We start from the raw sequence: 144,179 nt of genomic DNA, 5'->3' as shown, positions 1-144,179 counted from the left end.
CAGGCACTCCTACCACCACACCCAGCTTCCGTGGTGCCGGGGATTGAGCCCAGGGCCTCAAGTATGCGAGGCCAGCCCTCTGCCAACTGAGCTGTGTTCCTACCCACTGATTTCCATTCTTACTTCCTCTTTGGCCCTCACTGGCTTTGAACTCAAAGACTGGGGCTCTCTTCCTGCCACTGTGCCTGGTTCACACTTATTTTTTTAAATTTAAAATCACATTTGTCACCAGGCCTGATGGCACACACCTTTAATTCCAGCACTCAGCAGGCAGAGGCAGGTGACTCTCTGAGCTGGAGGCCAGCCTGGTCTACATAGAGAGTTCAAGGACAGCCAGGGCTGTGCAGAGAAACCCTGTCTTGAGAAACAAAAGCTAAAACCAAGCAAAACAAAAATTCCATCTGCCTGTGAGTGAGTGTGTGTGTGTGTGGGGGGGGGAGGGTCACAAGCATACCTCAGAGAGAACACCTTCAGGAGGCAGTTCTCTCCCACCGAAACTCAGGTGGTCATCTTGTTGGCAAACGACGCTAAGCCATCTCACAGGCCCATCATTTAAAAAACTTGAAACTCCAGCATTTAGGAGGCAGAGGCAGGAAGATCATGAGCTCTAAATCATCTTGGAGTAGGTGACAAATTCAAGCTTCCTTCAGCCATACAAAGAAATCCTCTCTCAAAGATTTATTGTTTTTAAACAAAAGAAGAACTGCCAAGTTATGATTCTAAATCTTTCCTCATCTTTAACCTTGTATTGACCGCGGCGCTATAAACTCTGGTTTTCAGCTCTGAACAGCCTGGTCCCCTTGGTTGTTCTGCTATGGATCACAGCTCCAGGCACTGGGCAGCCTCGCCAGGCAGTTCTGCTTCTCTGGTTGCCTCTTGGCCAGGGCTCAAGCCCTTTCTCCCACAGCCTTCCCTAAAATGACCACAGGCTTTGGCCATTGACCATCTCTCTCTCGGTTTTTCCCAGAGAAGAAGGAAACTTCCATCACCCACTGGTTGCCAAGCAACTGGCTGGACAGAACGTGTGCATCGGTGGCGAGATGCCCGAGGCAGCTTCTTCTTAAGGGAGGAAACTGAGCAATCTTCTCTGTGGAGGTTTCCGTTCCACAGATAATCCCGTTATGGTATTTAGAGGTATTTAGAGATGAGGTAAGGGACACAACTTCCTTAGCAACATCAGACGCACACCGGTTTCTAACACTAACTTCCAACAGTTCCTTCTTCTTTTCTTCTTTGTCTCCACCCCTTAAAGGGATCACATCCTCTTTCTGGCTGAGGACTGAAACTTCCTAGAATATGCCTTTGAAAACCTCACCGAACCTATTACAGTATATCCTTGCAAAGAAATAATGTGCTAAGATAAGAAAGGATGAGACAATTTCTTTACTGGTATGAAACAACCTCTGACAGTGCAAAAGAGGACACACACACACACACACACACACACACACACACACACACACACACACACAACTCAGAATCACTTTAGGCTAATACACAAGAAACCAGAAGCTTACATCGCTTTCATAACTGTGCCATGTCAGGTTAGTCCTCACTTAGAATAAATAAATCTACTCACTCAAACAGGACAGAACAAAATAACTAAGGAGTGTTTTTCTCATGCAGCACATAGCAGGGACGAGTAGGCTTTATCATGAAAGGCTGGCTGGGGGAGGGGCTGTCAGTCCAAGCAGACATCAGGTATTTCACAGACCTTTCACCTATATGAACTCAGGCCGGGGAACCCCAAAACACTATGCAGCAAGAAGCTAGGAACTGAGAGACTGGAGCAGGACGGGCCTGAGTCTGGAAGGTTCCGGAAGCCTCAGTTCTACAGCACCAGACAAAGCTCCACTCCTGCCTGAGGCCCAAGGGTCATTTGTTCCCAGCCTTGCACAGGCTCTCTTGGTGTAGAGGCCGTGGAACAGGCACCGCGTAGGAACAGAAGACACGAGAAAAGCCTTCCTCTTTGTAGGCCTCAGTCTCCTCCTTTGCTAAATGGGCAGAACAAGGCCCTGCGCTCAGCCGCCTTGGAGGCTGGTGTGGCTGGGGATACAACCACTTGGTAAGCATCAGGCGGTGCCACGCGCAGCTCCAAGATCCGGCGGCACGCGTCTGCTTGCTCAAGCGCCTCATCCCTGGGGAAAGCGAGCTATGAAATGAAAGTCTCTGGACACCATCTGTATTAAAAGGCGACAGGGTTCTGCCTACACGTCCTTAATCACTGTTCCCTCCTCCTCCTCATTCAGTGGCCAGGTCATTGTCATCTGAAGCTCTGGCAGCTGCTTTCTGCTCTTCAGCCTGGCAACCTTGGCGGGGGTGGGGAGGTGGGGGGTGGGGGGTGGAGGTGGGGTGGATGGGGAGGTGGGGGGGGGCTAACGGAACAAGAAATGTCCCAAGTCTGCACTTAGAGTTACAAGAATCCTTCCTGGACAGGGTGAGCAGTAAGCCACAGGAAACAGTGAGAACATGTCACTTCCTGCTTCTGAAGAAACTCTCCAGGGGGTGGAAGGCCCCAAGTGGCTCTACCTTTACATAGATGGGATGGTGGGGTAGGGGTTGGGGTGGTGAGGAGAAACCCCCCCCCCTTTCTCTGGTGCTTTGAATCAGACACACATTCCTTTCTACCCTGTCCCAGGCTAAGGAGGGGTCTGAGTCACTTCTTAGGAAAGACAAGGGAGGGCGGTGAGGCCAGAAAATGGGGCCCTCGGAGCCCAGACCTTAAGAAGATGGAGAAGTGGCTCTTCCTCAGCACTGGTGCAGAAAGCCTGCCTGGCAGCACTGTGACCCAGCACTAGGGTCGGGAGGGAGCTCTCTGGCTGGCCAGTCCAGTCAAGTTGCTGAGCTCCAGATTCAGTGAAAAACCCTCTCTCAAAAAACCAGGCGGAGAGCAACTGAGGAAGACATTAGACATTACCCTTCTCACAGAAACATGCATCTTGCCCACACACACACACACACACACACGCATATCTTCACGAACACACTCATACATACACGCTCAAGTTTACTGTTCGCCCTACAGAAGGCCTATAAGGAAGGCGGTCTCCTCCGCTTCTGTGTCAGCAACTCCCAGAAGCACCTGGGAGACACCACGTGTCCTTGGACAGGGGAAGAAGTGACTCCAGTTCACACATCAAATGGCCAAGCTAGGGAGAGCCTGAGCTTTTCTGACTCTTAGACTCACCTGCCACAGCCCAGAATGCAAGAGGGAGGGGAATCCCCCAGTACCCTGAGGTGTGGAGAGTGGGCAGGAAGAGGAGGGAGGTGTGAAGGAGGGGGAGGGGAAGACAGGCCTGGCCCTTTCCTGACTGCCTCTAGGGAGCCACAGCTGTGTGAAGAGAGCAGCTGAGGCAGAAGAAACTCCAGAGGCAGGGTGACTGGTCTGTCAGACATGCTCAGATGCCAGTTCAAGAAAGAAGCACCCAGCTAAAATCCAGGCCCCAGAGAACACGCTGCAGTGAGGAGAACAATACAGTGAGGAGAACACAATGCAGTGAGGAGAACAAACTGCAGTGAGGAGAACACGCTGCAGTGAGAACAATACAGTAAGGAGAGCACACTGCAGTGAGGAGAGCACGCTGCAGTGAGGAGAGCACACTGCAGTGAGGAGAGCACGCTGCAGTGAGGAGAACAATACAGTGAGGAGAGCACGCTGCAGTGAGGAGAACAATACAGTAAGAACACGCTGTAGTAAGGAGAACACGCTGCAGTGAGGAGAACAATACAGTGAGGAGAGCACACTGCAGTGAGGAGAACAATACAGTAAGGAGAACAATACAGTGAGGAGAACACACTGCAGTGAGGAGAACACGCTGCAGTGAGGAGAACACGCTGCAGTGAGGAGAACACGCTGCAGTGAGGAGAACATGCTGCAGTGAGGAGAGCACGCTGCAGTGAGGAGAGCACACTGCAGTGAGGAGAACATGCTGCAGTGAGGAGAGCACGCTGCAGTGAGGAGAGCACGCTGCAGTGAGGAGAGCACACTGCAGTGAGGAGAGCATGCTGCAGTGAGGAGAACATGCTGCAGTGAGGAGAACATGCTGCAATGAGGAGAACACACTGCAATGAGGAGAACACGCTGCAGTGAGGAGAACACACTGCAGGAACACACTGAACTTTGACCTGTCTGCGGGAGTGGTGGTGGGGGAGGGCAGGATCAGCACCCTGGGTACCCTCAGATGAAGAAAGACTACAGGTCTGGGATCGGTGGGCAGGTGCTGGGGAAAGGAAGCTTTGGTTTCTGGGCACTTAAACCAGAGGGCTGTGGATGAGCCAGTGCAGGAGGAAAGAGTCAACCTTCGGAAGACGGCGTTCAGCCCAGGCCCCACTGCCACTCACCCGTCCCCGAGGTGAAGCCAGGCTGCTGGAAGTTGTAGTTCTTGATTTCACTGTACCACCGATCAGCCACTTCCTTTCCTGCACAGAAAAGGCACGTGTAAACTCAGCCGTAAAGTCTACACACTCCCTGCATCTTCTCCCGCAGACCCCAAACCACATTCCGCACCCCGTGTCTGATTAAGCGGTGATGAAGTAAAGCATTGGGGTTACTCCCTGCAGACTCCTGGGGACTCAGGTGAAGACAGACCCTTCGTGGGGATGAGCACTGGCCTGGGGCCAAGCAACGGTCCCCAGATGAGGTAGCCTACATCCTACCACTGAACCGCTGTGGCATTCTGGGCCAGGCCTTTTCTGCTCTGGGCACCTACAATAGAAAGGTTGAGCCGGGCGGTGGTGGCACAGGCCTTTAATCCCAGCACTCGGGAGGCAGAGCCAGGAGGATCTCTGTGAGTTCGAGGCCAGCCTGGGCTACAGAGCGAAATGCAGATCAGGCACCAAAACTACACAGAGAACCCTGTCTCGAAAAACAAACAAACCAAAAAAAAAAAAAAAAAAAAAAAAAAAAGAGTTGAACCCAGTGCATCCCGAGGGCCTTCCAGCAACGGTCTGAACTCCTGGGAGGCTGTCCTCATCCTACCCGGGGTCTGTTTCTAACACAGGCCTGCATAAAAGCAGTTGGTCCAGTAGGCCAAAGGTCACTGCCACCAGAAAGGCGCTCATCTTGAGCATACACTGTCAGCAGTGGTGTGAGGAAGCACTTCCCTGGGGTCTGTTGATCTCAGAGTCAAGAGGAGTCACCTTGGGACCTTGTTACAGTTTAGAGTCTGATCGAAGGAAGTCCTAAGAGGGGCTGTGACTCTTCCTTCCACCAAGTTCCCTATGATTCCCGCTGAGTCCTGAACTACACATCAGCTGTGCCCGGGGACCATTTAAAGAAAGCTGAGGCCCAGGTCCTTCTTCAGCTGTATTGGTTTCTCTGGAGGAGAGACCCAGGGGTTGGAAACATGGAAAAGCTCTCCAAAGACTCTGGTGTGTAACCAGGGGACATCAACCCAAACCTCTTTGTGTAGGAATGGGAGAACTAGGGCCAGAGAGAGTAGGGATTTAATCACGGTGCCCAGGTAGCCAACGCAAGGCCAGGCCAGGCCAGGCCAGCAGCCTTAGTGCCCAATCAAGACTCCCTCTCCCAGCCAGGAGAGGCCACAGCCTGGGCCCAGCGTCTGCAGGCTGAGGAAGGGGCTCAGAGGCCTCACCATCAGCGGCTCTCCGGGTACATAGCTCTTGGGGAGGGGCTGGATGGTGTGTGGGGTGTACTAGGGAAACCAGGCAGCCTGGGGAGGGATCCCCCTGGGAGCTCTGGGGAATGTGAGACTGGGAAGGGGAGGAGTCATTCTCTCCTGGGGTTTGGGGGAGCTCCAGGGATTGTGACAACTTTCACTATTTCCCTAAAAAGCTGCTTCAGAGCCATAGGAGCCCGTGGGGTGGGGCCATTCCCTCCTGGGCCCTGGGCAGAAAAATCATCTTTTCCCTCTTTCTTTCTTTTCTTCTCTCTTTTTCTTTCTTTCTTTCTTTCTTTCTTTCTTTCTTTCTTTCTTTCTTTCTTTCTTTCTTTCTTTCTTTCTTTCTTTCTTTCTTTCTTTCTTCTTCCTTTCTTTCTCTCTCTCTCTCTCTCTCTCTCTCTCTTTCTCTCTCTCTCCCTCCCTCCCTCTCTCCCTCCCTCCCTTTCTTTCTTTCTTTTGAATAAAAGAAAAATGCTCAATTCTTTTCTTCTTTCTGATGATAAAAGTAATATACCTATAGTGTAATAATAATAATAATAATAATAATAATAATAATAATAGTAATAATAATTTAGAAAAAGCGAGGATGCTCCGGTGCCCACAGAACCAGGCTGAAGTTCAGCTGGTGCTGCAGTCTCTGGTGCCCACGCCTCTGAGTTGGACTTCTGCACCCGGAGCTGTCTATCTGACTCATCTGTTCCAGGCTCCCAGCTTCCTGGCTCTGAGCCAGCCACTGAGGTCAGCCCAGGAGCAGATGCTGAGAACTCAGGGGGTTCCTCTCCCTTTCTGGGCCCGTGGCCACACCATCACTGAGCTGCAAAGGGTGTGGTGTCAAAAGGAGTCTGCAGACCTCATCCGAGGTCCAGCTGGGCAGAGAGGCGAGGAGCCGGGAGTGTCCTACCTGTCTGGTCGTAGGATGCCCACGCCAGGTTCTCTCCACACTGGCCACGACTGGACTCTGGGCTGTGCTTGAGGATTCTTGTGCTGGCCAGGGCCTCTGAATACCTGTATAACATGTCTCCTCAGAGCAGGCCCAACCTAGGGACCCTCCACCCCAACCCAGCGTCAGATCTAGATGGCTGAGGCGCCTTCTCTGTCTGGGTTCACCAGAGGGATGGCGGGAACATCATTCCCGTGCCCGGGGCCTCCCGACAATCCCATTTTCAGATGAGCACACTGAAGCTCGGGAGCAAAGGGAACCTGCCTGGGCCAGCAGCAGAGTGGTCCTTAAGCCTGGCTGTATCTGAACCCCAGCCACACCCCTTCGACCACCCTGGACCCCTCCATGACTGCAGAAGCAGCTCCATGACGGGCCCGAGCCCGATCAGCACTGGGGACTCACTGCTGAGCTTCCTGGTTGAGCTTCTTGCAAAGCTTCAGTGGGGGGACACCGTGCTGAGCCCGGTACTCGTTGTGGGCCTTCAGGACCTCGCTATTAAACTGTTTGGAAGCTAGAAAGACAGAGGAATGGAGAACAGCTCAGTGCAGGGGGAAGACCCACCAGAGGTGTATTGGCATGCTTCAGGACACACAGGGACGGACGGCCTCTTCTCCATCCTGGTCCCATGGCCCGGTTCCACACCAATGGCCACCCTGTCTCCATCACCGCTATCGCCTTCCATGCCTCTGCAGATCAGAGCTCTGCGGATGATGTAGGGTCTTCTGGCCATGGTGGGATTTGAACCTTTATCTAAGGCAATGGCAGACCATTAAGCAGAAGTGGGGGAATACGTGATTCGGAGAGTGTTTCTCAAAGATGCTGAGTGGTGCTGAGGAAGGTACAGAGCTGGTCAGACATTTCTAAAGGAAAATGTCTGAAGGTGAGTGGATACCTCAGACTAGATCAGTGGAGTCTGGGAAGGGCTGGAGTCGTGAGCTCAGGGAAGAATAGCTTAGCTAGGGTGCATCAAACCAGTGAAAACAAAGTGGGGGAGAGGGAGGGAAGGAGGGAGAAACACACACTGACACACACCGACACACACACACACACACACACACACACAGAGAGAGAGAGAGAGAGAGAGAGAGAGAGAGAGAGAGAGAGAGAGAGAGAATCAAATACAGCCAGATAAAGAGAGAGGACCAAATAAAGCAGCATTGAGGGTTGGAGTAAGAGGGGAGAATAGAAAAGAACTCGGTGGTGACGGCAAAGGAGGATGTGATCAGCTGGGCGAGGCTGTGGCGAGGGCTGGGGTTAGGGAAATGGGGGACGAAGAGCAGGAAAATCAAGACAAAGCCCACGCTGCTTCAGATCTTAACAGCCCCACCCTTCTCGCTTCTTTCATCCATCCAACGCTTATCCCAAACCATGCATCAGTCCCCTCCAACCAACCACCATTCACCAAATGTCCATCTGCTTTCCATCCATATCCAGCGTCACGCATCTACCCATTTCTCCATTTCCAGCACTTACCATTCACCAATTCATCATTTGTTGGGCAACCACATCCACCCACCCAAGCACTGACCATCAGTTCAGTCCAATTCTAATCTACGTATCAGCTCCCTGAGCACTGTCCCACGTGATGACAAATCCTGACCTCAAAAGCTCACACAGAGAAGGGTGATGGCCTCGTAAGTAGAGAATAGTAGTGGTGCCAGAGGAGCCTGGAGCAAGGAGGGGCCAGGATAAGGTCACACGCCTTAGGAATCTAGGAATCCACCCCTCTCTGTAGACATGGGGTCCTGGGAGGGCTGTGAGTGAACATCACTGGTCCATCTGCAGGAGCCTGTCTCTTGGTGGTGGTAGGAAGGGTGTAACCAGTCATGAAGGAAGTGCTCAGGGCTAACTACAGGCAGGAGAGAGGAAGAAATACAGCTCATGATTGGCGACCACCATGTCCTAGGACTTCCTGACAAATTATAGAGGAAGCAGACTGCCCTTGGGGGCTGTAGGGTCCAGCAAGGCTTTGTAGGAGATCCAGTCTCAGGACCATGTGGTGAAGCAGGGTTGGAAGGGCTCTGAATTGATCTGTGAGGTCTGGGGGAACAGAGATGTGAACAGAGGCAAACATGGTAATAACGACTCAGCCTGAGGCAGAGGGGGAGCTACAACCAGAAATCCTCGTGTCCTGGTGGCCTGCCAGAGAAGGTCCACACCCTTGTGATAGGAAAGGCAGATTTCAGGGCTCCTGAGGTGGAGGAAACAGGTGGTGTTCAGGTGTAGAGTTTGCAAGGTGAAAAACCCTAGGGCTGCTCCGCAGCTGTGAGATCCCACTTGACAGCAGGAGGCACGTTACCAACGGAGCATCTCAAGGGAGAGTTCCGGTTTGCTGATGTGCATCTGGGGACATCAAATCACAGCCTTCCAGAAACCGTGGGGGACAGGAGGTAACAGGAACAAGAGCAACTCCTGGACACAAGTCACAAGCGTGTCTAGTGAGCTAAGGAGCCAGCAGGGATAGTGTGGTAATCAGGACCTTGGGCTCCTAGGCCGGGGGTGCCCCACCCTGCCTTGCACACGTGGTGTCTTGTGAGAGTAGCACACACTGGGCTCTTTATCCTGGAGATCAGACTGGAAGACTGGGGTGGGGGCGGGAGTGCTCTGGGGGGTTCTGGGGTCCTCCAGGACAAAGCTGGGGCTGGCAGATAGAAAGGGCAGGGCGACAGATTTCAGCCAGGAACAAGAAGGTCCTTTCTCCCAGTCAAAATGTTCCTGGAGCTTTAAGGGAAGAAGCCTGAACTCGGGCGGCCCTCAGAAGCGAGGGTCCACCTCAGTACGCCGAGACGTCATCCTTGTCCTCTCTACTCCAAGATAAATAGCAGTGGAAAGCAGTGAAAGGCGACAGTGTGGTCACAATGGGAAGAGGAACAAAAGATCCAGGGGCCGCCACATCCATCTTGGGAGTCCCGACCCAAGGTCTGGGTTTAAAAGGCAGGCGAGTCGTGAATCAGGAAGCCATTCTGCTTCCAGTTGGCCCCATGCAGCAAGCCCTGGCTGGCACGGGGGTTGCAGCCTTTTCCTTCCCCGGCAGGAGACTCCTGGGGACATTCCTTGGGTCCATTGTCCCAGTAGTTAGGTATCTGAAGTCTGCACCACTCTTTAGAAATATGTACTTCTGCCGGGACTGTTCCAAAAGCTTTCTGGAGATTGGGCAGGGCTCCCCGCAAGAAGGGCAGCAAGCTATCTACCGCTGGGGCGTGCAAGCAAGTCCGTCTCCATTCCTTGTCAGATCCCTTCAGGCGTGGGTGAGGGAGATGAGGGACACCGTGGCCTGGACTTCCAGGAGTTTCCCGCCCTTGGGTAAATAGACAGGGTACTAAAACAAGGGCTTGTGGGAGCTGCACGGTTACGGGGAGGAAGGTCCCCATCTGCTTGACAGGCACAGCCAGGGCCACCCTAAACTTCCAGTTCCCATGTCTCAGACAGGCCCCGGAAGGTCTGGCGGGACTCCGTGGGAGACACTTGAGACTCGGTGACACGTGCAGTGTCACAAGAGCTCCCTGGAAAAGGTGTTCCAGGTTCAGGAGGCCGAGGTGGAGGCCAAGGGTTCGGTTATTACTGGGCCCAGGAGACAGGGAGCCGATTCAAGGCAGTTTGGGTGTTGGGGTCTGCCTGCAGTGGACCCCCCTTGCTGCAGCGCCTGCAGGCTCTTAAGCTGAGACATATGCGGCTTCTAAAAACCAGGTCACTGTATTCCCGGCAGGGGGAAGTTCCAGGGGACAAAAGTGAAAGTTCCTGAACCAACACAAGATCCGTGCCAGAAGCTGACGCCAGGCGCAGGCCCCGGCAGGGCCAGGCTCCCTCAGCCAGGGCCTCCGTAAGGGGTCACCCGGCCTCAACAGAGGGCTCTCTTGCTTCCCTAAGCTGGAAGCCAGGGGGCCCTCTGGCCACTTCGGGCTATCTTAGGAGTCCCCACCCACTCCAAGCAGGACAAGAGCTCCAGGGGGCAAGTTATCAATGGTGACCACATCCAGCCGGAGGCACGCCCTACTTCTATAGAAAAACCCGAGAACACAGATAAAGTCAAAGTCAAACCAGCCACCCACAGCCAGGCAGGGCGGGCCCTCCGCGGTCCTACGGTGGAGGAAGGGCAGGGACCCACATTTTATTTTGCTGAAGAGCCAGAAGGAGGGACAGGCAGACCCATCTGCCCTGGGCTCCTGCTTGCTGTCTCCCAGTGGGCCTTGGAGACCTCATCAACCACCTCTTAGGGCATCCTTACCCTACCCACATCCATGACTAGATTGAAAAAAAAAAAGCTCTGTAAGGGAAGTAACCCGCCGGGAATCCCCTGCTGGTCCAGGAGTACCATCAGGAGGGATCTAGACTTGGAGCAAGGCCCTGTCTGAGGCTCTGCCTCTCAGGCCAGGGTCACCAAATGGAGTGGTAGAGATGTCACCTCGGTGACACTCAGGTTCAGGAGGACAGCTGAAGTGAGCAATAGGGGAAGGGAACCCGCATGGACAGCTGCTTCTTACCTCACAGGAGGAAGGAAGGGGAGAAACAGCTACATGTCTTCAGAGCCTCCTCAGAGCTGGGGTGGCAGAGGCTGCAGAGGCTGCCCAGAGCAGAGGGGAGCAAGGCTGGACAGTCTAGGTAGGGCTACTCCATCTCGATCTTTTAGGGGGGCGAGGAGAGTGAAGGAATTCTGAGATCTGTCCTTAGCCCCCCGTACCCCAGCTTTTGGCGGACAGGCTCCTCCCTCAGTACCCCTTCCCTGAGGCCTCATCGTCCTGTATCACTGCCCTCTCCTGACTCCCCACGAAGACTCGAACAGGCCCCTCCATCCTCTTGACAAGAGGCTGGAAAACAAATTGCTCCAGCCTCTGGGACAAAACATGTTTTGCATCTTTAGCAAGAGTAGAAAGTGGACAATCAGAGGGAAGACAGTTTTTCTTTTTTCTTTTTCCAGTCAGGGTTTCTCTGTGTAGCCCTGGCTGCCCTAGAACTCGCTCTGTAGACCAGGCTGGCCCGGAACTCACAGAGATCCGCCTGCCTCTGCTTCCTGAGTGTGCTGGGATTAAAGGAGTGCGCCACCACAGCCTGGCTGGGGAAACAATTTTTGAAGGTATCTTTCAGTTCTTCCGAGCACGGAAATCTGCTAAGCGAGTGAAGGAACGAGGTGCTCACACCAGGTTCGGACAGCGCTAGGACAAGACCCCTGCTGTTTCCGATGGAGCAGTCAGCATCTGGGGCGGTACATGAACGGCCTCAGGTCACCCTGACCCAGCAGGCCCTGGTCAAAGCCCCCCCTCCCCCTCTTCTGCCCCCACTCTTGTACACTTGCTGATTTACATCCGACGCCCCCTTCTCCTGAGGGCAAGCGTAGGCTACCAAGAGTTGCTTCCTTGCCTGTGGGCAAGGAGTCCATTTCTCCAGGCAGGCCTGTCTGAAAGATGACCAAGTACACACGTGGTCCCTGGGTGGCTGAAACTGCCAGATGTGGAGAGGCCTTGCTCAGGCTGCTAAGTGCTAGTCCTGCCCAGCACTAAGATCTGCCCAGAAACAAGTTTCTGCCCCCCGGGGCCCCAGGCTCCCCTCTGTGGACAGAAGATGACAGCTGCGGGTTTCAAGATGGCCTCAAAGCAGGGAAACCTTCCAAACGAGGCTGGCAAAAAAAAAAAAAAAACAGATGAACCGGAACAGCTGGGGTTGCCCTGGCCCACGTGACCTCTCCCTGCAGTGGTCCCAGGGGCTCACCCAGTAGAAAATTCCTGGTCTTCTGCTCTGATATCCTCTGGTGTTTGCAGTCCATTGTCTGAGACACCAAGATTCCTAGAGATGACTGGAGTATGTGTATGGGTCCCCACTAGCCAGAGTCCATTTGGGATGGGGACTGGGGTGAGGGCATGTGGTCAGTGTGCTATGGAAGCATTCAGAAGGCAAAGAGCTAAGTTCTGCGCGCGCGCACACACACCCACACCCACACACACACACCACTCAGATCTAAATTCTAATCCTAATTTGCTCACTTACTGGTCCAGACACTATATAATGAGCAGATGGTAATGACCTAGAGTGCTGTTGAAAAAGGTTAGTAACATAAAAGGCCTAACTTCACTGCCTAGCATACAGCAGGAGGCTAATGACTGGAAATCGTTATTATTCAAGGCAAAGGGCTGTTGCAGTCTGAGGTCCCAGCACACCTGTGGCACAGAGGCCCAGCAGGGAAACCAGGGTTGCGGGCGGGATTGAGAGCTTCCAACACTGGCCCACGCTTTCTAGGTTTGAGCCTTGGCGGCTGTATGGTGACTTCATGGGACTTCTCACACTCACCATGAAGCTCTGGGGGGGTGTCTGAGGTCTAGTCCATAAGGCCAAACCAGGACCCAGACAAGGCAGGGGCTGACTCCTTAGATGGTCTAACTCCTCTGTAAATGGGTGTCTCTTAGAGGCAGCTCCCCAAGGCCTCCGTTGGTGGCCTGGATCTTCAGGGCTGGGTTTGTGGAGAGGTTCACTGGGTCTGAGTCACCCAGAAAAGTCACTTTCTCTTTGGGGAACTTAGAAGAGGCAGACGTGAGTGACTATGAAGGACGGAGGCCTGGACTAGAAGACTAGGGAGTGAGTGGGGGGACACCTGCCTCTGCCAGCTGGAACCTGTTTTCTGCGGTCAGCACCCTCTTTTCATCTCCTCTGCAGTCCGCATCAGCACCATTTTGCAGGCGGACTCACACCTCTGACCTTCCCTCTTATTCCTTACAAGATGTCACCAAGTCTGCCGGGGATAGCCATTGGCAAGACCATCCTCCCTCCTCTCTGGCTCCCATCCTTGCCCTAGGCCACAGCTTCCATGGGCAAAACCCCACGTCGGCACATAGCTGAATGTAGAGGTGGTGAAAATTTTGGCAACAATAAAAGATATCTGAATCTACAACAACTACGAAAACTTGATTCAAAATCAAGCACAGGAATGCATCTGAGGTGTTTCTGATAGTTCTGGGCCAGGCTGTGTGGTCCGTTTCTCTGCAGCCTTGGTTCCGAAGCTACCGTATGAACGCTGTGCACTGCACACACATCATCACACCAGGCACTGGCACTAGCACTTCCTGGGCTAGCTCAGCTCATTTGTTATGAATTTCCATGTCTTTTCTGCACGTACGAAGTGTTCCGCTCTTACAGAAATATAACGGTTTAACTACAGAAAACATAGTATTTTCCTATGGTCATTTCTCAGTCAAATGACTATAGCTTTGGATTGTGTCTTGTTAGAATGCTTTGAAATTTAGTTAGTTACATTTTTTCAGGTCTGCGTGTGGAGGTCAGAGGACAACTTGTGGGAGTTGACTGTCTCCCTCTATCATGTAGGTTACAGAGATCAAATTCAAGTCTTCAGGCTTGGCGGGATGCAGCACCTTTACCCAGTGACCCATTTTGTTGACCCTAGAATGCTTGATTTAAAAAACTGCTGTCGAATTACTCACTTGAGGGTCATAAAAAGGCCCCAAAGAGCTAGGGGTGCAGCTCAGTGGTAGAGTGCTTGCTTGGCACATGTAAGGCCCTGGGTTCAATTCCTAGTACCCCTCCCCCCCAAAAAAATCATTGAATGAATTTTGTCTTGAGTTAGGACAGAAATTCCAATCATAAACTGGGCGTGATAACACACGCCTTTAATCCCAGCACTCGGAAACCTGAGGTGGGTGGATCTCTATGAGTTTGTTGAGATCCTGTCTCAAATATGTGTGTGTGTGTGTGTGTGTGTGTGTGTGTGTGTGTGTGTGTGTGTGTGTGTGTGTGTGTCCTAAAGCACTGTTTTAAAATGCATTTCTTAGAGCAGGGAAACTGGTTTTTGGTAAAATACTTGCCATGCAAGCATGACAATCTAAGTTTGGATCCCCAGCATCCCTGCTTAAAAACAACAACAAGAAAACAAAACAATAACTGGGCACAGCAGCCATGTCTGTAATCCCAGAGCTAGAAAGGAGAAAGGGGGCTCACTGGCCAGCTAGTCCAGCTGAGTCAGCCAGCTCTGGTTCAGAGAGACCTTGTCTCAAAAGATAAAAAGCAACTGAAGTTGACACCCACCCACCTCTGGCTCTCTCTCTCTCTCTCTCTCTCTCTCTCTCTCTCTCTCTCTCTCTCTGTCTCTGTCTCTGTCTCTGTCTCTCTCTCTCTCTCTGTCTCTGACACACACACACACACTTTACACACAGAACATACACACATAATAAAATAAGTTTCTGTATGATTTATTATCAGTAAGCAGTTGATTTGTATACTTGTTTAATATGCCTATACACCTGGAGTTATATAACCATTTGTTGGGTGAGACTACTTCTTTCGTAAATAGAGAGAGTTTCAGAAGCCGGGCCCTAGGTGCCTGCACCCTTGCTGTCTAGGGAGGCAGGCTCTCCACTCCCTGCCTCCCTCCTCTCCCCTCTGATCCTCCACTCGGCCACAACACTGGTCCTGCCCTGTTCAGCCAGCGGCACCCCATAGCCCATAAGATGACTTAGGCCCTCCCAGGACCCTCCAGAACCAACCACTTTCCTCACACTCCTTTATGGTCCCTCACAGGTGAGGTCTCCCTCCAGTGCCTCCCCCACCTCCCCTCACTCGCAGATCTTGGAGCTTGGGTCATTTCCCACCCCTTACGGAGTCTTCCCCCCCCCTTTATTTATTCATTTCACAAAGGAACATTCCTAAAGATTGGGCTGTCCCTCCACTGCACCCGGTCCACAGCCTGGAGAGAGGACAGATGGTAGAGGGAGGGAGGGGACATGGAGAGAGATGGGGGGAACAGGTAGAAGGATGATGTCACAGGTGCAGCTCTAGAAAGTTGTACCTTAGAGCAGGGGCTGGAAACAACCAATTAAAATGTATCTTTAGGGCTGTGGTGGGGGTGGGGCGGGGCGGGGCGGGTGGTTTGCCTTTAACCCCAGCACCAGAGAGGTAGAGAGGCAGGTGGATCTCTGTGAGTTTGCAATCAGTTTGGTCGACATAGTGAGTTTCAGGCTAGACCAAGGTACATAGTGAGACCCTGTCTTAAAGCAGTAATAGCAACAATAAATATCAATAAAATGAAATGTAGTTTTAGAGAGTCCCTGGACTGCCTCCTAAGTCTAGAGAGGAAGGGGTTAATTTTCCACGTAGAGATGTCAAAAGGTCTTCTCTCACATCCATCATTTGTCCCATCACCGATGACCTTTCATCTCGTTCTTTTAATCATGTGACATCTTCTTCCTGTCCACTGCAAAGGCTCTGGGGGGTCATATGGACCACCCTCTTTGTACAGATGGGTAAACTGATGCCCAGAGGAACACAAAACCTTTCTTCGCACCACATAGCAAATGATTAACAGGGCCAGCATTGAAAGCCAAGCCTGTCGCTGAAGTTTAGGACCAGGCCAGAGAAGGGCAGTCCTGTGCATCTCTTGAGTCTAGGTCCTAGAGGGTAGACCCAAGAAGGGACCCAGCCTTCCTCAGCTGAGCTGACAGCCCATTGATGCCATTGTTTTTTTAGAGCAGTGGTTCTCAACCTTCCTATCACTGCGACCCTTTATGTTGTGGTGACCCCCAACCATAACATTATTTTCATTGCTACTTTATAACTGTAATTTCACAACTCTTGTGAATCATGACGCAAATAGCTGTGTTTCTGATAATCTTAGGCGACCCCTGGGAAACGGTGGTTCCACCCCAAAGGGTTGCGACCCACAGGTTGAGAACTACTCATCTAGAGCCTCCTGTGAGGCAGAAATGATGTCCCAATAAATAGAAAGCCTTGATGCCCAGGAGGGAGAAGTCTGGGAGAAGTAGATCCATCGCCCAACACCTGTCCCTTGTCCACGCAGGAGTGAGGGCAGATGATACAGGGTGTGGGCTGTCCCTCTGAGGGAGGAGGGCGAGATTAGGGATGGGATCCCCTTCACAGGAGTAGAGCACAGAGGATGGGGAGTTTCAGGCTGGATGATGGGAGTGTTGAAGACTGGGCCCCGACACCCAGGGGAAGGGGCCTGAGTGCCTGCCAGCCAGCACAGCTGTGCGGCAAAGAGGGTGGCGCCAGTGGCCAGGGGGCCTGACAATGGGGTGGGAGAGAGCGAGCAGGGAGCAACGGGAGATCTGGTTTTCAGAAATTTCATCCTTACAGTCACAGTGGTGAGGATGGGCAGAGACCACAGGGGGAGCGGATCTGCAAAGCACCCAACCTGGGGCTCTCACCCGGGAGATGAGCCCAAAGAGAACGAAAAGGATTCTCAGACCCGCCCTTAGTGGGATGGGACCGGACTAGCTGCTTCACAGTCAGGGGTGCTGTCACAGTTTGGTGACTTTTTCCAACTGTAACTTTGTCCTCCTCTGGAAACAAAGCAAAGCCACGCCTCGGCAGACTCAGAGAGCTATCCCCATCAGCGCTTGGAAACCCTCCCTGACGCAATCCCTGGCTCGAAGCCAGAGGGACCCTCCATCGCTTTCCCCCTCTTTCTTTCTCTCCCTCCCGGTGGTCTTTCCGCTACCTCCGCTCCCGAGTTGAACCAGAAACAGCCCCAGCTGCGCCTCTGGGCGCCTTGCCCCGCGCTCTCCATCCCCACCCAGGGGTCAAGCTTTGCAGCGAGAGCGGCGGGAACATCCGAGGGGCTCCCAGGGGACCAGGCCCCAGGCGGGGCAGGGTGACGGCGAGTGTCCCCGGAGCCATCCCTGCACCCCGGCGGGCTGTACGGGCGGCTCACCTGACTTGCCCATGGCCGGTTGTGTGTGCGCTCCTCTGCTCCGCCGCCGCTGCGCTGCGCCGGGTGGCGGGTCCCAGCAGCTGGCCCGGGCCAGGAGGGGCAGGGGCGGCTGCAGCCACTCCCCCGGCGCCGCCCGGCCCCGCCTTATAAGGCAAGGGCAGCTGCAGGCGGAGGCGCGGGGGGCCACCCCTAGAATTCACATGGCTTGGGGGGATTCCGCCGCTGGCGAGGGCGGTCCAGATGTGGACGCGGATGCCGGTTCAGAGCGGCCTCTCTCCCCCTGGCTGAAAGCTCGCGTGAGACCTAGGGGAGCCTGCGCCTTCCTGGTGGTTCCCCATGGCTCCTGCGCGACACAGGCGTCACGAAGACTGCTGTGCTCACTGTGGCCTGGCGAGGTACGGTTCCCGCCGGTGCCACCAGGGGTCGGTACCCTTCCAGTCTCGGTCTTGGGGGACACTCCCGCCCCCAGTGTGCTGCCTCCTCTCCTCTGCTCCAACCGCGTCTTTCTAGGACCCTTCCGCTACGCGACCCGGGCTGTAACTGAACACGGCCAGCCTCTCCAGCTCCAGCCGCCCCAGGGAGGTGCGCACAACCCGACTTGGACCTGTCTGTGCTCTTGACCCTCACTGAGACCAAGCCAAATTCCCCACCCTTGAGTCTGACTCCAGACGTGCATCCTCACCTCTCTAACTGTATTCCACGGTCCTGTCCAACCAGATTCCCCAAACGTTCCTGGATTTTCTCACCCATCCCTCGGCAGGAATTGCCGCTGACTTGGCCCTCCCAGCCTGTACTCTGGGGGCTGTCGGTTTCTTCAGATCTCAGCAGCCCTTCCCTTCGCCAATCTTAGGACAGAACACACCTGACATCGGAGACACGGGCTCAGCTTCACCCCTGAGAAGAGCACCAAAACAAGACACAACCTAATAAGCTCCCCGTGCCACGGGAACTCGTCCTCACTGGTGGGCCAGAGGATTGGAAGCCCTTGTGGAAGATAAGTGTTCAGGCTTTTCCGTTAGGACTGGCGAGTTGGCTGGGTGGTAAAGGCACTTGAGGCCAAACTCCAAGTTCTGAGTTGGATTCCTGGAAGGAACACAGTGGAAAGAGAGGACCACTCTTGAAAGCTGTCTTCTACACAGGGATGGTGGTGCCCCCTCCCCACGTTGGCATCGTCTAAACTGAGTCTCAGTTTATTCAAAACACGTCTTTTTCTCATCATAAAAGATTTAAAGACTGTTTTAATAAATGGGGACTGAATTGAACTGATTCAAAGAGGACAGAGTTTGCTCTCTTTCTCTCTCTGTCTCTGTCTCCCTCTGTCTGTCTGTCTGTCTACATATATTTTAAAAATACATTTATTTGGGCCAGGCATGGTAGCACACGCCTTTATTCTCAGCACTTGGGAGGCAGAAGCAGGCCGAGCTCTGTGAGTTTAAGACCTGCCTGGTCGCCGGCAGTGGTGGCACACGCCTTTAATCCCAGCACTCGGGAGGCAGAAGCAGGCAGATCTCTGTGAGTTCGAGGCCAGCCTGGGCTACCAAGTGAGTTCCAGGAAAGGCACAAAGCTACACAGAGAAACCCTGTCTCGAAAAACAAAAAAAAAAAAAAAAAAGAAAAAGAAAAAAAAAAAAAAGACCTGCCTGTCTACATAGTGAGACCTTATCTTTAATTTTGTGTGTGTGTGTGTATTTTCGGGGTGGGGTGGGGTGATGTATGTTGAGTGTTTGAGTGTCGTGGTGTATGTGGAAGTCACAGAACAACTGGTGAGAACCAGTTCTTTCCTTCCACCACGTGAGTCCTGGGGTCAGGCATGGCAGCCAGCGCCTCACCAACTAGTTTATTTTCTCTCCTTTATTTGATTTTTTTTGAGGCAGGCTCTCCTGTGGCCTTGGCTGGAGCTCCTGTGAAGCATGACTTTGAAGTTCTGATCTTCCTGCTTCCATCTCCTCACGCCGTGACTACAGGCTACATCCCTAGCTGTCCACACTCTCTGAACTAAAATGCATTGTTTTAGGTTACTGTTTGTTAGACGGTCTCAGTGTACAGCCAAACTAACCTCACATCACCATACTCACTCAGGTGCCCGATCTCAGGTCAGGGCTGCACCACACCTGGCCGGAACCTGTAGTGCTGAGTTTAGATGTACCCAGTAGGTCAGCACAGAGCTGCACACGGAGCTTCTCTTCCTCCCCCTCTGTCCATGAGACACACTTACTGCCTCCTAGCACTTCCAAAGAGGAGCAGAGTGGATACTGGTGCCCATCTGACGTGAAGGACTTTTAGTGCTGGGTAGGGATTCTGACTCCGTCTGTTCCCTTCTCCCGACAAATTCCCACTGAAATAATCAAATGAACGCAGGAGGGGTCCCTATCACACGTAGGATCTCTAGAAAGGTATTTCAGAGGAACCAGAATTGCAAGGCTATGAGGAAATAGCTAAGCACAAAGGAGTCATCCACCGTATGCGGAAGACAACGTCAGGAGCCACCAGTCTCCCGTCCACCTTGTTCAGAAGTGAGTTCAGAAGGAGAGGGCCAGAGACCTGGCGAGCTAAACTCCTGCCTCTGTGGCATCTGAAGAGTCTACAGTCGGTGAGTTGTGGGCTCTGTAAACTGGCTTTGCCAGCAGCCTGCCAGCAGTGTGCCAAATGGACTTAGGCATGGTCCAAGCTGATTTCTACTAAGGACAACTGGGTGGCTGGAGAGGGAGGTGCTGCCTCGGCCAGAAGACAGACAAAAGACAAGCCATAACAAAGGGAAGACACCAAGAAGAGGGAGGAACTCAATTCATGTTTTGTCACCTAGCCCAGGCTGGCCTCAAACTAGCCACATAGCCGAGGATGGCCTCGAACTCCTTACTCTCCTGACTCCAACCCCCAAACAATTTAACATTTTTCCTGAGGGTGTAGCTCAGTGGTAGAGAATACTCAGCACAGGGAAGCCCTGGGTTTGCCCCCCATCATCACTAAGCAAGCAGGAGAGTTCCCATTGTCTTCCGAAGCTTGTCAGGTCTGGCTCTTACACTAAAGCTTTGTCTTGCATTTTGGTTATGCGAGCATGTGGAGCCAGCCTGCGGTCTGCTTCTGTTGTTGTCTTTATCTATTAAAATATGGTCAGCCCAGTGCGCCAGGTCCTTTCTATTTTGCTCTTTCTCCTCCTCTACCTCTTCTTTGTGTAAAGCAGATAAGGACCTTCCCAGCACTATGGACCTCCCTACGAGCACGTGCTTGTTACAAGGCTGTCCCTCCCTCTCTGGAAGAGAGCAAACACACGAAGTGCCCGATAAGGAGCATGATTCCAACTCCATGAGTGTGAAATGCCTCGGATGCTCTACTAACAGCTCGCTCTCAGCCAGCACCAACTTAGCCTTGTGTGTTGGCTGCTCCACCGTCCTCTGGCCACAGGCAGGAAAGCGAGGCTGAGAGGAGGAAGCTCCTGCAGGGCAAACAGCACCCAAAGCACCTGGGCCAGTGGGAATAGAGTCCAACACACACATTTTGGATAAGAAAACAAGACAACACAGCAAAAGGAGACCGTGTCAGCGGGCCACACTGGGGAGAAGGAAGGGTCTGTGATGTCCTCAGCCCCCGGACCCTCTTATCACACAGGTTTAGGTTCAGTAGAGGCCAAGGTGTGTGTAACTAAGCAGTCCTTACTGCAGGCCCTGTCTCCAGTCTCCCCCCGCGCCCAAACCAGTTCCTCTCGGGTCAGCACCTGAACTAGCTACTTCTCTATTGCTTGATGTTACACCGTGACCAAGGTGATTCACAAAAGAAAACACCTAATTGGGTTTACAGCTCCAGAAGGTCAGAGTCCATGATGGCGGAGCCAAGGTGTGGCGGCATGGACAGCTGAGACCTAACATCTCAAACCTTAAGTGGGACACAGAGAGCATATCAGTTTGCCTCACGGACTTTGAACCTCTTTTATCTGAAAATAAACATTTATGACTTTTATCATCTTGATAAGTTGACCCTACCCCTCACCCCAGAAATTAAACTCAGGGACTCATGTATGCCTGGCAAGCGTTCTACCACTGAGCTATAACCCTGGCCCAATAAATTAGTTCTTCTATCATTCAAAAAGATGTCTGCCTCTCACTCTCTGCCTGTGAAATGTGTGTCTGATGTTAGTGCAGTCAACCAGCTTGCCTCCAATGAGTGAATAGGTTTGTTGGTCTGTTGTCGTGCTGGTGAATGAACTTGGTGCCTTGCACATGCTAGGCCAGCTACCTCTGAACTGAATTATCCCCAGTCCAGGTCATCTCAGTTTTATCTTTTTACTTTTTTTTAATTTCAATAAGTTCAGAAGACAGTTACTATCCACAGCAAAAAAAAAAAACAAAAACAAAAACAAAAAAAACCCAGTTACTTTTATGATTTGTAAAATTAACCTTTGCTGGCGTAAAACTTGATCTGGATATATTTTCAAAGTGTACTGCCTACCTTCTTCATTACCAAATCCTTGATTAGAAGCAACTTCAGAAAGACGTGTCTATCCTCGGTAGTTAGGGGACACGGACTCCTCAATCCATTCCTGTTAGGAAGGTATGGCAGGAGGGAGGCTGCCGATCCCACAGCAAGCACAGTGAGGACGCGGAGAGCGAGCCGGAAGTGGGGGCTGGACTTCCTCCAGGAAGCTCCTGCACCTCTCCACTGATCACCCCCAGCAGGAGACCGAGTGTTCAGATGCACAGGCCCGTGGAGGACATTCCACTTTGAAACCACAGCCACGGTGTGGAGTCCGCGAGGGGGAACTTCCATACAGAGGCAAAAGGAGCGCTACACGTTTTACTGCAGGATTATCTGTGTTAAATCCCCTGTAGCTTAACGTTCTGCAAAATGTGAAATGAACTCTGCACTGGGCAGTGGTGGCGCACGCCTTGACCCCCAGCACTCGGGAGGAAGAGGCAGGCAGATCTCTGTGGGTTCGAGGCCAGCCTGGTCTACAGAGCGAGTTCTAGGACAGCCAGAGCTACATACATGTTTTGTTTCCCTCAAACGAAACAAAGCAAAAACTGTATGAAGCCAAAGTAAGAGCTGGGGCCAGTAACTTGACTCGGTTTCCTCCTCTGTAAAAGAGATGGTCATATATGTCTGTGACCAAAATTACTGAGAAGACTGCAGGAGGAACTATTTATTTGGTCACAGTTTCAAAGCCTTCAATCCACAGTGGGTGGGGAAGGCATGCAGAGCGGAAGACAGGAAGTGGTAAGGAGTAGAAACAGGAAGGGGCTAGAGAAGTCCCAAAGGTCATGCCCCCCGTGACCGACTTCCTCTCATCAGGCCTTACTTTCTGGTTGCCAATTCAAATTTTAAAAATGTGTGTGTGTGTGTGTGTGTGTGTGTGTGTGTGTGTGTGTGTGTGTGTATTTTGTGGGGTGTGCGTTCACTGTTGTTGAAGTTTGAAGCTCAGGGGACAACTTGCTGGAGTTGGTTTTTTCCTACCACGGGGATTCCGTGATTGAACTCAAATCATCAAGCTTGACCACAATCTCCTTGCCCCACTGAGTCATCCTCCTGCCCCACCTCCAGCCATCTTTTTTAAACTGAAAGTTTTAAGTCATCCTGACAATTTTTTTGATCCTCTTAGAATACTGAAATGCAAAATTAAAACAGATGTTTACAAATGAATAATAATTGGACTGTGGGTAATGGTTGAGTGTGGGTTGAAGTTGGTTTCATGGTGACCAGGATGGAACTCTGGATCTGCTGTCTACTGTGACTCTGATCTAGGTCCTGGGACCTCATTATGTCCTTTACCATTTCTGTAGAATGGAGATAGTGATATTTGGAGATTCTTTCTTCCCTCCTTCCTTCTCTCCCTCCCTCCCTTCCTTCCTTTCTTTCTGTAGACAGGGTTTATCTGTGTAGCCCTGGCTGTCCTGGAACTCACTCTGTAGCCCAGGCTGGCCTCAAACTCAGAGATCTGCCTGCCTCTGTCTCCTGAGTGCTGGGATTAAAGGCGTGCACCACCACTGCCCAGCTCACAGCAGCTCTCATAAAGGAAAACATTTAACTAGGGCTGGCTTGCAGTTCAGAAGTTTAGTCCATTGTCATCATGGCTGGAAGCATGACAGTGTGCAGGCAGACATGGTGCTGGAGAAGGAGCTGAGAGTTCTACATCTGGATCCTCAGGCAGCAGGAAGAAAGCTGGACCTGGCTTCAGCATCTGAAACCTCAAAGTCCACCCCCTGTGACACACTTCCTCCAACAAAGCCACACTTCCTAATAGTACCACTCCCTATAGGCCTATGGGGGCCATTCATTCAAACCACCACACTGAGGCAGGAAAATTCAAATTCAAGACCAGCCTGATTGACACAGGGTATTTCTGTCTCAAAAAACAAAGACAAAAATAAAATGAATCCATCAACCAACCAACTAACCAACCAACCAGCCAGCCAACCAACCAATCAACCAACCAATCAACTAACCAGCCAACCAACCAATCAACCAACCAGCCAACAAGCAGACTGAGCTCTTAAAGGCAGAGGCTTTCAGGTGTGTGAAGGCACAAATGTCCTTTCTTCGTATAGAGGAAATCTGATTCTACTGCTTATATTCTCACTGCTGTGAAAGTTAAGTGTGTCCATTCAAGGAATCTTGGTCACATCCACTTCAGCTCCTTGGGGGAAAACATTCAAATAACTCAGAACCTTTCCGGGCTCCTTGCCATCCTTTGGAGTCAGCTCCTCCAGACCCAAGTTCTTGAGTAGGAGCCTGAGTTGACTGAGCCTGGGTCCTGCCCTCAAATCAGGTCCAGAAAGAGACTAGGACAAACCTCCCTCCCTTCACGGTCAAGCCTGTGCTGCATTTACACTGGCTTTGCTAAGCAACCTAAATTCAGCTCTCACCACCACCCCTTCTTTTCTTTTTCTTCCTTTCAGATTTTGGTTTTAAGAGACAGGGTCTCGGGTAACCTAGGGTGTCCTTGAACTCTATATGGAACCAGATGATCTTGAACTTCTGAAACTCCTGCCTCTACTTCCCAAATGCTGGCATTATGCACTACCACACCTGGCTGCCCGCACGCACGCACACACACACACACACATCATACAACACACACACTACATATAATCACACACATACCCTACCCACCGAATATACACATACACAGAACATACATACACACCTTATACACACACACATCACACAAACATATACATACAACAACACATACCCTACACACATCACTGTGGTGGTTTGAAAGAAAAGGGTCCCCAAAAGGAGTGGCACTATCAGGAGGTATCATATCCTCTGACCCACTCTTTATTATTGTTAGACAACATGGGATGTAAACAAAGCTGTACCTTAGGAAAATGGATGGTATGATAAGTGTGAACATAAGCTTTGTTAGACTTGGATTCAGAATATCCTGCTTTTGTCCTGCTTTTAATCAGCTGTGTAACCTCCGAGAGTCATAGCTGTGAACATCTGCTCTGACAGGAAACACCGAGTTCAATTCCTTGACTCATCAACTTAGAATGACTAAGGTCAAGTCTTCTTTTTTTTTTTTGGTTTTTCGAGACAGGGTTTCTCTGTGTAGCTTTGCCCTTTTCCTGGAACTGACTTGATAGCCCAGGTTGGCCTCGAACTCACAAAGATCCGCCTGCCTCTGCCTCCGGGGTGCTGAGATTAAAGGCGTGTGCCACCTTTATCTGGCCTCAAGTCTTCTTTTTAAAGCATATTGGTTTATACAATTAATTAGTATGTTAAATTTCTCAAGTTTTTTTACATCATTTGATGCATATTCTCTGAAGGATAAGGCAATGAATTATTTTGTTTCCCAATTTCTATGTTGTATGATGAATTATTAATATAAAAGCCTTTTAAACTTTTTCTCTGTTAGTTTTGGGATCATAGTATAATTACATCATTTCTCCCTTCCCTTTCCTCCCTCCAAAACCTTCCACATACCCCTCCTTACTTTCTTTCAAATTCATGGCCTATTTTCCAATAACTATTATTACACACATACATGTATATATGTCTATACATATAGTCCTAAATACAGCCTGCTCAGTCTGCATAATATTACTTGTATGTGTGTTTTCAGGGCTATTTGGTATTGGAAAATCAATTGATGTGCTGGTCCATGGGAAAAACTATTTTTTTCCACTCTCAGCATTCCTTAGGGGCCTGAGGTCAAGTCTTCTTGGAAAAAATATATAGCTGGGTGGTGGTGGCGCATGCCTTTAATCCCAGCACTCGGGAAGTAGAGGCAGGTTGATCTCTGAGTTCAAGACCAATCTGGTTAACAGAGCAAGTTCCAGGACAGCCAGGGCTACACTTGAAAAGCCCTGACTTGAAAAAAATTATTTTATTTTATTTGATATGTATGTGTAGGTGTCTAAGTGTGTACCACGTGTGTGCAGGAATCCACAGAGGTTAGGAGAGGGCCCTGGCTCCCTGGAACTGGAGTTGCAGGTGTTTGTGAACCACTGTGTTGGTGCAGGGACCTAGACCTGGGTCCTCTGCAAGAGCAGTAAGACTCCCAACCTCTGAGCCATCTCTCTACATCCCTACTGTTAAGTCTAAATTGTATCAAGTGTGTGTTGTTAGAAATGCTGTGTCTGAACATTCCATGAGATAATTCATTTAAAATGTGTGGAATCCTTGGACAGTCTTTAGGAAATGGACCAGGAATCTTGATTCTTCTTTGTCATTTATCATGTGACAATTCTCCCAGTGGAGGTGAGACACAAAGCATGAGACAATAAAAGATTGTTTTGTTTTGTTTTGTTTTGTTTTTTTGTGTGTGTGTTGTTTTGTTTTTGTTGTTTGTTATTTTAGGTCTTAGCCCAACCTGGCCTAGATTGACAATGTAACCCAGGCTAGCCTGAAACTCTTGGATATTCTGCCTCAGCCTTTCAAGTACTGGAATTATAGATGTGAGTCACCACATCTGACTATACTATATTGTTTATAGAGAATAATGAGCAAATAAAAAAATTAAGAAAAAACAAACATATACAGACAAAAAATATAAGAATATTTACTTTAAATTAGTGTAGACCAGGGGTGGGGGAGGGTGTATGCCACAGTGCCATGTCGCAGCACATGTGCAGAGGCCAGAGCACAACTCTGTAGAGTCGGGTCTCTCCTTTCACTTTTATGTGGCTTCCAGGAATTGACCCATTGGCCTTAGGTAGTCACGTTTGGGTGGCAAGGGTCTTTATCCACTTAGCCATCCTGCCAGCCAAAGAATATTTTTTTGATCTGTGGTCAGTTGAATCCATGGATGTGGAACCTATAGATAGTAGGCTGACTATATTTAATGTTCTAAAGAATGTAAAATCTCTGTCATAATTTAATAAACATCACTTACAAATATAAACATCAAGATTTTAAGTAAATCCTGCCAGTAGCCATGAGCTGTATCAGAGGATCAACAAGAGGCAATTGAAGTTCAGGTGTCAGCCCACAGGGAAAAAAAACTCTCTGATGGGTGTGTCTTGTTTAAACAAGGCTTCTGAGGATACAGACTCCAGAATGCGTTGTGCTTCTCTTGTGCCTCTGCATGCTTGCTGCTACGGTGTATATGGTGTGGGGAGTCCCCCACTACCTGTATTATAGTGTGTCTATCTCATGATTACATCTCCATCTACTAGGCATTTAATTCTGTGGATTGTCAGAAAGATGATTTCTCCTTAAGCTGTATTATCTACTGACACAGAGTTTTGATGAATAAAAATACTACTAGGACATGTTTCATAACTAAGGCCTATTGTTCTATGAGAACTGTGAGACACTTAGGACCTGCTTTAGATCACAGCTCAGGTTAACATAGGAAAATAGTTGAATTTCCCCAGCTGTCAAGATAGCTGTATACTATTAGCTGATATAAAGCTTCAAAAGAGCTTTAGATTAGAGCAGGTGCTTTGCTAATGGTTTTTTAGATAAATGTTTCCAATTTTTAATTCACAAGGACACACAGCTGTACTGTCCGGCTAGGCTGTAAATACAAAGACAGCCCAATTATTGCTAGCTGGCTAATAATTAAGTCCTTGTACCTATTCCTGATCTCAATTTGTGAAAATAAATTCTGACTAGTCAAGGCTACAGAAAAAAAAAATTGACTCTGTACCCCCAAATGAGGACTGCAGGTGTTCTTGGATAATTAGAACTCATATTGCCTGAAAAAGTTGGTTGGGATATGTAAACTGTAAAAAGACATGATAGGACAGAGCAATGTAGGGGAGTGACAAGAGAGAATAAAGAAATGAATCCATCAGGAGAGTGTGTCGGAATACTTTCCCCTAACCCCCTCAGATAACAAAGTCTTAGTTTGCGCTACACTGTGGACTTTCCCTTTGAGCCCTGTCTGCAGCCTGGAAACTGGTTCTTCAAGGGCTGTGATAAAATTCCGCAAATTAAATCAGCTGTGTATTAATGGAATAATTCATCATGACCAAATAAAAACTGAGGTATAAAAATGAAATAATAACAAGAAATATAGCCCGGTGGTGGCACACGCCTTTAATCCTAGCACTCAGGAGGCAGAGCCAGGTGATCTACAGAGCGAATTCTAGGACAGGCTCCAAAACTACTCAGAGAAATCCTGTCTGGAAAAACAAAACAAACAAACAAACAAACAAACAAACAAACAAACAAACACCCCAAGAAATATGTTCATAGTTCATATATATGTTCCTTGGATCCCACCCGGTGGAAAAGGAGACCCAACTCCCACAAGCTGTCCCCTGCACGTGTGAGACATGGCACACTTGCACCCACACACAAATTAAGTGTAAAAATTACATTTACAGACAAAAGCAAAACAAAAACAAAACAAAAAAAATTACATTTACAATTTATAAAATTAAGGACTTGGAGCAAAATATAATACGAGAGGATTCTTCTGGTCTTCCTGCCTCTGCCTCCCAGGTACTGCGATTGGGATTGGATTTTTTGAAATAGGAGAGAGACCTGAGGAAGGAGTGAGCCTGTGGAATAAGAGGGGTCTATTGTGGAACAAGAGGGGTCTGTTGCTTGTCTGGAGATGGAGGAGCACACAGCAAAGCCAGAATGGTCTCTTCCTTCATGGGAAAAAAAAGTGTCTTCCTATCAAGACTCTGGTAAGTAGAAACTGCAGAGAGAAACAAAACCAGGTTGTGTACTCAAGTGTGGTTTGTGACCACAGTAACAGCCCTTTGCCATTTAGCTTACCTACACTGCAAAGCTTGGATCGCCTTCGGCAGCAGTTCAGCCCCTAGACTAAGCCAATTACAGCCTCGCTCCCCTTGGCCGGTAACTAGTCTAGTGTGGGAGTTCGACCCCGTCTTGGCCATAGAGAAACAGTCGATGGATATGGAAAATTTTCTGATAAATAGTTCTTATCCATTAAAGCCATAGGTGATAAAAGGGAAGTCACTGTGGCTCATGTCACTTTCTTCATGCTTAGAACACTGAAGGTCTGTGGACATGGCTGCATCACCCACGGTACAGATCTTTCTCTCAGCCAACCTGTCTTCCTCCTGCGAGCCTTTCTTGCTTGAGTAAACTCCGGGGCATAGGAATCTCTCGCTCAGCTTAGGTCTCTGCCTGCAGATCTCAAGATCTCTGCTGGGGCAGTGGGAGGGGAGGGGCTTCTGGCAAGAGCTGCCCTTGCTTGGGTGCTGGGAAGTCATTCTGATCTGTGCACAAGGCAATTGGGATGTCCACTGTAGTTAGCATCAGGGCCTTTAAGGACATTATCCCCCAAGCTAACCTGTTCCTATCACCATTTTCGGGGTTCTTGTGATGATACCCCCAGAGCAGGACCAACTTTAGATCTCTCCATTCATACATTCCCTCACCCAAACTTAACCCCTGACTTCCTTCCCAGGCCACAGCATTCCTGTCTTCCTAATAAAAACCCCAGTCAGTCCTGGCTCTGGATCTGTCCTCACGAGGGAAGACCTCAGTGGTAAACTGCATTAATCAAAGTACCCGTCGACTCTCCCCATGACACACACAGCACCACAGGAATACTTTACATCCCCACCCCAAATTTTTGCTCAGGAGGAGCCACGTGACTTGCTCTGGCCACCGAAATGTAGGCAGAAATGACTGGCACTTGTGAGTAGAGACTCAGAGGCAGCTCAGGGCTGTCTCTGCTCCTTCTGTGAGGACAGGGGGAAGGGACCTGGAGTGAAGATGTGTGAGAAGAACCACAGCTGCTACAGTGGATGAGCAACACAAGCCTGATTGGCTTCCATGCACTCAGCCAGTAACTAGTTAATAATTTAATAAGTTAATCCAGTCCTCATCGGGAGCCGCTCCAGACCCACACTCCAGAGTCATCTACTCCCAAATGTACCCTGGAGCCGGAACATGAGGCCAAGGGAACAGACCTGTCTGGTTCTGTCTTGGAAGGGCTGAAGCTGGAGTCTGCACCTGATTCTGCCACTGCCTGCCCTCTGGATGTGCCTGGGTGTTCAGTACAGCTGTTTCACTCTCCCAGAGGCCTGGGATGATGCCATCCAGAGCCTCTCACCGTACAGTAAAGACACAACTCACTTGGGGGTGAGAAACAGTTTCAATCTGAAGGTCCACATTACCCGGAAATACACATGATCATATAAAATGACTTTTATTAAAATAGAAAAGCTTTCTAGTGTATTGCTGTAAACTATATATAGAATATATATATATATATAGCATATTGTGGTAGACTATATATAGAACATATATACAATATAGTCTAGTATGTTGACATTTAGACAGAAATTGGCAATTGCAACAGGGGCTACATTAACGTCAGCACGGAGATTCTCTGAAAGCTTTAAGTGCCCACTTTTCAACAACATTTTGGTATAATAAGCATATTGCTATATTTCAGAGAGTACATGTAACACTGAAAAATACTGCATGTAAAATCTAAGTTCAGGTGCATACAAACACGAAGTATTACATTAATAGCTTATTTCAAACTGTGAAACATTCAAAGTATCCAATTTCTTAGACAACATGCAAACATTTTAATACTTAGCCTGACATTTTAAATATATAAACCACATTCTTTATAATTCTATATAAAAAGAAAGTCAGACAGACACTTATCCATACTGTGCACATCACAAAAAGCAAATGTGTCTTCATGAACGGAAAGTATGGGGCTAACACATATGATTGTCATTTTACAAATATGGCTATTCACCTTCTTCATAATAAAATTAAAAAAATCATGTACTATTTACATGAACTACTAATTATCTTACTTTTTGGCAATTAGATAGTAGCAGCAACTGGTTTAAATCTGATATTTAAACTCTGAACTTGGTGAGTCCTGACGAGTGTATGTGGCTAATAAACTGCATGATGCAAGACGCGGGGATGCAGGGGAGCCGCGACCATCCCCAGGCACAAACCGGCAGGACTGAGAGGACCACTCCCAAGACAAGTGCATGAGTGTCACTTGGTCAGCTGGGCCTTTGCTAAGCACATTAGAGCCCTGCCTCAAATGTCTATGGAGTCAGCCTGTGATCATTTCGAAGAAGCTTTCTCTCCCTCCATGCCGGCCGTCACAGCAGTGGCTTTTCACTGAGCCCTCAGCTTCTAGACACAGGAACAAGATACCGGCAACCTCAACACTTAGAGGAACTCGGAAGACATTAGGACACGGACCCAACAGCAAAGGGGTCTCCTTCTATAAAGTGACCGTCTCAAGGCCAGTGACGGTAAATTCGCTTTGGAGAAGGGGCCTTCTCTACTGAGCAAAATGTAAACTGTGGCCCCGCGGCCTACCAGCAAGAGATCCCGCTACACTGGGAGAGCCTAGTTTATCATTTTAAAATCAAGGCAAAACCCCCTAATGTTGGCAAGTTAAAAAAAATACTGTGTGGTGCTCAGAGGAGACATGCGCTTTTGCTCGGCCGCCAGCTAGCAGTCCTGAACGTCTTTCACAAGGTCGGACAGCCGAGTCGGGGATACTTTGCGGTTTCTGTGGACAGTCAGGGACGAGTCCAGAGCAAGTGCGCGGCGAGGCCCAGGCTGAAGAGGAGCAGGGAGGGGCTGGCAGGCCTGCCCCCATCAGCAGAGGATGGGAGGCTTCTGGAGACCTGCACCTGGGAAATGATGAGGGCAGAGAGAGGGACGTGGGATGCCAGAGTGGGGCTGTCCGAGTTGATGAGGGACTCGATTTTCTCTGCTTCCTTATTGCAGGCCTCAATCTGCAAGGGAAAGATCCTTTCAATAGAAAATCTCAGAACCTTGAGACGGTCCAGTCAAGCAAATTCCAGGCACATGTCCCAGGCGGAATGGCCACAGAGGCAGCTTACTTCCCTCTGCCCTTCCTGTGTAGTCAGAGTTACAGTTACAGGTCTTACGACACACACAGAAGAGCATTAATGGAAAGCAGAAACTCCACGTCAACTACCCTAGTCAGTCAACCATTTTTGGTTTCGCACAATACCATACACCATACACTGCCCATCTCCCTAGAGACGGTGATCAGTCAGTCAGACAGTCATAGGGATGCTTTTACTTCTGCTCTAAGGTGAGGATGGAAACAGGTTTGGAACGAGGCAGCTGGAACTGCTTCTGTTCACCCTGTTTCCTCTCCCCTCCATCCTTGCCCATCCCTGGCTTGTCCCGCCCCCCCCCCCCCCCCCCACACTCCAAGTCCATCAAACTCTAAAGGGTGAGGTGGCTGCACAGGGTGTGCCGGACCCCACCTGCAAAGCTTTTGGGTGATGGTCGACAGGAATAATGAGGATCACAATTTCCGATTCGATGCTCAGGTATCCAAACACATCACACTGTGGGACAGACACGTGCATGCGGACCTTCTGCAGGATCTCCAGAACTGTCACCGGCTTCTTGTTCGTCACCTAGGAGACATTTCCAGGACTGAAGGGGACCCCTCCTGCTGCCCAGGCCACTCTGCTTCAGCTGCAGCTCACTGACCAGTGCTGAGCACCAGGTTTGGCTCTGCCGCTCAAATCCTGTCGCCCAGGGTCCAGTGCAATGGGGTTGGACCGTCCACAGAGGTTTGCAGCCAAATTAACCCCACCAATCTATCTATCTCTCTATCTCTCTATCTCTCCATCTATCCATCATCTATCTATCTATCTATCTATCTATCTATCTATCTATCTATCTATCTATCTATCCATCTATCTATCTACTTTTTTTATTTATTTATTTTTTTTTTTTTGGTTTTTTCGAGACAGGGTTTCTCTGTGTAGCTTTGCGCCTTTCCTGGAGCTCACTTGGTAGCCCAGGCTGGCCTCGAACTCACAGAGATCCGCCTGGCTCTGCCTCCTATCTACTTATTTTGATTTTTCGAGACAGGGTTTCTCTGTGTAGCTTTGGAGCTTGTCCTGGAGAACTCACTCTGTAGACCAGACTGGCCTCAAACTCACAGAGATCCACCTGGCTCTGCCTCCTGAGTGCTGGTATTAAAGGTGTGTGCTTCCACCACCCGGCTCAGGCTAGCTTAACTCTGACCTTCTTGCCTCAGCCTTGCTAGCTCCATGGTAATCCTGTACCAGCATACCCAGTTCAGAAGTGCTGTTTATTTATTTAGGTTCTTTCTGTGTTTGAAATAGGGTCCAAATCAAGGATGGCCTTGAGCTCTCTATGGAAATGAAGATAACCTTGAACTGCTCATCCTCCTGCCTCTACCTCCCAAGAGCTAGGATATAGGCCTGCATGCTCCACCTATCTATCTACTTATGGATTGTGTGTGTGTGTGTGTGTGTGTGTGTGTGTGTGTGTGTGTGATGTGCACAAGCCAGAGGTCAATCCTAGATGTCATTCCTCAAGAGCTATTTTTACCTCCTTTTTAAAAAGTATTTATGCCAGTGGTGGTGGTGTACACCTTTGATCCCAGCACTCAGGAGGCAGAGGCAATTGGAGCTCTGTGAGTTCAAGGTTAGTCTGGTCTACAAAATGAGTTCCAGAACAGCCAGGGCTACACAGATGAACTCTGTCTCAAAAAAATTTTTTTTAAAATTATGTGTACAAATATCTTGTATGGGTGCATGTACATGTGTACAGGTACCAGGGAGGCTGGAGTTAAAGGTGGCTGTAAGCTGCCTGAGGTGCTGGGAACCAAATTTGAGTCTTTTGAAAGAGTAATAAGTGCGAGAGCACTTAACCACTGAGCCATCTCACCTAGTTTTTCTAAGACAAGGTCTTTCATTGGCCAGGAGCTTGCCAAGGACCTGAGTCTGAATCACAGAACTCACGTAAAAATGTAAAAATTCTGCAAGTGGTGGGACATACTTGCGATCTCCACTGAGGAGGCAGAACTAGGAAGACCCCTGGGGCTTGCCTGCCAGGCAGTCCAGCTGAATAAGAGAGATCCAGGTTGCGTGAGAGATCCTGTCTCTAAACACAAGGCAGAAGTGACCGAGGAAAGCATCCAGCCGAGCTCTCTCTCCAGTCCCAGAAGCACTTCTCAGAAAGCGACTGCTCTGAACTGGAGGGCCCAGGGACGAGAAGCCTGGGGAATCAGGTGTCTACACAGGCAGGACGGACTCTCTAGGTAGTGGCAAGTTCTTGCCTATTGCATCCCTGGAGTCCTGGCTCCCCAAAAGGGAGCAGCGGGGAAAGGGAAAGGGAGGGCGGACGGGGAGACAGCTCCTTAGGGGAATGGATGAGGATGGGTGCAGAGACCATCTGGATTTCCACTATGGCTGGTCACCTGGCCCTGAGCATGCAAGGTGGATTCCTAAGAAAGGGCAAGCAGGGAGGAGCACAGGTCAGGGGTCAGCCACCCTGGGGGTCAACCCTTGCTCTACTGATTATGAACTGTATGGCCTTGATGGAGTCTAGGGGCCAGGTTCTTTATACACAGGGACAATACATTCTGCTCTCCAGGATTCCTGAGAAGTTTAGTAATGTGCTTTCAACAGTACCTAGCATACGAAGCAACTTACCTTAGCAATAGTGTCCAGTTTTTCTTTGTCAAATAAAACCCGTAACATCCCTGCACATAATGGGCAACAAGCACCTGGAACAGAAGCCATTTTTGTGAGTTAGGAATTAAAACAAGGAGAATCCAAAATGACTGGTGAAGTGGCCAGCTTCTCTGCGGCCATCACCTGTCCTTACTGATGATTCTAACTCCAGCTGGGATCGATGACCAACCAGGATCCTCATATCTGTGTTTACGGAAGCCATCCCTCCGTCCCGACACCCTCCCCTGGTGGTGCTCAGCATGAGGAGGCTGTGGATCACGGCACACCAACTGCCCGCTTCGCACCTCATGCTCTGGTCCTGCCCAGCAGCCTGTGCTGGCCTCTGTTTTCTGTCTGCACAGGGAGCTTTGGGTGTGCTGAGTGCTTGCTTCTCACGTGATTTCCCAACTGCCCTAATCTAGTTAAACACCACACACAGCAATGGACACGACAGTCGAGTTGTATGCCACATTTAACAGTCCACCACCCGGTTCACCGGCAGCCTGTCCACCAGGCCCTCGCCAGCTCTTCACTCGGCTTCACCGGGCAGGTTTGACTTGACAGTTTGGTCTGGTCTGCAGGGAACCTATGTCCCCTCCCTTGGAGTGTGGTCTCCAGGAGGGAAGAGGCTTCGTTTTGTTCACTGCTGGGCCCCTGGTGCTTAGAAGAATGTCCTGACACAGTGGAGGCTCAGTGGTCCTTGGTGAGCTACAGATGGAGACCTGGAAGGCCCAGAGCAGCCTGTAGCAGGCGTGGAGTGAAAGCTCTTCCTCGGCCTGTCTCACTGATGAGCGTGAGTGTAACCCACACGGCCACAAACACGGGTGCTTACAGCTGTCGGTGGGAACAGAGCCTCTGGCTACACAACTAAGTCAACTCTCCCCGCTTCTCTCAATTATAAATGTCTGTGTTCATCAGAATACTTCAACTATCCATTCAACTACTAATTAACTGTTCAGATACTTTAAAATAAGTAAGTATATGCATTTAATCCAGCAATCCTAATTTTTTAAATTTAAATACTACTTTACTTGCTTATTTATTGAAAATTTTGATTGAAAAAAGTTGACATGGTATTGGTTTTCTTTCTTTCTTTCCTTTTTTTTTTTTTTTTTAAGACAGGGTTTCTCTGTGTTACAGCTCTGGCTATCCTGGTACTCACTTTGTAGACTAGGCTGGCCTTGAACACAGGTCTGCCTGCCTCTGCCTCCCGAGTGCTGGGATTAAAGGCGTGTGTCACCACCGCCCGGCTTTGTTATCTTTTTAATTTTAAAATTAGATCTGTTCATTTTGTTTTATGAGTGTTTTGCCTGTATGCATGTATGTGCACCATGTGCGCACTTGGTGCCAGAGGAGGTCAGAAGAAGATACAGGATCCCCTAGAACTGGAGTTACAGTGGCTGTGAGCCACTGGACTGGCACTAGGAATCGAACCCAGGCCCCTCTGAGGCAGCTCTCCAGCCACTGCCATGTTCTTTGGATGTCAACACAGTAAACGCTAAGGCAAGCCACAGCTTTGAGTTAGCTCAGAATAACCGGCATGCGGGTCTCTTGAACTTTCTATTTTTTTGGCTAGAATCTTGCACTGTATCCCAGGGTGCCTGTGTCCCAGGCAATCTTCCTGTCTCAGCCCCGAGTGCTGGGATCACACCGTTTCAGAGTCTCTCTTCTCAAGGGCTCAGGTTCCACCCCACCCCTGCCTACCCCACAGACCTCCAGCTTACCTGGTGGAATGACGGGTTTGCAGCCCAGAGCGGAGAGGGAAGGGCACTTCACAGCAGCACACTCTGCCGCCCCGGCACTGTGTTCAGAGAGGACCCCGACGGCCTGGCAGGGCCCATGGTAGTCGACTGCCACCCGATCCGAGTAGGCAGCGCACACACTGCTGTACGTCTCACCGTTGTGCCCACAGACAGGCTCTCTGGCTCTGCAGAAGGGCTGGGGACAAACGAACACCTTTTAGCCTGCAAATTCCTGTGGTATGTCTTTCTGATCACGCACAGAGCTCATCTCCCTGTTTTGAGGAAGTGAAAAGACACAGGTGTAAGTTGTGGGGATCTTCCAAAGCCCTGGCGGTGGACTAGTAATGGGCTGTCTCGAGTGGAATAGCCTTTGAAACGTGGGTGCTCACTGTGAAAGAGACACGAGATAAAGATGTCCCCTTGGTATTTCTTCACCCAGACTTCTCTCAGAAGTTACGAAGGTCTGAATAAAAAGATCGCTCTTCATGAAAACGTGGAGACCTTACCATTTCATGCTGGGTGTGGGAAAAGGGGGGCTGGGCAGAGAGATGAGCGAGCGAGCAAGCGAGCGGAGTGGACCTACCCTGTACTATTAGGCAGTTAGGGGTATACCTGGGAAACGCCCTAGCTGGGAAGAGCGAGTGAGGATGTGCGATGGTGTCCGTGTGGGTACAACACCAGCTCCAAGAGAAAACAGCAGCCAGACCAGCTGAAGGGACCGGCCACCGTGGACAGAGAGCATGCCAATGCTGCTGGCCTGCAGGCTGGGGATGCTGGGCCCAAAGATGGGACTCTCCCAGCAGAGGTCAGCACAGGATCATGGAGACCGGTGGGACGCTCCAAGGAGGCTGTTCTGTAAGGTCAGAAGCCTAAAAGACTGAGGCAGGCCTACGCAACAGTCTTAGAGATTTTCATCTCACTTCAACGCAGTGGGAGGTGAAGGGGGGCAAGGGGAAGGGGGAGACCAGTGGTGAGGCCGCTTTTCTTCTGGATTGTTTTCTAGGGCAGCCTACAGAACTGTGGACAGGTGAACGGTGGTGAGCACAGCGGCTGGGAAGCCTGAAGCCTTTTCCTAGGAGTGACGTGAGGCCAGGGTCCACGTGCTTTCACACAGCACTCCTGTGTCAGCAGAGGACTTGTCTGCTGTCTGGAGACGATCAGAGGCTGACTTGACCCCCTTTGGTCTGGCGGCCAAGCACATACCTGGCAGGGGCCTCGGTAGGCCAGGCTTTTTCCTCTTTGGTACAAAGTGCAGAGATTGCTGTGCTCCACGTGCTCCGTGTCACACACAGGGTCGCGGACCTGTTCGCAGGCCAGCTGCCGGTGCACACACTCATACTGGCTACATCCAAACTTATCAAAGGTCGTCAGGCAAACCTGTGGTTTTGGCACACATCTGAAAAACAGTGGAAGCCAGCAGGTGAACCAGAAGCATGGAGGGACTGTGGTGGGGGCGGCAAAGCCCTGACCGTGGGTGGCACAGGAAGCGCAGGAGAGAGACAGGGCTAATGGAGCCTAGGAAAAGGAGGACGCTCAGAACAGAAACTGGCAGACACGCTCCTCGGAGGGAAAGAATGGCTGAGTGGTGAGCCCAGACGACACATGGAGCCTGGTGGGGAAGGAGGAAACAAGCAGGCTAGGCTGAGGGAACAGCCACAAACATGAGGTGGGTTCCAGGACGTGGAGGGGGAGGGGTGGTAAACAGGGGGAAGGTCAAGGACTCAGGCCAAGTACAAGTGTCTGATGTGAGACCAACAGTGAGTGGGTCCAACGCTAGGGTCATAGTCAATAACAACGGATCACTTCCAGATGCTTAATTTTTTAAGGCAAGGTCTCACCAAATAGCCCCCCTGGCCTGAAACTTACTATACAGACCGGGCTGGTCTTGAACTCACAAAGATCTGCCTGCCTCCTGAATGTGGGATTAAACGTGTAGGACAGCCAGGAGGTGGTGGCGCATGCCTTTAATCCCTGCACTCAGGAGGCAGAGGCAGGCCCATCTCTGTGAGTTTGAGGCCAGCCTGGGCTACAGAGTGAGTTCCAGGACAGCCAGAGCTACACAGAGAAACCTTGTCTCGAAAAACAAACAAACAAAAAAGGTGTAGGATACCTAACCATGCCTGGCTAGGCACTTAATTTTTAGCTTGATTAACAGGAGTCTATCTTAAGAAAGCTTCACTTTTTATAATAAAAAATTCAAGTTCCTGTGTCTACTAGATGGGAGGGTTGATGTTGGGGCTCATGGACTAGGAGGATGCCACAGAAGCAATCCATTCTAGCAACGACACCTCACAGGAAGGAACGAGAACCAAGGGTGCTGGAGCAGACTTGGTAATCTAGGGAGAAACAACTGATCGAGCTGAGTAAATAGAACTAAGAGGCTGGGCCGATGGGTGCTCAGGGGGCAGGGACATATGCTGCACAGCCCTGATGGCCTGAGCTTGATCCCAGAGCCCACAAAAAAGCCGGCACACACCTGTAGTCCAGCCCCCCTATAGACAGACAGATGGAGGTGTGTCAGCACACACCTGTAGTCCAGCCCCCCCACAGTCAGATGGGAGGCAGAGGCAGGAGGCTTACCCAGAGCACCTGAAGTTCACAATCCAGTGGCAGAAGCAATGAGAGAGACCTTGCCTCAAACAAGATAGAACACAAAAACCAACTCCTCAAAGTCGTCCTGTGGCATGCATGCCCATACTCACAAGCACACATATATACACATATCATACACATGTAATGCGCACACACACACACACACACACACACACACACACACACGCAAGAGTTTTCTTAAAAGGAAATAAGAGGATCACAGGGAAAAGCTGAGACTCTGGAAGGCAAATTTAAGTAAAATGATCAAAGTAGTGATAGTCTGTCTTGTTTCTTATTATATCCTAATATTTAGAAAAATGTCTGGTATATCAGTAGATATTTGAGGGAATACACCCTTTTCTTAAAAACAAAACAAAACAAAAAAACCCAAAACCAGCCGGGCGGTGGTGGCGCACGCCTTTAATCCCAGCACTCGGGAGGCAGAGCCAGGCGGATCTCTGTGAGTTCGAGGCCAGCCTGGGCTACCAAGTGAGCTCCAGGAAAGGCGCAAAGCTACACAGAGAAACCCTGTCTCGAAAAACAAAACAAAACAAAACAAAACAAAAAAAAAAAAAAAAAAAAAAAACCCAAAACCAAAATTACTGCTTTGAACAGATAACACAAACCCATGGGTAACATGAAAATGAAAAGGTAATGGCATATTGTGCAAACAAGTCTCCTCCTCCCACACCTCATGTCCCAGCCACCGAGCTCCCTTCCCTAGAGGCAGCCATTCTTACCTACGCCTGCTTTATTCTTCCAGAGATTTTCCAGGGAGTGGGCTTTTTCCTTCTCCTCCTCCTCCTTTTTTTTTTTTTTTTTTTTTTTTTGTGCTGGGATTTGAACCTAACTCGTGTTAGGCAAGGACTCTACCACTGAGCTACACTCTCAGCTCCGGTTTGTGCATTGAAAACTGGCTCAGAGGCTGAGAGACATCTCTTCAGAGGACCCAGGTTCAATTCCCAGCACCGTCATGGCAGCTCACAACTGCCTGTAACTCCAGTTCCAGATCTGATGCCTTCCTCTGGCACCTGAGGGCATCGTATGCACATGGTACATGGACATTCATGTAGGCAAAACACTCATCCACATAAAATTTTCAAATAACAACAAAACAGCTTTGGGCCAAATTGCCCCCCAAAGAAGATGTACTAACCCCTCTTCCAGCCCCTCTTATATAACAGCATGTTTCCTAAATTTATGTTAGCAACTTCTGGTCTTTGCCAATCCAGTAGATGCAAAGTGGCACACAATTCCAGTTTTAATTTAATTTACATTTCTGGCAATATGAGGAAGAAGATTACAAGTTGGTGCTAACTGGCTGTATGCTCACAGAATTCACTTAGTCATCGTCTCTGGATTATAAATCTAGATTGTATTCTTTGGTCTCCCTGGCAGCTGGCTGAGGCCAAGCGACACTGAGCTCTAGACAGTGGGATGGATGTGGCTAGAGGTAGACGGAGCAGAGTTCTCCAGAGAACACCACCGGACTGCTGCGTCTTTCCCAGACTCTGCAACCTACCTATCCCTTCATTTGTAAGTTATGCCACTAAATAAACCTCCCTTTTAACTATGTGGAGTGGCCTTAATAATTACACCAATAGAGAGGGGACTGTGAACTGGGTGTAGCTTGAGCATATGAGACCTCAAAGCCCACCCCCGCAGTGACACACTTCCTCCAGCAAGGCCACACCTCCAAACAGTGCCCCTCCCTATGGGCCAAGCATTCAACCACAGGATCTAGGGGGCCATTCCTATTCAAACCACCAAGCCCTAAATGTTCAAGAACCACTTCTATCTTTTTCCGGGTTTATTTCCTTGACCCGTTTTTTTTTTTTTTTTTGGTTTTTTCGAGACAGGGTTTCTCCTGTGTAGCTTTGCGCCTCTCCTGGAACTCACTTGGTAGACCAGGCTGGCCTCGAACTCACAGAGATCCGCCTGCCTCTGCCTCCTGAGTGCTGGGATTAAAGGCGTGCGCCACCACTGCCCGGCCCGTTTTTTTTCTATGAAGCTGTTATTGCTCACCAGTTTCCACAGTAAGATGACATTCTTCACACTGATTTGTCAGGGCTTTCTCTATGATATTCTTCCCAATTTGTCATTTGTTACCACGCCCCACCCCCAAATGTGGTTTTTCATGTAGCTGAATTTTTCAAATTTTTCTTTTATATGGGCAATCTATCCAGAAAGGCCTCTCTACTTTGGAGATGTAGCAAGACCACCTTATTCAGGATATCAGCCCATAAACTCTGGATTTTGTTTCTGTTGTCTGGGTGTGATGCTGGCTTTACTGACAACCTGACACAATCAGGAATCCCCCGGAAGAGGAATGACCTAGATCGTGTTGGCCTGTGGTCATGTCTGCGGAGACTGTGGTAACTTGTTACGGTGGAAAGGCCAGCCCTGAGTGTGGGCAGCACCATCTCACGGCCTGAGCAGTATATGGAGCTAAGGAGCAGCAAGCGGCAGTGTGGACGGACGTTATTCCCTCCGCTCTTGCCTGCGGGTTGGTGCTTTAAGACCCTGCCCTCTTTCCTGGCAGGAACGGACTGTAACCTGGAACTCTGAGCCAAACCTTTTCTTCTCAGTCACTTTTGTGTTCAGGGTGCTTTATCACAGCAACAGTAGTGAAACCAGAACACGGACCTTCAACAGACATGTGGCTGACTCTTGGCCACTTCACTACATCAGCAAATCCCCCCTTATTCTGTGCCAGTTTTCAAGACGAAGAAACAATTTCCTGCACAGACCCCTTCATCAGGAGCGAGCTGTGACTCTGGGACACAGACGCTCACGTCTCAGAGGTGAACACTCCAGGTCCAGCCACACTTGCATGGGGACCACCACACGCACTGCAGCACCATCAAGGCCAGGCCACTGTCATCTGGCTTGGTGAGACTACAGAGGAGGGAGTCCAGATCAAATAATGCTGAAGCTGCACTTGGTGAGATCCTCAGGTCTGATTCCTACAATGACTGCTCTAGTAGAAGATGCCATGACGCTAATAAGAACGCACCCACTTCTCTCACCTCCCTTGCTGCCTGCCGCACCTTACTGTTTCAGCATTATAGAGCCCCTGCAGCTCCCAGCACACAGTTCTGCTCCGGGTGCCATCTGCCCATCACCACACCAGCTTTCCTCCCTAGCCCCACCCCTGCTGGTCACGGATGCAGCTGAGTGTCATGTTCAGCACCTCTGAGGCCCTGCCCTCCCCAGCTGCATTAATTGCTCTCGATCTGCACTCAAAATCATGCAGCCAGGGAGTTCTATGCAAGTCTTTCTCTCCAGACTCCACACTAGTCAGGACAGAGAGAAAGTTTTCTTGAGACATCTCAGCATGCAGCACAGTACGACCACGAACCCAGAATCCTCCAGCTTCAGTGCCCCAAGTGCTGGGACTACAGACACGCGCCAGACTACTGTATTCCCATCCTGTGGGGCAGGCACAGCAGAGCCTTGATAGCACTAGTCTTTGGCTGAATAAATAAGTAGCACTGAACTTACCTTTGGCTTTTTGGGCAGAGGTTAGGATTACAGGGATCCTTGGAGACACAAGGTCCAAACTCAAACTGGTGGTCTTGGAGACCCACACAGCGGGCGATGCAGGCACTGGGGTAGGTGCGTCCATTCTGGGCACACACAGGGACAAACTGATCTGCACAGTTACAGGGCAGACCTGAAGGGAGGAAACAGCCTCAAATGAAAACATACATTCCCTTCCATGTCCTGATGAAGACAAACCATAACAAATCATGTTAAAATGGAACTGATAATAACTAAGGAAAAGACAAAAACAAAACCAAGACAAACCACAATCCCTGACATGGATTTGTATTTTATTTATATATATATATATTTTAAAGACAGGGTCTCACCATGTTGTAGCCTTGGCTGACCTGGAACTTGCTATGTAGACCAGACTGGCCTCGAACTCAGACATCCACCTGCCTCTGCCTCCCCAGTACTGGGGTTTAAGGTGTATGCCGCCCTATCTGGTTCTGATAGAGATTTTAAAGAGAGCAAAGCTTTGAAAAGTTCTCTCTCTCTCTCTGCAAGATGGCATTCCTTTGTCCTTTTCATGGCTACTTACTGGGAGTCTCCAGACACTGACCCACATAGAAAGAGGCTATAGGCAGGAATGAAAAAACTCACTGCCCTGATCTGCCACATCACATCTGGAAATCAGGTAACTGAAGTCTAGCTTGGGGATTTCCTGAATGTTAATACCAAAACAACACAAACTTTTGTGACTGCTTCTCTCCAAGTGTTTGGACTGGGACACTAAGTCACAAAAAATATGGTACAGTTTTGGGCCAGCTAAACAGAAGGAATGGCCCCGTCAGAAGACAGCAGACAAACGGGACTCCTCACGTGCTGCTGACAGGGCTGGAGGAGTAAGACGGCCCCAGTGCTCACGGCACCGGGGAGGGCGGAGCCCACGGCACCGGGGAGGGCGGGGCTCACGGCACCGGGGAGGGCGGGGCTCACGGCACCGGGAGGGCGGGGCTCACGGCACCGGGGAGGGCGGGGCCCACGGCACCGGGGAAGGCACTGCATGTCTACTTCTGTTATCCCACTGTTCTGCAGGGTTTCCCCCTTTTCACTTCTTTCTGAGGGGCGGCCACAAGGTTAGTAAGTCCTCTTCTTGTCCTTCACCCCAGTGTTCTGTCAACCCCAGAGGAGGAATCAAGTAGCCACTGCATTGGTGAGAATGGGGACCCAATTGGTGAGAATGAGCTACCCAATACCAACGCCATTTTACTGGGAACCAAGGTTATTTCAGTTCTGGGAAAGAGCGGACACCAAGAGACAGCACTGGACAGTGCCATTGCCACTGGCAACCGCAGCTTTGCGGGAGAAAAGGTCCCATCCTCTCACCAAGGTTTGCACCTGCAGGTGCTGGTGGCCGCATAACACGCCATCCTCAAGTTTGTGAAGTCAAGAAAGCGGGACCTGGTTTTGTTTGTGGGAGCCTATGCAATCAGCGGATGAAGAAGGCTGAGAAAGAGCCTGATGAGAAACAAGCCTAGAGGTACACCGACACCCTAGACTACCTCAGTAGGACTGCACGTGGGCTCCTCTGCAGACAGGAGCGGAGAGCCAGAGGAAGGCATCTTGCGCTCAGATTTGATACCGATGTTACTATGCACACTTGCAGTCAGGGCAATCCCTGCCCTGCCTACAAGAGAACGTGAGGGCAGGGAATAAGAGCCCCTGGAGGAGGGGCTCTGGGGGCCATGGCTACCTGTGAAGGTGCGACGGTCACCGTCGGAACTGTGCTCGCTGAGGCAGAGACGGGTGGAACACACTAAATTGCCAGCAAAACAAGAACAGACGTTGCAGTCAATATTGAAGGATGTTCCATGACCTGAAAGAAAGAAAACCCCAATTATACTATGAACTAAGAAACAGACTACTGCAATGTGAGATGGCTCTGTGGGTAAAGATGTTTGCCGACAAGCCTGAATCCAAGCCTCAGGACCCACACGGTGGAAGGAGAGAACTCATTCCCCCAGCTTGTTCTCTGACATCCACAGATACGCTGTGGCGCAGACACAGACACACACAGACACAGACACACACACACACACACAGACACACACAGACACAGACACATACACACTAAAAAACAACATAAATTTGTTTGAGAGTGTAAAAAATGTAAAGTCTATTACTACTGTGTGTGCACGCACATGTGTGTGTGGGGGGCACATGTGTGTCTCAGTGTGACTGCGCATGTCAGAGCATGATTTTTCCGAGTTGGTTCCTGCCTCCCCAGCACTGGGACTACAAGTGTGCACCACTGTGCCCAGCATTTTTACGTGGGTCATAGGGAAATCAAATTTAGGTGTTCTCAAAGTGCTTTGCCAAATGAACCATCCCTCAAGCCCCTCAAAAAGTTTTACATCAATTCTTTTTTTTTTTTTTTTTGCTGTGGGATATCTTTTTTTTTTATTTTTATTTTACAATTCCATTCAGTTCTACATATCAGCCACGGGTTCCCCTATTCTCCCCCCTCCCACTCCCTCCTCTTCCCCCCAGTCGACCCCCCATTCCCACCTCCTCCAGGGCAAATCCTCCCCCGAGGACTGCGATCAACCTGGTAGACTCAGTCCAGGCAGGTCCAGTCCCCTCCTCCCAGACTGAGCCAAGTGTCCCTGCATATAAGCTCCAGGTTTCAAACAGCCATCTCATGCAATGAGCACAGGACTTGATCCCACTGCCTAGATGCCTCCCAAACTGATCAAGCCAATCAACTGTCTCACCTATTCAGAGGGCCTGATCCAGCTGGGGGCCCCTCAGCCTTTGGTTCATAGTTCATGTGTTTCCATTCATTTGGCTATTTTTTTTTAATAATTGAGTAAAACTGAAATTTATTATAAGCCACAGTCGTCCTAGGGACCTCCATGCTATATATATAGCCTCCATGGTTCTATGGGTTGTGGTCTGATTGTTCTTTATTTTATATCTAGAATCCACTTATGAGTGAGTATATACCATGACTGTCTTTCTGGGTTTGGGTAACCTCACTCAGGATGATTTTTTCTAGTTCCATCCATTTGCCTGCAAATTTCATGCTTTCATTGTTTTTCTCTGCTGAGTAGTACTCCATTGTGTATATGTACCACATTTTTTCCATCCATTCTTCTGTTGACGGGCATCTAGGTTGTTTCCAGGTTCTGGCTATTACAAATAGTGCTGCTATGAACATAGCTGAGCATGTATCTTTATGGTATGAATCAGCATTCCCTGGGTATATGCCCAAGAGTGGGATGGCTGGGTCTTGAGGTAGTTTGATTCCTAATTTTCTGAGAAACTGCCATACTGATTTCCACAGTGGTTGTACAAGTTTACATTCCCACCAACAGTGGAGGAGTGTTCCCTTTGCTCCACATCCTCTCCAACATTGACTGTCATTGGTGTTTTTGATCGTAGCCATTCTGACAGGTGTAAGGTGGTATCTCAGAGTCGTTTTGATTTGCATTTCTCTGATGATTAAGGATGTTGAGCATTTCTTTAAATGTCTTTCAGCCATTTGTAGTTCTTGTTTTGAGACTTCTCTGTTTAGCTCTTTAGCCCATTTTTTAATTGGACTGTTCAGTATTTTGATGTCTAGTTTCTTGAGTTCTTTATATACTGTGGAGATCAATCCTCTGTCGGATGTGGGGTTGGTGAAGATCTTTTCCCATTCTGTTGGCTGTCTTTTTGTCTTATTGACTGTGTCTTTTGCCCTGCAAAAGCTTCTCAGTTTCGAGAGGTCCCATTTATTAATGGTTGTGCTCAGGGTCTGTGCTGTCGGTGTTTTATTTAGGAAATGGTCTCCGGTGCCAATGCGTTCAAGAGTGCTTCCTACTTTCTTTTCTATTAAGTTTAGTGTAACTGGATTTATGTTCAGGTCTTTGATCCACTTGGACTTGAGTTTTGTGCATGGTGACAGATATGGATCTATTTGTAATCTTTTACATATTGACATCCAGGTATGCCAGCACCATATGAAGATACTTTCTTTTTTCCATTGTATAGTTTTGGCTCCTTTGTCAAAAACCAGGTGTTCATATGTGCATGGGTTAATGTCAGGGTCTTCAATTCGATTCCATTGGTCCATATGTTGGTTTTTATACCAGTACCAAGCTGTTTTTATTACTATAGCTCTATAGTAGAGTTTGAGGTCAGGGATGGTGATGCCTCCAAAGGTTGCTTTATTGTATAGGATTCTTTTAGCTATCCTGGGTCTTTTGTTTTTCCATATGAAGTTGAGTATTTTTCTTTCCAAGTCTGTGAAGAATTGTGTTGGGATTTTGATGGGGATTGCATTGAATCTGTAGATTGCTTTTGGTAAGATTGCCATTTTTACTATGTTAATCCTACCTATCCATGAGCATGGGAGATCCTTCCATTTTCTGATATCTTCTTCAATTTCTTTCTTTAGAGATTTAAAGTTCTTATCAAAAAGGTCCTTCACTTGTTTAGTTAGTGCTATCCCAAGGTATTTTATATTATTTGTGGCTATTGTAAAGGGTGATATTTCTATGAATTCTTTCTCAGCCCTTTATCATTTGTGTATAGGAGGGCTACTGATTTTTTTGAGTTGATCTTGTATCCTGCCACTTTACTGAAGGAGTTTATCAGCTGTAGGAGTTCCCTGGTAGAGTTTTTGGGGTCACTTATGTATACTATCATATCATTTGCAAATAGTGAAGGCTTGACTTCTTCCTTGCCAATTTGTATCCCTTTGATCTCCTTTTGTTGTCTTATTGCTCTAGCCAGAACTTCTAGTACTATATTGAATAAATATGGGGAGAGTGGACAGCCTTGTCTTGTTCCTGAATTTAGTGGTATCGCTTTGAGTTTCTCTCCATTTAATTTGATGTTTGCTGTTGGCTTGCTATAAATTGCTTTTATTATGTTTAGAAATGTTCCTTGTATTCCTGATCTTTCCAAGACCTTTATCATGAAGGGGTGTTGGATTTTGTCAAAGGCTTTTTCAGCATCTAAGGAGATGATCATGTGGTTTTTTTCTTTCAGTTTGTTTATATGGTGTATTACATTGACTGATTTTCATATGTTGAACCATCCTTGCATCCCTGGGATGAATCCTACTTGGTCGTGATGGATGACTGTTTTGATGTATTCTTGGATTCGGTTTGCCAATATTTTGTTGAGTATTTTTGCATCAATGTTCATGAAGGAGATTGGTCTGTAGTTCTCTTTCTTTGTTGCATCTTTGTGTGGTTTGGGTATCAGGGTAATTGTAGCCTCATAAAAAGAGTTTGGTAGTGTTCCTTCTGTTTCTATTGTGTGGAATACTTTGAAGAGTATTGGTATTAGTTCTTCTTTGAAAGTCTGGTAGAATTCTGCACTGAAACCATCTGGTCCTGGGCTTTTTTTGGTTGGGAGACTTTTGATGACTGTTTCTATTTCTTTAGGGGTTATTGGTCTATTTAAATGGTTTATCTGGTCTTGATTTAATTTTGGTATGTGGTATTTATCCAGAAAATTGTCCATTTCTTCCTGGTTTTCCATTTTTGTGTAGTACAGGTTTTTGAAGTATGATCTGATGATTCTCTGGATTTCCTCATTGTCTGTTGTTATGTCTCCCTTTTCATTTCTGATTTTGTGAATTTGGGTGCTCTCCCTTTGCCTTTTGGTTAATTTGGCGAGGGGTTTGTCTATCTTGTTGATTTTTTCAAAGAACCAACTCTTTGTTTCATTGATTTTTTGTATTGTTCTCTTGTTTTCTATTTCGTTGATTTCAGCCCTCAATTTGATTATTTCCTGGCATCTATTTCTCCTGGGTGAATTTGTTTCTTTTTGTTCTAGAGCTTTCAGTTGTGCTGTTAATTCATTGGTATGGGATTGCTCCATCTTCTTTATGTGTGCATTTAGAGCTATGAATTTTCCTCTTAGCACTGCTTTCATAGTATCCCATAAGTTTGGGTATATTGTACTTTCATTTTCATTGAATTCTAGGGAATCTTTAATTTCTTTCTTTATTTCTTCCTTGACCCATTGATGTTTCAGGTGGGCATTATTCAGTTTCCATGAGTTTGTGGGTTTTCTATAATTTTTGTTGTTGTTGAGGTCTAACTTTAAGGCATGGTGGTCTGATAAGATACAGGAGGTTATTCCAATTTTTTTGTATCTGTTGTATCTGTTGAGATTTGTTTTGTGTCCAAGCATGTGGTCAATTTTTGAGAAGGTTCCATGGGGTGCTGAGAAGAAGGTATATTCTTTTGTGTTAGGATGGAATGTTCTGTAGATATCTATTAGGTCCATTTGAGTCATAACATCTGTTAGGTCCTTTATTTCTTTGTTAAGTTTCAGTCTGGTAGATCTGTCTTTTGGTGAGAGTGGTGTGTTAAAATCTCCCACTACTAATGTGTGGGGTTTGATGTGCGTTTTAAACTTTAGTAGTGTTTCTTTTATGAATGTGGGTGCTTTTGTATTTGGAGCATAAATGTTTAGAATCGAGACTTCATCTTGGTGGATTTTTCCCATGATAAATATGTAATGTCCATCCTGATCTCTTTTGATTGATTTTAGTTTGAAGTCTATTTTATTAGATATTAGGATAGCTACACCAGCTTGTTTCTTAGGTCCATTTGCTTGGAAAACCTTTTCCCAGCCCTTTACTCTGAGGTAGTGTCTGTCTTTGAAGTTAAGGTGTGTTTCTTGTATGCAGCAGATGGATGGGTCCTGTTTTTTTATCCATTCTGTTAGCCTGTGTCTTTTTATAGGTGAGTTGAGACCATTGATATTGATGGATATTAATGACCAGTGATTGTTAATTCCTGTTATTTTTTGTGGTTGTGTTGTATTGTCCTTCTGTGGTGTATGTTGGTGTGGGATTATCTATTGCTTGATTTTTCATGGATGTGTTTAGCTTCTTTGGGTTGGATTTTCCCTTCTAGTGCTTTCTGTAGGGCTGGGTTTGTGGACAGGTATTGATTAAATCTGGTTTTATCCTGGAATATTTTGTTTACTCCGCCTATGGTGATTGAGAGTTTTGCTGGGTATAATAGTCTGGGTTGGCATCCGTGGTCTCTTAGTGTCTGCATGAGATTTGTCCATGATCTTCTAGCTTTCATAGTCTCTATTGAGTAGTCTGGTGTTATTCTGATGGGTTTGCCTTTATATGTTACTTGGTCTTTTTTCTTTGCGGCTCTTAATATTTTTTCTTTGTTCTGTGTGTTTAGTGTTTTGATTATTATGTGGCGAGGGGACCTTTTTTTGGATCCAGCCTATTCAGTGTTCTGTAAGCTTCTTGTATCTTCATAGGTATTTCGTTCTTTAGGTTAGGAAAGTTTTCTTCTATGATTTTGTTGAATATATTTTCTGTGCCTTTGAGTTGGTATTCTTCTCCTTCTTCTATCCCTATTATTCTTAGTTTGGTCTTTTCATGGTGTCCCAAATTTCCTGGACGTTTTGTGTTATGACTTTTTTGTCTTTAGTGTTTCTTTGACTGACGAATCTATTTTATCTATTGTGTCTTCAGTGCCAGAGATTCTCTGTTCCATCTTGTGCAATCTGTCGGTTATGCTTGTTTCTATAGTTCCTGTTTGTTTAGTCAGGATTTCTGTTTCCAGCATTCCCTCAGCATGTGTTTTCTTTATTGTCTCAAATTCATTTTTCAGTTCTTGGAATGTTTCTTTCATCTGTTTAATTGCTTTTTCTTGGCTTTCTTTGATTTCTTCCCATTTTTTGTTCATTTTTTCTTCCATTTCTTTAAGGGAGTTTTTTTATTTCCTCTTTAATAGAGTTTTTCATTTCCTCTTTAAGGGAAGTTTTTATTTCCTCTTTAATGGAGTTTTTCATTTCCTCTTTAAGGGAAGTTTTTATTTTCTCTTTAAGGGAGTTTTTCATTTCCTCTTTAAGAAAAGTTTTTATTTCCTCTTTGAGGGAATGTTTTATTTCTTCTTTAAGGGCCTCTATCATCTTCTCAAAGTCATTTTTAGGGTTGATTTCTTCTGTTTCTTTTGTCTTGGTATGTTCAGGTCTTGCAGGTGTAGAATCACTAGGTTCTGATGTTGCCATATAGGTCTTTATGTTGTTGCCTGTATTTTTGCACTGGCGTCTACTCATCTCTTCCTCTGTGCGGTGCAGGTAGTGTCTGTGTTGAGAGTGCCTCTCTTGTTCTAATTTTTAGTCTTGGTTTAGTAGGAGTTCTTGGTTAAATTGGTGCTATTGGGCTATTTCTTCAGGGGCAGCTGATCTCAGTCGGAGAAGTATATACTTATGTTTCTTGTGATCTGGTTTGGTGGCTGGGCAGCGCCTTCTTCTGTGTTCCTAGGTCACGTTTTGTTCATCTGTCAACTCCTCAGCTGATCTTGTTTCTTCAGACTTCAAACTGTAGGCATCTGAATCCTCTCCCAGATGGGTTTCAGCTGAGCAGGGTAGTCTCACCAACACCTCCAAGTTGTTGGGTTTCACAGGATCAGCAGCTGGGCCCTGGGTTGTCCTGAGACGGAGTGTTCAGATTCATTCTGGTTCCGTCCCACGGAGCTAGCTTCTTCCCCGGGTGTTGGGGTTAGAGGCGTCCCTGTTCCAAGCTGTGTCTGCTTGTCTCCGTCGCCGGGCCTGTCTACCTCTACAGTCTGCGCTGGGCCTGTATGTCCCTGTCAGCTGCCGCCGAGTCTGTCTGCCTCTGCGGGCCGCTGCCGGGCCTATATGTGTCTGCCAGCTGCCGCCAGCTGCCGCCGGGCCTGTATGTCTCTGCCCGCTGCCTACCTGTGTCTGCTTGTCTCTGCCGGCGGGCCATCTACCTCTGCGGGCTGCCGCTGGTCCCGTCTACCTTTGCGGGCTGCTGCTGCGGACCTACCTGCATCTGCTTGTCTCCGCCGCCGCCGGGCCTGTCTACATCTGTGGGCCGCTGGGCCTATATCTGTTCTTATATCTTAAATTAAGCCATTAAATATATAAATCTATACCTTGCCACTTGGCTCATGGCTTACCATTATCTTACATGTTGGTACTCATGGCGGCAGCTGCCAGTGTCTCTCTGCCTCAGCCTTCCTTGTGCTACATCAATTCTTGAATGATGACTTCTGAATACATAACTAGGGACTGAAATCTAAGATGCTTGCTTTGAGACAAGGTCTCACTGTGTAGCCCTGGCTGTCTTGGAGCTTGCTATGTAGACCAGGCTGGCCTTGAACTCAGAGATCTCATGTCTAAAAGGCAGCAGTGTATTCTTTTTTTTTTTTTTTTCCGAGACAGGGTTTCTCCGTGTAGTTTTGGTGCCTGTCCTGGATCTCGCTTTGTAGACCAGGCTGGGCTCGAACTCACAAAGATCCACCTGCCTCTGCCTCCTGAGTGCTGGGATTAAAGGTGTGTGCCACTACTGTCCGGCCAGTATATTCTAGAACCTAACTTTACTGTTCCCAGGTCGTTCCCTCCCCCAATCCAAGTTTCCATATGTATACATATCAGGCTGGTCTGGAGCTCACTCTGTCACCTGGGGTGACACTCAGAGCGATCCTCTCGGTCTCCCAAGCCCTGGGATTATAGGCATGAGCCCCAGTGCCTAGCAGGGTGACTCTGAGCATCAGTTGTGAAGTGGGGGTAGGAACGACAGCAGTAACTACGTAAGGAGGAACTCAGATAACTAAAAGAGATAACGCGGGGTAGACTTGGCTATGCTTGGCACACAGTCAGGGTTCACTGAGGTTAACAAGCAGGAGGCTTCCAAGAGGGCTCTTTAGAGGGCCTAGTACTTGGCTGGTTGTGGTGGTGCTTGGCTGTAATCCCATCACTTAGGAGACAGAGGCCAGAGGATTACTGCAGGTTCAAAGCCAATCTGGGCTATGTAGTGAGCTTCAGGCTAGTCTGGGTTACATAATAAGATCCTGTTTCCAACAAAATACAACACACACACACACACACACACACACAGTGTTCTGCATAGTTTGAAAAGTACTGTCCTGGAATATAAGATGTACAGGCTGTACTCTTTAGCAAGAACTCATCTAATATTCTTTGTGCAAAGTGAAGACAGACAACCAGTCTTGAACTGTAATGAGAGCAAACACGAGTGTGCCCCAGACTCACTTTTTCTTTTCCCTCCAACAATACAAGACTTCTGGAGGTCGATGCAGTGCATCTCCATACAGTTTTCCAAGAGGCCACTCTGCCCACAGGAACAGATCTTGTAGCAACCCACTTCTCCTGCAGAGGACGGCACCTGGATCAGTGTCCCCTGACGGACAATGAAGTCAGACGCTTCCCCCAATTTGCAGCCTGTACAAAAATAAAACCGAACCAAAACAGAACTGATGATGTTGTTCTATGTCATGTTTCACACTCCACACACTTCACAGAGGTCTTCTAGGACTGTGCAGTTATTGAAGATTCTAAGAGGGGGGATGTTACAGAGCTGGAGAGATGGCTCAGCAGTTAAGAGCACCAGCTGCTCTGTCAGAGGACCCAGGTTCAATTCCTAGCACCACATGGTGGCTCACACCATTATAACTCCAGTTAACTGGACACCCTATTCTGGCCTCTCTGGGTACTGAGCTCTCATGGTACACACATATAGACACAGATAAAACACTCAAGCACATAAAAATAAATATTTTTGAAAGATTATGTTATAGAATTTTGACCAAATTAAGGAATTGCTTTTGCTCACTGACCAAAAAAATATATCCTCTCAAATAAAATTCCATGTTCTATGGGTGATTAAGGACTTGTACCCCAAAGTTAGCTACAGTTTAATACAAAATACATTAGGAAGCTACATAGCTTTGGCCAAGCATAGTAGTATACACCTGTAATCCCAGAACTTGGAAAGCTGAGACAGGAGGATAGCTTGGGCTACTATATAGTGAGACCTTATAAAAAACAACAACAACAACAAAAAAAAAACCAAACAGCCGGGCGGTGGTGGCACACGCCTTTAATCCCAGCACTCGGGAGGCAGAGCCAGGCAGTTCTTTGTGAGTTCGAGGCCAGCCTGGGCTACCAAGTGAGTTCCAGGACAGGCTCCAAAGCTACACAGAGAAAGACTGTTTCAAAAAAAAAGGGGGGGGGGCTTTCTAAATTTAGCAAAACAATTTGGAACTGTTGCATGTTACATAGTGTGTAATAGAGAAATTACCATTGTCACTGTATTCCACTTTCTTGGTAAAGGAAATCCTGGCTAAACTATAATACAGTGTCAATGGACATAAAACACCACCCTGAGGCGTCAAGCAGCCCACCACATCCTTTCAGCTAGACTCATTCCAACTTGGTAACTGGCACACTATCATGTTATTCAAGCAGACGTCCTTTAGACACCACACTTGTTCATTTTTTGCTTCTTTTTACTTGTAAGATTTTGTAAATGTTGATTCTAACATGATAAACATATTCAGCACAGAAATAGATGAAAAAGGATCACAATGTTACTGCACCTATATTCAGAACAAGTGGCAGAGATCCAGACTATCACAGTTCTATGAACTACATTTTTCTGGGGCTAAATATGTGACTCGGTGAGTGGTCAAGCACATCCCTGTACGTACGAGGGCCTCAAGTGGTCCACTATATGTAATATGAAACAAAATAATTATGTGTACGCATTTCTTATGGTTTTGTTTGTTCGGTTTTTGTTGTTGTTGTTGTTGTTTTTGTTTTGTTTGTTTTTTTGAGACAAGGTCTTACTATGTAGCCCTGGCTGTCTTGGAACTCGCTGTGTAGACCAGGCTGGCCTCGAACTCACAGATCCACATGCTTCTGCCTCCGGAGTGCTGGGATTAAAAGGGTGCACTACCACACCCAGCTATTTGTATGCATTTCAACATAACATTAATCTTCTTATTTTTATAGAGTCTCACATTACTCAGATTGGCCTCAAATCCATTCTGTAGCTGGGGTTAGCCTTGAACTCCTGGAACTTTAGCGTCTACCTTCTAAGCACTGGGATTATAGGCATGCACCCCCACACCTAGGTTGTTTTGTTTTTGTGGTGCTGGGGAATGAGTCCAAGGCTTTCTACGTTAGGCACACACTCTCCTGCAGAGCTACATCCCCAGCCCACATTAACCTTAGAGAGATGATTAATGTCATGGTGAGCACGACATTCCTCCATGCGCTACAGAGAAGCAAAGAAAACCACGGACAATTGATAGTCTGTTTTTCAAACATTACAGCATGGAAGAGAAGGACAAGAAATTGGCTCAGGTTTCTCTTTTCTTCTGTAGTCAAGAACGCTGTAACTCGTATTGACAGCATTAGTTTGTAATTGAAATGACACAAGGAAAAATCTTTGTTTTTGAATAAACACATTTTCGTGGGAAAGGCTCAACATCACAGGAAAAGAAAGCACAGAGAAGGCCCCTGTCGCCTGGGTCCAGTGACAACTCCAACAAGGAAACAGCAGCAGCATGTCCACGCCCACCTCACACTCCCAGCCCCACCCTTACCTTGAACACAAGCGTACGGAAGGCAGGGCTCTCCAGACGGACACCCTTTTCGGTTCACTTCACAGAGCTCATTGGCTGGGCAAGGATTTGGGTTACAGGGATGAGTCACTTCTTCTATGATGTTACCTAAAGCACTTGGCCCTGAAAAACCCAAAGCAGATCAGTGTCACCAATCTAAAAGAATACCAAGTCTCCAAGTTATCTGGCTTCATCATGGCTGGAATAAATGGGGAGCTCACAGGCATAGAGCACGGCCTGATTCTGACAAGCCCTAAGTAAACACTGGCTTTCTTCATCATTTGTCAGTTTATCACAACACACCCAATCATTTCTTCATTAACAGGATACCTATAATACACTTGGAAGATCCTGGGTACTAGGTACAGTAATGGACAAAACAGACAAGCTAACAAGGGGTTAATATCTGGAAGAGATAAGATAAACTCATGTAAGTAGGAAGCAGTTCAGAGATGAGACATATTTGGGGTGTGGTGATCAAATTCGTATTTATGTGTCAGACGGATACTTTTGCACTTTAAAAACAATAAATGGCAATCTGTAACAGCCACAAGAACCCCAGAACACAATTCTACTCACTTTCCGAAGTCCTGTCAAGGAGGAACCGCACTTCGAGCACTTGAGATACTTAAGAGCGCTGCTATTCAAACTAGAGCCCCCTCCGTTCCCTGCTGCTCAGTCAGTTTCTTCCTCACAGACCTGACTGCTCTACGCAGCTACGAGTATGACACATCCGAGTATGAACACACCAGTTTGCTTCCTGGATCCTCAGCCCCACTCAGACTGAGACTCAGCAGAGGCAGAGGCTGCACGTCTCACCACGCTGTACGGTTACCGTCTCACCCGGCCCCACCACGCCGTACAGGTTTGCTGGGAACCCAAGAGGCACTCTTCCCGAGGCCACAGAGGTTCCCAATTAGCACGCTCTTTTTTCAATACTGGTCTCGTTATCTTGAGAGAACCTAACAGATACTGCCAGCTAAAAATTCACCACCCTCTCTTCTCTTTTGTTAATAGACCCTTAATTTTATTCAGGGTGGTCACGGGCCTGAAGCTAAAAAGATCACCCATCCTAGATTTCCATACAAATATATATATATAGGGGTCCCCCAAGGCTAAGGAGGAGTTGCTCCTCCTCCCTTTTCCCATTTACCAGCTAGAGTAAGCTGGATAAAGCGCCCACCGCCACGGTGTGACGGTAAAGTACGGAAGTAGATCCGAGCAGAGTGGAGAACAGCTGGCTAACAGCCTGATTCCTGGTGTCGGTGCCACCATAAACTTCCTGGACCACTTGCTTCTGGGCTTTCCTGCGCTTCCATCTGCTGTGATTGGCAGTTGGCTAAATCATAAGGGGAAGGTAAGCGAGCAGGCTGCTCCGCTGGCAAGCCGGCTTCTGGCGCTGCCGCCCCCTGGTGGCAGCCCAAATGCGAGTTTCTCCTAATACCTAAGTGCATGGCCTCCCTACATAGGTCTCATTGCTGACCAGGAGCTCCTCCTGGAATCCCTCAGTGAGGTACCAAGATCTTGACACAAGTCTCTGGCAGGAAGAAGCTAAGGTATGGAGCAAATTCCACTTCCCTTTACGAACTCAAGGAATAGCTCTTTCTTCTCTATTGTGTGAATAAGTCCAAGCCGGGCCCAGTTCAGGTCCTGATGACAAAGACTGACAGCTCCCTAGGGGAAATTCCATTTTCTGGTCACATCATGAGAAATAACAATGATTTCTGAGAACGTTGTCTTCCACTTTGATCCTTAGAATTCCTGACTGGTAATAATTCATACTTCCTCCGAAAGATAAACTACAACTTCTGCTTACAGATTTTAAATGACAGTGCCCACTTGATGGGATCTAATTCCTTAGGAGACAAAACTCTGGATGCCTGGGTGAGGCTGGACCTGCCCTGGTGGACAGCACAAGCCATTAGCTGGAGCCCTGGGCTGAAGAAGAAGTGGGCTGGGCACCCACCTCTCTGCTTTCCAGCATCAGACGCTCCTGCCTCACACTCTGGCTGCCATGCTGCCCCTGTATCCTTCAACTGGGAGCCAAATACACCCTCTTCCCTTAAAATGCTTGGGATGGGTATTTCTGTCACAGCAACAGGAAAAGCAACTAATGGGGATGGCATCGCCAAACAACAGGTTCTCATCCAAGGCAGGGCAAGGGCAGAGACCAGGAGAGAAGCAAACTCACACACTACTTACTGAGGTATGTATCCAGAGGTATGCAGTTCTCCAGGTCATCCGCAGGGGACAGGAACTCACAAATACTTTCAGCCGTGTGGTCTTCAGGGAATTTGTTCTGGTCTCCACATTTCTTGAGTATCTCTACACAATCTGATCTTAAAAGAAAAATGCATGCTCATTGTGGGTTCACGGCACCGCCTCCTGTCGTCTGCTTACACTGCGTTTCTGAAGCTTCCTTCGCTGGAGAAGTTTTCACCACCTGCCAAGCTCGCTGAGCTGGGCTGGAGTGAGGCTGCTGAATTTTCAGCTGCACAGTAAGTTCAAAGCCTAACTTCCTGTAATCTGAGGTCAAAGGCCTTGTTCAGAATTGAGTTACTGTTCCAGCGTGGTGTGGCTTTCACCACCTTCAAGAAGAAACCAAGCTAGGCTAGTCCGCCTAAAAGACCACCCGACTCTTAGGGTCCTGCGTCAGCAGCTTCCTTTCCTCGATTTCTCATTTACTCTTTTTAGTTATCACCACTAAGGTGTTTGGCTTTTAGCAACCAGATAGTTCACAACTTTAAACTTCTTCTTAGTCTAGGGGCTGGAAAGACGGCTCCATGGTCAAGAGCTCTTATTGCTTTTGCAGAGGACATGGGTTCAGCTCCTGGTGATTCAAAACCATCTGTAAACCCAGTTCTAGGGGATCCAATGTCTTCTGAGGTATGTATCTAGAGGTATACGGTTTTGTGAGCACCAGACACACATGTGGCGCATATACATACATGTAGGCAAAACATTCCTACCCATAAAACAAATAAACCTTTAATATTTTTTCTTTGGTCTTGAGTAAAGGTTTGGTTCCTTGGTTGAAGGTTTTCTTAGAGAACATCCTTCCTCCTGAAGCCTTTGCCTTGTCATCCCAGAGGTACATCTCATTCTCTCCCTTACTCAGAGGTCATGTCGGGGTCATACTGGAAAACTGATCAGAAGCCAGGCATGACAGATCATGTCTGTAATGCCAGAGCTCAGAAGGCTGAGGCTGGGGACTGCCATGGTTCAAGGCCAGCCTGAACTAGAGTGACACAGTAAGACTCCAAAATCAAAACTAAACCGAGTAAGAAAAAAATAAAACTGATCTGGACCCTGTGAATCTGACCTGGGCGGTACCGAGTCACACACGAAGGGTTTAGGGCCCAGGACTGATTCAGCCTTAGAAACGCTGTTGGAGAGCAGCTGAGCTTAGGTGGAGTTGGTACCGGTCTCCCCCAGCAGGCAGCTGTCATCTCGACTGTCTTAGATTTCCTAAGGAACACGGTCCACGTTCTTCCCAGGAACAACCTAACGACTACTGACCAGCTCTCTACTCTCCGGCATTCACCAGATGTCTACTGTGTGGGATAAGAATAAAAACACGACAGAGCTGCAAAGGACAGCGAGCAGAGAGGAAACAGACGGCGGCGGCGGCACAGGAAGTCAGTTCCCGAGACAAGAACACAATTAGACTGCAGCAGAGCCCCGAGAGCCGGGGCAGAGGCACTGCCCACCAGGCCTGAAGAACAACTTGAGCTTGAACCCAGGAAGCGACCACATTCTCACCGAGGTGTACTCATTCAGGTTCTCCCTCACTGTATCTAAATGTAAAAGTGCTTTTAAAGGTATAAAAAACGGGGCCAGCAAGATGGCTTGTTGGATAAAGGTGCCTGCTGTCAAGGCTGATGACCTGAATTCAACCCCTGGGATCCACTGAACATTAGCTCCCCTCCCCCCAAGTTGTCCTCTGATGTCCGTACGCTCTGTGACAGATGTACAAATGAATATATGTAATAAGAATGTAAAGTATAAAACATAACTGTGCGCTGAAGGTATTTAGAAACTGTTTCTTAAACTAGACTCCATAATAAAGTACACATAAGGCTCTATGGGAATTTGCACTATGGATAAGTTAGTATCAACCAAAGGAATGTGGGAGACTCCACAGGAATGTGTGGTATTTGACGGGAGCCAAGAAGGGCAGGCAAGAAGACAGGCAGCAGACTTCAAGAGGGGAGAAAGTGGGAAAGCTTTGCCCTGGGGGAGGGGCACAGGCAAGGGGAGAAAGTTCGAGAGAGGCTCTGCTGGGGACCAGGGAGGGCCTGGGCCCACACCAGCCACGAGGACCAGGATGACCTACTTGCAGATGATGCTTCCTCGGGATTTACTGTGGCAAGGCTTGATCTGCAGGGAACACGCGATTGCCTTCCACATTTCTGGCTGGCACTTTTTAATATCGAGAACAGGGATGCTGATGAAGGGCATCTTTATGCTTCCTTTCTCCCACAGCTTCATGTCATTCATGGCTCCCTGGTCAGACTGAGCATTACAGCTCCTGAAAAGTTCTGTCGGCCTGGAAAAAAATCCAGAAGGAATGGAGACAAATTATTTCTTAGATAGATGCAATAAGTAAAATCCTGGTAAATTCACACATCAGGAAACATTGATTTTCTTAGAGAGAGAGAGTGAGTAAAACCCACCACCATAGGTTTGGGCTTCAAGCGTTCGAAACTCAACACGGAGACTAGCATCAAGACACTGACTGCATGTTTTAATTTAACACGGGTTCTTATGAAGCAGTTTAAAACTTAAAGGTGCTTTGGACAGGACTAACATTCCCAGACCATCTCATTTTATTTCACAAAATAAATGAGTGTCTTTAAAATTGAGGTATAAAAACAACCCAAAATGCACAGATGATAAATCTGATGTGATGTGCCAAGTGTATAGCTCATAGAAACACATGTAAATCTATAATGGAACATTTCCCTCACACCAAACAGTCCCTGTGTGCCCTGTCGAATCACCCCATGGTCTACACTCCTCATACATAGACCATCACAAACGAGCCTGTTCTAGAATTTCATATAAGTGAACTCATACTCTATTTTGGGGGCCTGGAATAGTCATCAAAACACAATCTTTTTGAGATTTACCCCCATGTTGTTGTATATACAAGTATTTTATTCCTTTTTATTGTTAGATACGATCTATTAATAAATGTTACTTTTTGTGAAATGCTTTTTTCTGCCCCTTTTAAAAAACTGAGGGCCGTACCCTAACATCTATCTTGTCTATGACCTACTGGAGCATGTGAAGGGACTGGTCCCGAGGAACGATACCCACAGGATCTCCATGACTTGGGGTGCCAAGGGATATCCAAGAGGAGTTTCAGAGAGGATCCAGTGATGATGGTGTGCCAGACACCAGAGGCCTTGACCAGACCAGTAACTCATTGCCATGAACATCTGCTAGTAAAGCAGATAGGACTAAAGGATGTACTCCATGACACACGGTGGCTCCCAACGCCGCTAAGACAAATGAAGAGATATGGTGGAGAGGCAGGGAAGACCGAGGAGCAGAATGGGTATTTTCGCTTGCTTGTTTATTTGGGTTTGGTTTTAATTTTTTTTTGAGAGGGGTGAAGGGCAGATGGGAGAGATTAGGAAAGGAGTGGAATTAGGGTGCATGATGTGAAATTCCCAAAGAATCCATAAAAATTATGTTAAAAAAAAGTTGAGGGCCGGAGAGATGGCTGCTCTTGCAGAGAACCCAGGTTCAGTTCCCAGCACCCATGTGGTGGCTCAAAACCATCTGTAACTTCAGATCCAGGCCTCTGAGGGCAGTGCATGTACGTGGTACTCATACAGGTAGGCCACTCATACACATAAAAGAAATTTAAAAAAAAAAAAAGTTGAAACTTTGATTACTGAGGAGTTGAAAGGGTTCTTCATGCACTACAGACATGTCCTTTGTCAGACATATGTAGTATAGATTTTCTGCTAGGTTATAGTTTTTCTCTTTAGTGTCTGGTAGCACCTTTGGATGAGTAAAAATTAATTTCTTAAATTTACATAAAACACTATTTTAAAGCCAGGCATGATGGTGCATCCCTGTAATTCCTGTACTTGGGAGGTAGAGGCAAGAGGGTGAGGAGTTCAAGGCCAGACTTAGATATATAGCTAGTTTGAGACCCGCCTGGGCTATATGAGATTTTGTCTCAAACAAACAACAAAAATTTGCTTGAGTTTAATCCTATGCATTATAATGTATAAATTGGGAATTTAGTTCAACAATGTTTGAAGACTGTATCCAGTTATGTAATTAAAAACCCTACACAAGTTGGGTGTGGTTGGTTGGTACACACCTCTAATCCCAGCGCTCAGGAGGCAGAGGCAGGTGGATCTCTGTGAGTTTGAAGCCAGCCTGATCTACAAAGTGAGTTCCGGGACAGCCAGGGCTACATAGTGAGACTGTCTCAAAAACAAACAGCGCCCCCCGCCCAAACCAAAACAAGAACCATGTACAATACAGGACATTTCCATCATGCTGAAGTTGCTCGGTGCCCCTGTTTTTCTGGTCCTTATCCCCACACACTACTTTTGCTTATTCTTAGACTTCATGTGTCTGGAAGCAGAGAGAGCACTGGGCTTCCTTAGCTGAATGTAAGCCCATTCATATTTGAGTGTTTTAGGAGTCCGCCTTCCCGCCAGGTGTGGTGGCACATGCCTTTAATCCCAGCACTCGGGAGGCAGAGCCAGGAGGATCTTTGTGAGTTCGAGACCAGCCTGGTCTACAGAGTGAGTTCCAGGACAGGCTCCAAAGCTTCACAGAGAAATTCTGTCTCAAAAAACAAAAGTAAAAACAAAAAAGGAGTTTGCCTTCTTTCTGTATACTACTCCACTGTTTGGAACACCACAGTATGTTACTATTATTTTTTTCATTCTCCTGATGACTGTTTTGGGGTCATCTCCCAGTATGTGAGATTACAAATAACGCTGGCACACAGAGACTTTCTTGGGCATATGCTTTCATGTCTTTTGGGTTAATAAATGCTTCAGAATAGAGTTGACAGATCACAGATTTAATCCAAATTACTTACCTAGCATGAAAGAGTGAGAATCCCACACACTTCACATGCTTTTAGATATATAGCTAGTTTGAGGCCCACCTGGGCTATATGAGACTTTGTCTCAAACAAATAAAAAAACAACAAAATTTGCTTGAGTTTAATCCTACGCATTATAATCTAGCCATTCTAATAGGTCTCAGGAGGTATTCACAGAAGTTTTAATTCATACTTAGTAGGACTAACCTTTTCATATACATTCTTTTTTAAAAGCACTTTTAGCTGCTAACTCTATGGCATGCATTATGATGTTTTGAAATGTGTATATATTGTGGAGTTGCTAAATCAAACTAACTAATATATATTAGCACAAATACTTTGTCTTGTTTTTGTGGTAAACACATCAAATCTATTCTCTCATCAAATTTCACACATGTGATATACTTATTAACTAGAATCATCCTCCTTTTTTGTTGCTGTTTTTTGAGACAGTCTCACTATGCAACTCTGTCTGTCCTGGAACTCACTCTGTAGACCATCAGCCTCTGCTCAGTGAGTCACTCGCTTAATTTAAAGATATTTCTTACAAAACAATTCATATCAGAGTATCCTGTGGTATCAAGGTCAGTAAGGGGAAAGGGGGCCAAGATCTGAGCCTGGAACATATTCACATAGTCCAGTGATCTGTTCTGTGGTCAACTGTTTCCACCAGTCAGAAGGGAGAAGAACTGAGGGCGCCCGACACTCTAAATTCCAGAGACTTGAGGCATCTCTAGGGTAGAAGAGACTCTGCAATCATACTTCCTTTCTAGGGACCATGGAGAAGGGACCGAGCATTTCAAGATGAAATAATAAGGAAATACAGCTTTATTTACCTCAGAAAGGCATATCAGAACGTGGTATTTACTTAAGATAAGTAAGCTCATGATAGTATATTTCCATCTTCACATATAATATTTTTTCCTACCTGTTGTTAAAGTTCGTACAGTAAGTAAGGTTTCTACAGCCCAACTGGCAAGGTTCCCTGACGTCAGCTAGACATGTCAACATGGACACCTCCACCGGATTATATTCACAGACGCGGTCAAACTCTTGCCAACTCTGAGTATTTCCCCAGCTCATGCTATAAAGTTTCGTGCACAGTTCCCTGAAAAAAAAGAATAAATGCATAACATTAGAGAAGCCTGATGAGTATCTGATCTGCAAAATTCCAACTCTGTTAACTCTCTTCAGGAACATAAAGAAAAAAGTACAATTAACTAGTTCTTGGAATTTAGAGCCAGAAAAGGTAATCTCCACGAAAAATGACCTTTTGAAAATCATCCATGCGTGGCTGGAGCAGTGGCTCATCAATTAAGAGCTCTTCCAGAGGACCCAGATTGATTCCTAGCACCCACGAGGCAGCTCATAACTGTCTGTAGCTCTAAGTCCAGGGGACCCAACACACTCCTCTGGCTTCTGAGGGCATCAGGCTGCATGTGGTTCGCACACATACATGCAGGTGAAACAGCCACATAAATAAAAAATGCAATCCAATGTGTACATTAAGAAAGAAATCATCCATGGGACAGAATGGGACTTAGAGATGGCTAGTGGGTAAAGGACCTGAGTTTGACCCCCAAACCCACAGAAAGGTGGAAGGAGAGAATGAACTACGAAGTTGTCCTCTGATCTCCACACATACTCTGTGGCATGTGTGCCCACCCACCCACCCCAGTAATAAATACATTTCAATAAATAAATAATTTTCAAAAATTAAAAATCCAACCCCCCACCCCTCCGCCATGACTGATAGAAAGCTAAATACTACAGTTTACGGTCCCTTAAGGTGTTTTGTATATCCCTAGTTCCAGTACAATTATGTTCTCTTATGTCTTTCTTATTTTCCTTTTTTTAAAAAAATATTTACTTAAAGTAAAGCACATGGTATAATCTCCTTTAGTTATACTACCCATAGGAGCATTTTAAACAAGTATTTTAATGGTTAGGGATGCAACACTGAGTGCCCAGGGTACTCAAGATCCTACTTCACTCCCTAGAACCAGGAAAAGTGGGGGTGGAGGCACAGACTAAAGTTTGTTTGAACCACTTACATTCCTTAAGATCCTCAAATCTCTACATGCTACTGCAGTTGATACGAGACATTCTGATTTTCAGGATTTGATGACTGCAAAGCAACTTAATTTGTTTCTACAGATAAAGCAATACTGGTAGGTCATTTCCAAAGTGCTTTTATACATTGGATTCATTAGTTTAATTTTTATAAAAGTAATACATATTCACTACAAAAATTGGGTATCATTGAAATACACAAAATTGTAATTATTTCCCACTGTCCTCACAGTTATTTGACTCTCATAAATACCCCTATGAAGATTTTTGTGGGTTCTTTGCTTTTTTTTTCATTTTCTTTTCTTTTCTTTTTCTTTTTTTCAAGACAGGGTTTCTCTGTGTAGTTTTGGTTCCTGTCTTGAATCTCAGCTCTGTAGCCCAGGCTGGCCTCGAACTCACAGAGATCCGCCTGCCTCTGCCTTCCAAATGCTGAGATTAAAGGTGTGCGCCACCACCGCCCGGTGTGGGTTTTTTCAATGTGTATAAATGTTTGTCTGCGTGTGTTTGTACACCGTGTGTGTGCCTGGTACCAATGGAGGCCAGAAAAGCACATCAGATCTGCTGAAACTGGAATTACAGACAGTTGTGAGCTGCCACATGGGTCCTGGGGATTGAACTGGGTCCTCTGGAAGAGTAGTCAGTGCTCTTAACCACTGAGCCATCTCCACCAGCCCCAAAGAAGGGATCGTCCCTCTGCAGTCTGTTTGCCCACTCTCCCCGTGCTCATGAGTGCTGTTCTATGTGCGTGCTTGTTCAAGGCATTGCCGATGCAGTATCATTAGAGACCAGACTGGCTCACGAGGGAGTTTTGAGGAGGAGGAAACCAGTACTTTCTCCACCCTTTAACTTCCTGTATTTGCCATGAATATCACGAATATCTAACATTTCAGAGTTAGTTTCTAACATTTAAAACAGAAATTATACAAATTCCCCAATTATCTCCTAAGGCTTCAGAAAGGTCAAGTCCGATGAAATGAAAGCGTTCAGCAAACCATACCCCATTCCCGAGTTGTTAAGACAGCTCAGCAGGTGAAAAGATTGCTGCCAAGCCTGCCAGTCCCGGGGGCCCACAGGCGGGAGAGGACTGACCCCCAGCTGGCCTTTGACCTCCGCGTGACGCACAGCAGACCCTAAATGACAGACCCGTGTCACTAGGACTAATTCGCGCTGTATCTGAGAGCTTTGTACACGCGAGGGAAGCGCTCTACCACCTGAGTTACACCCCCATCCTAAGATCCTGTGATTAATGGATGATCTCTTAGATATCAGCTCAGAACACATTCTTCCAAATAACGGCTTACGTGTGTAAGTATGTGTCTGCACATGTGAGCAGAGTGCACACGGAGGCCAGAAGAGGGCACTGGATTCCCTGTGGCTAGAGTTACAAGCAGGCGTGAGGCACCCAATGTGGGTGCTGAGAACAGTAGTACTAAGTACTCTTAACTACCGAGCCATCTCTCCAGGCCCAACATACTGTAAGCTTACTAACACTGCATCATCTTAAATATTTATTGCCCTTTCAATGGCTAATCTCTCATACCCCCAAATACAATGCTTTTAGCACTCAAAGTTTAAAACAGTACTTGTTTGATTAAAAAAATTTAAGGGGCTGAACTCTGTTCCATGGGATCCTATGACCTCTTCTGACCTCTGTGGGCACCAGGCACATATGTGATACACATGCATACATTCGAGGAACACACACACACACACATATAAAAATTTTAAATTAAATTACATTTATTTGTGTGTGTGCATGTGCATTCACGCATGTGTAGCAGTGAGAGAACAACTTAAGTCTGTTTTTTTCCTTCCACCATATGGCTCCTGAGACTAAAATTCAGATCATTTAATTAATTAATCAGGTGTGGTGGCAGGTGTCTTTACCTGCTAAGTGACCTAGCTGGCCCTAAAATACTGTATTGATTTAAACAATCTTCAGCAAATACTTGCTGGCTAAAATAATACTAACAAAAGGGTTGGGGCTGGTGAACGGCTTAGTGGTGAAGAGGTGTACTGTTCCTGCAGGGTACCCGGTTCAGTTCCCAGACCTGCAGGGCAGCTTGCAATTGTTGTAACTCCAGCTGCAGGGGATCTGGTGCCCTCTCTGGCTCTGGGGGCACCACTCATGCACCCATGTACAGATGTGCAGATAAAACACTGACACATAAAATAAATAAATGGTTCTTTTAACTTTAAAAAAGAATTAAAGATTTCATATCTTCTATTTATCTGTTGTACTGGGATTGAACCCCCGGCTTTGTATCTGCCAAGCCCTCTACCACACAGCTAGAGTCCCCAGGTCAGATTTTATATCTCCCAAATGCTAAGTCCAGACAACGCAAGAATAACACATTTGCTAAAAATCACCAATTCAAATCCTGTTTTCTCTTGATTTTAATAAAGGGATAGGAGATACTAACCTACACGTTGAAGTGTTCGCTTTAGAGCAACAATGCAATTTCGCCCCGTCAAGGCCAGTCGAGGGAGGGGGATGCACTGTGACCCCAGGGTGAACCGACTGCGAGCTTTCGAGAAAACACTGCCAAAGAGGGTCTTGAGGCAAGGGCTGGGTCTTACAACCCTCGATGAGACCATCAACAATCTCCATTTCTGTTTTCTTAGACATGAGAATTCTCTTGCAGGCGTTTTGGCAAGCGTGGTCTTCGGCTCTGTCACAGCAATATAAACCTGTGTTCAGGATATAAGCCCTTTGTTAGCTAGTTTTACAACAACCACTGCACAGAAGAGCCATGGCAGCAAGCGGACAATGGCAGCTCTCTACGCATGTCTCTGCAGTATGCAGGGCCTGCTGGGCTCGCTCCACCCTTCTGCAGTGCAAACCTCTCCCAGAATTCACCACAGTCCCGACACAGTCCTGAGAACTGTCCTTCCAAAATGAAAGTCATCCCACACCTAAGAAGGCCTCATGTAAACCGCTTTATGTTCTTGGAAAAGATACTGAAATCAAAGTGGGCTCATTTCCTGCTTGTGTTTGGTAGGGACTGTGCTATTTACATAAGACTGATGACTGATTTCCAGTGTTAAAACGTTCCACTTACCATACCCCAAGACACCACAGACTTTTCTAAGTCTGTAGAAGCTAATTAATATATGTTGTAATTTAAATAATACGAACTCTGACAATATCTTGGTTTATTTCTGCCTTTAATCTTTTCTTTTTTGATGATAGGGATTGAACCAGGGCCTCAAACATGCTAATGGGCCATGATTTGCCTGTGAACTATGTCCCCATTCACCCAGCCTTTAATTTTCTACAAAGAACTAGAAACTGAAAGAATACTTTCAGTCAGGCTATAGACTTCAGAAGGGTTCTCCCAGGTGTCTGCATTTAAAGAAACATACTCAACTTGTAGCCTTCTTTTCTAGATTCCTGTGTTAGGACACACAGTGGAGGTTACGGTTCCACCTCTTTTTGTCTTTTTTTTTTTAAGCTTCTATTTCCTCACCACCAGCAACACTTCAGTGCAGCCTAAACGTCAGAAAACACAGATCTGCTTAAAAACAAATGAAGGCCACATCTCTGATCTTCACCACATTACCACATCACAGAATGTCAGAAGCCTTGGATTCTGATTTCAATTATGGCCAAACAAGGCACACTGCTTTCAAGATTCTAAGAGTCTTACAATATTCCAGTATAAAGCAAGACACGAGCATCTGGCTTACAAGTCCGTCTCTGTCAGTCAGTTCTTTAAAATCTGACTACCTCTAGATGAGCACAATGGATTCTGGGATAAACAAAGTAGGTGTTTCAAAGATCCCACAAGGACAGGTTTGTTAGGAGGCCTCAATTTTTCAAAAACATTACTCTCTTATTTTTATGATTTTTTTTTTATTATGCAAGTAAGAACTCATTGATAAAAGTTCCAGCATTACAGGAATATACAATGTGGAAAAGTTAAGTATAACTAAGACTGCTTTCAGTTCTGAAACATGCTTTGTTTTTTTAACACACCTTGGACTTTCTGTTTAACATACTCCTCTTGTTAGTTGTGAAGTGTTGCTATTGCACAGAAATATAATGTAATGAATAGCCTACTGGTGCATGTTTGGGTCACTCCTAATTTTTTCTCCTATACTACTATGCATATGTACACCATATTATTTGTTTGCAAATTTGTGTAAGTTTTCTTGTGTTAATGACAAGATGGAATTTCCAGGTTAAAAGGTCTGATATTCTAATGGTGATGATCTTGCTTCCCATCAAAATATCCATGCCAAAGACCTCTTCCATCTTCAAAACAGAATTTCCTTTTCCTCATGGTCTCCACATTCCCTTCTTTCTTGGTACCTTACAGCTGTGAAAATTATCCAGCTGTACATCCAGTCTGTCAAAATCAACCACCAAAGGGATCTCAGTGTTTCCCAAGTGAACTAGGGCACAGACACCTGCATGAATGTATCAGTTTTTGAGTGAATTATTTTATCAAAGACTGCGATGAGAAGAATCCAGCCCTTTTACTTACTGTCTGTTGGGTTTCTCATGGGGTAAGACTGGGTGTAATTGTTCACACAGTGGATCAACTGTGGACTAATAGAGGCACAGTAATTTTCCACTGCTTTGATCTGAGATGGACCAGGAGAAGAGTCTGTTCGAAAAATGGCTTGACAGAATTCTCGGCAGTTTGTGTGATGACCTGCGTAACTGCAGCACACCGAGCCCACTGTGGAAAGAGAGAGGACACTGAAATTCAGGACACTTCTTGTTAATGTTAACAGCACCATGGTGGTCAGCAGTCCACCTTCCTGAGTGGGAGAAGGAAAGCCGTGCTGCGGAGGACGAACACTGGATTCGCACTATTCCAGGCCGCGTCCTGGGGCCCGTCAGGGCTCACTGACCTATGACAGCCACAGTTCATGACTTAGACTCTCTAGATCCCTGTGAGGAGCACAGCATGGAGCAACGCAGAAGCACGTGCAACTATTTCCGGTTGTAATGACAATCTGCGAGCATACACTGGCATTTAATGCATGTCAGGGCTGCTAACGTCCTCCGAAGCACCTGGAAGTGTCCCAGAACCAAGCTGCCTCCCAGAATGTCCAGAGTGCCCATGCTGAGAGCACGGGACAGCCTCGTACCCCACTGCACTTGCAGAGATTTACAGACAGAGCAAAACAACCAAACAAAATCACAGTGCCTCACATTTATAAAACGGGCCCAGTAAAACCTAAGAGGCAGCAAGATAAGTTAATAAAATTAACAAATGTATACTCTGAAACTGAAATCTCAAAATTTCTACAGTTTGAATCTTTGCAAGAATATTCATATACTGAAGTAGTCTTCACTTTACAAAGGATACAATCTGTCTCAAGCACAAGTCAAAGCAAGGTTATTGGAAGGTAAGTGACTGCATTTTGTATTTGGAAAATAAGTAAAAGCCAGGTATGGTAACACAGACCTGTCATCACATAGCACTTGGAAATGGGAGGCAGAATAATCACACATTTATGGCCACCCTGGACTATATGAGACCTTGTTTCAAAACAAAACCAAAACCCAACAACAAAACCAATGACCAGGAGTGCTGGTGCACACTCGTAATCCCCAGCACTGGGGAGGCAGAGGCAGAGGATTAGAGTTCAAGGACAAGCTGGGCTCTGTACATGGGAAGACAAACAAACACACAAAGAAACATGATGGGATGCCGTTGAATGTGGGGAGGGAAGGGAGCGGCTGGAGGTGCGGGTGTGGGAATCATAATGGAGAGGGTGGGAGACCCTCACAACATCTAAAGACGTATGTGTAGGGGTGCCAAAGGAGCTGGAGGACATGAGTGGTAGGACATGAAGGTTTACAGAGAGGCAGCTAAGAATTCCTAGGTTATTAGAAATGGCTATGGAGGAGCCAGAAACGGGTGTCAGTGAATTCCACAGACCAGTGAATGAAGAATTCAGATGATGATGAGTCACATGCAAATTAACTAAGCAAGGGCTGAATTAATTGATAACAGGACACACCTCAGCTTCCCGGGCCAGGGCATTGTTCCACCCCTGCTGTGGACTAGCTTTTGACTTGGAACTACTCTCGTTTGTCTGCTGCCGCAGAGCTCACGTTCATGGTGGGGAGCAAGTGCTTCTCAGCATTGCTGTGTGTGGTGCTGGAGATGACGAGGACCTTAGATATGCCAAGCGCACTCCACCGCTGGGCTGCATCTTCAGCCACACCAAGTCATGGCTGCACTTATCAGTGTAAAACTGCAATGGTGATGCTCTGGGAGCTACGGTGCGGGAAGGCAGACAGGACCCAAGGCCTGTCTTCTGAATCCTCCAATAGCTTGGCTCCCTTGCCAGTGTGGGAGAACCTCAGACTACCTGTCGAAGACTATATGGTACCTCCCGAACTAGCCCCAGTTTGAAAGGGTAGGAACACATGGCTGCTTGTTATTCTTTAACACACCACATTTCCAAGCTAATCCAATCAACTGCTTGTTCCTCGGTTGTCATCCCCCACCTCTGTCGCTCCTGACATTCTTGTCACAGGGCATGCTGCTCCTCCAGTCTCCACTGTCCATACCCTTTCCCACTTCTCTCCCACCCTCTTGCACGTATATCTTATTTACCTTCAAGGCCCAGGTGAGCTATGGACTCCATGAGGTCACCTCTAAGCACCCTTGCAATGTGACCCATTTCTTCTGAACTGCTGCATTTTATCAGTGTGCTACTTCATATTCTACACTATTTCCATGTTCTATGTGTTCTGGTTGTGTCCCTACAGATATGTGTCTGCCCCACAACAAGCAAATACTATATAATTACCTTCAGAGTGGACTGAGAGGCAGTTCTTAGCAAGGACCTCATCATATACTGTAATGTATTTCACCTCAGAAAGAGGTGCTGTTAGTTGGTGTTACCTCGCTCTAGCACATCCGCCTACACTGTTGCTGGATAAACTTGCAACTGGGACACAGGAATTGCTAGAATACATGGGTGATTTGAACACCCCACAGGCAACTGCCTAGCAGAATCCTGTGTGCATGCTTCTTCAGATGGCTTAGCAGGTGTAATGCCAAGGGTCTGGGCAATCAGTTCTGACTGCTAACCATGTCTGTAAAGTGTCTTGCTCTCTGGACTGCTTGTACAATCATTGACAATATACTTACTTTCATTTCTGCTAATGCAACTGAAAAGAGCATTCTGTAAATTAAAGAAAAACAAACAAATTAACAAACAGAATTTCTAATTTTATTCCATTTTAGAATTCTATGGAAATCAGGATATCATACTTTTTAATTCTTTTCTAAGTGCAAGGCTGAAACATAGACACTATGAAACGACTTTCTAGTTAAAAAAGTAACCATCAACTAATGCGTGTTGGGGATCACTCTGAGCTATAAACTGACATTTGACAAGCAAGCAAAGCTCAAGTGAGATGAATTAATGTGTTTAGGTGTATATGTGGAGGGGATCACAGTGTATTAATTTCAATTTTTTCCTCATAGAATATGAAATATTTTCTAGAAAATAGCATAATAAAGGACACTCAGAGACATACATTATTTCCTGTAACCACTATAGTTTGGAGTTGGTGTGACCTCAGACATCACCTCTAATTGTTCTCAAATATGACTGTGCAGTGGAGCCACCCACACTTCCCCACCCACCCTAGATAACAGAAATCTACATTTTACACAAAGTTTCAAAGATAGTTTTCATTTAGTCTTCGTGTGACCAGAATTTGGGAAACTCCCTAGCTTTCTACAGAGGGGAAGTACCCCTCAGCAGAGGAAAGATACTGCACTAGAGCCCAGAAGTTGTCCAAAGCAAGCCTGATATCAGAATCGATGTTTCTAGAAGTCTTAGATCGTTGTTCAAAAAGACCCACCCTGTATTAAGCCATTGCTTGAAAAAAGAGAAAACGAAACAAAAACTCCTTGTCCCAAGCCATTCAGACATCCAGGCTTGTCAGCTATGAGTTAGTATCACTCATAACTGGAGAGAAGACTGAAATAAATGAGCATCTGTAAAATATGAGGGAAATCAGATGTACCCTCACTGTCAAATCCAGCTAAGTGACTGAGCTTTATTTAGCTGGGCACCACGGCGCCTGCTTATAATCTCAGCACTTGGGAGACTGAGGCAGGAGGATCTTGAGTTGGAAGCCAGCCTGTGCTACACAGTGAGTTTTGAGAACTTGTCTCAAAAGACCATGGGAGAGTCCGGGTGTGGTGGTGCACACCTTTAGTCCCAGCATTCGGGAGGCAAAGGTGGAGGCAGGTGGATCTCTGAATTTGAGGCCAGCCTGGTCTATGGAATGAGTTCCATGATAGCCAGGGCTACACAGAGAAACCCTGTCTCAAAAAAACAAAAACAAAAACAAAACAAAACAAAACAAAAAACCCGACCTAAACAAACAAACAAACAAACAAACAAAAAACCCAAGGTGGGGGGAACCACGTGAGAAAAATGTAAACAAGTAAAAAAAGACCAGCATTTCCAAAATTAGAAAGATAGCTTCAGAGGTTCTCATGGGATGGTGGCCACCGCCTGTGACCAGCCCAGAGGCTCGGGTGCCAGGTTTGTCACTAGTGTCAAGGCAGCTTGAACTGCGAGTGAGTTTCAGGCCAGTCTGGGCTACAGTGAAGGCTATGTTCAAATGGCCCAAAGGAAAAAGTCCCTACATTGCGGGTGAAGCTGCATTGCATCCACTTTCTCTACCTAAAAATACCCTGCTGTAGGAATACGCCACAGTGGAGTTCTTCTCATAGGAAGGGACACTGAATTCCTCCAGTGTGAGTGATTTCTGCTAGAGCTGGTGATCACCACAAACAGTGGGAAAGAAATATGCGCTCGGTGCTCTTCAAGAGCGAGCTTGTTTATGTCTCTCTTCACCCATGGTCCTGCTTTATCGTGACTCTTCATCTCAGACAACCCTCCACCGGGTTCACCAGCCTCAGGAACACTTATAAAATAAATGATCAAAATCAATATTGAAAAGCAGTCTGCAGAGAAATAGCTCTCATCAGGGGTGATTTTTGCCTCCTAGGGAGCACTTGATGCCTGGAGTCATTTTCTGTTATCGAAAGTGGGGTGGGGTGGGCATTAATTAGCATCTAGTGAGTAGAGGCCATAAATGTTGCTAAGTACAGGCCAGATGACCCTGGTCTCTATGGGTCCAGATGGCAATGTCAATCACACCAACTCTCAGGAACTTTGCCTTAAGGCTTATGAATTTGTTCAAGCTAGATTTTTAAAATTTGACCTTATAAGTAAAAAAATTATCACTTCTGGGTTAGTCTTGTGATCACTTAGCCTAAGAGAAAGGCACTAAAGGAAAGCCTCAAGTATCAGAGATCATCTAATTCAATGTCTTTATTCTCTGCAGCCACAGACTGAGAACAGAAGGGAGAAAGAGCTGCAGAATCCAGTCTTCCCCACATGGCAAACAATGGCATGTATGCCAAGTCTCGCCAGCCACTTGTTTATAAAGCTTTATTGAAGTGCAGTCACACCCATTTGCTCATATATCTTACATGGCTATGTCATGCTATCCATTCGGTGATGGCAAAGTTGAGCAGACAAAGACCATATGGTCTGCAAGCCTAAAGTGGACAATCAACTGGCCCTTTGCAGAGAGTTTGCAAACTGCTGAAGAAAAAAAAGTGCAAAGCTGTCTTCCTTGATGACACCTGCAGGGTACAGAGATGCTTCCCAAGCAACTACCACTTCTCTTAATGTTCAATGACAGGACTTTCACACATAGGTTTTCCTGAATATGTTGAATGAAAACTTGATATTTTACACAGAAGCACTATTAATGTTAACAAATACTACTTCTACATCTTTACTCATTCTGTGGTTTAAATTATGTTCTGCCTTGAGCTGGAGAGATGGCTCAGTGGCTAAGAGCACTGGCTGCTCTTCCAGAGGACCAGGGTTCAATTCCCAACACTGACACAGCAGCTCACAACTGTCTGTAACTCCAGTTCCAGAGGATCTGACACCCTCACATAGACACACATGCAGGCAAAACACCAATGCACATAAAACAAATAAAGAAACCGTTTAAAAGTAAAATAAAAATATGTTCTGTCACTTTGGTGATGTAGATGAGCTCATTAGACTTCTGCTACGCCCATTTTGATTTTATAGACTGATCATATTTGGCTTTGATAAAAGATTCCTACATTTGTTGTAAGTAATTCTTCTTCATCCTTTCTTCATCAGGCTGTCCTCGATCTCCCATCCCCCGGCCTCCAGTTTCCAAGTGCAGGGGTTACAGGGCCAGTCACCACGCCTGACTATCAGTAACTCTTTTAGCTTCTTCAGCTATTGTTGATTATTAATAGGACTCGACATATGTAGGAGTTATAGCATCAGCTCATAATTACTTCATTTTTAAAAATCATCCATTCTGGTTTCCTAGCTAATCTATTAAGTCTTTTAAATGTCTGATCGCCACCTGGTGGCAAGAGCAGGAAGTAAGGGTTTACATTGACGAGTGTGGAGCCCTTTCTGAGACCACACCCATGGTACCTCCACTGAACCCTCCATCTTACTTACGAACAGATTAAAAACTGCAGTGCTACTGAAGTGAGAGTGTGCCACCACCTCAGAAACCCAAGGAACGCGTCAGTGTACTAGGACTGACAGGGTGACCATCTCAAAAATAAAACCCATCGAAGAAAGCACTATCACCCAGTATGGGCAACAGCTTGGCTCATGCGGAGTCTTACCTGCTGTGACTCCTTTTCCCTAGGCTGGGCTCCCCTCCAGGTCCCAGTGTGTCTCCAGCAGGTTCTACAGTGTACTTACTCACTGATTTCTAAGTCTATGTGTATTTCTCTTCACACACACCAGACTCCATCACTGAGCAAGTTCCTTACACACACTGGTATGTCAGCTCAGTGCATCCTCAGGCCGATGAGTATTAAGTAAATGAATGAGAGACAAAGACAACTGCAGAGCTCTGCTCCAGGAACCCAGAGTTCAGGAACTAAGATACACTTAGGAGACAAATCTTTTTTTCTTTTTCTTTTAATGGCTTCCAAATGGAAGTAATACTTTTATTTTTAAATTTAAAAAATTTTTTTTTTTTTGAGACAGGGTCTCTCTACATAGTTCTGGCTGTCTTGGAACTCAGTATGTAGGATCAGGGAGCTTCAAACTCACAGAACGTTGCCCACCATTGCCTCCTGAGTCCCCAGCACGCCTGGCAGTAGACAGATCTTTAGGGTTTAATGGCCTGTGATCCACGGGAGATGTTGAGAAAGAGAAAAGGGTAGGCAAGATCTGCTGGCTCTTGTTACATCTGGGAAGACTGTGCTCAGCAACTCAGCAAGACGTGTAAGAAAGATGACAAGTATCTGTTTCGGAGTGTGTGCATGTGTGTGTATGCACACGCACATGGGTGTTATTTTATGGGAGGAAGGAGAGAGAAGGAGAGTAGTGAATACCAGATAATCAATCATTAGTCGGGTTGGTCAGGTGTGGTGGTGCATGTCTTTTAGTGGATCTCTGTTAGTTCGAGGCCAGCATGGTCTACATGGCAAGTTCTGGGGCAGCCAGGGCTACACAGTGAGATCTTATCTCAAAAAGAAAGTTAGCAGAGAAGATTCTGGAACCGTCATTAAATAGGGGTAATTAAAGCTAAGGAGCCTGGGCTAGGGAAGTGGCTCAGCGGTAGAGTGTGATACCCTAGGTTCAACTCCCAGTACCACAAACCAAGTAACAACAAACTATGAGAAGATGAGACACCCAGTGGAAGACCATTTAAGACATGACAAGATCACAGGCTAGTCTGACATGACCAGGTCCTTAGGGACACACTTACTCTGCTGAGGTATGAACTGGAAAGAAAAGGAATCAGTAACGAGCAGACTAAGTAGGAGTTGCTCCCCTCTTGGGGCAATCTAAATGACAGAGCGGAAGGACATACAAGTGCGACCCCGGTAAGTCTTCCTACCTACCGTAAGCCAGTACTGCAGGACCTAAGAGGTTTCGCTCTTTTTGGAGCTCATCAGCTGCAGGTAACAACGGCTCAGATCTGAATCTTACACCTACGCTGAGATTCACCGTCCCTAGAGCTTCCTGCCACAGCCCGCTGTTTACTGTGCCCCAGCACTCTTGGCATCTCCTTAGTGTTAACTGAGACACACTCTCTGTGTAGGTCCTTAAGGCTTTATGGAGGCCAAGTACCCTCGAAAATCACAGGGCACTTTGTGTATGTGCAGGAGAGAGCGGACACGGGCTAGGGATGGAGTCAAAGGTTCCGGAGCCACATCCCCAGCCTGAATTGTGTTGTTAAACTAGCTAAGGCTGAGTGGGTCAGGGACAGCACAGCTGCCCAAAGCTCCGGGTGTGACCTGCCACACCAGAAGCACCACAGCAGACTGCTTAGGGACCCTCTGGCGGCTGTGAGCATGGCTGGCCTTCCTCTCACTGTTCCCTAAGACCCACCTCCCACCTTCCTTCCTTTACGCCTAACACAAAGTAAATCTAGAGCCCAGGCTGATTTGAGAAAAAGGAACAAAAATGTGGTCGATCCAAACACATCTTCAAGCATACATTTTACTGTACCACTTGCTGAGGACACAGTACAATCCTAGCAGGCATATACAGACATGCACTCAACACTGGCATCCAGGGGCAGAGTGAAGTGCATGCTAATTGACCATAGTGGTAAAGGCTGGTGGAGGGATACACACACACACACACACACACACACACACACACACACACACACACCACACACACACACCACACACACACACACACACACACACACACACCACACACACACCATACACACCACACACACACACACACATACCACACACACACCATACACACACCACACACACACACACACACACACACACACACACACACCATACACACACCACACACACACACACACAATTTCCTTTCTAGGCATAAAACACCACTGGTAACATCAGGAACTTGGTGGCTGTGGCACATGAAATGGAAAAGAGACTTGATTATGTGCTGTTCTGAAGTGTGAACCATGTGCATATTCAAAAACTACAGTTTTACACATAGCTGCACTTTGCCATGCCTAGCTCTGTGCTGGCAGTGGTGTGGACAGCTGTGACTGGGGCTCACCTTTGGGTTTGTGGTATAAGAGCCTCCGTGTTAACTTTATCTTAGCATCCTCACAGAACCAGTGGCCATTGGCAAAATGATTTGTTGTACTAGCAAGTATGTGACCCAAAATTCTTGTCTTCAATTGTTAAATTATTGTTTTTAGTATTTTATGAGTGTTTTGTCTGAATACATGTATATGCACCACTTGAATGTCTGGTAACCCTAGAAATCAGCAGAGGGTGTCAACTCTGTGGGGTTGGAACTACAGATGTTTGCGAACAGCCACGTGGGTGCTGGGAATCAAATCAGGTCCTTTGCAAAAACAACAAATGCTCTTAACCACTGAGCCGACTCTCCAGCTCCTTAAACCTTCTTTAAGGCTGATATTCTGAGAAATACCTCTCCCTGGCTTTCCCTCATTGTCACCTTCTTCAAAGGCCACCAAAGCGTGCAGAAAGGAAGGAAGAGACAGGAAAGCGACAGGCCTGGAGCCTGTAAGGAAAGCCTAGAGCAGAAGCTGAGAGAGGAGGAGGCAAGCAGGAGCATGGAGGGCTGAAGGCAGCCCTACCCCGGTGGTGTGGACATCAAATGGGAAGGTCACAGGCTAGGACCGTGCCAGGGATCTGACTTTACGGTGTGACATGAATTTACAGATCCTCAATAAAACCTGACTCGTAAGCCATCTCCAGGTCTCTGGACATTTCACTACCCTCACATCATTTTAACAATGCTTATTCTGATAATCAAGGAGGAAAATAACAATAATCAAAAATTCCAAAAGTGAGCAGACTGGAATCCAGAAGAAAAGGCTCACAGATAAACTGTGGACAAAGACAGTGGGAAAAACTGCAGGTTACGTCTCCTCAGCCAGCACACACTACACTGGCTGTGCTACGACTCACAACATCTGTTCCGACTGTTGTGGAATATTAGTCTAAGATGTGTTACGTTTGTGTATGCTGTGGGACATTTGTTTAATGATGCAGAGATGTGTTCCATTCTTTTATGTTGCATGTGTTTAACTCTGTGAAGCTGTGTTACTTTGCCTGTCTTAAAACACCTTGATTGGTCTAAAAAAGAGCTGAACGGCCAATAGCGAGGCAGGAGAGGGATAGGCAGGGCTGGCGGGCAGAGAGAATAAATAGAAGGCAAGAAAAGGAGGAGAGGAGGACTCCAGGGACCAGCCACCCAACTACACAACCAGCCACAGAGTAGGAAGTAAAGAAAGGCATATGGAACAGAGCAAGATAAAAGCCCAAAGGCAAAAGGTAGATGGGATAATTTAAGAAAAGCTGGTTAGAAACAAGCCCACCTAAGGTTAGACTTTCATAAGAAAAAATAAGTCTCCATGTGATTGTTTGGGAGCTGGGTGGTGGGCCCCCCAAAGAGTGAAACAAAACAAAACAAAACAAAACAAAACCATCTGACTGCTGGCGCCAAGGCCTTTGCAGCCTTTGGGTGCTCTGAATGTTATTTCAGGGTCTAGCACTGTACACCATGAGCCTTATCATGACCTATCCCATACTTCCGGCTGGCTCAAGGACCCTGCTTGTGGAAAAAATTCAGGAGAATCTAGAATTGAGAATGTCCATACCATGTGAATGTGAGTCTGTGGGAATAATCAAGTTAAAGGTTGGTTTTGGTAGCTCCTAGAACAAAGCTTGGTGATCTCACTTAAATATATGTAATTCTCACAGAAGTGTTTTTTAAACAATTATTTATTTGCACATGTGTTTAAGTGTGTGTATGTGTGGGTGAGTGCACACCACTGCATGAGTGTAGAGGTCAGAGGTCAACCTACAGAGTGGGTTTTCTCTTTCTCCCACTTGCGTTCTGTGGGGGGCACTCAGAAGTCAGGCTTGGCAGCCAGCACTGCTTTTCCCCCTCAGGCACCTTGCCAGCCCAGGAGCAGTTCAGTACCGACGGAGTACTGGGATCTGCTCTTGCCAGATTCTTTAAGACAGAGACCAAGTGAGAAAGGATCATCAGTCAGATCTCTCATTCTTAGCTGAAATTCCCTCTGCAGGAAATCTACAGGGCATGGTAATATACATCTTCAATCCCAGCACTCGGGAGGCAGAGGCAGGCAGATCTCTGTGAGTTTGAGGCCAGCCTGGGCTACAGAGTGAATTCTAGACCAGCCAAGACTTCACACACACACACACACACACACACACACACACACACACGCACACGCACACGCACACGCACACGCACACGCACACACATAGTGAGTGCAGATCAGTGCACATAGGATGTGAGGACAACTCTGGTGTTGAGTCTCACCTTCCACCTTGTTTGAGACAGTTTCTGGTGGTTCCTCAGTTGTGTATGTCAGGCTAGCTGGGGTGTGAGCTTCTGGAGATTCTCCTGTCTCGCATTTTGCCATGGTAGTACTGGAGTTACAGACACGCATGCTCCTGTGCTGCCTTTATCTGTGCATTCAAACTCAGGTCCTCATGTCTGCACAGCATCATACTCCCTGAACCGTCCTCCAGCCCCATCGCATTTTCAGTTAGCATACAGATAGGCTTCACTGTGACAGTGTCTCTCTGTCTCTGTCTCTGTCTCTCTGTCTCTGTCACACACACACACACACACACACACACACACACACACACGTGCACTTGTGTATGTCTATGTATCATTATAGTTTGCTCTTACTTGTCCCCTACTCAGTCAATCCCACTCCCTCCTCTCCAACTATTGTAATGTTGCATTGTTTCCTGAAATCTTTGTGGACACAGAATTCTAGGTTGATAGCTATTTTCTTTTAGAACCATGTAAACATTGTCTTTTGGTTTCTTCTGTTGCTACTGAGAAATCAGCTGTTGGTCATCTTTGAAAGAGAAGATTTTTTTAAAGCTCTTCTTATTGAAAGTTTTTTGTTTTTTTCATTATGTGTGTCTATGATATATGGACAGGATATATTGTAGCCTGGGATGCTTGAACTCACTATCCAGCTGAGTATGAACTTGAACTCATGACCCTTCCTCCTCTACCTCAGAAGTACTGGGATCGCAGAAGAGGAACCCACCCCAGCTTCCACTATATTTTTATTTACTTAATTAAATTTTTTCCGGGTGGTGGCGGCGCATGCCTTTAATGCCAGCACTTGGGAGGCAGAGGCAGGTGGATCTCTGTGAGTTCGAGGCCAGCCTGGTCTACAAAGCGAGTTCCAGGAAAGGCACAAAGCTACACAGAGAAATCCTGTCTTGAAGGAAAAAAAATAACAACAATAAAATTATATTAAATTCTTTCTCAACTCTACTTGCTTTGTGTATTTTTAGGATTACATTTCTTAATCATATTAAATATTTTTATGGTCTGCATGTGATCATTTTTATAGCAGAAATGCCTTGAGGTCTAGTTTTATTCACTATCTTTCTTGCTGGCTCTTGTCTGATGACCTTGTTTTCGAGTGAGTTTTGTGATTTTTTAAAACCGTGAGTTGCTTATTTTCCTTAGAATTTTATCTGTGGAAGTTCTAAGTCTGGAATAAAAATCCACTCCTGCAGAGAGGATCTGCGTTACTTTTCTTAGGCATCTAAGGAAGAACTACCCTTTCAGAATAATTTTCGGTATATTCTCACTGGAGATTTTCTAAGCATCCACTTTACATGAGTGAGGCTTCAGAGTCAGTTGTTAACACCAGTTTTCAAGAGAACAACATTGAAAGAAGCAATGTTCCTCTACAAAAGGAGGAGATGAACACATTGCAAGTGTAGCCCCTTTGGAACCAAATTTGTTGATGAGAAAGGGAATAGACCTCAATTGGGTTTTTCCATCTTTAATCAGGACCAAAATCTATCCTTTGACTTCCAGGTGTGCGAGACAATACGGCTATGAAAATCGACTCAGCAAATGTCACTGTCTTCAAAACAATGGCTTCCCAGTGGCTCGGCAGATCTGTCCACACTTAGTGGTGGTTTGTGTATTCCATCATTTCAGTCTGCCCTGGTGCCGGGAGATAAGGACCTAGAGAGCACCTTCGAGCACAGGACGATAGGAAGAGTATTCCAGGACAATAGGTTTAACGATCAGTTGATTATTCTTGAACACTGTCTTTTATATCCAATCCATCATGACAAACCCTGTTAATGATTCTTCATTTAAATCCCTGACTTCCTCCCCTCCACCCTTCTTTAAAACGTTGGTTCTTTAAAAAGTTAGTTGCATGCCGGGTGGTGGTGGTGGTGCATGCATTTAATCCTAGCACTTGGGAGGCAGAGGCAGGCGGATCTCTGTGAGTTCAAGGCCAGCCTGGTTTACAGAGCGAGATCCAGGACAGGCACCAAAACTACACAGAGAAACCCTGTCTCGAAAAACGGAAAAAAAAAAAAAAAAAAAAGTTAGTCACTTTTTACATAGGTATACAGAGTCCTTAATGTCTCTTTGGCAACGGAATATAGTAAAATCTTACAAATATAAAAGTTACTTTTGAGCCGGGCGGTAGTGGCTCACGCCTTTAATCCTAGCACTCAGGAGGCAGAGCCAGGAGGATCTCTGTGAGTTCGAGGCCAACCTGGGCTACCAAGTGAGTTCCAGGAAAAGAGCAAAGCTACACAGAGAAATCCGGTCTTGAAAAACCAAAAAAAAAAAAAAGTTACTTTTGTTTATGTATTGTGCACACATAGTTGATCACAAAATTCTTTACCACTCAACACTCTAATGAAATAAACTACCCTATACTATTAGAACACACACACACACACACACACACACACACACACACACACACACCTTTCTACTTAAGACTGAACAGGTTATAGAGGCACACCTTTAACTCCAGCACTCAGGAGGTAGAGGCAGGCAAATCTCTGTGAGTTTGAAGCCAGCCTGGCATACATAATAAATTCCAGGCCAGCTAGGGCAACAGAGTGAGATTGTCAAAGTCTGCCCTCTTTGCCCCTTGCATGAGCCATATTCATTTTTCCTAGCATGCTTTTGGTCCATAGTCTTATTAACTACACCAATTCATCACCGTTCTGTAAAGTTTTTTGTGGAACTCCCAAAATACTGGCTCTACTTATGCATGCAGGATATATTTAAAATAATAGTTTTAGGTTTATTTATTATATTTTATATGTATATGTTTATGTATGTATGTGTACTACCTGCATGTCTTGTGCCTGGAAAGGTCAGAAAAGGGTGTCAGGGAAAGTTATGTATGGTCATGAGCCTCCCTGTGGGTGCTGGGAATTGAACCCAAATCCTCTGAAAAAGCAGTAAGTGCTCTAAACTGCTGAGATATCTCTCTAACCCCAGTATATATTTTAATTAATCTGACTTAATTAGATACAATCCTTTATTAATGAAGTTAGGCTATAAACAGTTTAATAAAATTTTGTTTTGTTTTGAGATAGGGTCTTGCCATGTGTCTCTGGCTGGCTTAGAACTCATAGAGATCCATATCTCTGCCTCCAGAGTGCTGGGATTAAAGGTGTGCATCACCATGCTCAGCTAGTGTTTTTTTTTTTTTTTTTTTTTTTTGTTGTTGTTGTTTTTGTTGTTGTTCTGTTTGTTTGTTTGAAGTTATTTATTTATTTATGTATATGAGTGTTCTATCAGCTTTATGCCAGAAGAGAGGATCAGATCCCACTATAAATGGTTGTGAGCTGCCATGTGGTTGCTGGGAATTGAACTCAGGACCTCTGGAAGAACAGCCAGTGCTCTTAACTGCTGAGCCATATCTCCAGCTCCCTCAGCTAGGTTTTTAACTTACCTCTGACTCTTAAGTCTATACTTTTTCTAGTTAGATAAAACTATCTCTCAGAATTCCATTAATATTGTTGATGTTCATTAGGACCTGGACTCTACAAAATCTGACGTAACAATTCATCATATTTAACTGGATTGTCTTAGGTTGGTTTGAATAAAACAGAATCTTAAGTGGCACTGCAATTTATAAACTTTATTCACTTAGTAAATTTCCTAGGAAATCCCTTTAAAGGAACCAGGAACAGTTTTCCAATAAAAATAACATGCTCTTTCTGAATGTAATGGCCCAGTCTCTGAATCTACTCAAACCACCTAAGATCTGTCCTTCAGGGTCAATGTAGCACCCAAGAACACAGTGTGTAGGAATTCGTCCTATGGCCACCCCTAGGTCAAGGAAAAGATATTAAAGACCCAGTTTGCAAAACTACTCTGATGTGAACAGAGAACCAGCAAGCTAAACTAGACTGTATTACACCAAATTTACCCAATTCACCTTAGAGCTGTTCACAAACGGTCCTATCTGTAGACTAGACTTCAGTTGGGATTTGCTTTGGGTGTGTAACGCAGAACCAGTTTCCCGAATTAAAGAGCTGTTGCTTCTCATTATTTCTAAATGATATGTAAGAAATCAAACTGAGTTTTGAATTATGTTGAATAATTTGAGCTTGTAATACAAAACTAAGGGACAGACATATCCTATAGACTTTTGAAAAATGGTTGCTCATTAATTCTAGGCCAGCTAAAGACAGGCAGGCAGGGAAGCAATCTGTTCTTACGTCTACATAGCACAGTGTTTATCTCTCTTACCTTCCTGTCTCGTCCTTCATCAACACACACTGCAGACTTCCTAGGGCAATGAAGAAATCCAAACAAGAGAAGGAAGCACACTAAAGTAATGGAGGACAGGCTACAGGAGATGGACAGTGTCAGACATCATGTGGAAGAAAAGAAGGAATTGTCACAATTAGCCACTTGTTCAAGCGAAACCCAAAATGGTCATTTCAAAGGTAGAGGTAAGAAAAACATCTAAAAGACCCTTTACTTCTTTATAGCAGGCTCTTTACAACAAGAACAGAGGGAAGCTGAAGTTAACTGGAAATTGGTTTTCAGAGACCAGATGTGACTTAGCCAACAGAGCAAAGGGACAAAGGATAAATAAGACTCTCCATCTAAAGCTGTTAATGAAGAGGTATAATTATAGACTTTGAGAAAAGAAAAAATAACCAGAACTTTAATATAGAAGCACCCAGGAATTACTCTGTTTCTCCAAACACATAGACTGTTTAGATAGTAATGTGATGACTGAGACATGTATTTAAGTCTCTTAATTACATGACCTTACACTCTGGAAAGTAATACAAGAGTCACACTTCATGATGTAGGAGTTCTGCACATTTGCACAGGCAAACGCCCCTGCTCCTGCTCTGTTTGGGAACACCCATTAGGGAACACAATGCTGGAAACCCATCCCAGGAGACAAGGGTTTCGGATCTGTAACACTTCCTAAATGCAGGTGTGGACATGTGAAGTGCTCATAGCAGCAGTTTAATTTTCTTAGTTTCTATTTCTTCTTGATACAGGCAGTTTATAAAAATGGACACCAAGATGGGTCCACAGATAGGAAAGGGGCAAAAGAGGATACAGACTCTATGAAAATTGATTTTGGAATCTTAGTACAACCAGTGGCTTTGGTAAGAAAAATATTATAGATGAAATCTTTGAATGAGAGATTTAAAGCATTTCTTTAAAATTAATACTTAATTTCAACAAACCTCAAAGTCAAAACACTAGAGAAAGTAAAAGATGTTTTATCAAGGCTAAAATTTCTGCTAAGTTAGAACACAATTTGTCTAAAAATGAATTAATTTTTTAAAATTTAAGTGATTTTGTCAGTTCTGAGAACACAGGAATTTCCTATCCAAATTTGTTAAATAAGACACATACCTCATATTCTTTTCTGCAAACTTTGGAAATATCATTCTTTGAAGATGCCTAAAAGCAAACAAAAATCTTCATTAATTTACTATGCATGCTATTTATCTTTATAGGACAAAAAAGAACACAAATTAGTGTATGCTAATTGTTGGTATACTATTCTTTATTTCATCTAGGAAAGCATCATACTCAAATATTTAGAAGTTCCTAAAATATAACAAATCTCATGTAATGTTTAAAACAAATAGCACCCCAGGCCTTACTCAATATGCAGAAGCTCCAGGCTAAGTTTATGTTTCAATCTCACATAACAACACAGTTCTTTTGTTATTTGGAAACCAGAGGACTTTGAAGGAAATGTAAATCAGAGGCCTTTTAAAAAGCTGAATTCCACTCTAGTGAACTTCTTGTGAAGCTTTGCCAGGGCACTTACATTTTGCTTGTTCTTTAACCCTTCACAGTCAACATTTGGTGCTGACTCTCCTGAGCCAATTCCCTCCGAAAAGCACCACAGAAAATGGAGAGCGCAGCTAAGGAAGAGCATGGCACTCCAGCAGGCAGTGAACAAGTCACCCTTCTGGTACCTTCTCAACAAGTGTACAAACGAGGCCGTCTCCCCGGTCCCCCTCTACTGTCAGAGACTGATCTCGGAAAAAGAGCAAGCTGCTCATCACAGTGGAGCATGTGCTTCTGTGCAAACCAGGCCAAGGAAACCTGCCGCCAAGTGGTCTTCTTCTACAGGCCACCAGGCTCAGTGTAGAGACGCTGTTCCAGAGTCACCGGATCTCATCCCTTGTTCATTTCCTCCTATTCTGTCACCCGGTCCCATGCAATTTTAACAAACTAGCTGATAAGGATGGGGGAGGGGGCTTGGGGGAGGGCAAGGAGAAGAATGGGCTGGCAACTGCTCTATGTCCCCAGGATCTTAGTTCAAATCCTGGATGGCTCCACTTTGCCTTCAAGTTTGGAGTGGCAGGTAGCGAGGTCGCGTGCAGTGCAATACTGCAGTGCAACACTGCAGTGCAGGCTTAGGACAGCTTTGTGTCTGAAAGTGACAGGGAGGCTGGTGTGCTGGCTCACGCCTGTAGCCCAGCACTCAGGGGGCAGAGGCAGAACTGCTGTAAGTTGGGGCCTGTTTGATCAACATAGGAAGTTAGAGGCCAGCCAGGGCTACCCCAGGCCCTTTCACAAACACAACGGACAAAAATTCCAACAACAGAAGTGAAGGTAACGTTGGCTTTTCCCATGGCCCAGAGAATGGTCTCCAGAAGCAGCTTCCAGCTCTGTTTACAGGTGAGTTCAAATAACCATGCCAACAGCTAGCTTCCCAGTTAGGCCTGCACCCACCACTTGGAGTAGAGAACCCAGGAAGCAAATGTCACTAATCCGAGAAGCTCCTTAAGAAATGCAGTGAAGACCTCGGGAATTTCCTGAATTTGCAGCAGAGACAGACCTATCGGAGAGAAGCGCAGCTTACTAGAGGAGTCACGTGTGCCTTGAGAGCAGAGAGAGGACAGGGCCACAAGCTCAGAGTAAAGCGTGATGACAAGAGAGGGGAGATGAGCACAAGCCAAGCCAAGGTGTCCCTGCTTTGATCCGGCACCACCCCAGATCTACACAGCCATTCGGACTCGCACTGACTCAGCACGTCCTGTGCGAAGGACAAAATGCCTTGATCCCAGTCAACTCTTCTGTGCGTGGCAGAGAGATGAAAGAAAGAAAAAGGGGAGAGATGGGTTAGTGGCTAAGAACACTGGCAGCTCTACCAGAGGACCCAGGCTCAGATCCCAGCACCCACATGCTGGCTCACAACATCTGTAACTTCAGTTCCAGTGGATCTGACGCCTCCTCTGGCCTCCACAGGCACCAGGTGCACACGTGGTACACAGACATACAAGCACGCAAAACACCCGTACACATAAAATAAAAATTTGAGAAAAGACAGGAAAAGAGTAAGGGAAGGTTGAGGCTTTTCACAGGCAATGGTCGCCACTGAGACACAAGCCTAACACTAAATGTGCAGTTTCTGTAGGTCACCTCTCCAAAGCTGTGAACTAGACAAGGCCTAAAACTGACAGCTAAAACCCAACTGTGCTCCACGCTGCTGAAAAGCCTGATGGTCAGATGTTACCTGCTTGCATGCCTGTCGACACTCCAAGCCAATAGCCAGTTCACAGCAGCCTAAGCCAACCCAGCCATCGGACTTCTTAAACACACCTGAAAAACAAAATGTTCAAATGCTTTGGTCTAAGTGTCAACGAAGACAAACAGTATATAAAACCAACGGCCATTATTACAAGGCAAAGTGAATGTCCACGAGAGAACGAGTTCAGACAGCAGGGCCTCGGGATTCTGTACCTCCCCTGGCCCTCATCTCCAGTGATGTCAGTTCCCTGGGGTACCACACTACACAACTATCAAGCCCTTGGGCTTTATGCTCTTTGGTCACTCTCAGTCTTGGGTGAACAGCACGTCAGTGAGAGGACATGCAAAGTAAGAAAAGTGGGAGAAAGGCCTTTTCCTTATTTCACCTGTGACTCACACACAAACATTCTGACACAATTTAAGCAAACAGGCAAAGAAGAAAAGCATGTTTACCTTTTGTGTTAAAATATTAAATATGTAGAATAGCATAGAACTCATTATCTTGTTTCAAAACTGATACATAGAGAACATGCAGGATCAATTTCTATGAGCAAGTCCCAGCTTTGACAAGCATATTGAACCATTCAAAATGACTAGGTATTATTTCGGTTTAGTTTGCTTCCTGGTATTCAGACACTCTCACTCTTAGAATAGTGAACAGAGTCTGTGTGGATCATAAGCTATGTGAGCTGTTATTCTTAATGCAGTACATTGCTATCTCCATACACTCAGTAACCTTAGAAAACAAAATTACTCAACAAGTTCTTTTGGTTTTGAATCTCTACTGTGTACAAGCTACTCAATTACATGCTACATGGGATATGAAATTACAAAACAGATAAAATATACAAGAAGTAGCCCGCTGTGGAGACTACATTTGGTCTGAATAGAAGCATACTGCTCAGTTTGCTTGCAATGCAAACTTCAGAGCACAGCACTCTTTACAAGCTAAGAAACATAGAGCACATTCCTTTTTCCTAAGCGTGGGCTTTAACCAGGGCTGGAAAATGAGCTTAATTCCAGAAGACCATGAATGTCAGGCTACAGAATTTAGGCTTTATTGAAATGGAAGCAGAAATCCCTGAGGTATTCTTTCTGAAGGAGATGAGAAAGACAGATATAGTGTGCTGAAACATTAATCATGAATTTATCATATAATAATGAATATTATTTATTTTTATATAATAGTCTATCCCAAGAGTGTAGCAACAAAGACTTGAACTAGGAATAGAAAAGACAGATACAAGATCTTACAAGGGGCGTGTCAGTGGAACTAGAAGGAAAAAACCATCAAAGGTTATTTGCAGGTTTCTGGGCTAGTATCTCTTTAGCTAACTTTGGTTCTGTACTTCAGATGTTACATGAATGCCGAGACCTAGGCCATGATGTTGATTAATCACAAACAGCAAATTCCCGTCGTCCTAGGGCCTACTAGTTAACAACTTACCTGTCCAGTGTGGAGAGGAGGGGTAGTTCTGCATATCAGAACAACCGTGGTCCTTACAGCAAAGAAGAGGGAGCGGGGACAGAGCCTAAGGTCTATTATAGCCTAAGGTGATATTATAAGGAGGTGGTCGCCGATAGGATCACCTGCGACGGGAAACTCAAAGAGCACAAGTGTTGTGGAATGTTATTTAACTATGTAAAGATGTGCTACATTTGCTTCTGCTACAGAATATTACGGGAACTGTGTAAAGGTGTGTTACATTTGTTTATGTTGCACTTGTTTATTGATGTAAGGATGTGTTACATTTGTTTTTGCTGCATTAATTTAATTATGAACAGATGTGTTACTGTTTCACTTTGCCTATAAGGCAGAAGCGAGAGACCTGACCCAACAAGGCAAAAAGGAGAGTGCCAACTTCTGAAGTTATCCTCTGAACATGCAGGTGCCATGGTGTGTATGAGTCCATGTATACATGTATGTGCGCGCACACACACACACACACACACACACACTCATACAATGCAATAATAAATACGTCATTTTAAAAATCCTATATACAAATCAGATTGAGGACTATGATACAGATTTTACGTTAAAACAAGTTTACTTACCTGGCAAAGATGAATTCATACAACTCCAAATTTCAACCTGAAATTATAATCACCAAAATGCTTTTATACAAACAACTATACATGATAATTTCTACAGAAATTATACACAGTTAATTGGATTATGGCTGGGACCATATAGTCAATGTCCTATGGCTAAATCCATATTTTAAAAAAAATAATAAAAGCTAGGCCAGTGTGATGGTTCAGTGGGTAAGGGGTGATGTTGCTAATCCATGGGGCCCTCGGACTCTCATGGTAGTAGGAGTGAACCACTTACACACTATACTCGGATCTCAATGCACTTGCCATGGTGTACACATGTGTGCATGCATACACACATACAAAATAGAAAAATGGGAACTATTGCACATGCTTTTCTCGTTTTTCCATTGAAAGGTACTGGGAATGAGCCAGGTTACTCGGGTTATTTATTGAAGTTACCGTTTCCAAGCACACAGAGAGTCTTCTGAGCAACTTAAGGAAATGAAGTCAGAACTGCTTGACCTTCGGCTCCTTCCCCCTCCACACAGCAGAGGCCACTATATTTAAAGAAGTTCTCTCACATAAGCTCGAGCTTTCTTGGCCTGGCCCACACACATTCCAAACAATGAAAACAGCCCAAATCCTGGAGACACGTCAGACTTCCTGATTCAGACTTCAAGCAGTGTATCAATAACAGTGTGCCAGAAAATGGAGAGTTAGGGATACGCCACATATTTTCCTGATCTCAAATTCAACTTTCCAAAATCCAAAAAAACCCATACAATTTAATTATACATCTCATAAAATTAGTCAAATCATTGATAAAATCCTAAATTCTAGATGAAGTACTATAGTGAAATTTAAATACTGGAATACATTTATATTTTAGATTTTTTGTATACCTAGGCCCTGAAATAGAAAATAGAAGGTGAAAAACACTAATCTATTTAGCAGTTTGTAGGAAGATTATTTTAGGTTTAAAATTTTCTTCTGATCACACATTCCACACTTGAGAAGTCTGATAAATCTAAAAGTAGCTAAGCAGATGACTCCATGGATGCTAAAGCTGTCACAGTGACATAAGACTTACTTACCATGGCTTCGGGACAGTAATCCGGGGCTCTCTGCAACAGATGTTTCAGTCGGGATTCACTTTTTGAGGAGAAAATCTATTTGACCAAAAAAAAAAAAAAAAAAAAAAAAAAAAGCCAAAAACCTTTGAGAAAGAAGGGGTAAAGACTATCATCCTCTAGATGTACCAGTTTTCTAGAATGCTTTTGTTTTATATAAGGAACCTTTGGAGGGCTCCAAATCAAGCTGAAGTAAGATCTGTTTTACATACTTGTCTCACTATATAGCCCAAGCTGGTTTGAATTCAGGATCTTCCTGCCTCAGCTTCTGAAGTAACATTTCTTATAAGATTATTTGGTTAACTTGGGAAATAATCAGGAAAGGTTCAATTGCACCAAGTTGAGAATCTTTTCTATTACCCCAAAGTGAAGAAAAACAAGCTAAATAATACTTAGTATTGTCTCTATAGCCAGCAACTATAATTAAAAAGTAACAGGAATTAGAGTTTTATCATTTTGCAGTATCTAGTGAATTAATGCACTTAGGCAACTATCAACAGAGACTACTACACATCACAAAAAGGGACAGCTAGATTTATTATCGTTCCTGGGGGAGACGTGCCAAACAAACCAACCAAAAAATCTTCCAGTCTGATCAAGCATCAGGCTTTATTTCATAAGACACATGCAAATCAAATGTGGCTATTCAATTTAAATGTGTATCAAGCAAAATTAAATAAAAACAGCAGAGTATGAGGACACACACCCGTAATCCCAGCACTTGGACTAGACTAGGCTACACTGACAGCCGCCGTCATACACACACACCAAGGGGAAAATTACACTGGATATGGCAGCCCTGAGATGTCAAAGGAGGAGGCCATTCCTGGTGCATAATGAGTCTGAGCCAAAAATTAAATGATAAAGACTTGAGTTCCAGGCTCCTTAGTCACAGTTCAGGTATGTGAGGGCTAATCTCGGTTCTCAACCTGACTACATCTGGGAGTGACTACAATCCAAGCACCCAGGATAGTATAGTCATCATCATCATCATCATCATCATCATCATCATCATCATCATTTATGTATGGTTTGTTTGTTTTTGTTTTATTTTGGTTTGGTTTTGGTTTTTCGAGACAGGGTTTCTCTGTATAGGTTTGCACCTTTCCTGGAACTTACTCTGTAGCCCAGGTTGGCCTTGAACTCACAAAGATCCACCTGCCTCTGCCTCTTGAGTGCTGAGATTAAAGGCGGGTGCCACCACTGCCCGGCTATGTGTGATATTTTAGGCATAGTCTACAACTGAGTTATATCCTCTGCCCAGTTATTGCTTTTTTTCTAAAGTCCTTATAATTTATAAATTAAGTTGAAAAATCATGTAACAAATAATATGACAATTAGGATTTGCTCCAATATAAATTTGCTTTAATAGACTAGGGAAGAGGACTAGGAAGACTAGAGAGAATTATAAATGAAATATAATAAACCATGACTAATAATGTTGAAGCTTAATAAGGAACTGATTACCCTTTTCTATCTTTATATATATACTTGAAACATTCCATTATAAAAGGATAAAAGGAAGAGTAAGAGGGAAAGCACGGGCACAATGAGGAAAGACAATCTTAGCAGTGCACTGGGAGGAGACTCAGAGAAGACTGCTGTACTTTTAAATCCTCTCCTGGGGACTGGAGAGGTGGCTCAGTGGTTAAGAACACGGGCTGCTCTTCCAGAGGACCTGGGTTCAGTTCCCACACCCACATGGCAGCTCACAATCATCTGGAACTCACGTTCCAGGCGATCCAACACCCTCTTCTGGTCTCTGAGGAACTAGGCATGTAAGTGGTAAACAGACATACATATAGGCAAAACCCTCAAATGTAAAGTAAACATAAAAATGAAAATAATTTTCAAAATAATCCCCTTGTTTCTTCTCTATATTCCTCAAAGATAGCAAAGGCAAACACAAAATAAACAAAAAAGCGCAGGCAGCCAAAACAGGCCAGAACAGTGATGAGAACATGGACTGAGATCATACAGCTCTGAGAGCAGACAGCCTGGCTGGCCTGGTATCAGGGTTGCATCTTGGTGGCTAAGTATGGACTGCATAATGCGTGATGCTGAGTGCTCAGTCTCTGTTCCTCCAGTCACTGGTGTGGAACTTTAGCAAGTTCTTTAACTCTTTTCTATCTCAATTTCTTTACCTATAAAATGAAGATGACATCGCCTCCAGTATATTACAGAAAAAATTGAGTAATGACTGAGATCAGGCTCAACCAGGAAAAAAACAAACTATAAAATTTTTTGGAGAGCAAAACAATGAATCCATAGTATCCAACATGTCTACCAACTATTAACACCTTACATTTGCTTTAACTATCTCAGATATCCGTATTGTTATTATCAGCATCTTGATTATGTTAGAATTCATTACAGACAGTGAGATTGCTTGTTCCTGTATCCTAGCATGGGCTTGGAACCTGGCTCAGTTGGTAGAGGGCTTGCCCAGCATGCTCAAAACCCATGTTCTAGTTCCAGCACCACATAAAGTAGATGTGGTGGAGTATAGCAGTAATCCCCAGCCTGGGACACATGAGACACTGTCAGTAAAAAAAACCCCAAACAAAAACCAAATACCCCCAATTCAATCTCAGCATGTTATCTCTTGAGAATAAGGGCTCTGTCATACCTAACCATAATACAATGACCGCGTTCAGGATAACAATACCAACAGAATGCTATCAGTTCATGTCCAGGCCATAATCAAATGTCACCAACTCATCTCACTAATTTTGTTACAAAATGTCTTTTTTATTCCAGGATCATTCATTGCATTTGGCTGCCAAGTCTCTTTAGTTAATTTTATCTAGAATCATCCTTTAGCCTTGCTTTGCTTTGTAGTAGTGATCTTTTTAAGATAATTGATATGTCTGAAGAGTACAGGCTATTGTTTCAAGAGACAGCCCTCAATCTGGGTTGGCCTGATTTTTTTCTTATGATTCAGGTTATGATTCTTTGATCCTTTTCAGTGCTTCTTGTCAGTTGACACATTATTTGTGATGTAAACTGTGTGTAAGTTGTTGTATAACAGACTTTTCCTAAAATAAATTTAATAAACGACTTAACTGGTTTTGTTCATAATTATTATCAAGCTTACCTGTTCACATACATCACGGCACATTTGGTTATCCTTTGCATGATTACAACATACAGCACCTAGGGAAAATAGAAAACATAATGACTCACTGTTAAACTGTCACAGGATTACACGTGATTGTTCAATAGATTGTTCTTTTTGTTTTCTGTTTTGAGACAGGTCCAAACTCCTCATCTTCCTGATTCAGTCCCCAACATGTTGATTTAGAGGCTGTACCTAAGGCATGTACTATCACATCTGGCTGTCATTACACATTTTAACTGGATCTTCTTTTTTTTTTTTTTTTTTTTTTTTTTTTTTCCCGAGACAGGGTTTCTCTGTGTAGTTTTGGTGCCTGTCCTGGATCTCATTTTGTAGACCAGGCTGGCTTCGAACTCAGAGATCCACCTGGCTCTGCCTCCTGAGTGCTGGGATTAAAGGTGTGCGCCACCCCCGCCCTGCAACTGGATCTTCAATGCGTATCTACTACAACTGAGATGCTAGGTGTAGAGACATGGTCCTTGTTCTAGAGAAACTAATAGGAAAGACTATCACATAATAAAAGTAGTTACTATTTATTGTGTACTTTCTATATATTTTCTACTAAGCTTGTTTATATATTATATTTTTCAGTCATTAAGATTACTCAATGGACAATATTTTATTAACTATAACACAAAGCTAAAGTGGTTTTAAAACAGTGAATTTAAAATAGTCTGTTTAGGACTTGTTGAATTTGAGGTTCTTACAGGATATTCTGATGGGAACTCTGGTGAAGTCCAGAGTCAAGGTTTGGAGTAGGGCGAAAAGCCCAGCCTAAAGATCCAAATGCGCAAGTCATGAGTATAAAGCATAAAGGGAGATGTGCTGTCCAGGCAGAATTTCTACTGAAAAGTCAATACAGCAGCAGATCTAAATGAACAGCAACACCTGAGATACAGGAAGGAACAGGAAATGGCTGAAATAGAGCAGAAGAGAGGTCAGCCACGAAGTGACACACAGGACAAGGAATGTCAGGTGCCCACAGAGATAGAAGACAGATAGAAAGCGGAAAAAGAAAATGAATTTGTTTAGAAAGCCAGCTGCTGGTTGGGTGTGGTGGGTCATATCTGTGATCCTATTTGGAGTAAAAAGCAGGAAGACCAGCCTGGGCTACATGAGACCCTGTCTCAGAAAAACAAAATAAAAATAAAGTAAAACGCCACCTACTGAACGTCTCAGCTAATTTCTTTTCATTTCCTCACTTGCTTATTTACTTTGTATGGGTGAGATGGTGGAGAGTAGTCAACACATGGGAAGAGAGCGAAGAGAAAGACCTGTCAACAGAGGTTCCTGGAGAAAGCCGCTTGGAGTTGAATATTCTACAGCCTGATTAGGACTTCCCGACTGTGGTAAACCCAGTTATCTTGGGCTATCTTTAGCCCCTTTAAAAGCCACTTCTCACTCACCTCTGTACCAGACATGATATCCTTTGACTATCACATCAAATCTCTGGAATGCATTAATTTAGCAGCTCACTAACCAGCTTTAACTAAGCCCCAAATTAAGAGTGTAATCAAATAGCATCTGAAACCTAGACTAGAAACGCACCCCCAATTTGCTACAACCCACTTACCTAATGTCCCCACCAACGTATCTAGTAACTATAAAAACTATTGATTTATTACTTTCTTCTGTTGTCTGACTACAGGAATCTTTCTACAGTGGACTGTGTCATCTGGGTAACTAGAACCCAAGTTCCTGGGCCATGGTCACTCATATTTAGCTCAGAATAAACTATTTCTTATTCTCTTTGGAGCAGAAACATGTTCTGTTTTCCAGAGCAGTGACCAAGCAACCACGTAAAATGTTTCAAATGCTGCTGTCACATGAGGTGGAATTCCCATTGATCATACTATTTAGGATTCTAAAAGATACTGTTATCAGTGTGGACCAGTAAAGGCAAAGCCTAGCTCAAGAAGTTACACACATCCTCTTCCCAGGATTAGGTTGTCTAGTGAAGAATCTGGGCGGCTTTTGTTCTAGCTCTTGAGAGGGAAGACGCCAGATCCTTGGAATTTCCTCAACAGTAGGAGTGCCTTTGCTATGATATGAAGTAATCCAACTGGATGCCTCAGGATGGGGACTAGCCAGGCCTGAAAGACTCGGCTGTGACGGGAGAATTAGGGATTTGAGTCCTTTATCAGCTTGAACTCTTAATCATTGGTGGTGGCAAGGGGGAACTGAGATTGAATTCAACCATTTGACTAATAATTAAGTTAATCCTACACAATGAACCTAGATAAAGATTCTGACACAGAAGCTCAGTGAAGCTTCCCTGGCTGGAGACCACATTAATGTGCTGGGGAGATTTTATATATGTAAATGTACATTGATCCTGCTGGGTTTGGTGGCACATGCCTTTAATCCCAACAGGGGCATACAGATCTCTGAATACACAGTTAGCCTGCTCTACATGGCAAGCTCCAGGCCAGCCAGGGCTATACAGTGAGACCATTTCAAAACTAAACTAAACTACAGAGAGAGAGAGAGAGAGAGAGAGAGAGAGAGAGAGAGAGAGAGAGAGAGAGAGAGAGAGAGAGAGAGAGAGAGAGAGAGAGAGAGATTCCCTGAGAAGGACAGACCTGGCCCTGAGTCTTTATGTGGCTGCTCCTCCTGGTTCATACACTGTATACAAGACAGCTGTCGTACACCCAGTATGTACCCTACTTTGGAGCTACTCCCCAAAGAGTAATTTTAAGTATACTGCTTCCCTGAGCTCTGAGTTGTTCTTGGGAGCTACTGACCCTGGGGCATGAGGACATTAGATCTACACCCAAATCAAAAGTATGTGAGGGGGCTGGCTAGATGGCTCAGTGGTTAAGAGTGATGGCTACTCTTCTAGAGGACAGGAGTTCAGTTCTTAGCACTATATTAGGTGGCTCAAAACTACTATAATTCTAACTCCAGGGATCCAACACCCTCATCTAGCCTCTATAGGCACCTACAGAACCGTGGCATTCACTCATAAAAATACAGTAAGTCTTTTTTTTTTTTTCCAAGTGAGTTACTCTGGTGGGACAGGAGCTAGTTTCCCTCAGCAGCAAGGACAGGGTTCAGGGTGGACCAAGAGCCAGTTGTACAGCACATGACCCCCTTCCTCTGAGGAAGTAACTCTGGTTGGGTGTGGGACACCCTAATGGCACAGTCCCCATGTCCTCAAAAATGATCAATTCCAACAGAAAATACCTCCATCTCCACTCAGTCCCCACCACAGAATCCATGGAAGGCCACTGGGCAGGGCAGCAAGTCAGCACTCTCTAGCAGGGCCCTTCCCACTCTCGGGGGCTCTTTTTTATGGTTTTTTAATAGATCTGTTTGCTCCCATTAATCCTTGTCAGTGTTTCTTATTCTTGGGCACGAGACACCACACTGAAAAGGCACTGTCTCAGGGGACTTTGGTGACTGACTGTCCAATGTCCTCAGTTTCCCAGTTAAGGTCACCATGAACCAAGACAGGCTCCACTGTACTCAAAGGACCTGAAGTAAGGCTGGCCTATGTAGTGAGCAGTCTAGTCAGGGCCATTGACTTTAGCCTGCAGGTCTGTGCAGACTCTGGGTGGTTACGGCAGAACTGGACTATAGCAAACCCAACTGGAGGTCAAGCAGAACACAGTGAGATGAGGTGGCTGATGGGAGATGTGGGCTCAAGAGGGGGCACTGTGCTCAAAGACAGGGCCACAGTAGTAAACAAAGAGTCGGGCTCTTCAGCTTCAGGGAAATTCCAGTCCTGTGGCAGCGTAACTAGAGTCTTAGGGACAAAACACTCGGGCTCTGTTGGCCGCCTATCTTAACACACCAATTAGAGATATGAGTAATAGGAAAAGCAGAGAGCTAATAAATTCTTGAAAGAGAAATAAAAGGGGGGGCAATGACCCCAAGTTTGTCTTTAGGGGACTGATAGGAACTTTCATTTTAAACAGAGAAGGAATTAAGCAGTGGGCATGAGGTTTCTATAATTAAGCAGCCCTGGTTAAGGTGTGGTCTGGCTGACAGTTGCCTCGTTTTCTCTTCCCAAAGAGGATCATAAGAACTTTCAGAGCTGTCACAAGCTCCAGCGGACCAATCTGGTTCCTATAGGACCATCACTTCTGCTGCAGGGGGCAGAGGAAGTGGTCTGTCCTGAAAGGTTTGGCTGTTTCCACAGGTTTAGGACAATGGCTTATCTCTGTGACTTCAGCCTTGAAGGGAGACAGGTACTCCTTGAAAGAGTCAAACAGAAGGCTGAGCCCAAGTAAAGAGACAAACTGATGCAGACTTTTAACTTTAAACTAAACTCTTGTTTTTAAGTCATCTTGTGGGTCAGTGACCAGCTCAATGCCTTTTAGGAAAAGCAATTTCTAAGTGCCTGTTGTAGCAGGATAAAATCTAGCCAAGGAAAGGATTTAAAGACAGTGCTATGGCCGGGCGGTGGTGGCGCACGCCTTTAATCCCAGCACTTGGGAGGCAGAGGCAGGTGAATCTCTGTGAGTTCGAGGCCAGCCTGGTCTACAGAGTGAGTTCCAGGACAGGCTTCAAAGCTACAGAGAAACCCTGTCTCAAAAAACAAAAACAAACAAACAAATAAAAAAAGACAGTGCTAAATGAAGAGGGAAGGGGACAGCATCTACCTTCTATGTGAAACACATGGGTGTAATAGGATTAAAATGTGCTGTGTTGTGGGCCTGAGCTGAAACTGTCAAGGTTGGAACTGACCCTGTAAGAATTCAGAATGGAGCCGGGCGGTGGTGGTGCACGCCTTTGGTTTTTTTATGGTTTTTTAATAGATCTGTTTGCTCCCATTAATCCTTGTCAGTGTTTCTTATTCTTGGGCACGAGACACACTCGTGCCCAAGAGGTGGTGGTGCATACCTTTAATCCCTAATTGCAGCACTCGGGAGGCAGAGCCAGGAGGATCTCTGTGAGTTCAAGGCCAGCCTGGGCTACCAAGTGAGCTCCAGGAAAGGCGCAAAGCTACACAGAGAAACCCTGTCTCGAAAAACCAAAAAAAAAAAAAAAAGAATTCAGAATGGAGGCAAACGGAGACATGGCTTGTGTTTGTTTGTTTGTTTGTTTGTTTTCTGAGACAGGGTTTCTCTGTGTAACTCTGGCTGTCCTGGAAGTAGCTCTATAGACCAGCTGGCCTCAAACTCACAGAGATCCACCTGCTTCTGCCTCCGGAGTGCTGGGATTAAAGGCGTGCGCCCACCACTGCCCAGTCCAGCTATAGACATGGTTTTTAAATTGTGTTCACACAGGCTTCTTCTTTTTTGTTTTGTTTTGTTTTGTTTTTTTGAGGGGGGGGTGTTTGTTTGTTTGGGTTTTTTTGTTTCTTTGTTTTTTTTTTTGTTTTGTTTTTTTTTTTTTTTTTTTTTCGGGGCAGGGTTTCTCTGTGTAGCTTTGGAGCCTTTCCTGGAACTCACTCTGTAGATCAGGCTGGCCTCGAACTCACAGAGATCCACATGCCTCTGCCTCCCGAGTGCTGCAATTAGGGATTAAAGGTATGCACCACCACCACCTGGCTCAGGCTTCTTTTTTAAACTCACATTTTAGACAACTACTTCTGGTACAATGGCTTAAATATATGTAAGCCTAGATATGTGCGCACATATAGTAATATATACAACGTAATCTTCCATTCAAATAAAATCTACAATTCTTGTACATAAATGAGATAAAACTGGTTTTTAAATTGAAAATAGGACTAGTATTGGAGGAGAAAAGAATGAATAAACAGGGCTGGGGAGATGGCTCAGAGGTTAAGAGCACAGACTGTTCTTTCAGAGGTCCTGAGTTCAATTCCCAGCAACCATATGGCAGATCATACCCATCTATAATGAGATCTGATGTCCTCTTCTGGCCTGCAGGCAAACACGCAGACAGAACATTGTATACATAGTAAATAAATAAATCTTTAAAAAGAACGAATAAACAAGTGAATAAAAAAAGGAAATAGTAGATCTCCCTTAAGAGGCTGCTAAAGCTCAGCACTGGAAACAGTCTCTCCAGGAAGCAGTGGCAGGACCTGGGGTGTCACCGGACAATCGGTCTCCGTGAGCGACTACCGTGGGGCTGGCTTTCTCACGGCGACTCTCCAGGAAAGCTGTGAATTCTCAGCGTCTGACTTAGAGATTCTCAAGCACAGCTGGTGTATGATGCAGCCCTGCAACCCCAGGCCTCGGGGAGGCTGGCACAGGGGACAGAAGGGAGTTAAGGCCAGCCTGGGTTACAAAGGGAGACTAAGGGGGCGGGGATGTAAATCTAAAATGGAAAGGAAAGTCTAAACACACACACACACACACACACACACACACACACACACACACACACACACACACACCTCTATGTTTTAGAAGGAAAAAAGTGTGCCTTGATTACAAGGGTGAAGAGTGCCTTGTATTAATTAGTTTTCCTTTCTCAGCCCTCTAACTCCAGGGAAGGCCCAACATTCCTGAGATCCCCTCACAGCAAGCCGTCCCCCACACCTCCAAAGGCTCTGTCTGCAGCCCCACTGGAAGGGGAAGGCCCTCGCCTGACCTAATGTGCTCTTCTGAAGTGCTAGAGAAGCTGCCACTTCCTACTACCCTCTAAGACAAAGGTCATCGAGAGCAGCAAACCCAGCTGATTTTGAGCAAAGATAACTCAGGGTAACATATGGTCCCAATAAACACGGACTTAACGAAAAGAAAACAATCAGGCAGACAGGAGTCTGATTGGGGCCGAGGAATTTTTGAAAAAAAGTTCCTTGAAGCAAAGGCCTATTTAGACCAGTCATAAAATGTACTCTAATTAACAGCGATAGCAACTGGAGGTTTTATTTAAAATAGAAATACAGACCCCCCCCATTTTACATTTAATAGTGAAAGCCAAATTTATTGTGGAGTGACTTCCAAATGAGAAGCTTCCAGAAAGAACCTGCACCTTCACCTGACCCTTCTGCAATGCTGACTAACAGTTCACGCCAGTGACGGTGGACAGGTCGGAATACTGCAGGTCCAGAGCCTAACTACAATTTATCTTGGGCTATCTTTAGCCCCTAAACACCCTGTGACTTTCTGGAGCGTATTAACTTAACAAAATCCTAGTTTTCACCAACCAAGAGGCTCAGAACGTCACAATACAGCACCTGAGGCCCCCAGAAGTCACTGCTTTGCTTCAACCCAACTACTTAGCATCCCACCAGTGTCTTTGCGAGGGCCTTGATTTATGACTTTCTTTGTTCTGTTACTATACAAACTTCACCACATGGCTACAGCACTGGAACATGGAATTTGGGTAACCTAACTCTATGTTCCTGGGCCATGGCCACTTACGTGTGGCTCCAGAACAAACTCTCACTTATCCTTTTGAGGAGACAGCTGTGTTTCTGTGTTGGCACAAAGCTAAAATTAAAAAATACATATACACAAAAAGGAGCCACAAAATGTGGAAAATAAGGATGAAAAGGAAAAGGAGTTCCACTCCAACTGTCCCACCACAGTCTCCGCTGACATTCTGGCATAGTCCTTCTAGCTTTTCCAAAAGCTTTTTCTGGCCCTTCAGACAAGAAGGATGAAAGAGGGCAGCCTGAGTCCTGCAGTAATAACCCTGCCCTCTCACCCAGCATTCCTCTCTAATGGTACACTTCCGCCCGGGAAGACCTCCACCTCCAACAACACTGCCCCCGCTGACTGTGAACGGGGCACTTACTGTATTAGAACAGTTTTCTTCCTTTTAAACAACAAAAAAACAAACAAAAACTTGTTATAATCTTTAGCACTACATCCTTTTTAAGAAATAAATGTATACCCATACTCAGTTCATATACCTTCACTAAGACTATGAAAAATCCAACTGCAATTAAAGCAGTAATTAAAGGTCTTTATCTTTTCTAGAGTAACTAAAATGGATTAACCGAGTCATCATCCGGCTCTGACCGGGGTGGTGGAGGAGTGGAGACAAAAAAATTCAGTGCTTACTGTTTTCTACAACCAAGTCCCTCCAGAAAGCGTCTGTTTTATAACTGGACTCTAACCCGCCTACTTGTTCACCTAATTGGTTTTCGTTGAAAACTCTGCTCCTTGTCATAAAATGGAACTGGACAAGGAGAGAAACGTTCAAAACCAAACCTGATACTGACACGAGAGTAAAAACTAGGCTTTATCCTCATTAAAGAGGTACAGATGTCATCTTGCAGCTTTAGTCTCAGACTCTGATTATAAAATTAATGAAAACCAAAAGGGAACTGCTAAAGGCCATGCTCGCTGGTTTTAAGAAGGAATTGGTGTAGCCTGGGACTAGTGGAGCAGAATTATCCAGTAATCTGAAACACCACGGCCTGGCTGCTGCTGGAAACCGCATGCAAACTATAGAAGCAGGCGAGCACAGGCGCATGCTCTAGCTACACTCGGAAAATGCAATTGCTAAGGCCAGCTAGCATTTAAGGAAGCAAATACACACCGTAACCTAAAAATAAAGACCCCTAGAATTACAGGCTTTTGGAAGTTAAAAGGGATTTTTCCACAGCAGCCTCCCAAAAGCTATAATTCAATTTTGTCATTGCAAAGCCATTCCTGTGTTCTGTGCTAAAGAAAATAGGTCCTCTGGGCTGGAGAGATGGCTCAGTGGTTAAGAGCACTGGCTTCTCTTCTAGAGGACCCGAGTTCAATTCCCAGCACCCATACAGCAGTTCACAACTGTCTGTAACTCCAGTTCCAGGGGATTGAAGCCTTATACAGACACACATATAGGCAAAACACCAATGCACATAAAATAAAAATAAATCATTAAAAATTTAAAAAAAGAAAATAGGTCCTCTAATAAGTACATGCTAAAGAATTATTAAAACAGAACATATATATTCATATCTATCCTACACTACTGACAGGAAAAAATCTGAAATTATAAATAAAAAGATAAATTTAAAAAATAGAATCTTATTTTCAGTATATAAAATCTTTTAAATAAAGTTTGACTTTTAAGACAACTTAGAAGCCGGATGGTGGTGGCACATACCTTTAATCCCAGCACTCAGAAGACAGAGGCAGGCAGATCTCTGTGAGTTCGAGGCCAGCCTGGTCTACAGAGCGAGATCCAGGAAAGGCACAAAGCTACACAGAGAAACCCTGTCTCGAGAAACAAAACAAAACAAAAGATAACTTGGAAAGTGATGACCACTAAAAACATTTCAATGACAACTATAACTTTAACTTATAAATACAGTCATGCAAACTGTCACACCTACTTAACAAACATAAGCTGGGCACTGTGCTGCAGGCCTTTTCTGTTCACACCTAGGAGGCTCAGGCAGGAGGCTCACTATGAGATGGAGACAAGCCTGGGCTACAGTGCATGACTGTCTAAAAGACCATTAAAAGCCCCTTTAGTCTCCCCAAGACAAAGACATAAAGATATGCATGCATATGCATTTATTTATATAGTTTATCAGCCAAGGAAGAGCCAGACATAAAGGCTTACTCATCCACCCAGCAGGCACTCAGTACTGCTAACCTCCTGTCACACTGCTCCATCCCTCCACACATACATATAACCTGACACAGCTGGCTTCTCTCTGTGGTACAGACTACCCACCACTGTCAAACTGCAAGGGCCTCAGTTGGTTCTACCACCAATACAACATCCACATTAACTTTTCCGTTTTAGAGATATGCTGATGTCACTCTTAATCAGCTGCCTATCTTCTGCTGGTTGGACTCTAAAATTTCCAAATCTTTTCCTAGCTTTCCCTCCCTTAACCCTTAGTCATTTTAGTGAGGAAAATGGACATTTACCGGATCCCACCTGGACCTACACACACTAAGCCTTTCTTCTCTAATGTGGCTGTTGGTTTTCGGGTTAATCAAAGTGGCAGGAGTGGAACCTTTAGCCCTGGGCTCTTCCCGTCCTTCACAGGGCTTCTTTTGGTGTCAGAGACTGACTGTAAGCCTCTGGTATACTGCTCAGTTAAAAATTAGCACAGCTCTGTTACATTACGCCTTTAAATTTTATTTATTTAATGTGTATGGGTGTTCTGTCAGCATGTATGTATGTGTACCTTGCTTGTGCAGTGACCATGGAGCTCAGAAGAAGGCGTCAGATCCCCTGGGACTGGAGTTAAGATGACTGTGAGCAGCTACATGAGTATTAGGAATGGAAGAGCAGCCAGTGCCCTTAACTGCTGAACCATCTCTCCAGCCCTTTGTTAACCATGCCCCCGCAAAGGTTTATTTTTATTTCTTATTTATGTCTTTGTGTGTATGTTATATGTAGGTGGGTGCTCACAGAGGCAAGAAGTGGATGTCAGATCTCCTGGAGCTGGAGTTACAGGAGGATTTGAGCTACCTGATGTGGGTACTGAGAATAGAACTCAGGCCCTCTGCACGAGCTGTAAATGCCCCTAACCACTGAACCATTCTTCCAGCCCCATAGAATCCCCCCCCACACACCACATTTTAAGAATTTTTTTCTCAAAGATTTATTTTATGTATATGAGTGCTCTGTTGACTTTATGCCCGAGGAGGGCATCAGATCCCACTATAGATGGTTGTGAGCCACCATGTGGGTGCTGGGAATTGAACTCAGGACCTCTGGAAGCACAGCAGGTGTTCTGAACCTCTGAGCCACGTCTCAGCCCCAGAATCCCCTTTTAACAGTAAAAGAAATACAGGACATTTTCTCCCACTTCATCATCTCAGTACCACATTACGGTGATGCACTCACAATTCAGTAAACAGCTTGATACTAGTTTTCAGTAATCTTGGGTAATTCCCTTCCTTATTCTCCAGGACTCCCGTCATAAACAAGGATCTAATGGTATGAAATTTAGTTCCCAATGACATATTTCTTGGTTAGAATGTCTCTCTCAATATTACATATACATACATATATTTAAAATTTTGTTGACACGGGGTCACATATAGCCCATGCTAACCTCCAGCTCATATAGAAAAGAATGACTTTTAGACTCCTGGTCTTCCTGCCTTCATCTTTCAAGTGCTAGTATTTAAGTGTGTGCTATCACATACGGCTTTTTAAAAAAATCATTTATGTGTGTGTGCACACATGTGGGTGCACATGTTGGTAGAGGTCAGAGACTGGTGTCTGAGGTCCTTCTCAGTCACTCTCCTTTTCTTTGAGACAGTCTTTCACTGAGCCTGGACCTTACCAGTGAGTTCCAGGGATCCACTTCCTCTACATACCCAGGACCTAGTGCTGGGATTACAGACGTATGCTGGTGCACGACTTTTTATGTGAGTGCTAGGGAGCTGAACTCAGGTGCTTATGCGTACATGACAGGCACTTCACTGACTGAACTACCTACCTCTAGTTGTCTGTTGTGGCCACCCCCACCCACTTGCTGTGAAGACATGTTCCTCCCACAAAGAACCAGGGTGGCCTGGAATTCGTTATATGCTCAGGTGGGTTTCGAACCTGCAATTCTCCAACTCTGCCCACTGAGTGTTGGAATTACAAGCATATACTACAGTACCTGAATCTTGGCAATGTTGGTGTTATCTCCTAGCATTACCATCTCATGTGCTACATGCTTGGTGGAATCAGTTTTTCTTTATATATATTCTTTAGACTTGTAATTTAAATCGCTAAGTGCCAATTAAACCATGTACTAGCAATGCAGACATCCTGCAATTCTTGGGGATTTATGTGTTTCGTTTTAAGACAGGGCCTCATTAGGTGGCCCAGACTGGTCTCAAAACCCCCCTGCCCCTCTACCTCCTTAGTTCTGGTATTACCAGTATGTGCCACTATGCTTAGATTTCTGGTGATGTTAAAAGTCTGAATTTCCTGCTAAACTGTAAGCTACACAAAAGTAGAGAACACTTCTATTTTTCCACACCTCTTTGTAACTTGGGCTGTGGTTTCCAGCACTATTAGCAGCTAAGAAATACTTGGGGCGGTCAGTTACTCCTAATATGTCTTAAACATATACAAAGATGGAGCTTTTCTCTTTTCCCTGCTCTGGCCCCCAACCCTCTCCAGTGCTGGGGACTGAACTCAGGCTTTGTCCATTCTCAATGCTCTACCACTGAGCTACATCCTTAGCCCCCTAACCGAAACTTTTGACTCTGTTCCTGCCTCATCTGCCAATTTTCCTCAATACTGCTTTCTCCCATCTTTCCTACCTTAGAAAGGGGTATCACTTTTACCAAGTCATTTAAGATAAAAACAAGCAAAAGCAAACCAAACCAATGAGTACCCATAATTCTTCCCTCCGTCATTCCCACATCAATCCATCAACAATATATCTTGACTTCTTTCTACTTCCACAAATACTTACAAATCACCAGTATCTTGTTTGAAATATCGGGGTTCTATTGGTCTGGTTGTGTTGTGTTTGTTTTTGACAAAGGGTCTCCTTATGTAGCCCTGACTGTCCTGGAACTCACTCTGTAGACCAGGCTGGCCTCGAACTCACAGAGCTTCACCTGCCTCTGCCTCCCTAGGGCTGGGATTAAAAGTTTGGGCCACCCATATCTGGTTTCTGTTTGAAACACTGTAGCGGATTTCTAGCTTCCCTTTTACTCTTTTGTATATAATGACTGCTTTATTTTATTTTATTTCAGGTCTCAGCAAGAGTGACCTGAAATATAAATCAATGGGGCTGGAGAGATGGCTCAGAGGATAAAATATAAATCAAGCCGTATCTCCCTTATGTAAAATTCTTGATTTCTACTCGCACACAGAATAAAATCAGATGGTTCCAGCAAAGCTAGGCACCCTCTAGCCCTAGCCTGCACTCTGGCTCACTATGCTTCACCTCCAGAGGCTTTCTGGGCCTCTGTCTTACGGTTCTGTTCTTGAACCCCAGCCCTCTTCACATGGAGAACATCTTCACTGCCTTCCACCTTCACCCTCAACTTCACCTTCTCCAAGAGGCTGTTCTTGTCAGCTCTACAGGAAGAAACACTCTCCCTGACACTTCCGTTACCATGAGGGCTAGTGTCTTCAGACCAGACTTGTACCCAGAGATCATCGTATCCACTTATTACCGAGCTCTCCTCCCACAGAACGCAAGTTGAAGGCATCAGCTCTGTGCCTACCACAGGGCCTGACATCCAGTAACCACCCAGCGTTTCCTGAGTAAACAATCCTCGGTTCAATCCATCATGCCCTTTTAAAAAGTCACATGTATAATAAATAAACCCGTCTCCTTGACCTCTTCTCACTTTCTTCTACGACAGTGAAAAGTGGGAATAATGAAAGACTGCTTAAGTCCATGGATTCAAGAGTGACTCCAATACCAGGAGAGACTGTAGGATCTGGTCTGTCACTAGACGAACTCCAACAGTGTACCAGGATGAATTGTCACATCTGGTCTGTCACTAGCCCTGACTCCTTCTACATTATGGGCCAAGATAGTCAGTGGGAAGAAAATCTGCTTTTTATTACTTCCTCCAGATGGGCGTTTCCTTTTTCCTAACTTAAAATTCATGACATTCTTTTTCTGGATTCTAGGCTATTACATAATCCCTCAAATGTCAACTCCTTGAAACTTGGCCCTTAATGTTACCCATCTTTCTCTCTTTGTATTCTTACAAAACATCTTAAATAGAAACAGAGCCACTGAGGTGCCATAAGACACAGACCCCAGCCTGCAGCATGGGTTCTTGTCCCATCCTCCAGTGAGGTAATCATTGAGCAAGCTGCAGCACTCGGCTACCTTCACCCCCAAGAATAGAATCGTCAGGGCAGATACTGCAGAAGGGGCCAGTGACCTGGAAAGCTTTGTACCAGAGGAGACGATCTTGGATAATGAGAGGGGAAATGAGACCGTATGAACAGGACTACAAACCAGGCCTTCACTGAAACACAATTTAATAATTGTGTTCTCAATTTCTGCTTCAGACCTCTACACATCCACAGTGGAAGCTTTTGTCCATTATATTATCCAATGCCCTCCACATAAGAAACCCGCGCTATATGCTTCCCAGAATTTAGTACGAGGAACGAGTCTCAATTTACAATCAAACTTGGAATTACTCTTTTTTATCGAACAATGCAAACTGTATGAAGTCACAGATGTCTTGATGGAAGGGCTACTGGTAACAACTAGCCCAGTGTGTGCCAAAGGATTATAAAGTTAAATAGACCACATTTTCTCTTTCCACAGCCGTTTGAGATATAAATCACATCTTGTGAAGTTCACCCTTTTAAAGTGTATTAATTCGGTTATTTTCAGCATATTCAGTTATATAATTTCTATCACCCCAAAGAAACTCACATCCAGCTGCTGTTCTCTACCTCCTCAGCAAACACATGTCTTTGTCAAAGGACCCCTTGGGCCTCCCACCCCCACCCACCCCACCCCCACCCCCGCCACACAGAGTTTCTCTGTGTAGTTTTGGTGTGTCTGTCCTGGATCTCACTTTGTAAACCAGGCTGGCCTGGAACTCACAGAGACCCCCCCCTGGCTCTGCCTCCCGAGTGCTGGGATTAAAGGCGTGCGCCACCAGGCCCAGCTCCTCCGACCTTACATTGTGAACTTTTAAGATGGGCTACAATGCAGTGTGTTTCATTCACATTCACATATTGTTTGTTTGTTTCTTTCTTTCTTTCTCTCTCTCTCTCTCTCTCCTTTTTTTTTCTTTTTTTGTCTCTCTGGCTTTTCATTTTTTTTTTTTGTTTATTTTTTATTATTTGAGACAGGGTGTCACTCTGTGACCCAGGCTGGCCTGGGTCTTGTGGCGATATTCCTGCCTTAGCCTTCCAGGAATTACAGTGTAAAGCACTACACCTGGCTTGTCCAAATACAGTTAAGAGCTAACACTCTGGTGTCTGCTATGCTAAATGCTATACATGGTTACCTCAGTTAATCCTCACAGCAAAAATCTCGAAGAAAGGTTCTCAACCTTCCTAATGTTGCAACAGTCCCTCATGTTGTCGTGACCCCCAACCATAAAATTATTTCACTGCTACTTCATAACTGTAATTGTGCTACCGTTATGAATCGTAATGTAAATATCTGTGTTTTCTGATGGGCTTAGTCAACCCCTGTAAGAGGGTCGTCGTGTCCCACAGGCTTGAGAATCGCCAATCTAGAAGGCACCATATGTAAGAATGTGAATATTAATTAAAAATAAAAGGTTAAGGCAAAGTAAGTTGCTTAAGTTTTCCTAAAGGCTCTACCCTACAATAGCGGGAGATAAGAAAGGTCAATCAGTATTCTACAGAGCGCATCTTTGGGCTAACTAGAATACAGACAGGTAAGGTGAGTTAGTCAGGAATTCATATTATTCTTTCTTTCCTTTTCTATTAGTTTCCTTATTAGTGTATAGCTAAATATAAACTAGAACTCAACTAGTTAACTAATCCTGACAAAATACCTTCCTTCTTCAAATGCCTGCCTTAAAAAAAAACCCAAAACCTTAATTTTAATATTACAGATTTTCTTAAAAACCTTGTTGAGACTGAGTCTGTTTTTCCCTAGGTGCCTCATCCTGTAGGAACACACTCCTCCATCACCTCCGTCATACAAACCCCAGTCATCTTCTGATGGCTGGTATAGGTATACACTGGCTTGCTCATCTCCTAGGTGAAAGCCTCCCCTCCTCTGTGCACACGCGGCCCCTCCCGCACCTCTCTCGGAATATGTTGCCCTGAAATGGAACTACTTCGAGCTCCCGTCTTATGCCACCTCTCGAAGCCTGATGTCTCCCGGGAAGCACAAGTTAGCGTCGAGTCCAAGAGCCGAGCAAGTGCGGGACAATCCTAAGCGATCAAGTTTCCTCTCCATCTCGGAGGTAACTGATCCAAGAAAGTCCAAGAACACACCTCTCCTGCAGCGGGCCGGGCGGCCCCGGGGTGATTTAGCGGTTTGTGGTCACCCCCGTCCCACCAGCCCGGGATCAGACGCACACTGCACCCACACTTGTGGAACTCACCGCCACTCAGGCCAAGCCAGTCACATTAAGTGACAACAACTGGCTGGGCAGCGGTAGGAGGGCGGCACCTACGAATCCCGTCCGCCCGGCGGGACTATCCGGAGCCAGGCGCCTCCCTGCTTTCTGACAGGGACCCCCCGCCAGGCACCAGGGTCGGGCAGGGCATGGGGCCCCTGTCCGGGAGGTGTCAGAAGCAAGGCCTCGAACCCAAGGCACCACCCCTCGGGTTCGGAAGATCTTCAGCGTGGAGCAGGCGAGGGAGGGGAGCGGGGTCCGGGTCCCGCCCCCCACGGCGCTCCCGACCCGCGAGGGTCCACCCCGCCCGCGGGTCTGGGGGCGCTCGCACCCCGCCCCCGGCCCCGCGCCATCTTGGAGCGCGGAGGCGCTCGCTCGGGACCGCCCCGACCGTAGCTCCCGGGGCTACTCACCCGCGCTGCCCGGGGCCAGGCCCCCCGTCACCTCCGCGACCCCCGCCGCGGCCAGGAGAAGCAGCAGCGCGCTTCGCGGGGAGGCCCGGACGCTCGCCATGTCCGGGCCGGGCGGGTCCGAAGCCGCGGGATGCTCGGACCCAGCCTGGCCGCCGCAGCCGCTGGCACAAAACCCCGCCCCCAGCCCCTTGGACCTCTGCTGATTGGCTGCGGCGCCCCGAAGCCCCGCCCCGGCCGCTCAGAGTTTCCAAAACCTCCCGGGGGGCGGCAGCGCGCCCTGGACCCTGGCTCTTTGTTATGGACCAGCTGTGTGTCGCCTTCGGCCTCGGGCTCCCGGGCAGCAGTCTCCAAACGGGAAGTCAGAGGCTGGAGACCCCTTTGGGGCGCCTCTGCCGTATGCCGGGGTAATAGGGGCCCCCGCGGCTGAGAGGCGACTGCTCTACCAGGTCCGTCTGTAATCCAAAGGCTAAGTCAAACCTGAACCGCAGGGGGTGAACCCGCTACCTGCGTCCTCCTGAATACTCAAGATCCTGTCCAAGTGCTGCTTCCACCTAAAGAAGGCGTGTCGTCTGGCCTTCCCTCAAGGTCAAAGGGCTCAGCTGAAAGGCTACGAGCTCACAGGGTGGCCTGGCTGTGCCATTCACGCACTGTTAATACCTATACTTAATACATGGGCAGGACAACTTGTATGACTAGACTTGGAGAGCCTTGAAATTCATAGTTTATTGGAGAGGATTTGGAGGTGGGTCTCCCCAGGCCACTCTAGCATCTACTGTGGAGAATGCTCCAGAGGGTCTACTAATCAAAGCTAATTCACTGTGCAGGAGCGCTTCCCCTCTTCCTGACTGTCCAGCCCTTGAATAGACAGCGAATCCATTTTAGAGCTACCTTGCTGTTCAGAAGTGAAGCCAGTTGTTTATTTCCAGTTTCCTCTGTCCGGGTCACTAAATGCAGTTAGCTTTCCTCAGAATCAGGTGGTAGCAATGACTCTAGTGGAAAGAGCAAGGTCTTGATGCACTCCTGAGTCCAGATTGCACACTACTCACAACTAGCCCTGTATCTATGGGTGAGGGCATTTTACTTCTGAGGCTCCCCCTCCCAACCCCCGGCCTTCTTGATAAGATTAACGAATATATTGTGTTTATTTATTTATTTATATTTGTATTTTGGAGACAGGAAGGATCTCATATAGCTCAGGATGACCTTGAACTTACTATGGAAGGCAAGGCTGGCCTTGATTTCCTGATCAAGTGCTGAAATTATTTGCACCCAGCTTCATACTGTATTTAGAATGTCTGAGCCAGTACTTGACAGTTGGATAATGTGAACATTCTGAAACTGGGATCTTAATTTGGGCCATGGGACTCAATGGCTGAACTTATTTCCCAACCTGCCCTGACTGCTTTGTACTTCTTTAAAACAATAGACTTTCCTTTCTTTAAACATTTTTTGGAGGCTTTTATACATGTGCACTGTATTACATTATTGCTACCCCACCCTCTTCCCCTTTCAACTAAGGCTTTACATTTTAGGACAGTTTTAGGCTCATAGCAAAGTAGAACGGAAGGTACAGAAAGTAGATGGCCCCTGCCCTTCATGCGCACAGCTTCATCTATAACCAGTGTCCCCCACCAGTGGTACTTCCGTGACAATGAGCTTGCCTGCGCTGACACACCAATAGGATTCACTCTGGGGACTGCACAGTCTGTGTGCTTTGACAACTGTATAATGTTTATCTACCACTGCTCCTTTTAACTTTTAAAACTGTAGCTGTTAGAAAAATTGAGGTTCGCTGTGGAGGCTCACACTATATTTCTGTTCTGCAATGCTGGTGTAATGTTTCACTTAAAAATGATTAATGATTGGAGATCAATATGGTACTTGAAAAAAGATTTAATCACCAGTAACTGATTGTTCTGAGGCAAAGAGCCATCTCTCTGTATTTCAGTTAAAGAAAACTCGTTAAGTCTCCTGCCGCACTGTCTTTAAGATTGAACCCGGGGCCTCACACATGGTAAGCAGGTGCTGCACCACTGACCTATGTCCCCAGCCCCCTCCCACAAGTCTTTTGGTTAATGGTTTTGTGGTGTGTTTTCCTTGTGATTCTATCCCTCCTTTTTATATCCTTTTGAGATAGGAAACTCAGACTGGCATCAAACTTGAAATCCTCCTGTCTTAACTTCCAGAGTGTCCCAGGCCCTTTATTTTTCAAGTATAGTTTTCTTTGTGCCTTTCTATGTCTCTATTCCCCTCTTTATAATATTCATGCCTCCCCTTTATATTCTTCATAACATTTATTATTTTACAATGGCTATTTAATGTCCTTGCTTGATAATTCTGTCATCTATGTATATATTTATATTAATTTTTCCAGTTACGAGTAATATTTTCCTTTTTCTTCACATGCTGGATAGATTTTGATTGTATGACATATACATGAATTTTGTGTTTGGAGTGCTAAATTGTGTTTGTGTGTGTGTGTGTGTGTGTGTGTGTGTGTGTGTTGTAAGGAATGTTATTGTTTTTTTTTTCTGGCATGAAGTTAAGTTACTTGAAGATCTACTGAGATCACACATCTGCTGCACTGATGTCACCACACTTGCCTTTCATGTGATTAAATGTGTGTATGACAAGCGCTGTAAAGTCCCAGTCCACTCATTCCCACATCTGGGTAACCGTGGTGAGGATTTCTAGTGACTGCTTTCAATCTTGATAATTGATTGCATTTTCTAATCTCTTCATGACTAATACATTTTTACTCTACAATAGACCTAGGACATAAAAGCCCGGTCCCCACCCTTAGGACATAGCTTGTCACTGCGGCAGGAAAAATGGAAACTGTAGAAACAGAACCAAATGGGCAGCCTAAACCTGTAAATGAAGTACAGTCCATGAGTTTAACCTTCTACACATTGGAAATGATAAAATAACTTTGAATCAATGAAAAATTATTCGGTCCCAAGAACAGGAGGTGGAGGAAAATGAGGAGAGAGTAAACGGGTCGTTCCGTGTCTGATGTATGCAGAGCTGGATTCCTAGAGGGAGAAGAGAATTAGAAAGCAGAAAATGATTGAGAGACTGGTACCCGACAACCTCCCAAATGCAGTGGGAAGCTCACAGAAGGCTGAGTGCACCCTAAGAAGGACAAATTCCAAGAAATTTCACCCTAGACATCATAATCAAGCTGATGGGTAAGGATAAGATGACTGACTGCTTATAGGGAGATAATAATCACACAGAAGACGGCTGACGTTTCTCCAGAAATAATGGAGACCACTCAGCCACTCCCACAGCCTCATCCTACTCCATTATTCTGCCTGGCCTGGCCTGTTGAAGTAGCTTTAATTGACCTTGATTTCGTCCATTAACCTCTAGGGTCTCTTTTCAATAAAGCAATTATAGTGACCCTTGTAAGCAGCCTGGTTGGTATTCTGTAGAACTTTCTCAAGCCTTTCCATCCCACTCAGAAACAAGGATCAGATGTGGTAGAGCATCTCTCCAAGTCTTGCCTCCTTACCTCTCTGACCTCATTTCTCACTGTCTCTGGGGCTCACCCACACTCTCCAGCCACATCTTGCTCTGTGCCTTTGCTTAATTTCTCCACAAGACCCTGGCTCGGGTTCTTTGCACAGTCCTTCCTCTTCTTGGTGAAAGAAAATTGATTACAGTCTTGGCCAGAACTAGAGGGAGAAAGGTCTTCGCTCTCTATTGTTTGCAGAATGTCCAATGCCCTCTTCTGGCCTTTGTGTGTAGAGAAGACTCACATACATGGGGAGACTCACATACATGGACACACACACATACACACACATTTATTTAAAAAAGAAGGTGGAACAAAAGCCAGAGGATGTGCATATATAGATTGAACTGTGAGGCAATTACAGGAACTGTGAGAAATCTTCCCTGGGAGTTGCTGTTCCTCTGGCTTTCTTCACTTCTAGTGTAGAATTTCTTAGATCAGTTCTAATTGTTCAGGGTTCATGTTATACACATTGGTCAGGGCATGACGTGTGTGTGTATAACAAAAGACATGGCATGGAAGAATGCTTGCATCAGTCAGACACAGCCTTTCAGGTCCTTATCAGTCTCCGATGATATGATTCCTCTAGTGTGGGAAGAGAAGTCCAGAGGAGAATAAGGGGTTTGCTGGTGAGGGATGCACCAGGTGGGTCACAGAAACCCTAAGAAGGAGATCTGGGCCTCATTTGCTATGTGGGACTCAAGGAAGTGGCAGACCTTAGGATATTTCTCTGCGCACGGCACCTGGGGGCAGCTTCCAGGGTGTGTTTTTCCTTGCTCCCCACAGAAGAGCCGATGGGCGTTTTCTATGCCCCTCACAAAAAGCAATGTAAAAGTTTAGCAAGCCAAGATCCTGAAGAGCCCTCAAGTTCAGAAGGAGGGAAGCCCAGAGCTGTTGTGTTCGTGGCCAGCACAACTGGAAGCCAGATGAGAGCGCAGGTGTCAGCAGCCGCTGACAGTGGCAGCTGAGGACCAGATGTCCTGCCATGTCCCAGGCCACTGCTGGCGTTGGCTCTATAAAATTCTTTCAAAGCCGGGGAAGATGTTTGAGAGTGGCCTTGACTAAATTAGGATCTCCCTGAACTGAGGTTAAGTTTTAATCAATCACTGGGAACGGGATGTGCAGAGGCAATTGTTTATCCACTAAAGATCAGAGCATACCGTCTAAAACTTGTTGCTAGGAAGCAGCTTCCTAGCCAGGCACAATATTTTCCAGTTGTGCATCATGCTTACTATTAGTTTAATAACTGGGAATGTGGGCCTTGGAGAACAAAGCCTGCCTGTTGCCTTGGAGCAGAACCAGCGTAACTGAGGCCTGTTAACTCTTCTAGTGAACTCTCAAGACAGGAAAAGTCTTTCCCCACAGCATCCAACACTAACGTATTATAAAATTCACTCTCCGACCTGAGATGCCTGGACACTATTCTGCCAGCCTCCAAAGAGCTGTCCAAAGACATGAACACGGACACCTGGACTTCTTCCGGTCCACTACTCCCTTTGCCTATTCATTTCTACGACATTCAGACTTACGCTACTTCAGGAGCTGGGGAAAGGACTCGGTGGTTAAGAGCATACACTGCTGCTCTTGGAGAGGACTCAAGTTTGGACCTGGCACTCATGTCTCACAACTGTTTATAACTCCAGCTCCAGGGGATCTGGTGCCCTCTTCTGGCATCTCTAGACATCTGCACTCACTGCACACATCTCCACCCCGCCCCCCTCCACACACATACACATAGTTACAAACATTTTTTGTTGTTGTTTTTGGGGTTTGCTTTTTGTTTCTGTGTTTCAGACAGGGTCTCACTATTCTGTCATGGCTGTCCTGGAACTCATTGTGTAGACCAGGCTGGTTTCAAACTCACAAAGATCATCCTACCTCTGCCTCTGGAGTGCTGGGATTAAAGGTGTGCACCACCACACCTGACCTTTAAAAACATTTTAAGACAACTTTAATTTTAGGGCTGAGATATGAGTATTAGAGAATTTGCCTAGCATGCAGCTCTGGGTTCCATCTCCAGTACTGGAAAAAAAAAAAAGGTATGTTATTTATTAGCAATAGAATCCACATACAGGCAAGAGTCTGAGACAGGATCTGACTGTGAAGCAGAGGCTGGCCTAGAACTTGATCCTTCAGCTTCCTGTGTACTGAGAGTCCAGGCATGTGCCACCATGCCAGGCTGGATTTATGTTATGATTTCAAACTTGGTGGTGAAGAGATGGCTCAGAGGTTAAGAGCACTGGTTGCTCTTCCAGAGGACCAGAGTTCAATCCCACACAGGTTGAACTTTCAAAGTGTTCCTGTATTTTGGTTTTGTTTTGGTTGATCCACACACAGGAATAGTTTGCAAAGGGTCATGCTTTGTTTTCAATAGCTCATTTTGCAACCTCAACAACTTAATTAAGACAGCATGGGGTAAAAAAGCACTGTGAAATTTTTGACCCAAGATTGATTCATGCCCATATTGCCAGAATTTGGGAAGTTGAAGCAGGAGGAGTACCAGGATTTTGAGGACACCCTGGGCTACAAAATGAGTTCTAGGTCAGCCTGGACTAGAGTGAGAGCCTATTTCAAACAGCAGCAAAGACTGATTTATGAAAACTTTTGTGCACACAAATCCCAGCATATGCAGAGAGACATAGAGCAGAAAAGTTTTTCATAATTGCAAAACTTGGAACCAAGACGACGTCATTTGATAAGCAAGCATATAAATAAACTATGGTTGACCTAGGGTATGGAATACGGCACTGAAAAGGAATGAGCTACCAATCATGAAAAAGGAAAGTAAATGTATAGCATTAATGTAAGAAGTCAGTTTGAAAGGGACACACATTGTATGACTCTGATTATTTGACATTTTTTATAGGGTAAACTTCAGAGACACTGAAAAGATTAGTGGTTTCCAGGGTCAGGGAAAAGAAGGAATAAATAGGCACCACATAGAGAGATTTAGGGTGGTAGGACTGTTCTGTAATGTATTTGAGTGTCCAAGACATCACTATACCTTTATGGAAGCTCCCAGTATGCATGACACCAACAGTGAGGCCTCTTGTGAGCTGTGGGCTCTGTTAAGAATGTGCCAGTGTAGCCTATCAGCTGTGATGGATGTACCATTCTGGAACAGGACACTGATTGTGGGGAGCATCATGTGTATGGGGGAATATCTATCCTTTCTGCCCAGTTTTCCTGTGGAAGCAAAGCTTCTCTAAAACTTTCCTATTAAGAAAGAAGTCAGTTAAACAAAAACTATTAAGCACACAGTAATATATGATAAGTGCCAAAACTCTTTACTATAGATGTAAAGCCAGAGGAGTAACAATTAAAACTTAGGGTTTGTGAGGGCTATTTTTTATGTCCATTTGTCACAAGCTAGAGTCATCTGAGAAGAGGGAGCTTCAGTTTAGAAAATGCCCCCATAAGATCTGGCTGTAGGCAAACCTGTAGGGCATTTTCTTAGTCATTGATGCCAGAGGGCCCAGACCAGTGTGCTGACTGGGGCTGGTGGTCCTGGGTTCTGTAAGAAAGCAGGCTGAGCAAGTCATGAGGAGCAAGCCAGTAAGCAGCACCCCTCCATGGCCTCTGCATCAGCTCCTGCCTCCAGGTTCCTGCCTGTGTGAGTTCCTGTTCTGACTTACTTCAGTGATGAACAGTGATGAGGAAGTGTAAGCCAAATAAACCCTTTCCTCCCTCCAAAAGCTGCTTTTGGTCATGGTGTTTTGTCACAATAAAATCTAAGACAGGGTTTAACCTGGTGCCACTCATAACACAAGTAGTTACTGTTCCTTTGTTATTGTGATAACCCCAGCCTTTCCAGCACATAACTGAGAACAGTGCATGGGTGTGCTCCCTTGAGTAATTTGTAAGAGTGATATTCTTAGGCTTGGCTTTCCAAATCAAAGGTCCAGCAAGATAAAATAAATGTCCAGAGATGACAGGGAAAGATTTATCCCAAGGTCCCTACAAACTTGAATCAATTTGACAACATGATTCCTCATGAAATGATAGTGTTTAGTATTTAAAAAACTAAAACACAAGATATTTACATGTGTCCATAATACATATTAAATATCCTTTGGAGAATATCTGTCTCTATGTGTAGTAATACTTCTAAGTAAGTGAATGCTAGACAAGCACCCTACCACATTGCCAGTGCTAGTTATCTGGTATTTTAAATTAAGATGACTGAACTGTATACATTGAAGAGTAATTGAACAGGATCCATTGAAGATAACGTTAGATTCTTCCTATTAGATTTGAATTTACTTGGAAAATGACTATTCCTCAGCCACTGGTGTTTAAAGGCTCATCAGGCCAGGGGTAATGGCACATGTCTTTAATCCCTGTAGGTAGAGTTTTCCCATCCCAGGAGCCACTTCCAAATTACCACACAGAGGCTTATATTAATTGTAAATGCTCAGAAGATAGCTCAGGCTTATTACTAACTAGCTCTTACATTTTTAAGTTAATCCATATTCCTTATTTACACTCTGCCACAAGGTGGTACCTTTATTAGCATAGCATATTCATCTCCTGCTCCCTCTGCATCTGACTGCAGACTTCTCTGACTTTGTCCTTCTCCTTCCCAGAATTCTCAGTTTGGCTTTCCTGCCTAACCTTATTCTGTTCAGCTATTGGCCAGTCAGCTTGTTTGTTAAACCAATCACAGCAACAAATCTTCACAGTGGACAAAGGGATTATTCCATAGCATTTGCCCCTTTTTGTCTAATTAAAAAGGAAGGTTTTAACTTTATCATAGTAAGATTATATACAACAAAGACAGTTTTCAAGTAAGAATTACAGTTATAATATCTAGTCTATTTGTACTTGGCAAAAATAGAGAAAATATTTTATTATCTGTTTTATCTTTGTGAGTCTAAGATTTTGTACTTAATTTGCCTTCTATCATAACTAAGGAAAACTATAACTATCTAGTCTTCACCTCTATCAAAGACCCCAGAAGGATAAAATGTTACTTAATGACAGGGACCTCAGGCCACCTGGACAACCACCCAAAGTTCCTTTGCAATGTTGGGGCTTCCAACTCTGGCCTACAGGTCTAGCATATCTGACAGACTTTTATGTTGAAGCAGGGAATTTTGAAGGACTGTCCTACCTTGTCTTGGCAAAGTTTGGCAATCACCTTTCTTGTATTCTGCTGGTCCAATTTGGACAGTATCTTTCAACAATTGAGGCAGTTTCTTAGCCCACATGGCTAGCTTTCACCATAAAGAAAACAAACCCTATACATAGTTCCTTAGATGCCCATCATCTTCTCTGAAGTAGATTGGTGTGCTAGGAACAGATGTGTCTCACTGTCATGAAAAGCCTTAGGTTGTTAAACATATTAATTGCATATTCTATAAGTCTTTGAAGATCATCTATCTATCTAGATATATCTGTGTATGACCTTGAAAACATATGTAACATCACTATAGGTTTGGCTATTATAGATGACTAACTACTAACCTGTATTTCTTAATTATACATTGCATTTTTAAATGAACTGCATAAGCACAATACCTTAAACAAGAGTAGAAATATACATACAATATAACAAAATTAACTTTATATTTGCATCAATAAGCCAAAATTGATATCAATGTAAAACATTTAAGAATAATAGTTGTTTTCTGTCCCAGGGATGCAAGGATGGTTCAACATAAGAAAATCTGTCAATGTAATACACCACATAAACAAACTGAAAGAAAAAAACCACATGATCATCTCATTTGATTCTGAAAAAGCCTTTGACAAAATCCAACACCCTTTCATGATAAAGTCTTAGAGAGAACAGGAATACAAGGAACATACCTAAACATAATAAAGGCAATTTACAGCAAGCTAACAGCCACCATCAAATTAAATGAAGAGAAACTCAAAGCGATTTCACTAAAATCAAGAACAAGATAAGGTTGTCCACTCTCCCCATATTTATTAAATATAGTACTTGAAGTTCTAGCTAGAGCAATAAGGCAACAAAAGGAGATCAAGGGATACAAATTGGAAAGGAAGAAGTCAAATTTTCACTATTTGCAGATGATATGATAATATACATAAGTGACTCCAAAAATTCAGTTTATCATCAGCTGATAAACTCCTTCAGTAAAGTGGCAGGATACAAGATCAACTCAAAAGAAATCAGTAGCCCTCCTATATACAAATTATAAAAGGGCTGAGAAAGAAATCAGAGAAACATCACCCTTTATAATAGCCACAAATAATAAAAAAATACCTTGGGGTAACACTAACTAAACAAATGAAGGACCTGTATGATAAGAACTTTAAGTCTCTAAAGAAAGAAATTGAAGAAGATATCAGAAAATGGAAAGATCTCCCATGCTCATGGATAGGTAGGACTAACATAGTAAAAATGGCAATCTTACCAAAAGCAATCTACAGATTCAACGCAATCCCCATCAAAATCCCAACACAATTCTTCACAGACTTGGAAAGAACAATACTCAACTTCATGTGGAATATCAAAAACCCCAGGATAGATAAAAGAATCCTGTATAATAAAGCAACCTCTGGAGGCATCACCATCCCTGACCTCAAGCTCTACCATAGAGCTATAGTAATAAAAACAGTTTGGTACTGTCATAAAAACCAACATACGGACTAATGGAATTGAATTTAAAACCCTGACATTAATCCACACCTGATTTTTGACAAAGAAGCCAAAACTATACAATGGAAAAAAAAGAAAGTATCTTCAACAAATGGTGCTGACATAACTAGATGTCAACATGTAAAAGATTACAAATAGATCCATATCTGTCACCATACACAAAACTCAAGTCCAAGTGGATCAAAGACCTCAACATAAATCCAGTTACACTGAACTTTATAGAAGAGAAAGTAGGAAATACTCTTGAACGCATGGGCACAGGAGATCACTTCCTAAATATAACACCAGTAGCACAGACACTGAGAACAACAATTACTAAATGAGACCTCTTGAAACTGAGAAGCTTTTGTAGGGCAAAAGGCATAGTCAATAAGACAAAAAGACAGCCAACAGAATGGGAAAAGACCTTTACCAACCCCACATCTGACAGAGGACTGATATCCAAATTATATAAAGAACCCAAGAAACTAGACATCAAAATACTGAACAATCCAATTAAAAAATGGGCTGAAGAGCTAAACAGAGAATTCTCAAAAGAAGAATTTCAATGGCTGAAAGACATTTAAGGAAATGCTCAAATCCTTAGTCATCAGAGAAATGCAAATCAAAACGACTCTGAGATACCACCTTACACCTGTCAGAATGGCTATGATCAAAAACACTAATGACAGTCTATGTTGGAGAGGATGTGGAGCAAAGGGAACACTCCTCCACTGTTGGTGGGAGTGCAAACTTGTACAACCACTATGGAAATCAGTATGGCAATTTCTTAGAAAATTGGGAATTGATCTACCTCAAGACCCAGCCATACCACTCTTGGGCATATACCCAAGGAATGCTCAACCACACCACAAGGACACATGCTCAACTGTGTTCATAGCAGCATTATTTGTAATAGCCAGAACCTGGAAACAACCTAGATGCCCATCAACTGAAGAATGGATTAAGAAAATGTGGTACATATACACAATGGAGTACTACTCAGCAGAGAAAAACAATAACATCATGAAATTTGCAGGCAAATGGATGGAACTAGAAAGTATCATCCTGAGTGAGGTAACCCAAACCCAGAAGGACAAACATGGTATGTACTCACTCATAAGTGTATTCTAGATATAAAGCAAAGAACAATCAGACTGCAACCCACAGAACCAGGGAGGCTACATAGCAGGGGGAACCCTAGGATGATTGTGGCTTAGAATAAGTTTTGGTTTTACCCAATCACTGGGCAAGCTTTAGTGAAACATTTCACTATTAGGATAAGAATCTGCCATAAATCAAACAGTGAAGGGGAAGATGATTAGGAATCTCACTTAAGTAACACATAGCTCTCTGAACAGATGAAGATAGGTCTCTTCTGTATCCCAGAATCTAATCAATCTTTATATGTATAATTCAGCTATCATTTGGCTTAAAAGGGCTTATTGGGAAATGTTATCATTTATACCATTTTCTACAGAGAAAATATTTTACTGTTTAAAATAACCCTGGACTTTTAAATTATAACCTGTTTTTATGTCCAAGAAAAATAAAATAAAATAAAACAAAAAAAACCCAAAATAGTTGTTTTTGGGATTAAAGTAGATTCGATAATCTACCATTTTATCTCATCATTTCTATATCATATCCCCCTTTTTGCCTTTAGAAAGATATCTTTGAATTTAACTTTTTTGTTTAGCTCTTTTCCTGATCATGACCAATAATGACTTGTAACCAATCCCTCTTAAATGATAATAAACATCCATAACCCATTTTTTGGTCATATGGGCATAATTCTCTAGACTACTTCCTGTTGACTGGGAGTGCTGGTAATCTTTGGACCCTGAGAAAATTTAGGATAATTGTTAAGTCTTGGCTGTAGTATTCTGTGAGGCTGGATCATCTCAGTCAGCAGCCTGGAAGCTGTTCTGGATGTTGGATCACCTGGGTCATTCATTTTGATATATGCCTGGTCTTCTTGTTCTGAAAATACATATAATTTTAAATGTAACATACATATCTGCATTAATACAAGTATAGACTGTATATTGTACATAAGTTAGACAAAGATGATTTTTTTTGTTGTGTCTAAGCAGGTAAAATATACATCACATGTCTTGTACTTCTTCGAGATTTATTTTTTTATGTTTGTAATCAGAATTTCAGGGGGTCTTTCTCAATCAAACCTGATTTTCTTTAACCCAGAATGAATCCACAGCTTCTCATTTCTTGTGGAAACAAAACCATAACCTCTCCCCCAAAGTTGTCATCTTTTGACTTAAATTTTGAATCAAGATATCTTTAAAATATATAGATTTGTTGAATCTAGTAGTTTTTATAATCCAGTGTCTCTTAGCAGCCAAAAGCTTTCAAAGATAACACAATAACATACAGGTTCCAGACTCTCTGTGTGTTTCCCATCTTTACATGGCTTATTATACTTTTTTATGACTCTATTTCTTTTTTTTCTTTTTTGGTTTTTTGAGACAGGGTTTCTCTGCGTAGCTTTGCGCCTTTCCTGGAACTCACTTTGTAGACCAGGCTGGCCTCGAACTCACAGAGATCCGCCTGCCTCTGCCTCCCGAGTGCTGGGATTAAAGGTGTGTGCCACTGCTGCCCTGCAGATTCCATTCTTTACTGTAACACATTTGACAGACACAGTGTTTACTCTATTTCATTTTTAAGGACTTTGTCTACCCCTTTCTTTTCTCTCCTAAGCCTATGTATGTTTTTAAACACACTGTCACCTGCTTAGAGTTTTTTTTTTTGTTTGTTTGTTTTTTTTAAATCTATCTTCACTGCGTGTCTGTAACCTTTTCTGTCTGCATGAGCGAAACCCCCAAACCTGCCATGCCGCGTGCTGGCAGAGCTCTCAAGCCCTCAGGCGGTGGCTAGGAGACACCTTTCAGTACTACAGCTGGTGTTAGAGACTTCAGGAACCTGCCCTGCTGCTTAGCTCATGGTGGTTGGCAGCTGGCTCCATCTCCCAGGCAGCTGTTGGGAGATGTGGCTGGCATGAGACGGTGGGACTAGAAAGCTGCGTCTGGCTCTGTTTTTGTGTGTTTAAAACCCTTTTAAGGCTTTTTTAGGTCTTATGTGGATCTATGCTGGGTGGTGGGTGCCACTTGTAGGCGGGGTTTTTCTGTCCTGACTGCCTGCTTCCAAATAACCAGCAGCCACTTCCCAAATAACTGACTTGGGAACTTAATATTGTAAATGTTCCGTTGATAGCTCAGGCTCGTTATTAGCTAACTCTTACATTTAAATAACCCATATTTCTTATCTATATTTTGCTGCATGGCTCAAGTCTTATTACCTACTTTTCTACACATCCTGCTTCCTTGGTGGCTGGCTAGTGTCTCTTCTGGCTCTGTCCTTCTTTTTCCCATTATTCTCCTAGTTTGGTTGTCCTGCCTAACCTCATTCTGTTCAGCTATTGGCCAGTCAGCTTGTTTTTTAAACCAGTCACAGCAACAAATCTTTACAGTGTACAAAGGGATTATTCCACAGCAAATCCCAGCACTCAGGAGTCAGAGTCAGACAGATCTCTGTGAGTGGAGGGACACCATGGTTGACAGCATGTTCTAGGACAGCTAGGGCCTCACAGTGACCCTGTCCCATAAGTAAGTAAATAAATAAATAAAGTAGTATTTAAAAAGTCAGACAGACACAAATGGGACCTTACAAACCTCCCTCTGGTATAACTCTTGTTATAAAACGACCTGCTTGCCCTGCCTGCTTACCTCAGAGATCCTCTCTCTATCCCAAGAGTGAGCCACACTGTCTTCCACAGCTGGCACAAGCATGTCATTCTGCTCTTCTGGTAATCGTGATGTTTAGCTGTAATCCACTTGAATTTTATGGCAGCATATGGTGTGATGAACGGTTCAAAGGCAAACCATCCAATCGAATACGGTTGCTGTTCTACTATACCAAGTAGTGTTCGTCTTTATGCTATTAATTTTGATCTGTCGTGTATATTGCATCATTACATTTTTTAGTTTATTTCTGGTATTGATATCACTGATATCACAAAACTTTTTTTCTAGCTTTTTTTTCTCTCTCTCTCTCTCTCTCTTTTTTTTCTGACAGTATCTCACATAGTCCAGGCTGCTTTCAAACTCACTATGAAGCTAAGGATGACCTTGAACTCTTGGCCTTCCTGCCTCCACATCCTTGGTGCTGAGATTACAGATCTGAGCCACCAAATCCAGCTGTGATTTTACAAAACTTTAAACATGAGTGGTTCAGAAATTGTTACTTTGTAAATAAATTCGAATCTGATGGGAAGACTCTGACACTGTTAAACTTCTGAGGACTTTTATTCTTCCTCTATCCTCGCTGGTAACTTGTGGGATTCAGTAGTCCTGGGAAGGATTTAAAGCACCAAGCACTAGGACTCGGGTGTAGTTGAACAATAGAATGTCTGCTTAGCGTGCGTGTGAGGCCTGGCTTCCACTCCCAGAACCACAAAAATAAATAAACGAACAAAGAAATAAACAAATAAATAAATACATACATACCAAGGAAGTGTTATCAGGCCAGATTTCTTCTCATTCTTTCCTCAAATCATGGAATTCAAATCTTTGAGGGATAGAGCCTAGGATATGAGCAGTTAAGAAATTCTCTGGGGTCTGGAGGGATAGCTCAGTGGTCAAGAGGGGATCCTATTTGTGCCGGCTGGTTTTTATGTCATCTGAGAGGAGGGAGGCTCAGCTGGAAAAATGCCTCCATAAGATCAGGCTATAAAGCTGGGCGGTGGTGGCTCACGCCAGAGACAGGCGGATCTCTGTGAGTTTGAGGCCAGCCTGGGCTAGAGTGAGTTCCAGAAAAGGCGCAAAGCTACACAGAGAAACCCTGTCTCGAAAAACCAAAAAAAAAAAAAAAAAAAAAAAAAAAGATCGGGCTTGTAGTTAAGCTTCTTCCCCTATCCTCGCTGATAAGGGCATTTTCTTAATTAGTGACTGATGTGGGAGAGCCTATTCCATTGTGGGTGGTGCCACCCTGAAGCTGAAGTCCTGGGTGCTGTCTCTCCAGCCCTTAAAATAAGAAAACAGGAGGAGCAAGTCTGTAAGCACAAAGGTGTGTGCCTTTGTAGCCTCTGCATCAGAGGGGCTCATACATACACAACAGACATACATATAATTAAACAATAAAATAAATCTTAAAATTACATTAAAAATTTTATGTGCATAAGTATTTTGCCTACATGTGTGTCTGTGCATCACATGTGTGCCTAGTGATGAGGAGGCCAGAGAGGATGTGGAATCTCTTGGGACGGGAGTTATAGACAGTTGTGAGCTGCCGTGTGGGTGCTGGGAACTGAAGCCAGTACTCTGGAAGGGTGGCCAGTGCTCTTAGTCACTGAGCCATCCCTCCAGCCCCTAAAGCTTGTTTTCAAAAAAGAAATTCTTCAGTTTGTTACATTTGTGAGCCTACATCTTAGGGATTAGAATCATTTGTACTGAGTTTCTTCCTCCCAAATCTCTGGCCAATCTCTCTGTCTTCCTTTTTCTGGGTAGGTTTTGGAGATTTTGGGGGACAGTATCTCATACAACCCAAGGCTTGAACTCGATATGCAATTGAGGCTGGTCTTGAACACCTAATCCTCCTGCCTCCACCTCCTTAGTGCTGAGATCACAGGTATACACCTTACATCATACTCTGTGATAGTCTTAAATTCTTTTTGAGACAGGGTCCTGCTCAGGCTGGCCTCACTGTAGCCCAGGCTGGCCCAGAACTCATTGTGCTCTCCCTGATTTAGCCTCTGTAGTGATTAGATACAATCATAATCATCACCCCAGCTTCAGGTTTTTCCTGGTTTGATGCCTCACGCCTGTGTAGGTATATGCACAGCAGATGGATGGTTTGGGGAAGTTGCTTCCATCTCCTGACTTTTCTAAACTCACATGAATGATAATAGTTTCCTGGCTAATTTCTGGGCATGTGTGCCGGCTAGTCTTATATCAACTGGACACAGCTAGGGGTATCTGAGAGAAGGGAACCTCAATTGAGAAAATGCCCCCCTAAGATCCAGCTGTAAGACATTTTCTTTCTTTTTTTTCTTTCTTTCTTTTTTTTTTTTTTCAGTCAAGGTTTCTCTGCGTAGTTTTGGTGCCTGTCCTGGATTTCTCTCTGTAGCCCAGGTTGTCCTCGAACTCACAGAGACCTGCCTGGCTCTGCCTCCCAAGTGCTGGGATTAAAGGGGTGTGCCACCACCACTCAGCTCATTTTCGTAATTAATGATTAGTGGAGGTGCCATCCCTGGGCTGGTGGTCCTGGGTTCTACAAGAAAGCAGGCTGAGCAAGCCAGCAAGCAGCACCCCTCCATGGGCTCTGCATCAGCTCCTGCCTCCAGGTTCCTGCCTGTGTGAGTTCCTGTCCTGACTCCCTTTGGTGATGAACAGCGATATGGAAGTGTAAGCCAACTAAACCCTGTCCTCCCCAGCTTGCTTTTAGTTCTGGTGTTTATCCCAGCAATAGAAACCCTGACTGAGACAGCACACGAGGAATGTGTTTCCTGCAGCAGTTGCCATATGCTTCTTCCTCTGCTTCGTCTCTTATTTTGTGCTTGACTATGGTTTATATCATTTGCACTTGGCCGTCTTTTAGAAGTAGTTGAGGTAAGAATTAGGGTAGAGTCAGGGTAGTCTTAAAGGAATTAATTAATAAAAAGTTTGTATGGGGGCCAGGGATGTGGCTGGCTTGGTAGAGAGCTTCCCCTAGGCCCCACGAAGCCCTGTTTTTAGTCCCTGCATAAACTGGGTATGGTCATAGATCCCTGTAACCTCAGCGTTTAGAAGGAGGTGGATCAGAAGTTCCTGGGACATCTTTGGTTACATAACAAATTTGAGTCTAGCTTGTGATCACGATGACCTTCCCACAATTGTACATAACCAGTTAGAAAAGAAATTAGAATTGAAAAGTGAAGTTGCTTATTTTATTTGTAAATCAACTCTTTTAGGTATAAATTGCATGAAAAAAGAGCATTCTGGAGCTGGAGAGATGGCTCAGAGATTAAGAGCACCAGCTGTTCTTACAGAGGACCCAGGTTCGGTCCTCAGCTCCTACATGGCAGCTCACAACTGTCTGTAACTCCAATTCCAGGGGATCTGGCCCTCAAATCTTCTGGTCTCGGAGGGTACTAGGCACACATGTGGTGTACAAACATACATGTAAGCAAAATACCCATGTACATGTTATTTAAAAATATTTTTAAATTTATTGATTTTATGTCTGAAGTTTTGCTTTTGTGTGTGTATGTGCACTGTGTTCGTGCCTGGTGCCTGCAGAAGTAGAAAGAGGGCACCGAATCCCCTGGAACTAGAGTTACAGATTGTTGTGAGCATCCGTGTGGATGCTGATATCTAACCTTGACCTTCTACAAGAGTAGCAAGTGCTCTTAACTACTGAACCATCTCTACAGCCCTTCTATACACATTGATAAATTACTAATTAATTAATCAGTAGACCATTCTATAGCACCTTTTTGTTGGTTTCATTTTTGTGTTTTGAGATAGAGTTTCTTTGTGTAGCTTTAGAGCCTTTCCTGGAACTCACTCTGTAGACCACCAGGCTGACCTCGAATTTGCAGAGGTCCACCTGCCTCTGCCTCCCAAATGCTGGGATTAAAGGCGTGCACCACCACCGCCCCGCTAAGTAGACCATTCTAAGGTACAATTCTCCAGGTCTTAAGAAATAAGTAGACAAAAACCAAGATACAAGACACTCCTGCTACTCTCCAAAGCTTCCTGAGGTCCTGCAGCAGTCAGCCCAGCTCCAGACAGCAGCATCGGGCTTCCTGCTCCTGTGCCTTGGTTGTGACTTCTTAGGTTCCAGTCACACTATGCACTGTTGTGTGTCTGGCTTCTTTCGCTTAGTGTATTATCTTTGAGAGAATCTCATTTTACAGCCTGTTTAGATAGTTTCATCAGTTCTTTTGCTAAGTAGCATTCCACTCCATGGACAGCCAACTTAAACAGTGTGTGTGTGTGTGTGTGTGTGTGTGTGTGTGTGTGTGTGTGTGTGTGTGTGTTTGTATGTGTGTGAGTGTGTTTGTGTGTGTGAATGTGTGTATATGTGTGTTTGTGTATGTGTGTGTTTGTGTATGTGTGTGCTTGTGTTTGTGTGTGTGTGTGTGTGTGAAAGAGAGAGAGAGGGAGGGAGAGAGAGAGAGAGAGAGAGAGAGAGAGAGAGAGAGAGAGAGAGAGACTGGGAGCTCATATGGAAGGATAACAATTGGTAGAAGTTGTTTCCCCTTTCTCCCACGTGAGTCCCAGGGATTGAACTCAGGCTGTCAAGCTTGGCATCAAGCGTCTTTGCCCACTGAGCCATCTCACCAGTCCCCAGAATGTTTTTTGAGAAGGAATCTCACACTGGTCCAGGCTGGCTTCAAACTCATGATCTTCCCTGTAAGTTCAGCTTCCTGGATGCTAGGGGCACAGAGTGCCCACCCATGTCCAGTCTCTTTGGACACACCTATGGGCATTTGATTATTTTCAGCTATGGCTGTTATGACTGAAGATTCACTGCGCCTTTGTTCGTGAGTATGTGTGAGGACACGCTTGGTGGTTTCTGTTGGCTGAGTACTCACGTTGGTGTACCTGGGCATTTTAATTTACAGAAGTGCCTGGATGATGGCACACCGACTGCCAATGCTATTGAAGGATGCTTTTTATTACTTGATTTCCCAAGAGGAAGGCACCACACTACCCACTGCCAGCGATGGGGTGAGGGGCAAGAGAGCACCAAGGCTGGGTCAGGAGTCAGAAGCTGGAGTGGGGGGATCACAAGACTGTATTAGGGCTTTTGTGGTCCATACAATTCAAAGCAGTACAGGATAATGGCTCAGGACAGGCTCATGGACTGACATTTGTGAGGGGGTATTAGGAGGCTCAGTAATTCAAGGCCAGTCTCAGCTACAGAGCAAGTTTGAAGGCAGCCTAGACCCATATGAGACCCTGCCTCAAAAACCCGTAAACCAAACCTAAACAAATACAACAAACCCTCCTTTCGCCCTCAGAAAGCCTATTGCATAGTGCTAGTGTCCTCATACACTCAAGAGAAAAACAATGGTTTATTTGAGGCAAGATCTACCCACCCTCAAGAGTGAACAAAACCCGTTCATTTACTGAACAGGGGGAGCTACTGGACAACGTGATTTGAGAAACATAAACCAGCCCGGTGAGAGAGTTATTGTGTGGCAGTGTGGACACCAGACTCCGTGCAGAGAGATGGTAGATGCCTGGATCTTTTAAAATGTAAGTAAAAGACCCCAGGAGGCCCCACACACAGCAAAATCTGCATCTAGATCCCAAAGCTTTGGGGCTTGGCGCACGGTAGGAAACATCCACCTGGGAGTGTCTTCCCTGGCTCTCTCCACCACCCTTTTAGTGCTGCAGGTGGAGCAGGATGGGCACTGACTGGACATGTACTAGAGATGTAGACTCTTGGATCCCACCCATGTCAGATTCACCGTGACCTGATCTGGGTTTGCACAAGGTCCTCCGAGTTTGAGACGCTGGTAGAAGGAGCTTGCAGGATTCCCGGCCGGCAACTTTCAAAATGTCCACCAGATGGCAGGTTTGCAGCAGGCAACCCTTAGCTGGCACCAAAGCTCCTTGCAATCAGGGAATTGGTGTGAACATGCCCTTGAACTTCTGGGAAACCAATGAGATGGGGATGTGCACAGGAAACCCTAATCAACGAGAGGCAGGTCGCCCCCATCAACTCTCCCCGTGTGGATAGTTTCCATATTTTCCCCATGCATTGTGTAGTGCGTGGAATAGCCATACACCCTCCATTTTACACAGAAATTGAGGCCCCCAGACAGGAGACTCCGCTACACGCTCAGAGTGGAAATACTGTTGGACAGACCTGGAGAGCGGGTGTCTGGCTGCAGGCATGCACTGACAGTTCCTACAGGGGCAGGCAGTGTGCCCACCTCTCCCAGCTCCCAGTTACTCTTGGAACAGCTCTCTCGTTTCCTTGGCGTGCTGGAAGCACTGACACTCACTCCATTTGGACCACTAATGGGCTGCTCAGGACTCAGGGCCCTGGACTTAGCCTCTAAGGGAACCAAACATCGGACTTAATGGGGAGCACACAGGACCAGCTCTGGTTCCCAAGGAGTACTCCGGGCATCCTGATGGCCTCTGAGTCAATGGCTAACACTGGCCGAGGTTTCCTGACTGTTCAATAGCTTCCCCCTCAACATGTTTTGTTTTCCTCTTTTAACTCTAAAAACAGTCACTTAAACAAGGACAAGTTAGTTCTCTCTCTCTCTCTCTCTCTCTCTCTCTCTCTCTCTCTCTCTCCTTTCTTGATTGAGAGTACATTTGGATCGTATAGGTCTCATTGGAGCTGAGGCTGTGGAGTCTGAACAATATATGGTCAGACTATAAGAATTTAAAACTGTTTTGGGGAGGGGGGTGGTTTGAAAGACAATGGCCCCCATAGGGAGGGGCACTATTAGGTGCGGCTTTGTTGGAGGTGTGGCCTTGTTGGAGGAAGTGTGTCACTGTGTGGGTGGGCTTTGAGGGTTCCTATGCTCAAGCTACTCCCAGTGACACAGTTCACTTTCTGTTGCTTAGGAAAAATGTAGGACTCTCAGCTCCTTCTCCAGAACCAAGTCTACCTGCATGCCACCATATCTGGCCATGATAGTAGATTAAACCTCTGGAACTGTAAGTCACCCCAATTAAAAGTTTTCCTTTGTAAGAGTTGCCATGGTCATGGTGTCTCTTCACAGCAATAGAAACCCTAACTAAGACAGAAGTGAAGCGGAAAGTTACATTTCTCATTTCTATCCCATTGTCAGCTGTTAGGAGGAATGCTAAATTAGAATTGTCATTGTGCAAAACTGTGACAGTTCCCCAGATGAAGAAGAGAACAACCAAACATGCAGCGATGCTTCTCAGTAGATCTCCAAGGAAACAAAGTCAGCGCTTCCTCCTCACTGCAACTCTATTCACAATAGCCACAATGAACGGTTAAAGAAAAGGAGGAATATACACCCAGTGGAATACTACACAGCCACTAAAAAGGAGGAAACCCTGTCATTTGGGACAATGTGGATGAACTTAAAGGGCAGGTGAGCTGTGCTGGAGAAGATAAACCTGTGGAAGTTAGCCACATGCTCAGGTCGCCCGGGTAGAGAGGGAAGTCACCTAGCTGGTCCCTGAACACAACTTCTGTGAGCAAATCTCCAGATCTATGTCACAGACACCCGAAAAGGTATGTCTGTGCTGTCCAGCAGCCGCATCCCAGGAGCCTGCTGTGCCCAAATCTAGATGGTAGCAGAGGTTCTGTTCATATAGAGTGCTGACAGTTCTATCTGATTAAAAAGATTAAAGAGAGAGCCACCATACAGCACAGCAATGTTTCTGAAAAGATCTCCAAGGAAAACAAAAAGGAGTAAGGAAGCCCAAAGCATCAGAGGGCTTAGTAAGGTACATCGGAAGAAAAGAGAAGAGGAATGCTCTCTTTTGAGTCAGGACTCAGAGCAGGCAGACTCAGCCAATGGTGTTCCTAGGGACGGCTCTCGGGGGCATGAATTTGGGAGAAGGAAAGGATAATATCACGGGGGGGGGGGGGGGGGGATCTGCCTTCCTAGGACTCACTCCCTTAGCCCAGCTGGATTTACTAGGGAGGAGGCAAGGGTGTGTCTCTACCTAGAGGTGTGGATTCCATTCTTTTTTTTTTTTCCTTTTTTGGTTTTTCAAGACAGGGTTTCTCTGTGTAGTTTTGGAGCCTGTCCTAGATCTCGCTCTGTAGACCAGGCTGGTCTCGAACTCACAGAGATCCGCCTGCCTCTGCCTCCCGAGTGCTGGGATTAAAGGTGTGCGCCACTGCTGCCCTGCAGATTCCATTCTTTACTGTAACACATTTGACAGACACAGTTTTTACTCGTCAATTAAGCCAGGAGAAAGGAGCTATTTTCAAGACTTTGCCTTAACACAGCAAGTCAGTAGAAGCTGAGCCTGTGAAGACAGGTAGGAGCGAGACTTCGGATGTGCGAGGACACCAGCAAAGAGCCCAGGCCCTCCTACCTCCCTTCGCTCGCTTCTGAATTATGACCACTTTCCTCGCCTTCGGAGAGGCCTCGGGCCACCTCTCAGTGGTGAAGTGATTAGGACTATGCTAGATCAACAATCTCGAAAAGCAAGGGCCTCATGTTAAAGATTACCCTGTGCATGTTGGGCATGGTGCTACATGCATGCCTTGGGAGGCAGAGGCAGATGAATCTCTGTGAGTTCAAGGCCAGCCTGGTCTGCAGAGAGAGTTCCAAGACAGCCAGGGCTATGCTGGGAAACCCCGAGTCAAATAAACAAACGAATGAATGAATGAATGAATGAATGAAAGTTTCCTCGAGCTTCAGTGGTGGCTCACCCCTGTAATCCTAGCACTCGGGAAACAGACAGGAAGATGGTGTCTGCTTGGACCACACAGTGAGGTCCGGCGCAGGAAGGGAGCTCTGGTGGATCTCATGTTCAGAGACAGGTGACAATTTCAGTATAGCATGCCTTTCTCCTTCCTGTCTCCCCCTGGAAAGTCCCCATGGTGTTCTCATCTTCCACGGTTTAGTGTATTATAAGCCACTCCACATGAGCAGATCCCCTGCTATCATCCGGGTGAGCACAGCAGACCCCTGGGAAGCAGCTGCTGGCATGCATTTCAGGTGTCCGTGACGGAGGTCCAGAGATTTGCTCACGGAAGTGTGCTCTCAGGAACCAGCAAGTGCGGGTAAAGGTGCTTGCCACGAAATCCTAAACCTGGAGACCTGAGTTGGATCCCCAGAACCCACATAAAGATGGAAGGAGAGAATCAGTTTCCACAAAGAAGTCCTTTGACCTCCACAGATGTCATGGCATGTGTACACACAAACAATAACAACAACAACAATAATAATAAATTGAAAAAAATTAAAAATAAGTTTGTACTTAAATATAATTACTGTCTCTTGTATATGACATAGACTATATGTGATAAATCTAGGGGATGAGGAATTGTGCAGGCACCTTAGGTCAGGAATGCTTTAGGGACTATCATACTGGAAGACGACTTTCACATGGTCCCATTTCCCCAGCCCTGGACACACACCAGGGCACTCAGTCAATTTCCCATTGCTATAATGAAATACACAGAGCTGAGTGCTTTATAAAGGGGATAACTGAGCTCATGAGTTTGGATCCCTTCTCTTCCCTTTTCCTTTCTTTCTTCTGTTTATTTTGGAACATAGGCTCTCACACTGTAGCCCAGGATAGACTATAGAGACCAGGCTGGCCTCACATTTATGGTAACCGTCTAGCATCAATCCTTTCGATGCTTGGATTACGGACACGGGCCATCCTTTCGGCCTTCACTTGTCTCTTTGTGGGTTTTGTGCAGTTTGGTTTTTGTTTTTTGAGACAAGATCTCTAACTTGCTGTGTAGCTGACAGTGGCCTTTTTTATATTCCTGATCCTCCTGCCTCTACCGGCTGAGTACTGGGATTATAGGTGTGTGCTGCCACACCTACTTTTCAAGTTATTTTTTTAGGTTAGCGTGGGTTTCATCGTGGTATCTTCAGTCCTGTATGTGCATCATTGTACTTTGTGTCATTTGTCCCCTCCGACACTCCTCCCTCAGGCTCCTCCCTCAGGCTCCTCCCTTCTCCCTCTGGTTCCTTCTCCCCTCAGCTCCCTTCCTGCTTTCCTGTCCCGGCATGTTCCTTTACTTCCTCTCTACACATCTGTTTCCTTGGCTCTTATTTGTGGCTCTGTTTGTTTATTTCAATTTATGCCACAATTCATCCAGCAAAGGATTAAGATTACCCCCAAATACATTTGAGACCCCCAAAGTAAAGGCAGATTGGGGAGGAAATGTGGGAAGGGGAAACAGAAAAGAAAGCATAACAATTACAAGACCAGGTGGGGTGGTGCACAACTTTGATTTCAGACTCTGAGGCAGGTAGAGCTCTGTAGGTTCAAAGCCAGTCTGGTCTATATAGTGAGTTCCAGGACATCCAGTCTGCCCCAAGGGAAAAAAAGATCTCAGTTGAACAAAAATAAAAAATCCATTCATTTCTTTAATGGAATACCTGTGAACAGGCTCTATCAGAGCAGGCTGGTGGGAATCTTCAATCTTGGTCAAGAACTGTCTTTCCAGAGATTTCTATAGCTCAGGAAGATTTACCCAGACCTTCCCAAACTTTATGTTGAATCCTCCACTGTCCTCTCAGAGTTCCTTGACCTCTTCACTGTGGTCCCCAACTCCAAGTGTCCCCTTTAGGACAGCATCCAGAGGGCTCAGGGGACACTGGCCCGCCTTCAGCATCAGAGGCGAGCCCTGCCGGACACCAGGCTTTCGTCCGCCACTACATTTGGTTCGGGACTCAAAGGAGTCCCACCAGATCAGTCCCTGAACCCCAGATATTTGTTCTCTGGCTGTGGGAACCAAAGGCTTTTATCTCATGAGTGAGTCTGGAAACGGAAACCCCACAGATGACAAGAGCCATAAGGAGCCAACCTGAGAAAGAGATTGATGTGAGAGAGTGTGAAATTACCTCAGAACTGAGCAGCTGTGGCTGCTGAGCAGGCTAGAGTCTGGCCTGGCTTTTGAATAAAGCTGAATGATTTTTTTTTTAATGAGTTTGAGCAGAGTTCTCTCTTTTTCCTACCAAAGATCTACTGGTTGCCGTGGGATCCCATCTTTAACGCTGTTGAGGCTTCTGCTGACCATGCAAGTGTCCAAACCTGCAAACCATGACCCACCACATCTGTGCTGGGGCCAGTGGGGAGAGTGCTAGACTCATCTGAGGATTATTACAGCCATTTGCTTTCCCCTACTTTATAAGTATATGCTGTATATAAGTATTCTATATATAATATATACATATATAACTAACACACACACACATTATAAAAACATTCCTTATCACCTGGCTGACCTCAGAGTTGCTGGGAGATGCTAAGGCCGTGTGTGTTGTGGATTGTATGGGAAAGAACGCAGTAAAAGCTGCTAGCCCGAGATATGCAGCCCTGTGCCACTGAGTGACTGGAGCCTGGCCAGAGAGAGAGAGGACACACAGTTTGCCGTGTTCCCTCACAGGCAAGTCCCACCATTGAGGGGCAGCCTTCTTTTCCTGGTGCTGAGCCTCAAGATGCATTTTGAGAATGGTGCCATTGGTCACTGTGGTGGTATGTGTGGTATTTTGCAAGCTTGTCTTTATAAAATTGTTTACTGTGTGTGTGTGTGTGTGTGTGTGTGTGTGTACACAGGTACACACATGTCACAACCTGCCTGAGGAGGTCAGAGAACAACTCTTAGGAGATGGCTTTCTGTTATCTGGTGGGCTCCAGGGCCCAAGCTCATGTCGTCAGCCTTGCACGCAAGCCCCTCCACCCCCTGAGCCATCTCGCTGGCCCTTTTCCTGCCAAACACAAGCATTCAGAAGACCAAAGCTCATGGGTAATGCCCAGGCACGCATCTCAGTCAGCAATTCCATGCAGGGCAAACGCTGGACAGTAAGAACCGGGTTCTGCATCTGTCTCCTAATTGTGCATGTCAATGTCTTTACAGAGATGTGCAGCAGCTTCCGGTCTTAAAAGAGGTGTGCTATGATGACAATGAGATTGTGCACAAAGCCGCCAGCCAGCCAGCATCTCCAGAGATGTGAAGGCTTTTCCTTCCAGCCTGTCAAAAGACGCCTCCAATGCTTACGGAACACTGACAGAAAAGTGGGTTCTTTTTTTAGTGTCGGTCCTGAAGTCCTGACTAGATCTTGGGGAAGTCATTCCTCTTCGCTGTCTCACCCTTTCCCCACGAACACAGTGAGGGCTTTGGAAGTCCTGTGTTGTGGCAACCTGGATTTAGTGACCGTCACTCAGTTATGTGTTTCTGACTCACCAGGTTCCTCACAGCAGCCCTCACATCCTTGTTCCTCAGGCTGTAGATGATGGGGTTCAGCATGGGGGTCACCACCCCATAGAAGAGGGAGATGAGCTTGTCTGCGAGGTCCTGCTTGTCTGCCCCCAGTGGGTCCTTGGACTTGGGCTTCCCATACATGAAGAGGATGGTCCCATAGAAGACGATCACCACAGTGAGGTGGGCAGAGCAGGTGGAGAAGGCCTTCCTCCTCCCCTCAGCAGAGGGGATCCTCAGGATGGTCACGAGGATGAAGATGTAGGAGACAAAGATGAAGAGGACTGGGATTGCCAAGAAGATCATGTTGGCCACCCCCATGCTGATGATATTGATGGAGATGTCAGCACAGGCCAGTTTCAGGACAGCCAGGATCTCACAGGTGAAGTGATTGATGACATTGTCCCCACAGAAGGGCAGCCGCATTGCCAAAGATGTCTGCACTATAGAGTTGGTGACACCACCTGCCCAGGAGCCGGCAGCCATGGGCACATAGGCAGCCTTGCTCATGACCACTGGGTACCTGAGGGGGTTGCAGATGGCCACATAACGGTCAAATGCCATCATACTCAGGAGCACACACTCCGTGGCTCCCATGGCAAAGGAGAGAAACATCTGCACTGCACAGGCTGAGAAGGAGATGGTCTTCCTGGGGGTCAGGAAGCTGTCGAGAATGAGGGGGACCGAGGAGGTGGTGTAGCAGATGTCCAGGAAGGAGAGGTTCCCCAGGAAGAAGTACATGGGCGTGTGCAGATGAGAGTCGAGGATGGTGACCAGGATGAGGACCCCGTTGCCCAGCAGGATCACCAGGTACATCAGCAGGATGAGCAGGAAGAAGGTTTTCTCCAGCGTTGGGTGGGCGGAGAGGCCCAGGAGAATGAAGCCGGTCACAGGGGAGGTCTCATTGGATCTGTCCATGGTACATCTGTTCTGAAACCTGCGGGAACTCGGAAATGAGCATCAACATCCTCTGACTCCAAAAGCTCCCAGGCAGCCAAGCAAAAGCCTTGTCCTGCCAAGCAGCAGGAGATGTCCTGAGAGCCCTGTCATCTCTGTGGCCTTGTTCACTTCTAGGAAAGGAAGTGGGGATAGATATTTAACTTCCTAACTTAGTGACAAGTTAAGCTGGACTATCCTTTCTGCAGAGGACAATTCAGAAAACGACAAAATGTATTAAACATCTCTGTGAAGCATTGGAGAGAAAATAAGAGAAATTATGCGGGTAAGACTTGGGGAGAATGAGGGTCCAAGGGAGTCAGCCCAGCTCTTGAGGCTTCTGCAGCCTCTGGAAGTCAACGAGAGGCCTTGGCACTCACTGGCAGCCTAGTGGAGAGAAAGAACAGACTTTGAGGCACAAGGGCCTGTGTGCAGGGCGCCAGTCCAAAGCAAACTCCCTCCCCTTTGTGATGGGATCCCAGGGCAGCACCACAGGACAAGGAAAATCAGGAGGGTGCAGGCATTTACAAGGGCTGGTTTTCACCTTCGGGTCCTCTAAGCCTCAGGACTGGACTGAGGAGATCACAGGCTTTTAGTGCTCTCGAGTCCACAACAGGAGCAGATCCAGACTTCTCCGAAGGAAGGTATCGTCACTCTGGTCTGATATCATTCCTGTGAATAGCTGCCATACGTTTCAAAAGAATAAAAAGCTGTGGGTTGAGGGATGGTCCTGTGGGTGAGGTTCTTGCTGAGCAACCATGAGGATCAGAGTTCAGGTCCCCAGAACCCTAATAGAAAACCAGATATTCACAATGGCCCACAGAAATCCCAGTGCTCAGGAGGCAGAGACCAGGGATCCCCATGGTAAACTGACTAGATAGGCTAGCCAAATCGGCATGGCACAGGTTCATCGGGAGAACCTGCCTCAGTCAATGAGTGAGGAAGACATCTGATGTCAACCCTGGCCTCCACACACACGTACACATGCACACATGTGCCCCCACACACATGTGGACTCATGTTTAACACATAGCACATGAAAGAGAGACATGTACACACGTGCGTTTCCACATACATGAACACACATGCATAACACATACCACAAGAGAGGGAGAGAAGTCTCTAAGTAGACAACACAAATGAAAGCCAGCAGAAACCCATCACTGGGCAGTGCCAGTCAAGACGACGGCCCCCTGACACTGACACCGTTTTGAGGGTCAGTCCTGACCACAATGACCCCACAGTGCCAAGGCTCAGCAGCCTGGTGACAGTTCTGTCCATTGGGCGGTGAGGGCGGCGAGGGAGGGCATTGAGGGAGGGCAGTGAGGGAGGACTGTGAGGGAGGACTGTGAGGGCTGTGAGGACAGCCCTTGGCCCAAGAGCTCTGACCAAATTCTCTCTCATCATCTGTTTCACTTTGCTCACACCAGTGTCTCTGCTTCTCTCCTGACAAGCCTCTGAGCCCCAGCCTGCGCTGGTCATTCTAGAGACACTTGATGGGCACCTCAGAATTTTAAGTTCCTCTCAACACTGGGATTTGTTCTGGGACAGCAGAGAAAACCAAACCAAACCAAAAGAACCCTCGAAACAATAATAAAAACCTTTTTGCAACTTTGAGCGTCTCATTACCGTCATCTCTAAAACGATCACTAACTTCCCAGGCAGTCATCCCTCCAAGGGCAGAGAGCGACTCAGTCCCTTCTCGGTCCTTACTCTGAAGCCGAGCCACTGCTCTGAAGTTAGACTTAGTGACCGTCCCCACGTTAGGGCCACAGTGACTCAGTCTGGGTTAACTTACTGGACACCTCCTCTGGGCTACTAGGTTTGAGGGACATCGCAGTAAAAAAGGCACAGTCCTTGACCCTAAGGGAAGATTCTAGTAGGGAGATAGCTGTGAAATTAAATAATTACATGGCCATCCATAACATTGTTATCAACGTCAAACTTATTACCCCGGGGGTCACAACAGGCCTTGGATGTACTAAGCAACCTGTTCACCCGCTGTCAGTGATATTTTTCCTTCCTACATTTCTGATAACCCTGGAGCCCAGGCTGGACTGTCAGGGTGATAGTGCTTCTCATTTCCTCTATCCAGCCCTGTCATCTGGAACCCCATCCCCAAGGCACTTAATCCCTCTCTACACATCCATGAATATTCGTGAATCCAAATATCCATGAATGGTTGGGTGTCAGCTTGAAGATAAGCAAGAATATACCTTTTTCTCCTAGGGCTTTAGAAATACAAAATATCTTTTAGAGGCAATATATCGCCCAGGAATCAACTACGAAGCTGATAGTGAGGATAGTCTCTAAGCTTGAAGACAGCCCAGGAGCACGGAGCATGCTGTCTGGGTAGCATGTGGGCTGGGCAGGGCAGTGCCCAGCTGGTTTTCCTCTCTCCTTTGGCCAGCCCTCGTGTCTCCCCCAGGAATCCAGGTTTGGTAAAGGAGACATTTCCTTTAATGTCACCAGCACCAAGTTGAGAAATCCAGCTCATTGGTACCATCAGACTGTGGACTCTACAAAATGAGGAAATGCCCAATGGTTGTAGGTGAGTGAGGGATTGCTGGAGAGGGGGAGCCAGCCCTTTCCTGGGTTCTGATCTTAGCGACTCCTGCAGCTTCCTTCACGGGTCTTAGTGATTCCGTGAGAACAGCACCACACCGCCTCCGGCCCCTCTGTTGTAGATAAGCTGATCTGAAATGTTGCTCTGCTAACGAAAGGTTGCTGTGGCTTTGATGAAAGCTTGCACTTACCTTTCTCGGGAACATGTTGACCAAGAAGAGCTGCTTTCTCAGAGTGGAAAAGAACTAGGCTGAGAGCCCAGAACGTGTGGCACCTAAAGGGTCAGGCTGGCCCTCTCCCCTCTACCGGCCTCTTGCGCTCAGGGCCCAACCTCCAAAGGTTGGGACTTTACCCTTAGAAGTCAATTTAAGTTCCAGTTAGTTCTCTGGGACCCTTTTAGTCCCCGAAGTCATTTAAAGCTCAGGAAAGTATGTTGTCCTCAGCTTAGAAACTTCCTATCCTTCTGGGATATCATCCCTAAGATCCAATTATACGGAAGAACTAGAAGTTTGCTGACTGCTTCTTCTCATGCTTTTCTTCCCTCTCTTCCCTCTCTCTGAACAACATAATTGGACCAATGGTGTCCATAGCTGCTTAGTGATTACTGGATTCTTCAAGACCCTCTCCCCAGCTCGTCTTCTTCAGGGCTGTGGCCAAGTCCTATTAGCCCTACCTAGTCTGTGCTCATGCAGTGGTCTGGGGGAGATGTCTGAGTGAAAAACTTACATCTTTACATTTTTATCCTCTTGAGTCAAGCACTGTGAAACAAACAGCTATAATCTCCCTCAGTCCTCACTGGGCGTCTAATAAAACGATTGTCCATCTGGCTCATATCCCTTAACCTTATAGGAGTCACTGACTGAGCGTGACCCAGGACAGGGTCTAGAGAATGGGCTCATTGCTGTGGAACAATATTTGTACTCTGTAAATGTGTATTGTCTCATTGGTTAATAAAGAGCCGGCTGGCTGTCTCAGCAAAAACCTCTGCCTACGTATGGCACCGACATCCACATAAAACCTGAGAAAGCTTTAAAAAAATTCTAAGCACACAAAAGTGAGCCAAACACAGCTTCCTAGTCTCATGTCCCTCATGCTGGCCGTGGTACAGAGACACATCTCCCAGTCGCTGCCTGCAGGTGTGAGCTGCCAGTGTGAGTCCTGCCAGCATGGCATGAACTAAGCCACCTGGCAGGTTCCCACAGTATCTCATGTGGGCCTCGGTACAGAGGGGCATCTCCTGGCCGCTGCCTGTGGGATGGAGGCAGCCACCAACTGCCATGCACTAGCACCATGCACTAGCACCATGCACTAGCACCATGCACTAGCACCATGCACTAAGCTGAGCAGTGCTGGCAACTCACATAACAATTTAAGATTCATCTCATGCCATCAAAAAACAATACAGATGCTCAGGAAAGACAGATCCAGATGGGGAAAAAAACTCTAAACAGGTTACAGTGTGTTTAAAAATATACATAGCTGGGCTGGAGAGATGGCTCAGTGGTTAAGAGCACTGACTGCTCTTCCAGAGGTCCTGAGTTCAATTCCCAGCAACCACATGGTGGCTCACAGCCACCTGTAATGAGATCTGGTGCCCTCTTCTGGCCTGCAGGGACACATGCAGGCAGAACACTGTATATATAATAAATAAATACATCTTAAAAAATATACATAGGCTTGGGAGAGAAAAGAGAAAGGATTATAGTCATAGATTAAAATATAGTTTAAAAGCAATAGTAAAGTCCTTAAAAAGGTGTAAAGTAAAATTAAAAAAGAAGCCACATAAAGATGGGAAATACAACAGAGAGTCTGGGTCCTGTGTGTTATTGTGTTGTTTTTGAATTTTTTGACTGCTGATGAATGAGCGATAGATGCTAAGAGACACTGGATGAAAACTGCTAGATTAAACCAACCTATAAATATTTTAAACTATCTTGACTTCAAAAATGGAAGTCAAAAGGTGTGTTGCTTTGGGGAAGAGGTTATGCTTTTATTTCCATAGGAAATGAGAGGCTATGGATTCATTCCAGGTTGATAGGAATCAGATTTGATCAGGGAAGATTCCCTTAAAATCCTGGCTACAGACACAAATAAATAAACCTAGAAAAATTACAAAACATGTAATATATATTTTACCTGCTCAAACATAAAACAAAAAGTCATCTTTGGCTAACTTGTGTACAACACACTGTCTATATTTGTATTAATACAGAGATGTATGTTACCTTTAAAGGTTTATGTATTTTCATAGCATGGGAACCAGGCACCAATAGGTGACCCAGGTGATCTAGCATCTCATAATGCCTCTGTTACAGTTTCCTCAGAGTTCTGCATCCAGAACAGCTTCAAGGATGCTGGCTGAGATGGTCCAGCCTCACAAACTACTCCAGTCAAGACTTAACCATTATCTTAAATTTTCTCAGGGTCCCCCAAAGATGCTAGTGCCTCCAAACAACAGAAAGCAGTCTAGAGAGAACAACACCCACATTCCCAAAAGATTAGTTATGGATGTTTGTCATCATTTAAATGGGATTGGTTACAAATTATTATTGGTCACAGTCAGGAAAAAAAGTTAAACAAAGGAGTTAAATTTGAAGATCTCTTTCTAAAGGAAAAAAAGGGGATATAATATAGAAATGATGAGATAAAAGAGTAGATTATTGAATCTACTTTAATAAAACACTATTAATCCTGAAATATTTTACATTGGTATGGAATTTGGTTTATTGATACAAATTTAAAGTTATTTTTACTATACTAAATCTGTATTTCTATTCTTGCTTGTAGTATTATGCTTATACAGCTCATTTAAAAATGTAATATATAATTAAGAAATACAGGTTAGTAGCTAGTCATCTATAATAGTCAAACTTGTAGTCATATTAGGTATGTTTTCAAGGTTAAGCAAATATATTTACATAGACAGTCTTCAGACACTTCAAAGACTTAGAGAACATGGTATTTAAAATGTTTTAATAACATAAGGATTTTCTTGACAATGAGACACATCTGCTCCTGGCAGCACCAATTTATTTCAGAGAAGATGGTGGACATGGAAGAAACTCCATATGGAATTTGCTTTCTTTGTGGCAAAAGCTAACCACTGAGCAAAGAAACTGCCTTTGCCTCAATTGTTGACAGTTTACCGTCCAAAATGGACTAGCAGGATTTTTAAAAAAAAAAAAAGTGACTTCCAAACTTTGCTCAAACAAGGTAGGACAGTCCTTCAAAATTCCCTGTTTCTCAGAAAAGTCTGTCAGATATACTAGACCTATAGGCCAAAGCTGGATGCCCCAATGTTACAGAAGAACTTTGGGTGACTGTCCAGGCAGCCAGATGTTCCTGTCATTAGATAATATTACACCCTTCTGGGGTCTTTGATGCAGTTAAAGACTAAATGATTAGACTTAAAGTTTTCCTTAGTTGTGGTAAAAGGTAAATTAGGTATAAAACTTTAGACTCACAGAAATAAGATAGATAATAATTTTCCCTAATTTTGCCAAAAACAAATGGATCAGATGTTATAACTGTAATTCTTACTTGATAACTGTTTTTGTTGTATATATTTTTACTATGTTATAGTTAAGTCCTTTCTTTTTAATTAGACAAAAGGGGGAAATGCTGTGGAACAATCTTTGTACACTGTAAATATGTATTACTCTCATTGCTCACTAAGAGCTGGCCAGCAGTCCTGATGAAAAACTCGGCCTATAGCTCATTCCTTTACTCTGGCTTTAAATTTCGGATCTTCCTGCCTCCACCTCACAAGTGCCGGGGTGTTCTAGGCCTGGGTCACTGTACCCATCTTCAGCAAACTTATGAGGCTGTACTCTAATGAAATGGAAATCTGTACTGGAAAGCAGGGCTTGGCTTCCCGGAGTGCGCCCTCTAGTGGCACAGAGGCAGGACCACAGGGTGGTTCAGGGATAGGGCGGTTGCCTCACTTGGAATCAAACAGTCCTCAGCGTTGGAAAACGGGCAGGAGAAAGGAGGCGTGGAGGGGAGAAGAGGAGAGAAGGGAAAAGAAAAGAAAGGAAGACTGATTTACTAAACGAGAAAAGCACTGCTCGGGCAGGGAGTGTCCTGCTTGGCTACTGTGAAATTTGGGAGGTGGCAGGGCCACACCTCCTCACCAGAGGGCCACATCTCCCACCTCTAGTCCCTGCTGGAGGGAAGCCCTGCAGCCAGGGCAGCCAGGAGGCACTCGGGTTTCCATTTGTCAAGACCGTTTTAAAGTGTCGGACATCTCATTCCACATGTGGGCTTGTGTGTGTGTAAATGTGATTTGCCAAGGATAAGTGGTCTGAGCCCCAGACCCTGACACTTCCAGGCTTGATAGTTGCACATGTTGTATTTTCCTGAAGACAAACGTGGACACGATATCCCCTTGGAGGTCACATTCCCTCCCAATTTCCGGGAAATGTTTCCATGCAGTTCAAAGGATTTAGAGATCTGCCAGGACTCACGAGAAGCAGGGCACCTCACAGAAGGGGAAGAGGCTCGCAAGGACTGGAACCGGGGGCTGTAAGGTCAGGGGACTAGAACTCTCAAGAGGAAGGCTGCCGCAAGAGGAGGTGAGGGGCCAAAGCCCCGCCCCCTGGTGGCGGGGAGACCACGTATGCGGGCACATGCTGAGAGGAGGAAAGAGGACCCCAGGTGAGTCTGGATGTCTGAAGGCTTGGCCATCAAACCATCCTTGCCCTCTCGCAGATCCGTCCCAGGTAACTTAGCTTACCTGATCTTCCGCATCTGCTTCCGAGAAGCAACTCATTTTGTTTCCATGTTGTGTGCCAGGAAGAACTTCAGCCCCTGGGAACCCACCTCCCCTTCACCCAGTGGCAGCAAGCTCACAAACTGTCCTCTGGCAAAGAACCCCTGCATCTGTCTCTCGGGGATCCTGAGTGGCAAACACATGGGTATAAGGAAGGGAAAAGAGAAAAGCAGAATAACGCAGAAGGCAGAGGCTGGGAGGCCGAGTTATGCTAGCAGAGACGGGCGTAAGGAGGGGAGCAGAGTGTAACGAGTCCAAGTCAGAAGCTGAGGAACCGGGCATGGGGTGGCGGGCGGGGAAGGTCTGTAAGAGAGCAAGCTCCTAGAACCTCAAGGCACAATGCTCTGCTATGGAGGGGCCAGCGGATTCTGACAAGTGTGAGGCCCAACTGTACTTTTATTCCTCCATGAAACCCATAATTTCCCCCCAGCCCTTCACGAAAGCAAGTGTGATGGAGTGGAGGCCGCGGACATTCAGAGGGCAGAGGACAAAGGTGCTAGATATCACAAAGGCTGCGTGCAGGAGAGTCCTTCCCTGCTCACAATCCCGTTCCCGTCTACTACTGTTCCAGTTGGCTCCCGGTACTCCTGAGAGCATGTGTGTGTGTGTGTGTGTGTGTGTATGTGTGTGTGTGTGTGTGTGTGTCTGTCTGTGTCTGTGTCTGTGTGTGTGTCTGTCTGTGTCTGTGTCTGTGTGTCTGTGTCTCTCTCTGTGTGTGTCTGTATGTGTGTGTGTCTGTGTGTGTCTGTATGTGTGTGTGTGTGTGTGTGTGTGTCTGTGTCTGTGTGTCTGTGTGTGCTTGCTTGCTCACGTCCTCAACAAGTAGCTCTCTAACCTTCCAAACATCAAATGGGGACATTACAATTGTTAGCTGGATCTCCCCACTCTCACATGCTAGTCAAAAG

At 45.6% G+C, this 144,179-nt stretch overlaps 3 protein-coding genes and 1 long non-coding RNA gene across 5 annotated transcripts in view; 1 reads left to right on the top strand and 3 right to left on the bottom strand.

Annotated features, from left to right (window-relative positions):
- Glipr2 (GLI pathogenesis related 2) overlaps positions 1-18,092 on the bottom strand; it is a 21,665-nt gene extending 3,573 nt beyond the window's left edge. Inside the window, exons 1-4 of the mRNA XM_006986023.4 lie at positions 17,228-18,092; positions 6,964-7,072; positions 6,523-6,626; positions 4,342-4,419 (exon numbers count right to left, since the gene is read on the bottom strand). Coding sequence (XP_006986085.1) covers positions 4,342-4,419; positions 6,523-6,626; positions 6,964-7,072; positions 17,228-17,240 — 304 coding nt within the window. The 5' untranslated portion in view covers positions 17,241-18,092. The remainder of the gene's footprint in view (positions 1-4,341; positions 4,420-6,522; positions 6,627-6,963; positions 7,073-17,227) is intronic.
- An 11,696-nt stretch (positions 18,093-29,788) lies between these two features.
- On the bottom strand, positions 29,789-109,128 carry Reck (reversion inducing cysteine rich protein with kazal motifs). 2 transcript variants are annotated; one of them, XM_006986022.3, is made up of 21 exons: positions 108,973-109,128; positions 92,670-92,728; positions 89,537-89,611; positions 88,461-88,497; positions 86,389-86,474; positions 84,267-84,314; positions 70,658-70,691; positions 68,024-68,221; positions 65,957-66,224; positions 62,389-62,568; positions 58,713-58,925; positions 56,579-56,715; positions 54,359-54,499; positions 52,002-52,190; positions 43,699-43,821; positions 41,958-42,129; positions 37,065-37,257; positions 35,844-36,057; positions 34,099-34,172; positions 31,888-32,043; positions 29,789-31,383 (listed from the first exon to the last, which is right to left on the bottom strand). In XM_006986022.3, the coding sequence occupies exons 1-21, from the start codon at positions 109,070-109,072 to the stop codon at positions 31,165-31,167; spliced, it is 2,916 nt and encodes a 971-aa protein (XP_006986084.1). In that variant the 5' UTR covers positions 109,073-109,128; the 3' UTR covers positions 29,789-31,164. The 2 variants fall into 2 exon arrangements, with proteins under 2 accessions (XP_006986084.1, XP_015860110.1); XM_016004624.3 differs by lacking the exons at positions 88,461-88,497; positions 89,537-89,611; positions 92,670-92,728; positions 108,973-109,128 and adding an exon at positions 83,130-83,229 and having other exon boundaries at positions 86,389-86,475.
- On the top strand, positions 68,215-73,612 carry LOC143271836 (uncharacterized). Its single transcript, XR_013049076.1, has 2 exons — positions 68,215-68,897; positions 72,880-73,612. It is a non-coding gene; the product is annotated as an uncharacterized LOC143271836 (long non-coding RNA).
- A 25,699-nt stretch (positions 109,129-134,827) lies between the features above and the next one.
- LOC102923418 (olfactory receptor 13C7-like) lies at positions 134,828-135,920 on the bottom strand. The gene has a single exon (XM_006986021.3). It carries the CDS (start codon positions 135,918-135,920, stop codon positions 134,961-134,963), a length of 960 nt encoding a protein of 319 aa, XP_006986083.3. The 3' UTR covers positions 134,828-134,960.
- Between the last annotated feature and the right edge of the window lie 8,259 nt (positions 135,921-144,179).

Source organism: Peromyscus maniculatus, chromosome 2 (assembly GCF_049852395.1).
Source record: "Peromyscus maniculatus bairdii isolate BWxNUB_F1_BW_parent chromosome 2, HU_Pman_BW_mat_3.1, whole genome shotgun sequence".
NCBI lineage: Eukaryota > Metazoa > Chordata > Mammalia > Rodentia > Cricetidae > Peromyscus > Peromyscus maniculatus.
Note: the sequence above shows the minus strand (reverse complement) of the source record. Positions and strands in the feature narration are given on the sequence as shown.

Excerpts from the sequence above, each read along its gene's own strand:
- Reck (XM_006986022.3), bottom strand. The coding sequence starts at position 109,072 with ATGGCGAGCGTCCGGGCCTCCCCGCGAAGCGCGCTGCTGCTTCTCCTG. Across the intron at positions 52,191-54,358 it reads TCCGTACGCTTGTGTTCAAG|GCTGCAAATTGGGGGAAGCG; the intron begins GTAAGGGTGGGG and ends ATTTTTGTACAG. Across the intron at positions 34,173-35,843 it reads CAAACCCGTCATTCCACCAG|GTGCTTGTTGCCCATTATGT; the intron begins GTAAGCTGGAGG and ends CTTCTGTTCCAG.
- LOC102923418 (XM_006986021.3), bottom strand. The coding sequence starts at position 135,920 with ATGGACAGATCCAATGAGACCTCCCCTGTGACCGGCTTCATTCTCCTG.